This window comes from Puma concolor, chromosome C1 (genome assembly GCF_028749965.1).
Source record: "Puma concolor isolate L17-30 chromosome C1, mPumCon1.1.hap2, whole genome shotgun sequence".
Lineage (NCBI taxonomy): Eukaryota > Metazoa > Chordata > Mammalia > Carnivora > Felidae > Puma > Puma concolor.
In genome coordinates, this window is record NC_141674.1 from 204,686,143 (window position 1) to 204,805,763 (window position 119,621).

General features: G+C 50.7%; 9 protein-coding genes, 1 long non-coding RNA gene and 1 pseudogene across 25 annotated transcripts; 6 read left to right on the plus strand and 5 right to left on the minus strand.

Moving 5' to 3' along the window:
• The first annotated feature begins 14,278 nt into the window (after positions 1-14,278).
• ZFAND2B (zinc finger AN1-type containing 2B) lies at positions 14,279-17,232 on the plus strand. 2 transcript variants are annotated; one of them, XM_086719699.1, is made up of 9 exons: positions 14,279-14,535; positions 14,814-14,908; positions 15,145-15,276; positions 15,410-15,561; positions 15,833-15,922; positions 15,998-16,058; positions 16,144-16,211; positions 16,548-16,620; positions 16,931-17,232. In XM_086719699.1, the coding sequence occupies exons 1-9, from the start codon at positions 14,481-14,483 to the stop codon at positions 16,970-16,972; spliced, it is 768 nt and encodes a 255-aa protein (XP_086575825.1). In that variant the 5' UTR covers positions 14,279-14,480; the 3' UTR covers positions 16,973-17,232. The 2 variants fall into 2 exon arrangements, with proteins under 2 accessions (XP_086575825.1, XP_025788301.1); XM_025932516.2 differs by having other exon boundaries at positions 16,827-17,018.
• Positions 17,233-17,351: 119 nt separating this feature from the next.
• Positions 17,352-25,218, minus strand: ABCB6 (ATP binding cassette subfamily B member 6 (LAN blood group)). Its single transcript, XM_025935020.2, has 19 exons — positions 24,256-25,218; positions 23,808-23,945; positions 23,135-23,321; positions 22,831-22,932; positions 22,478-22,661; positions 21,511-21,632; positions 20,880-20,989; positions 20,619-20,684; positions 20,303-20,428; positions 20,100-20,176; positions 19,948-20,011; positions 19,724-19,809; positions 19,432-19,489; positions 19,111-19,215; positions 18,561-18,735; positions 18,301-18,413; positions 17,963-18,057; positions 17,819-17,887; positions 17,352-17,635 (listed from the first exon to the last, which is right to left on the minus strand). The coding sequence occupies exons 1-19, from the start codon at positions 24,802-24,804 to the stop codon at positions 17,524-17,526; spliced, it is 2,538 nt and encodes an 845-aa protein (XP_025790805.1). The 5' UTR covers positions 24,805-25,218; the 3' UTR covers positions 17,352-17,523.
• On the plus strand, positions 19,669-22,141 carry LOC147578685 (uncharacterized). Its single transcript, XR_015255572.1, has 2 exons — positions 19,669-20,077; positions 20,972-22,141. It is a non-coding gene; the product is annotated as an uncharacterized LOC147578685 (long non-coding RNA).
• Positions 25,219-25,478: 260 nt separating the features above from the next.
• On the minus strand, positions 25,479-34,725 carry ATG9A (autophagy related 9A). 7 transcript variants are annotated; one of them, XM_086719693.1, is made up of 17 exons: positions 34,562-34,725; positions 34,217-34,284; positions 33,518-33,575; positions 32,989-33,120; positions 32,824-32,867; positions 32,208-32,272; positions 31,242-31,403; positions 30,931-31,072; positions 29,951-30,699; positions 29,713-29,866; positions 29,428-29,607; positions 28,793-29,041; positions 28,403-28,581; positions 28,180-28,297; positions 27,173-27,395; positions 26,834-26,979; positions 25,479-26,572 (listed from the first exon to the last, which is right to left on the minus strand). In XM_086719693.1, exons 4-17 carry the CDS (start codon positions 33,089-33,091, stop codon positions 26,567-26,569), a joined length of 2,520 nt encoding a protein of 839 aa, XP_086575819.1. In that variant the 5' UTR covers positions 33,092-33,120; positions 33,518-33,575; positions 34,217-34,284; positions 34,562-34,725; the 3' UTR covers positions 25,479-26,566. The 7 variants fall into 7 exon arrangements, with proteins under 7 accessions (XP_086575819.1, XP_086575817.1, XP_086575815.1 ...); XM_086719691.1 differs by lacking the exon at positions 34,217-34,284 and having other exon boundaries at positions 33,518-33,572; XM_086719689.1 differs by lacking the exon at positions 34,217-34,284.
• A 190-nt stretch (positions 34,726-34,915) lies between these two features.
• On the plus strand, positions 34,916-41,398 carry ANKZF1 (ankyrin repeat and zinc finger peptidyl tRNA hydrolase 1). 3 transcript variants are annotated; one of them, XM_086719695.1, is made up of 14 exons: positions 34,916-35,057; positions 35,362-35,511; positions 36,472-36,581; positions 36,750-36,852; positions 36,969-37,162; positions 37,562-37,674; positions 37,769-37,916; positions 38,206-38,434; positions 38,596-38,742; positions 39,574-40,048; positions 40,217-40,328; positions 40,462-40,629; positions 40,767-40,852; positions 41,066-41,398. In XM_086719695.1, the coding sequence occupies exons 1-14, from the start codon at positions 34,931-34,933 to the stop codon at positions 41,187-41,189; spliced, it is 2,286 nt and encodes a 761-aa protein (XP_086575821.1). In that variant the 5' UTR covers positions 34,916-34,930; the 3' UTR covers positions 41,190-41,398. The 3 variants fall into 3 exon arrangements, with proteins under 3 accessions (XP_086575821.1, XP_086575822.1, XP_025791076.1); XM_025935291.2 differs by lacking the exon at positions 34,916-35,057 and adding an exon at positions 35,109-35,254; XM_086719696.1 differs by lacking the exon at positions 35,362-35,511.
• On the minus strand, positions 41,339-51,444 carry GLB1L (galactosidase beta 1 like). 3 transcript variants are annotated; one of them, XM_025928013.2, is made up of 17 exons: positions 51,231-51,442; positions 49,923-50,228; positions 49,530-49,696; positions 49,135-49,285; positions 48,930-48,990; positions 44,737-44,831; positions 44,459-44,633; positions 44,314-44,372; positions 44,088-44,209; positions 43,937-43,977; positions 43,640-43,758; positions 43,261-43,335; positions 43,049-43,138; positions 42,785-42,898; positions 42,374-42,505; positions 41,924-42,139; positions 41,339-41,776 (listed from the first exon to the last, which is right to left on the minus strand). In XM_025928013.2, exons 2-17 carry the CDS (start codon positions 49,989-49,991, stop codon positions 41,507-41,509), a joined length of 1,956 nt encoding a protein of 651 aa, XP_025783798.1. In that variant the 5' UTR covers positions 49,992-50,228; positions 51,231-51,442; the 3' UTR covers positions 41,339-41,506. The 3 variants fall into 3 exon arrangements, with proteins under 3 accessions (XP_025783798.1, XP_086575824.1, XP_086575823.1); XM_086719698.1 differs by lacking the exon at positions 43,261-43,335 and having other exon boundaries at positions 51,231-51,444; XM_086719697.1 differs by lacking the exon at positions 49,923-50,228 and having other exon boundaries at positions 51,231-51,443.
• Positions 51,445-51,476: 32 nt separating this feature from the next.
• STK16 (serine/threonine kinase 16) lies at positions 51,477-54,949 on the plus strand. 2 transcript variants are annotated; one of them, XM_025932364.2, is made up of 8 exons: positions 51,477-51,524; positions 51,881-52,070; positions 52,660-52,879; positions 53,144-53,277; positions 53,448-53,568; positions 53,695-53,790; positions 54,216-54,337; positions 54,453-54,949. In XM_025932364.2, exons 2-8 carry the CDS (start codon positions 51,985-51,987, stop codon positions 54,589-54,591), a joined length of 918 nt encoding a protein of 305 aa, XP_025788149.1. In that variant the 5' UTR covers positions 51,477-51,524; positions 51,881-51,984; the 3' UTR covers positions 54,592-54,949. The 2 variants fall into 2 exon arrangements, with proteins under 2 accessions (XP_025788149.1, XP_025788141.1); XM_025932356.2 differs by lacking the exon at positions 51,477-51,524 and adding an exon at positions 51,539-51,679.
• A 1,447-nt stretch (positions 54,950-56,396) lies between these two features.
• TUBA4A (tubulin alpha 4a) lies at positions 56,397-60,279 on the minus strand. The gene is made up of 4 exons (XM_025935396.2): positions 60,164-60,279; positions 58,140-58,362; positions 57,678-57,826; positions 56,397-57,441 (listed from the first exon to the last, which is right to left on the minus strand). Exons 1-4 carry the CDS (start codon positions 60,164-60,166, stop codon positions 56,470-56,472), a joined length of 1,347 nt encoding a protein of 448 aa, XP_025791181.1. The 5' UTR covers positions 60,167-60,279; the 3' UTR covers positions 56,397-56,469.
• An 11,246-nt stretch (positions 60,280-71,525) lies between these two features.
• LOC112867144 (tubulin alpha-1B chain-like) lies at positions 71,526-74,194 on the plus strand (annotated as a pseudogene). Its single transcript, XR_015255573.1, has 3 exons — positions 71,526-71,923; positions 72,262-72,411; positions 73,167-74,194. The product of XR_015255573.1 is annotated as a tubulin alpha-1B chain-like (transcript).
• Positions 74,195-81,082: 6,888 nt separating this feature from the next.
• Positions 81,083-89,113, plus strand: DNAJB2 (DnaJ heat shock protein family (Hsp40) member B2). Of its 2 annotated transcripts, none has more exons than XM_086719703.1 (10): positions 81,083-81,262; positions 81,547-81,652; positions 82,305-82,414; positions 83,508-83,561; positions 83,734-83,856; positions 84,596-84,688; positions 84,916-85,018; positions 85,210-85,280; positions 86,797-87,929; positions 88,138-89,113. In XM_086719703.1, exons 2-9 carry the CDS (start codon positions 81,588-81,590, stop codon positions 87,153-87,155), a joined length of 978 nt encoding a protein of 325 aa, XP_086575829.1. In that variant the 5' UTR covers positions 81,083-81,262; positions 81,547-81,587; the 3' UTR covers positions 87,156-87,929; positions 88,138-89,113. The 2 variants fall into 2 exon arrangements, with proteins under 2 accessions (XP_086575829.1, XP_086575830.1); XM_086719704.1 differs by having other exon boundaries at positions 81,091-81,262; positions 86,797-87,003.
• Positions 89,114-91,196: 2,083 nt separating this feature from the next.
• On the minus strand, positions 91,197-110,032 carry PTPRN (protein tyrosine phosphatase receptor type N). Of its 2 annotated transcripts, none has more exons than XM_086719701.1 (23): positions 109,796-110,032; positions 108,302-108,352; positions 107,954-108,067; positions 104,993-105,089; positions 103,854-104,115; positions 103,414-103,768; positions 102,857-102,991; positions 102,217-102,251; positions 100,813-101,087; positions 100,505-100,591; positions 100,096-100,175; positions 99,854-99,918; positions 98,712-98,930; positions 98,074-98,274; positions 97,826-97,973; positions 97,592-97,665; positions 97,276-97,353; positions 97,054-97,173; positions 95,921-96,087; positions 93,068-93,121; positions 91,857-91,921; positions 91,589-91,662; positions 91,197-91,428 (listed from the first exon to the last, which is right to left on the minus strand). In XM_086719701.1, exons 1-23 carry the CDS (start codon positions 109,908-109,910, stop codon positions 91,357-91,359), a joined length of 2,943 nt encoding a protein of 980 aa, XP_086575827.1. In that variant the 5' UTR covers positions 109,911-110,032; the 3' UTR covers positions 91,197-91,356. The 2 variants fall into 2 exon arrangements, with proteins under 2 accessions (XP_086575827.1, XP_086575828.1); XM_086719702.1 differs by having other exon boundaries at positions 102,857-102,988; positions 109,796-110,030.
• Positions 110,033-119,621: the final 9,589 nt, after the last annotated feature.

The following is a 119,621-nucleotide window of genomic DNA, read 5'->3' on the forward strand; positions in this document are numbered from 1 at the left end:
AGAATTTGGGGACATATTTTAAAACAACCACACCAAGCTTACCTGGAAATTTCATTAAAAGATTTGGCTTATCTACATATTAAAAATAAATAAATAAAGACCACGTATTAACACACGTGGGAAGTGGACAATACAGTAATAGCTAATTATATACGTTTGCTAAGTTATTTAGTACACATGATACTATGATACACATAGATCTAAGTGCTTTACATGTATCCTTTTATGTACTCCTCACCACTGCATTTTGACGTAGGACTCCCTCACCTCCTACCTTACAGATGATGAAATTGAGGCCGAATGAGGTAAATGGCTTGCCCAAAGTTACACAGCTAGTTGTGGTTATAGCACTGCTTTTCAGTATTCTGGTTGTCCCATACATCCTCATATTTTAAAGCACCAACATAGAATTGTAGGTGAGGTAAAATGATTCTTTCAACATTAGAAAAAGAAATCTGAATTCTGGGTCAGTTATAAGTGAGGTATAGCTGAATTAAAAATTTGAACACACAAAGTGTTACTTGTTTAAAAAGCACTATTGCACTCCACAGACTTCAGGAGGAGAAAAATATGTCAACAGACAAAATGAACTTCTATTACAAAAATACTTTTACTAGTTCAAGGACACTTTAAACAACTAGAATTAATAACAGGACAACATGAAAATTAATATAGATTCTCTGCGTCAGAATCTCAATCTCTAGTCAATGAAATTAAAGAAGATGGATACAAATCAGAAACTTTCCATTTGAAACAAAAACGTGAGTTTGCCAGAGATCAAAAGGATCACATCTACCTCGAGAAACAAAAACATTGGTTCAAAAAGATCTCCTTGTTACACTTACGGTGAGCATACATAACATATAGACTTGTCAAATCGCTATGTTGTACACCTCAAACTAATGTAACGTTGTGTGCCAACTATACTTTTTTTTTTTAACATTTTATTTATTTTTGAGACAGGGAGAGACAGAGCATGAACGGGGGTGGGTCAGAGAGAGAGGGAGACACAGACTGAAACAGGCTCCAGGCTCTGAGCTGTCAGCACAGAGCCCGACGCAGGGCTCGAACTCACAGACCGCGAGATCATGACCTGAGCCGAAGTCGGACGCTTAACCGACTGAGCCACCCAGGCGCCCCAACTATACTTTTATTTACTTATTTATTTAGTTATTTATTTTAATGTTTATTTATTTTTGAGAAAGAGAGAGACAATGCACGTGGGGGAGGAACAGAGAGAGAGGGAGACACAGAATACAAAGTGGGCTCCAGGCTCTGAGCTGTAGCACATAGCCCTATACGGGGCTCGAACTCACAAACTGTGAGATCATGACCTGAGCCGAAGTCCGATGCTTACTTAACCCATTGGGCCACCCAGGTGCCCTGAGAACTTTTTTTAAAAGTATAGTTGACACACACAGGGTGCCTGGGTGGCTTAGTCGGTTAAGCGTCCTGCTCAGGTCATGATCTCACCATTCATGAGTTCGAGCCCCACTTCAGGCTCTGTGCTGACGGCTCAGAGCCTGGAGCCTGCTTCTGATTCTGTATCTCCCTCTTTCTCTGCCCCTCCCCCACTCACGCTCTCTCTTTCAAAAATTAATTAATTAATTAATTAAAAAAATAAGTTCTCAAACAAGAGATGAGATTATTTTAATAAGGAGGAATCAGAGAACTATATTTGAAGTTAGATTTACAACTTCATCTCCTCACATTCTCTTGACTCAGTAAAACACCAGAAAGCCTTTCCAGCAGCTAGGAAAATTTGCACAAAAAATACACTTAAAACTTAATGGTGAAATCTTTACGTATTTTAAGAAATTATTACTTAAAAAAAAAGCAAATAATTTTATTTTCAATTATTTATGATTATATTTTAACTTTTACTGATGTTTAGTTCATGCTTTAAAATAATATTTGATTAATTTTATATTCTGGTAATCTATAGTAAAACAATATATATTTAACATTCATGCTTTTTAAAAATTTTTGTATTTAAATTCTAGTTAGTTACCATATTGGTTTCAGGAGTAGAATTTAGTGAGTCATCACTTACCCACAACACCCAGTGGTCATCACAAGTGCCCTCCTTTAATACCCATCTAGCCCATCCCCCTCCCTCCTCCTTCCATCAGGGGGAAGGAAGAAAGAGACAGCGAGACTCTTAAGCAGGCTCCACCCTCAGAGAGGAGCCCGATGCAGGGCTGGATTCTAAGACCCTAGGATCATGACCTGAGTGGAAATCAAGGGTCTGCCGCTCAACTGACTGAGCCACCCAGACACCCCCAGAAACTACTTTTTTAAATGTTGAACATTTTGCTGTAAAAATAAATGATTCCTTTATTTAAAATAAATACTCGAAACATCAGTGAAGTCATTTTGGTCTGATCTGTCAACCTCTAACGGCTAGTAATTATTGACACTGTGATTTGAACTGCTCAGAATAGCTCCAATTTTACATTTCATCTAAATCAGGGGTTTTCCGGGTGCCTGGGTGGCTCAGTTGGGTAAGCATCAGATTTCAGCTCAGGTAATGATTTCATGGTTCGTGAGTTCGAGCCCTGTGTTGGGCTCTGTGCTGACAGCCTCCTTGGGATTCTCTGTCTCCCTCTCTCTCTGCCCATCCCCTGCTGGCTCTCTATCTCTCTCTCTCAGAACAAATAAATAAACAGTAAAAAAAAAAAAAAAAAAAAAATCAGGGCTTCTCAGCTGTTGACTAAATGTACTATTGACCTTCTGAGCCAGATAATTCTTTGTTGATGGTGATAAGGATCATCCTGTTCATTGTAGAATGAAGAGCAGCATCCTTGGTCTCTGTCCATTGGATGCCAGTAGCACCCTCCCCAAATCCCCTCCACCCTCACAAATGTTACCTCAGGGCAAAATTGCCCTCTGTTGAGAACTACTGATCTAAATTATACTGCTCTGGCTATATGGAAAGAATACTAAACTTGGAATCAAGGTGTGAATTTGAATGCTAGTCTTCCCAGCTATACATGTTTAGAAGCACACCTTTCAAAATAATACAAAAGTTACCTGGCTTTTCAGCTTCATGTCTGGGGCGCCTGGGTGACTCAGTCGGTTGGGGGTCTGATTTCGGCTCAGGTCATGGTCTCTAGGTTCATGGGCTTAAGCCCCACATCGGGATCTGTGCTGACAGCTCAGAGCCTGGAGCCTGCTTCTGATTCTGTGTCTCCCTCTTTCTCTGCCCCTCCCCTGCTCGCTCTCTGTCTCTCAAAAATGAATAAACCTTTAAAAATTTTTTAGAAAAAAAGACTGAGATTTTCTTACTTTTGCTTTCCTATTTTTCCATTTTGTTTTCTTTTTTGTTCTTCTTTCTAAAATATCTTCTCAATTTTACATTGCAACCATTCTTCTGAATTGTTTATCCTGTGATTATATTTTTTATTTCGAAGAACTTTCTTTGTTTTCTGAATATCCCTTTTTAGAGTTTCTTGCTCTTGTGCGTTAGATTAAAAATCTGTTCTTTGAAGGTAATTGCATTAATCATTATTAATATGTCATATAACTATATATTATATAATCACACATAATAAAATATTATTATATATAATACCTAATAATAGTTCTATTAATTATATTTTTATGTTCCCTGCATTGTCACTGGTGCCCCCCACCCCCCACATTTTTTTCTTTATTTTGGCCTCTGTCTTTCATGATAGAGATTTCCCAAATCCTGGTTTGCTCCTTCATATTTGAGTAGAGGCTCCTAAAAGCCAAATGAATACTCTCCAGGCACAAGTAGGACCCAATGCTTGGCATCTTTCCTGTAGGGTGATTTGGCAGAGACAACCATTTTGTTGGGAACCCCCCAATGCCAGTATCTGTGGATCTTTTTGCTTAGGCCGGTCAGTTCCCCTAGAGAAGAAGGCTGCACTTTCCAGCATGAGGAGTATAAACTTGACTGCCAGTGCTCTAGAAGCCAGCTGAAATAAGGGTGTGGTTTCTCTTCTCCCCCACCAGCTGCATCTGATAGCCCTAAGCCCAGAGTCCCTCTGGTCTGTTCTTAGGAGAATATACCTCCTGCCTTCTGTTGAGGTAAGAGAGGCAATCATCTGGCCGCTCAGATCAGAGGAGGGAATCTGGGAATCTAACTGCTCCTTATGTGGATCTTCAACTCATCCCTCTGTTTTCAGCCCCAGTCTCCCATTTCACCTTCAGATATAACTGTTTCTTCCCATCCCAAAACTTTCCAAGGCCCTGCAGCCCAAATTGACTTATGCCCCCAATCATCCCTCCTCTATTAGCTTTCCATTTTCCAAGATTTTTAAAAAATCATATCTAAATAATATCTAGTCATTTTTAAATCATGTGTTCTTTCTTCTGCTCTCTTTATTCTCTTATTTTAGGGGAGTTTGAGAAGGGAACAAACATAAAATGTGTGTGTTCAATCTACTTTATTTAACAGAAAGTTCCTTTTCCACTCTCCTAGCCTCTTGTGCACTCAATCTCCTCCATGCCCTACTTGTTAGGGTAATCTATAACATTTGCAGTGTTCTTCCCATACCCTTCCTGGGGCTGGAATACCTCTGGCATCTTGTCTGCCTGGGGAATTCCCACTGTCCCTCCCCAATCCCACTCCTGGGCATTACTGGCCCCCTTTTCTGTGTTCTATAGCTTATGTACATTCATTAGAGCACAGTTTTCCAACTAGGAGTCATGGATTAGTGGGTCATGAAATCAACTTAGGGACCCTTAGATAGTATTTATGTTACATTTAAATATATTGGGATGAGACATAAAATATATTTCTTGGTGTGGGTCAAGGTTGAATAAGTTTGAAAGCCACTGTATTAGGGCATTTTTCACTTTGAATTGGTTGTTTATATGTCTTTACTACTAGACATTGAGCAACTAGGGGGTAGAGACCATGAGTTATTCACTTTCTCTATGCCCGGGGTATTATGAAATCCAACAAGGCTTGGTCAATATTTAGTGGGTTGAATCAAATATATATGAGATCACTGTGTAACCCATAAAGTCATATGAACTTGAACTATATACCTAAACTAGGAGTCTAATTAGCTCACAGGACAGCTAGGGCACTTGAGGACAAGTGACAATATTGTCACAAAGGTTGTGTATCACATACCTGAGGCAGCAAGGCAGACCTCAGTGAAGGTGGACCTATGCTGCTCTACTAATTCCTGGGATCTGAAGCCAGCTCCAAGAGCTTCCCCATCCTGGTTATCTCACTTAGATATTTAAACATCTTGCTCTGCTAGGGTATTTGATTATTGATAACCCTTGAATAGATCTGGGATTCCCTACAAACACTCTGAGAAACCCGCCACTTAAGATTCCTCTTTTCAGTTGTTAAAAAGGTTATAAAGTAGATTTGGGGGAGGCAATGTTGTATAATGATTTCATCATACAAGCGACTTATGGCCATACAAAAATCTGGCTCCAGTGCTATCTCCTTGAGAAAGTAACTTATCTCTCAAATTCAGTTTTCTTTCTTTTTTAAAAAAATTTTTAATGTTTATTTATTTTTGAGAGGGAAGGAGAGTGTGAGCGGGGGGAGGGGCAGAGAGAGAGGGAGCCGGAGAATCCCAAGCCGACTCTGCACTCAGCACAAAGCCCAGCTCGGGGCTCGAACTCATGAACCGCAAGATCGTGACCCATGACCGGAGCCAAAATTGGATGCTCAACCCACTGAGCCACCCAGGCGCCCCTCAAATTCACTTTTCTCATCTGCAAAATGGGAATACATAATATCCACTTCAAAAGGTAACACGTGAATAAGACCAGGACTGGACAGTGAACAAAACAGCTTTCCTTTCCTTTTCTGTATGTGTTCTCTAAGAGTTGTTTGAAGAAGAGGAAAACCACTAAACAGATACCATCAGGCTAACACTTGAGTCAAACTGGGCCCGAGATACCTTGACTGGCATCCTCACTTTGACCTTGTCTGCTTTAAACCTGCTGGCCCCGAAACAAGAGGTGCCTGGCCATCACCCCACGCGCTAAGTTGTAGAGCCGATTTCTGCTGTTTCAGGGAGGAGGCTGAGGCTCAGTTACCCACAGCTGAAGCACAAAGCTGCTTCTCAGGTCTGCGTATGCTTTGTGGGTCTACAAAGAGACTTGAGCAGTGTTCAACTGTTAACTGATAACTTCTGACACACCTTGTTCAAGGTAGAAATGTTACTGGATTTCTCTCCATTATTCCTTTATTCAGGGAGCAAGGAACCTACATTCAATCTATGCATTAGGGGGTGGTGACTTGGGTTGGTTCACCACCCTTTTTAACTCGTGGAAAGCTCCTGGGCTATTGATCTGCACAAATAGCTATAACCCATCAGGTTAGGAGGAGTTTTGCCTGAGAAAAGAGAGACTGTCAGAGCTTCGCTCTCTCTTGTGGTCTCTGCGGTGTCTGAAGTAAGTCTTGTGGTGGTTAAAACATTCTGGCTCATGCTCAAGAGAGAGCTCCAAAGATTTTATTTTTAGGGTCCTCTAAGCCTTCGGTTATCTGAGCATCCATGGAGTGGGAGCAGAGAGAAAGACAGTGTTTATCTTTGTTTAGTCTGCTCCAAACAAGGTTCCAAAAACTGAAAGCCTACAATTCTAAAGCCACTGATGAATGTAGACAGGAAAAAAAAAAATCTTGAGACCAAATGACTATAGTTTAATATGAAGAGGATGATTCAAAATCTGATAGTTGTATATTAAAACAAAATAAAAGCATTTATAAAGCCCTGGGAAATATTTATTATTTTTTTAAGTTTATTTATTTATTTTGAGAGAGAGCAAGCACGAGCAGGGGAGGGACAGAGAGAGGGAGGGAGAGAATCCCAAGCAGCCTCCACACTCAGCATGGAGCCTGATCTGGGGCTTGATCCTACAATGAGATCATGACCTGAGCCAACGTCAAGAGTCAGGTGCTTAACTGACCGAGCCACCCAGGCACCCCTAAGCCTTGGAAATTATTTAAGATTAACAATAAGTAATCAGAGGGGTGTCTGGGTGGCTTGGTCAGTTAAGCGTCCGACTTTGGCTCAGGTCATGATCTCGCAGTCCGTGAGTTTGAGCCCCACATAGGGCTCTGTGCTGACACCTTCCGATTCTGTATGTGTGTGTGTCTCTCTCTGCCCCTCTCCTGCTCATACTTTATCTCTCTCTGTCTCTCAAGGATAAATGTATGTTAAATAAAATGAAATGAAATGAAATAAAAAACTAGTAAACAGAATATTTAAAAAAAAATTTAATGTTTATTTTGAAGGATAGAGAGACAGCGTGTGAGCAGGGGAGGGGCAGAGAGAGAGGGAGACAGAGAATAAGTGGGCGCCAGGCTCTGAGCTGTCAGTACAGAGCCCAATGTGGGGCTTGAACTCACAAGCCATGAGATCATGACCTGAGCTGGTCAGATGCTTAACCGACTGAGCCACCCAGGTGCCCCTAAACATAATATTAATGCACAGATTATAATATTAGTATATCAGGAATCTTGCCAGAGCTGTGAAGGGAGGGTCTGTAAGGTTGGTCGGGAGCTCAGAAATCATTCTACTGCTACGACCACACCCAACACCATATGTAGACAATCCACCAGCAAAAAGTTCCAACTGAATGAATCACATGTTCATTTTTATTAATGTGAGTTGCCATAACAGGTATATCATAAAGGAAGTTTGGGTTACAAAACACAGAAAACTTCACTAACAAAGACACTTATTCTGTCATATAACAAAAGGCCAGATGTGGTGCTCAGGGTAGGTTAATTTATCAACAACCCTGGATCTTTCCCATCTCTCTTCTCTGCTACCTTCAACATGTTGACTTGTCCTCTCTGCTTGGCTCCATTCATGGTCACAAAATGGCTGCCTGAAAGCTACCTGTCACAGGTAATGTTTAGAGCAGAACTAAATTCTCATCTAAGTAGACAGTAAGTGCATATAAAGGTTTTATTTAAGTCATAAATGAAGGAACTGGTAAAGAATACAAAAAGTGGAGGTGCCTGGGTGGCTCAGTCGGTTGGGCGTCTGACTTCAGCTCGGGTCATGGTCTCACAGTTCATGGGTTTGAGCCCCGCTTCGGGCTCTGTGCTGACAGCTCAGAGCCTGGAGACTGCTTTGAATTCTGTGTCTCCCTCTCTCTCTGCCCCTCCGCCGTTCGCACTCTGTCTCTGTCTCTCAAAAATAAATAAACATTAAAAAAAAATTTTTTTAAAAAGAATACAAAAAGTTGGGGCGCCTGGGTGGCTCAGTTGGTTAAGTGTTCAACTTCAGCTCAGGCATGATCTTGTGGTTCGTGGGTTCAAGCCCCAAATCTGCTGTCAGCACAGAGCCCACTTCAGATCCTCTGTCCCCCCATCTCTGTCCCTCCCCCACTCTCACAACCGCAAGCTCGCTCACTCTCTCTCTCTCTCTCTCGCAAAAATGAGTAAACATTTAAAAAAATGTTTTAAATACAAAAAGTTGGTTCCCTGCTTTCAAGGAAGAAATATGTATATCAATAAATGAACAAAATCATTAGGTTAGGTACAAACCAATGGATGTTCCACAGGCAAAAAAATAACGCCTTTGTGGTTAGTGTTTCTTCAAGGCTATGTGAGAACAACACCATATCAATTTCCACAGGTTAATGGTACAAAACTGTAAACTGTACTTTTATCAGCAGTGGATTGTTAGCCAAATATACTATAACAACAGCTATATTTCCAAGAGTGCCAGATGAAGGTCAAGCAGGCTTATTAGAAAAACTCTATCATTATATATATTTTTAAAACAACAATCATCATTTTGTCTTTTTTAAGGTTTAGGACCAACTTTTCTTTCAGGTACAAACTGTATTGTATGCCTTAACCAAGGTGAATGAGGGCAGTTTAATCGGCTTAGAGCAGTAGGGCTTTCTTTTCTTTCCTTTTTTTTTTTTTTTTTTTTTTTTGCGGGGATTTTTTTTATTTGAACTAAAGTTTGCAACCCATTAATGGGATGGTGGGATGGAAATAATACAGTATGGCAACCAGCATTTTAAAAAAATGAAATAGAATATCAGAGTGCATCAAACATAAACATAATGACGTCAACGATTAGTTTTGGCCTCTGTTGTGTGTGTGTGTGTGTGTGTGTGTGTGTGTGTGTGTGTGTGTGTGTGTTGAGTATCAATGTAGTCATAAAATGGGTATAAAATGAGGGTGCCTGGGTGGCTCAATCGGTTAAGCATCTCACTCTTGATTTCGGCTCAGGTCATGATCTTGTAGTTCCTGAGTTTGAGCTCCGCTTCAGGCTCTGCGCTGGCAGTGCAGAACCTGCTTGGGATTCTCTCTCTGTCTCTGTCTCTGTCTCTCTGCCCCTCCCCTGATTGCTCTCTCTCCTTCTCAAAATAAGTGAACTTAAAAAAAAATTTTTAATGGGTATAACATATGAGTAGTGGTTAGAAAGTTTGAAAAACACTGACCTAGGCCTTTTAAGACTCATCCTGGTGGCTGCAAAGGGATCCATGTAAAACACGACTGCTTGGAAAAGGGTGATTAAAATCATGGTTTTGTCCTCAAGGAGGCAGCTGGGGAAAGGCTGTTGGGTAGACAATCAACAGAGTGGGCTACAGCAGCAGAGTGGCCAAGTACTGCTCAATCCCATTGTTCTCATCTTCAAACCCCATGAGCTAAGAAGCCTTCTACAATCTTGGCTGCGATGCTACATTAAGTGACCCAGCACCTTCTTTACTACTTCAAACTCAAGATGGTCCACATACCACAAAATTTATCCTTTATCTCTCCTTGTGACAGTAGCTTTCTCCCAAATATCTGCTTTCTTTCACTGATAAAATAATTGAAATTTTATCTGGGTACATGGCTATCCAGCTAAGGACTACATTTCCCAGCTAGGGAATGAGCATGACGGAGATCATGTGACTATCCGAAGTGCACAGAAGTGATGTATGCAAATTCAGGGTCATGCCCTTAAGTTGTAGGGAGCGCTCTCCTTTTCTTCCCTCTCACTCTGCTGCCTGGAGCAAGGACTCATTTGGGACCATATGGACAAAGGCAACAGCTTAGGATGGTGGAGCCACAAAATAGGAGGTGTCCAAGCCCTGGATTATTACACAAACAAGAAATTAAGCTTCTTTCTCATTTGTGCCACTGTTTTTGAGTCTCTGTTACGGCAGCTTTGCCTGAATCCTATCTAATACTTTCTTCTTATGTATTATTAGTAGCAAATGGCAGAAGCTTGAAGGGCAGAGAGAGGTACATAGACATTGGACACATCTGTGTTTAAGGTGTGTGGACTTTAAACCATACTCTCAGACAGTAACTGTTTGCTTTCATGTCTGGGGTCAAAATCCCAGCAGGCTGAGGATTAGATAGAAGGTCAGAGAAACACAATTCTTGCCCATGATATATGCTGCTTAGATTAGATTAAATCATATGGAAACATTTTAAGTTAAAAAAAATAGTCAAATATTAGCAATTTGTAAGTTTCAATCTAACAGAACTGATGGTGGATTTCAGATACGGAGTTCTGGAGTTCACAAATGGCAGGTTCTTCAACAACTGTTCTTTCTTAGGGACCTATGTCAAAAGCTGGACCTCCATGGCAGAGGGCTCTCACATGCACACCTGCATCAAGAGCCTTCACAATGTCATCAGCCTGTGATCAGAGATTCTGACAAAGCCTTGAGAAATACCCTGAATCTACTGGGATGACTCATAACTATCTTGAAACAGACAAAATGAAATCAATGAAATAATAGCAGTTAGCCATAGTTTTATCGGGGTGTAGACTTTGGGAGGAGGCAAAAGACTTAGGTCATGATATGACTTAAGCCCAAATGTGTGAGCCACAAGATTAACCTCTTTTTATGGAGCTCACTGTGTCCCACTGCAGATAACAGAGGATTGCAGATAGCAATCTCCTCTCCCGTCCCCCAGTCAGTATGACAGATGGCCATCCTATAGCTTATATATTATGAATACTGATTCGCTTGGCCTCAATTCCAAATTCTTGGGAAAGAATCTGATTGGCCGTATAGCCAAATACAGCAGTTGCTCCTGGTGCCCCGGCCACATTTGCTTGGTCCATCTATGACTTCAGCTACTGCTGGGGACAGTTCCTATAAGCCTGACTGGCTTCCCACCTCAAAACCCAGCCTCACCATTTCTGCCCCCGGGGCAAAGCCTCCATAGCTCAGTCAGCTCACACACAGGTGCAGATTGGCTGTGCCAAGTGGGTGTGGGAGAGTTATCACCCCCAGCAACAATCCCCAACTTACGGCAGACAGGAGTCCGCCCAGCCTTCTGTCCTTTAGAAAGACAATTCTGAGGGGCATTCTATATCCCAGTGGAACTGAGCTCCTATTACCACAGTGGTAATCAGCTCAATAACATTCTTTTTCTTTTTAATGTTTATTTATTTTTGAGAGAGAGACTGTGTGTGAGTAGGGGAGGGGCAGAGAGAGAGGAGAGAGAGAGAACCCAAAGCAGGCTCCGTACTGCCAGTGCAGAGTCTGACGTGGGTCTTGAACCCATGAACCGTGAGATCATGAGTCACTGAGCCACCCAGGCGCCCCTCAGTAACATTCCTTTTTTTTTTTTTTTAACATTTATTCATTTTTCAGAGACAGAGAGACAGAGAGCGGGGGAGGGGCAGAGAGAGAGAGGGAGACAGGACAGAATCTGAAGCAACCTCCAGGCTCTGAGCTGTCACGGGGCTCAGAACTCACAGACCGCCAGATCATGACCTGAGCCAAAGTTGGATGCTCAACCGACTGAATCACCCAGGTGCCCCTCAATAACATTCTCTATTGGTTTTCTTTCCTTCCTTGTCTCCGTCTCCTACTTTGGCTGGGATTACCTCCCACATGAACCACCTGCACCCAGATCCTTATCTCAGGCTATGCTTTTGGGGCAACACAAGCCTAGGTACCTAGTATGTGTCAGATGATTACCCCCAGACCAATCATCGTTGGGAGGGCAGAAACATGGTTGTCCTGAGCCACCCCAGGGTGTGAGGGTGGGTTGAGGGAAGCAACAGCCAGAATTTCCCTGAAGGAATGGCCAAAGTGTACCCCATACACTAACCCCATTTGGCTGAGCTTTTGCATAGAGGTAAGTCAAGGTGTTTCCTGCAGATAAGGTTGGGATTTTTCTTAAAATGTTTTTTTCTAAGTACTTCATAATTGCTCTGGGAAAACAGAATTCCCCCCTTTCATTTTATCCTTTCAGTGATATATTGGAAAGTTACTTTTCTTTTTTTGAGAGAAAGAGAAAGACTGTGCACATGTGCGAGTAGGGGAGGAGCAAAGAGAAGGAAAGGGAGAGTATTCCACGCAGGCTCCACACTACAAGCACTGAGCCCAACGCGGGGCTCAAACCTATGAACCTAAAGTCATGACCTGAGCCGAAGTTGGACACTTAACTAAGCCACCCATGCACCCCAGAAAATTTACTTATTTTAAAATATCTATCTCATACCTAAACTCCTTACTGAACTCTAATTCTAAACACTGCCCCCACTCCAGTTCAAGCCATCATCATCTCTTGCTTGGATTGTAGCAGCTGGTATCCTATCTGGTCTCCCTTCTTCCGATCTCCTAGTTCCTCTGATCTGTTCTCCACTCTGAAGCCAGGGTGATCTTCCCCAAATACAAGCCTGATCATGTTCCTCCCCTACTTAAAGCTATCTGTAGTCTCTTGTTATATTTATGTTGAAGTTCTCAATACTACTGTGGCCTCCACTATCTGAGCTAATGTGACCCCTGCTAGCTCTCCAGCTTCCCCTCCAGATTGCTTTTTATACCCTAAGATCCAGATGCCCCAAGCTTTCTTAAAGTTGATGTAAAGACCTCGTTCCCTCTCTTATCTCCGGGTCTTTGTCCCTGCTGATTCCTCTGCCTGGGATACCATCTCCTTCCACTCTACTCCTCTCTCCCTTAGCCTTAACTTAGCTATCATGCACTCATCCTTCAGGTTTTGACTTAAAAAGATACTTGTCCACCCCAGACTGGGGGTTCCTGAAATGTATATATTTGCCCTGTATGACATGTCTTTGCATATATCATCCAGTTGCTTCTTCATATGTTTTGATTAAGCTTTTTAAATTTTTTATTTCATTTAAAAAAATATTTTTTAATGTTTATTTATTTCTGAAAGAGAGACAGAATGCGAGCAGGGGAGGGGCAGGGAGAGAGAGGGAGACACAGAATCCGAAGCAGGCTCCAGGCTCGGAGCTGTCAGCACAGAGCCCAATGTGGGGCTCGAACTCACAAACTGCCAGATCATGACCTGAGCTAAGTTGGACGCTTAACTGCCTGAGCCACCCAGGCGCCCCTATTAAGCTTTTTTTTTTTAAGTTTATTTTATTTTTATTTTCAGAGAGAGTGAGCTGGGTAGGAGCAGAGGGGGATGGGGAGAGAGAGAGAGAAAGAGAGAAAGAGGATCCCAAGCAGATTCTGCACTGTCAGCACAGAGCTTGACTCGGGGCTTGATCTCACCAACCCGTGAGATCATGACCTGAGCCGAAATCAAGAGTCGGATGCTTAACCGACTGAGCCCCCCAGGCGCCCATATGTTTTTATTAATAAGCTCCCAGGGGCGCCTCAGCAGCTGAGGGGCTGAGTTCCTACCTGTGAGAACAGAGGAGACCATGACAGCCTGACACAACTTACTTCATTCTTACAGCAAAACAACTTTACTTCTAAAAACACTTTTTGAAATACTATCAAACCCACATAAACAAAACCACACAATTCTAGGCACTGCGCTGGGTGCTAGGGACCCAGAACTAGGGAGACGTGGTCCCTGATTTCCCAGTACATTTATGTGCGCCTGTGTGACCAGCTGATTACAATAAGGTGATGTGGGTGCTAGCACAGAACCAGGGAGATCACAGAGCAGGTACTGGGGAGGGTCAGGGAAGTCTTACGGAAAGGGCATCAGAGCTAAACCTGGAGGAAGGATCCGCAGATCCGGAGAAAATTCTGCACTTCGAGGAAATATGGGAATCTTCAGCTCGTGGACAGGAAGTGCAGCCGTGGCAGCGGACGAAAGGGCGAGGGGGAAAGTGTGAGAGCGAGAAGCGGGCAAGGGACCCAACTGTAAAAGACCCCAAGCTACCCCAGCCCGCCTTCCCCAAGATATCTACCCTCGTCCTCGCCGGTCATTTCGCTCTTCTGGGAGCAAAACCGGCGCGCAAGATGCCCGCGCCGCGCGCGGCCACGCCCTCGCCTCATCCAGCAGGGAAGGGCGGAGCTCTCCTCTGCAAGGGCGCTCCTCCCGCCGCCCCGAGACTGCGCCGGACGTGCCCGCCCTGCGCGATGACGTCAGTGCGCCCGCGCGCGCCGGGGGAGGAGTGGGACCCCGCTGGTCGGGAAGGGCTCAGGCTCCGGTAACTCGGGCTGGGCGGGGGAGAGGAAAGGGCGGGGCTGGGAGCCCCCCAGAGTGCGGGGTCGTGGCCTGGACCCGGCGCGGGAGCCCTAGACACGATCAGCGCCGCTTCTTCGGCCAGCCGGCCCCGCCCGGTCCAGCGATGGAGTTTCCGGACCTCGGGGCTCACTGTTCCGAGCCGAGCTGTCAGCGCTTGGGTGAGGAGCGGAGCGCGCGGGGGGCGGGGCCAGGCCCGCGGGGCTTGGAGCTGAAGGTGGGGCGAAGGGTGGGCTCCGAGGCTGGAAGTGTCAGAGGAGGGCGGGGATGGAAGTTGGGGGCGGTGGCTAAGGGGGCGTGGCTAAGGAGATGGCGCCTAGGAACGGGTATAGTTTGCTGCAAACCCGGTGGCCGTTTTTCCTTACCGAGTGGAAGGCTTGAGTGAGTGGGAACGACGTCGAGGTCCCGCTGGGCCTGCAATCCGACCCACTTCTTGCAGATTTTCTGCCGCTGAAGTGCGACGCCTGCTCGGGCATCTTCTGCGCAGACCACGTGGCCTACGCCCAGCATCACTGTGGGTCTGCTTACCAAAAGGTGAGGGGGCGGTCTGAGGGTGAGAGGGGGCGGGTGGAGAAAGCATGCAGCATCTCCGGAATCCCTCTGCCTCTCTTTTCCTCTGCTTTATTGCTTTGAGGCTCAGCGGTGCAAACATTGTTTCCTTGTGCGTTATAGGGGGCATATCCAGGTTCTTTCAGGGAGGCTGTTTCAGGACCAGATATTTGGTTGGACTGGGAGCGGGCCACAGACTGAACCCTGCTCCTTAACTCTAGGATATCCAGGTACCTGTATGCCCACTCTGTAATGTGCCTGTACCTGTGGCCAGAGGGGAGCCCCCTGACCGTGCTGTGGGGGAGCATATTGACCGAGACTGTCGCTCAGATCCAGCACAGCAAAAACGTAAGGTAAGCATTGGAGGGGTTAGCCATGACCTAGCTGGGACCATGGATGCTTGCAAACTGGAACAGCTGTTATGATGGGGTTCGAGAAGTGGGGGTCAGAGTCTCAGCAGAGGCAAACCTTCCCACTCCACCTCAGATCTTCACCAATAAGTGTGAACGCTCTGGCTGCCGGCAGCGAGAAATGATGAAACTGACCTGTGAACGCTGTGGCCGAAACTTCTGCATCAAGCACCGTCACCCACTGGACCATGATTGCTCTGGGGAGGGTCACCCAACCAGCCGGGCAGGGTAATTGCAACCAAGTCCAGTACTTGTGCCTTTAGGATCTCCCCATCCTTTTGGAACTTACTCAGCCTCTTTCATTACAAGTTGGGGAGCTTCAAACCTGTTGCCTTTGGCTAGGGGAGTCTTTTAGCTTCGTTTTCAAGTGCCTATTTTTCTAGACTGTTTGGAGGAACTCCCCTCCTGAAGGAACTCCCCTCCTGACTTCCTGGGTAAGGCCTGGGAGGAGCCTGCAAGCTATCCTTGGAAGCATGCCAAGAGTGTCTCTTCTCTACAGACTTGCTGCCATCTCCAGAGCACAAGCTTCTTCTACAAGCACCATCCCCAGCCCGAGTCGGACATTGCCTTCATCTACCTCTCCCAGCAGGTAGGCCTGCCTGTTTCTCCTCTCCCTTTTTCCCCTTTGCATCTCTGACCTCAGCCTCTTGAATGTCTGCCATAGAGCCACAACCCAGTCTCCATCCCGGACAGCCCCTCCAGTGATTGCTCTGCAGAATGGCTTGGTGAGTTGGGTAGAGGTTGGATGGACAGAAGGAAACCCACATGGAGAATAAAGTCCAAGGCAACTGGTCTCTCTCCTTTTTACAGAGTGAGGATGAGGCTCTGCAACGAGCCCTAGAACTGTCCCTGGCAGAGACCAAACCCCAGGTCCCAAGGTACCTACTCTGGTGAAAGATGATGGGATGCGGGCAAAAGCTCAGATTGGAGGGAGGTACGAGGGACTACTCCAACCCCATGTAGCAATGATGGTTAGGCACTTGGGCTCAAAATGAAGATTAACTATATGATCTCTGACAAGTTCTTTTAACCTATAAGGTTATAAGGTTCTTAGTTTCCTCTAAAATGGAACAGTACTAATACCTACCTACTTATAGGGTTGTGTGGAGATTGAGATAATACTCAGAAGTGCTTAGCATGGCGATGCCTAACAGATAAGACACTCATGTTTCAGATATTATTGTCATCTAGTTTAAGCTGTTCCTCCCTCTCAGTTCTCAGGAGGAAGAAGACTTAGCTTTAGCACAAGCACTATCAGCAAGTGAGGCAGAATACCAACGGCAGCAGGTATGAGGACTGGGTGGGGGGAGTTGAGGTCCTGCGTTGGGAGTTTGGGGGGCTTTCTTCAAGTGGTAGAGAGTGTGGAATGGTGGTTATCCTTTTGTTTTTGGTGTGACTCTAGCCCACGCTGGGCTCTGAAGTGAGGACTGTCCCTCATTTCCTTGACGTCGCACCCTGTCTTCCTTCCCTTCCTTCCCCCTTCCTTGCTCCAGGCGCAAAGTCGCACCTTGAAGCCGTCCAACTGCAGCCTGTGCTAGGGCCTTGGGCTTGGGGAGGGAGGCTCGGCTGAGGAGGACTGTGGCCCTCACACCTCTAGGGTACAGAGGGAGAGGAGGCTGGGAGCAGCCTGGAAGACTGAGGAGAAGAAGAAACGGAGGCCCCCTCCAGGGAGCGTCAGGAGGAACAGCTGTGGAGCCCAGCCCACAGAAGGCCCCACTGGCCTCTCCAGCTGCATAGGAGAGAGCGGCTAGAACCATCCGGCGGCTGGGCCTCGGGGGATGCCGGCCAGGCCCCGTTCAGCTCCCTACATCATGTAATCCCCCTTACACTGGGGCTGCCTCATGCCGAGGGGACAAGGAGGGGCCTGCAAAGAATAAAGGATCTTGGCAGTCAATAAGACCTCCAAGTGCTGTGTTTCTTTCTCCTCTACAACCGAAACCAGGGGGGTCCTATCAAGAATGCTCCCCTGACTTAAGTGTAGAGGCCCACGGCAGTACCCCACATCAAAGTCACAAGGATCCTGGCATAGTCCACACTTTTATTTCCCCAAAAAGTGCTTTTCTGAAAGGTTCTTTGCTCTCACTATAGCTAGCACCATACCCGAACCCCAGCATGAAATATACTGGGAAAAGGGATACATCTTATTCCCTTCTGAGTTTTCCTCTTGGAGGGAAGTGGCCACAACTCTTGTCACTGTGTCTCAGTCTGGGATTTGGTGTCTTCAGAGACTTCTTCCTGTCCCCGCTGCTGCAGCTGCCACATCTCTGCATACACCCCACCTCGGGACAACAGAGCCTCGTGCCTGGGGCAAAGTGGAAAGTGTAGGTCCCAGCTATCAGTTCAACCCCAAGAGTCCTCACCAGCAGCCCACAGAGATGAGTGCGATTGGCAAGGGAGATCCCTTTCAGAAACTCCTGGGATTTCACCTTTTCCTGGGGCCCCCAATTCAGAGGCCCTGCCTTATTCATCCTGCTGTGTTCCTTACCGTCCTCTCTCCACAATGCAGCCATCCTTGAAGACGAGGATCTGGTCGGCATCAACCACAGTTGAGAGCCTGAGAAATCAGAACTGGGTTATGCACCACACAACACGAGTGGGCCCCCTGCCGCCTGCTGCCCCGGTCCTGTACCTGTGTGCTACTACGATGGTGGTGCGGTTGGCACAGACTTTGGCCAGAGAAGCCTGGATGGCCCTCTCATTAGACGTATCCAGCGCCGATGTTGCCTACAGAGAGGATCTGTGTAAACCTGCCCCTGCCACCCCAAATCCCCATGGAAGGAGGATGCCAGCTGCTAGCTGAGGGAGGCCTCGGGAATCAAAAAGAATCTGTCTGCACTTGAGAACCGTAAGGTGTTTTTATGAAGCCGGGATTCATGATATCTATCCGTGAGGGAAAACTGCCCACCAGGAATGTCCTGGCCACAGGCAAAGGAGGAAGGAGGAGACTGGGCTGCCCAGGGTTCTCACCTCGTCCAGCAGAATGATGTCTGGAGCCTTGAGAATGGTGCGAGCAATGGCCACACGCTGCTTCTCCCCACCACTCAGCTTCAGTCCCCGCTCGCCCACCTGCGTCTCGTATCCTGTGAATATCGCCCACCTCCCTCAAGTCACACACAATAAACTTGGTTTCTGTGACCAGACGGGCAGGAAGGGATGGAACAGAGGTCGGGGGGGTGGTGACAGCAGGACTCAATCAGGCAGGGCACGGACTCTGCAGGGAAGCTCACCTTCAGGGAAAGCCAGAATGGTGTCATGGATGCCCGCGGCCTGAGCAGCAGCCACCACCTCCTCGTCCCCGGCTGTGATGCAGCCATAGCGGATATTGTTGGCGACGGTGTCATTGAAGAGGACGGTGTCCTGGGGCACGACTCCAATGTGAGACCGGAGGGAGATCTGGGTCACCTGGGGCCAAGAGACCATATGCCTCAGCCTGTGAGACTGCCCCAGGCCCGGGAGATAGGACGGACTGGAGGGAAGCACATGGGATGAGGCACAGGAACCCTGTCACCAGCCCCCCAAATAATTCTAGCTGTGGGGGCAAATCACTCGACCTTCCCGAGTCTGTTTCCCTGTCTACAAAGAGAAAATACGCTTTTTACGCTCATGACTACTTCACTTGGATAGGCCACGGAATGCCAAGAAGGCTGAGGTCTCTTGCTGCAGCTTTCTGCAGGGGTGGCATCTCCTTCTCTCCCTGGAGAGTGGCCAGCACTTCACAGAACGCTATTCTTTCACACACAGGCCCCTAAATCACAAACTCCTCCCGAGCAACCTTACCTGGGAAATGTCCTGCCCATCTATTCGGATGCAGCCAGAGCTGAGGTCATAGAAGCGGAACAGCAGGCGCAATACTGTGCTCTTCCCTGCTCCAGATGGGCCCACCTGTTGCATTGGAAACAGAAGGAAAATATTTTCAGGCCCACTGGCTTTTAAGGCTTGCTCTCCAAGAAGCCACCAATGTCCGTGGAGGCTGCTACATTCAATCCTGTGGCCCACTGTGACAGGATTCTGACTCCACAGCCTGGGTCACAAATTTCCATGAGCACCACAATAGGGAAACTCAAGGAGTCTGGGCCAAGGGGCTGGGTCTCCTCTCACCAGGGCCAGTGTCTGTCCAGGCATGACAGTGAAGGACACATCCTGTAGGGTTTCTCGCCTGCAAGGAAGGGTGGGCATGGTCAGCAGGCCTGCTGCACTCCCAGTGCCCCCCTCCATCAGCAGAGCTGCTACCGGGCCCTGCCCCTCCCCTGCTCAGGCTCTCTTTCTAGGCAGTGGTGGGCTGAGAAGCAGGGATGGCGTGGGGGTGGGGATGGGGAGGGTGGGGAATGGGGGCAAGATTGCATATGGACGGTGGGAAAGGGGGCTGTGAGATGGCAAAAGGGGGGCTCACCCACTGGTATAGCTGAAGTGCACATTCTCAAATTCTATCTGGCCCTTCTGGAAACGCAGGGGCCCTGCTCCAGGAAGGTCCTTCACCTGGGAGAGTGGGACCCAGGCATGTTGCCATTACAGGTCTGGTACTCTCCAGACACCAGGAACACCGTGTGGGCTCCCACTTCCCCACACACCCCTCCCAACCCCCCCCCCCCCCCCCCCCCCCCCCGCTTCACTCACTTCTGTCTTCTCTTTCAGCAGGTCGAACATGTTCTCCATGTCGATGAAGTTTGTCTGGATCATCCTGCAAAAACAGTGCTGGCTGGGGCTCCTCTGAGGAGTTGGGGAAAGAACTGTGCATCCTCAACAGGTGAGGGTGGGAGATCAGTTACCTGTAGTAGGTGCCAAACCAGTTGAGGGGCATGTACAGCTGGATGATGTAGGTGCCAAACAGCACAAAGTCCCCAACCTTGTGAAGATCCACAGAGAAGTGCTGAGTCACAGGCCTTCAGGCTGTTACCTTCCCGCTTCCCACCCAGGAACCTGGGGGCCCAGACATAGGCCCTCTGCCCTGTCCCCAGCACAATTCTCTGACCTGTAGCTTCTGCTCACTGACGAAGTACACGCAAAGCAGGGAGCCAGCAAGGAGCCCAAGTCCAATCACCAGATTCTGGGTCTGATTTAGTAAAACCAGTGAAGCATTTGACTTCCACTCCAAATCCTGGGGCAATAATACGGGGCAGGGGTTAGCGGGGTGGGGGAGGATGTCACATATACACTCTCACCAAATCCAAACCTGGGCCCAGGCATCTTCAACCTCAAATTTTCAGCCAGAACCGTACTCCTCTGGCCCTGGCAATTCCGCGAGGCTAGGCCATTGCTCTCGGCAGGCCTCAAACTAGCATCCTCACCTGATAGTTGACAATGGCCTCTCGATAGCGGTCCACTTCGTAACCTTCCGCGTTATAATACTTCACCTGATGAATTCAAACCACGGTTGTAAGACGTGGCTGCAGCATTTACACCTGGGTTATTTACTCCAGGTCCCCAATCCCCTCTTCCTCATTTTAAACAGCACCCCCCCCCCAGCTCCCTAGCAGCCCCGCCGGTCCCAGACACGCTGCTCCACCAGCCACTGTGCCTCACGCTACTGCCACCGAGGCCTTCATTACCGTCTCAAAGTTTAGTAAAGAGTCCACGGCTCGTGCCCGGGTGGCATTTTCCTGTAGGTTCATAGCACGTCGAAACTTTGTTCTCCACTCAGTGACTACAATGGTCAGGACTGCAAGGGACAGGAGGAGGAGAGAGAAGCGATCAAGACATCACCCCAAACCAGAGACCACAAGAGGATGTCCGCTATCTGCCACATACACGTGAACCCTGTACTACAGGCCAGGGACCCAGATTCCCAAAGGGAAAGAGCACTAAGCTCCCTGAGGGAAGGGGCTGTGACAGAGACACCTTTGCAGCCTGTGCAAAGCCTTGCGTGTGAAAATGCTTCATTGGTGGCCAAGTGAAGCCAAGCTGCATCTGGTTACACAAATGAGGTTTCTCCTTGCCCTGTACCCACAGCAGGCCCCTAATGTGACCAGGATGCCCTTCCCTGGCCCTCCATCCAGGCTGAGCTAAGGTTCCCCTGGCAGAGGAGGAGGCCAACCCATCATGTTGGGGAGCAGCAGGAGCTTATTCAAGTCCACTGATCTACAACCTCCCCGTGGTGGGCCACCTGAGTGGGGGCGGGACTCATGCCCAAGGGAGTCCCTGGCGTAATTCCGGGAGATGCCTTCACCAAACAGCACTCACTGAGGTAAAGACTCATGCACAGGAACACAATGAGGCCAAACCAGGCGTTGAAGAACATGCTGAAGTAGATGATGCCAATGGTGATGTCAGCCAGGGTGGGGAGGACGTTGAACACCAGGTAGCTAGGAGGCAAGTCAAGCGACAAAGAAAGGTTGAGGGGCTTAGAGCCAGCAACTCTGCCTCCAGGAATTTCAGCGTGGTGTTTTCTTTTTCTTTTTTCTTTTAAACGTTTATTTATCTTCGAGACAGAGAGAGAGAGAGAGTGCACGCGCGCACATTCGTGCATGAGTCGGGACGGGGCAGAGGGAGAGGGAGACAGAGAATTCAAAGCAGGCTTCGCACTATCAGTGCAAAGTCCGACGTGGGGCTCAAACTCACGAACCGAGTTATCATGACCCGAGCAAAGTCAGATGCTCATCCAACCGAGCCACCCAGGCACCCTAGTGTTTTGTTTTTCAATAGCAACAGACCAGAATCAAGCTAACTAACCCTCAAGAGGTGGGTGGCTAAGTAAACTGTACCTGCCCCAAGCACAGAATGCCGTGTCAATTAGAATGAATGAGAGGGAGCTTCATGCATAGTAAGAATGTATCTCCCTAATGTCTTATTAATAAAGCAACTCTAAGAATGATACCTATGTCATGATACTGCTTGTTTTATGAGAACCCTCCCCAATATCATATTAGTGCTGTGAGGCTCCACATATACGTGGAACATGTAAAAAGCAGAACTCAACATACTAGATGGAGTGGGAACCTTTGGAGAAGTAAAATTTATAAGATATTACATAAGATATTTGCTCCATTTTATTTGTCTTATTATGAGAGCAGGTGCATGCTAATCTTGAAGTTAAAAAAAAAAAAAAGGATGGAGAGGCAGCTGAAGCTGGGTGCTTTCTCTGGACAGCCCCTTCATTCCTGTGTCTCCAGCCCCACCCTCCCACACTCCATTTCCACTGGCCTGGCACCTGAGCAGCCCTGTGACGCTGGACGTGCCCCGGTCTACAATCCGTAGCACTTCCCCCGTTCGGCGCCCCAGGTGCCAGCGCAGCGAGAGCTCATGCAGGTGGGAGAAGAGGCGCAGCTGCACCTGCCGCGATGTGAACTGCTGCACCCGGATCCACAGGAACGTGCGCAAGTTGCTCACAAAGCCTGGGGAGAGCCAGGGGAGGCCTCAGTAGAGCTTAGGGGCCAAATGACATCGGCCCAGTACCCAGACATGAAAAGTCTGAGAACCCCAAGGGGCCAGGGGAGGGATGCTTGGGGGAGGAAGGCAGGGAGGGACCAATACCAGCCAGGGGGATAGCAGAATCCCTCATACCTGTGCTGCCAGTGCCACCGCCCTGGAGGAACTTGAGGAAGACATAGGTGATAACAGTCCAGGCCAGGGAACTCCAAGGTGCCTTCTCAGTCAACAAGTTCACTATGGTGGAGAAAATAAGTCAGAGACCACTTATGGCCCCTAGGACACTCTTCAGAAGAAACCGATCCGGGCACCAGCCACAGCCTCTTTCTGATGATCCAGCTCCTAACACTGTCCCACCTTCCTAGGTTTGGGCCCCCACCCCTCACCAGGCCGAATAAAGGACCAGAAAGAGCTGAGCTGGCACTCCTTCCCCCCTCACCTATGTTCCTGTAGAAGATGGGGACCAATACGTTCAGCCCCCGTTCCAATCCCATGAGTCCCAGGCAGATGAGCACAACAAACTGCAGAGCTGGACTCCCTCGAGGCCACAGGTAGCCACTCAGTAGGCGGAGCTTCCTGCCAAGGTCTCGCCAGGTAGAGCCTGGTGCTTCCTCTGTTGACTGAATCTAGGAATGTAAAACACGTAGGGGAGGAGAGCTCAGAAATCAGAGAGAAGTGTCCTAGAGGCACCTGAGTGGCTCAGTCGGCTAAGTGACTAGATTCTTGATTTCGGCTCAGGTCATGATCTCACAGTTCATAAGATTGGGCTCTGTACTCACAGCACAGAGCCTGGAGCCTGCTTAGGATTCTCTCTCCCTCTCTCTCTCTCTCTCTGCTCCTTCCCCATTCGCACACACACTCAAAATAAATAAGTCAACATTAATAAAAAAAAAAAAAAAGAAAAAAAAGGGAAGTGCCCTAGCCAAACCCCTCTAGGGAAAATGTATGGGACTACAGCTTCCAGTTATCTTAGACCCCAAATGATTCCTGATGAGGTCAGAAAGCCTCGTGTGGCATAAACTGAGATTTGAGAAAGAAGTATTATGGTGGCAAAAAAGGATGACAGGCAATGAAATTAAGACAGGCCCTAAGGTTCAGAAATTCAGGTGTACCTGGGACCTCTCTACATCTTGATCTTCTTCATTAACCTTCAAGGCGTAGGACTGGGGACGAAGTCCAGGGGCCCAGAGTCCCAGGATAAAAAGCCCTCCAGAGACCACATACCGCAGCACCCATAGGCTAAATTGGACCTAGAATGAAACGCGTAGGGAGAGCATCAAGGAAGGCCAAAATGCCATTGTTACCACTTAGAACAGGGCTAGGGAATGGGGCAGAGCACACACCCAGCTCAGGGGCCCAGCATCAAACAGGCTTTAAAAAAATGTAGAGTGACTCAGCACAGACACACCCCACCAGCTGGCTATCAGCAACCTGCCAAGCAGGCCTCCTCCTTTTTCCCTTAGAGGCATCCCAAAGTGTGGAGCCAGTGTGACTAGACATTCTGTCTTTCTCCCCAGCCCTTGCCACTCATGATTCTCCATTCCCCACAAAGTCCCTTACCTTCTGGCTCAAGTCTGCCCTTGCCCACCACCACTGTGGGCTGTTCCAAGACACAAGGGCCAAGTTCTCAGCTGCAAACGCCACAGTCCAGAGGAGCAGGAGACCCAAGCTGTGCCTGAACTCGATCCAGATGCCCATTGCTAGCCTTTGCCAGGCCTGATTGCGTTCCACCACCAGCAGCCCCAGGCCACAGGCGCTGGCCAGAGTCCCAAATATGGAAGCCAGCAGTAGGTAGCCTGGCAGCGGGGCTCCCCCAGTAGTGCCCACCCGGCCAACCAGGGTAGCTAGGGGCAGCGTCACCTGGAGTGTAGCCAGAAGTAGCTGCAGCCCATAAGGAAGGACAAGGGGGCCGGCGCTCCAAGACAGCTCACGGGAGCCAGCTGGCCACTCCCGACGCTTGCAGGTAAGGGCTAGCACCAAGGCCAGAGCCCCCAGGGCCATCAGTATCGAGGGCACAACCGTGAAGAAGAAGCAGGGACTAAGGCCACCCTTCTCCCAGACCGGACCCACGGGCCCTTCGGCCTCGCAGTAATTGCCCACAGTCACCATGGTAATGCGTGGCCGCCGGCCGAGGCTGCGGGGACTGCGGGAAGGGAGAACGGGACCGGCTGCTCAGGGCGGGACGCGAATGCCAGGGTGTCTCGGGTCATGGAGACAAGGGGCGCCAAGCCGCGGGCCTCTCGGGCAGGGACACACGTGGGTCCGGCCACACTACCCACTCTCTTCGCGCACGCGCCGCCGACACGCACTCACGCAGGGCACGTACGCCGTCTTCGGCAGTCCGTCCGCCCCTCGCTCGCAGCCCAGGCAGGACCCTCCTGCCAAGTCCGGGCCCAAAGGAATGTTGAGCATCTGACTGGAGCGGCTCTGGCGCAGCAGCCCTGCCCACCGGGGGGCGGCCTCAGCCCCTACCTAGGGTCCCCATTGGCCAAGCTCCCTGAAGGGGCCGGGAGTTAAGGTGCACGCGGGAAAGGCAAAATACAGGGGCGGAGTCGGGCTGGTCACGTGCGCAGGGCGCGAAATCTGACCGCACGTCCAGCGGGAGACCTTGACCTCCGCGGAACCATGACTAGGAAATGGCACTTTTGCTAGCACGCTGGCTCGGTTTAGCTGAGTGACGACATAGGCCCCCTTTCCTATAGGGCCCCAGCCACCTGGGGGATCAGACGCAACCCACTCGTTCTCAGAATCCTAGCCGCGCGAGAAAACAAGCCAAGACCTGGTCAAAGTCCCTTTTTTTTTTTTTTTTTATTAAGGGTTATCAAGCTGTACACAGTTCCTACTCCTTGCGCTGCGAGCTCAGGCAGCAAGGTTCACCACACCCGCAGCGGACCAGACCTGGGCGAGGCGCGGGGCGGAGAGTAGGAGCTGAATCCCAGCATGCAACGCGGCAGCTCAAAGCCTAGGGCGAAGGCCTCCTGTCGCGCCTCCATCCCCCTCTAGGGGTCAGCGGGAGACAGGCCAGAGCTCTCTTGCTGGGAGGCAGACAGCCAAGGGCTCACTCCAGCCCAGTCCGTCCCAAGTGCAGGCGGTAAAGGGGTACAATAAGCAGCAATGGGGGCCAGGATGGCCTCAGTCTCCCAGGGGCCCATCCTAAAAGTGGGAGAGGGCAGCAAATAATTTCTATCCTGCTCCTGCAATTTAGAAACCTTCCTTCTTAGTGTCAAAAGATAGCATGAGGGGAGCTGGGAGCTAGGGCCTCCACACCAGTGCAAAGCAAAAGCTGAACAGAACGGGAGCAAGCGAACAGAACGGGAGCAAGCGGCATACACGCCAGTAATGTGCGGGAAGCAGGAGAGAAGTGAGCAGGCTGCAGCACTGGGAGAGAAGTGGGGGTGAGGTAAGGGCCACAGCCTGAGCTGCTCATCTGTTCAGGGTGGAGGGAGGGAGGCTGCAGACGTTGAGGGTCCAGACCCAACCTCCCCACTCCACAGTTGGCACAGGTGCTCCCTGCTTGGCAGCTTCTGTGATGGGCAGTCCTCTGGAGACTTGCAGGGGCAGGTGCGAAGGTGGCAGTACTGGGGCTGGGCTGGGGACCAGTTTCTAGCACCACACTCTGAGCCAAGGGGGGGGGGGGGGGGTCCTGGGAATGAGGCTAGAGTCCTGTGTGCCTTGGTTCCTAGGCCCCCAATTTCTCTCCTGGGGCTGTGGCAAGCCCAGCGTTGGCACCTCCCTTGGCCGGGCACGGACACACAAACACCACACACGTGGAGCCGGGCGACACTCAGAGAAGCCCTCCGTGGCGGGAGGATGGGATGGCAGGGCAACAGTGGCCTCCATCCTGGGACATAGGGACCTTCCTCAGCCTTGCCTACACCTGTGGAGAGAAAAGGGTTAGTAGTGGATATAGTCTTTAGCTAGCTGCTGACCCAAATAAAGCCTAGGGACAAAGGAAAAGGAAAGCTTGATTCCTTCAGAAATTGATTTCAGAGCAGGTGAGGGAAGAAAACGGGAGTGTATGTTGGAGGGGAGAAGCAGCATCTCTGTACGAGAGGGCTGCCTTCTCTCACGTGGGACTTGGACCTCAGCCTGGAAGTTACTACTTCTGGTAGTTGTTCTCGGGTCCTGGAGCCCTTACCTTGTGCACCTGTGGGGGAAGCTCGTCCTCCGAGCCCTCCTCGGGCACAGGCTCTGGGTGCCTTGATGCTGACTGTCCATCTTCAGCCCACCCTCCAAGGGGCAGCCGAGAGAAGTGAGAGGGAGCCCGCGGTACTGTGCCAGGATCTAGAGACAAAAGTAAACATACCCTCAGAATGAACCCAAACAGAAATGTGGAGAAAGGTTCTATGCGGGGTGGAGGTGAGGGTTAGTCTCTTTGGGCCTGATTGCTCTGACCTCTTTCCTCCCCAAGAGGCTTCGGAAAGAGCCACCCTTCTTCCCCCAAGGCTCTGTGTCCTCCTGAACCGCCATTGGATACCTGTGATGCCCCCGTAACGCCTCTGGAAGCCCCCCTGCAGGGCGGTGGTCTCAGGTGCTCCAGGCCGGGGTGTAGCACAGGGATAGCTGGCAGAGCGGGGGATAGGCTGGGGGGCCCGGGAGCCCTCTCCCCCCTCTTCAGGGGCACTCTCCCCACTCTCATCGCTCTCCCGGCGGTGCCACACGTGCCGCTCGGGTTCGGCCTGGGCCTGCTGCTTGTGGAGCTGAAAAGTGGGGGGGCTCATTAGTTGGGGACAGGATGTCTGAAACAGCTGCCCCCCACCATGGTGTCCCCCAGTTCCCATTTTTACCGCCTCACCCAGAATCACTAACCCAGAGTAACCATCATGTTAACAGTGTGTTAGCACACATATGACATCTTACAGGTTAAATTCTCCGCAGGTCCCTGGAACAAATCTGTGTGTAATGTAAGAGCTGTAATGACCCTCACTTTGTGTAGTCATGTAAGTCAAGAACAGATGGGTTGCGCATCTAAGTGCCAGCCACTTTTTTAGGTGCTGGGCCTACAGCGGTGAACAAAATAGACAAAAATCCCAGCCCTGTATGGCTTATATACTGGGGGATGGGGTGGGGTTATAGACAATAAAATAAAGAGGGGGAAAAATACAATATGTCAGATAGACGCTATGGAGAAAAACAGAGCAGGAAGATTTAGGAGGGTGACCAAGGGAGGCTTTTAGTCAGGGTGGCCAGAGATGGTCTCACAGAGGAGGTAAGAACAGATACGTGAATAAAGAGAACGGGGGAGCCATACGCATATCTCAGGGAAGTGGATTCTCGGCAAGGGAAAAAGCGGGCAAAGGCGCTGGATGAAAGTAAGCTTGGCTAAAAAGGATAGTAAAAGGGTATATGCGGGAATGGAGATTACAGAGTGGGTAAAAGGCAGAGAAGGGTTCTGAGCCCAGGTCTTGCTTTTCCACACCCCAAACCCTCTCTTTTTCAGCGGCCACCTGGATCCCATGGCTCGGCCCCTTCCTGCCCACTCACCTGGTGCATATAGAGGGCATGCAGGCTCATCTCGGTGGACGCGTATTCCGACAGCACCAGGCTCTGCAGCTGTCCTTCCCACACGCTGCTCCCGGAGCTGGCTGTCCTGGCATCCACCCTGTCCCTCCCAGCACAGACAGACAGCAGCCGTCAACATTTCTGACCCACAGAAGTTGCTGGCGTCTATTCCCAAGTCCTCCCATCGCGGCCCACCTCTACTCACCCAGAGCCTGTCATGGTGCTGGGGGCTCGGCCCGTGGGGACCTGACCCGGGTGCAGAGGGGAGAAGGAGCGCAGGGCAGAGGCGACCTCAGCCCTGTGCCTGGAGCCTTGAAGGTCTCTGGGCAGTGGGGGGCCCCGGCAGGAGGAGCCGGCTACCACATTTGCAATAAGGCTCAGTGGCTGTGAAAGAAAACGGGTGGGTAGACTTCCCAGGGCAGGAGGGAGGCTGCGGGGTCCCCCAGTATCCTGGGTGTCAGGACTCAGTGGAATAGACTTAAGAGACAGAAGGAAACCGATAGGGTAGGTACGCCCTTCCACCCCACGTCCAGTCCTCAACTCCCAGCACCCGGAGCACACGCTGCCCGTCACCGCCCAGGCCCCAGGAACACACCTCAGACTCAGATTGTAAGGACTGGATGGACGTAAAGAGAGCATTTTCAGGGAGCAGACCCCCTTGGGCAAGGCCAGCCGCTGCTCCGTCCCGCTGAACCTGCTCTTTGAGGAAGCCGAGGAAGGCCGTGCTCTCACGTGGTGGCTGCCAGCCGGGGTTGGTGATGGCAAAGTGCATGAGGGACAACTCTGTCTTCCCATCCTCAGCTTGCTGGTACACTGAGGCCTCTGTCTGCCCACCGGACAGCCACTGCACAAGGGAGGCTACAGTGAGCAGGACTGTCCTCTGACGGGAACCCTTTTTGTACCTTTCCTGCTAGAGGGGAGGCTGTGCCCCTGGAGGACGGACCACAATGTGCTGCTGTATCTTGTCCAGGGGCCCCGGTGCCCCACCCCAGGAGTAGTCGCGTGCTGGACTAGTTGCTTGGTTTGTGCCTTTCTCAAGGGAACGTGGCCAAAGGTGCAAGTTGAAGGCTAAAATCCAGCCCTAGCTCCGGTTTACCAAGCAGTGTGCGCCCTGGCAGGGCAGTGGCTGCCCAGAGGCAGGGCTGCCTTTTTGTGGTGATTCGTTGGCTCAGTTTGCCCAAAGACAATGCCGGCATCGCCTCTGGCCACCTGCCCGTCCTCTCCCGGTACCTGGGGATGCCCATGCTGGCGAACATCCATCTGAGCAAAGGAGCAGGTATCTCCAACACCAATGACCTCTACGGTGAAGTTGCGGAAGAAGTCTATAATCTCCAGGGCCCGTGGACGCAGGCAGAAGATGAGGATCAGGGGTGTGACAATGGGGCTCAGTAATTCCTCCAAGATGAACACCTAAAAGGGAGGGGACCCAGATCATAGGAGAGGAGGAGGGATCCCAGCCCTTACCACCGAGCTATTAGCCAGTCTCTAGCAGGCCCTAACTCCAACTCCACTCACTGCCTTGTACTGGAAGAGCTGGGCAAACTCGTCCCGGGTCTGCGAGCGGTGGGCATTACCCTGCCAATGGTCAGGCATGTAGTGGATGTGAGCGAGGATCACGCGGAGCAGCTGCTCAGGGCAGAACACCATGTGCTGGTCCGGAATAAAGGACCTAGGGGGATCAGGGTCCCCGTGAGAGGCAAGCCTTTCCCAGGAACGCTAGCTTGCTTGCTCCCGCCTGCTGCCCCTGGCCCACCTGCACACGGTCACGGTGACCCCCAGGAGTGTGACGGTGGTGAGGACGTGTTCCACAGCCAGCACATCTTCGTCGTAGATGGTGAGGGCAATAAGCACGGCCAGGATGGAGCCAGCGAAGAAGGCACCGTTCTTGGCCAGCAGCGTCAGCAGAGGTGACAAGAAGCAATTCATGTACTTGGAGGCGGGCTTGTAGCCTCGGTTGAGGCGGGACTGCAGCTCGTGCTCCAACTCGTTGAAGTGGCGGAGGTAGCAGCGGCCGTAGAGTGACCAGCAACGTGCTCCCAGGGCCCCGGGCTCCCGCTTCAGCACCTCGGCGTAGCTGAAGAAGGCGTACAGGATCTGCCAGATGAGGATAAGGGGGCACAGCAGGAAGTTGGCGATGCCGATCCACAGGATGCGGTTGCTGAGGCGCTGGGCCAGCTCTAGCCGTTGCCCCCCACGTTTGTACTCAGCCTTGAGGCTCCATTCATTGAGAAACAGAGAGCCGGGTCCCCAGAAGAGGATCAGCTCGAAGTTGTACTTGAGGCCACGGGTGAAGAAGACGGCCTCCCCAAGGCCGGGCAGGCGGAAGCGCAGAGGCAGGAGGGATTTGTTAACCAGCGCGACCATGTAGTTCTGGAAACGGAGGATGCGATGGTAGATGTCCAGCTCTGTCAGCTCGCGTTTGTGGATGCAGATCTGGTGCTCTTTCTGGGTCTGCACGATTCGGGCCTGCACTTCCTGCCACGTGCAGTATGGAAGGGCAGACTGTAGGGTGGGAGAGAGAAAAGGCAGGGAAGGTGGGCTGTTGCCCCGACTCCTTCCCCGCATTAGCCGTGAGGTCCTATGCTTAGCCGCGCGCAGAGCCTTTAAGCAGACACTCCCTGACCTACCAGTGACGGATGAGGATGCCCGAGGCCCAGGAATATACCCCACCCTTCCGTAGCCACAGAAGCCATCTTGGGCTGTGGTGCTAACCACTCAACTTCCCAGTCTCACCATGGGGATACGCAGAGCATGCAGGTAGAAGGAGTGGATCTCCCAGTAGCAGCAAATGTTATAGATGAACTTGATAAGCCGATGGATCCAGAATACAGCAGCGATGACCAGGATGGTGATAAGGGAGCCATTTTCCTGAATCCTAGTGGGGAGGAAAAAGGAAGGAAGGAGGGGTGGCCCTTGGGGAGTCTTGGGAGACACGATGCTATCCTGAAGGATGTGGCGAGGCCGAGTCTGTGTTCTAGAGGATGTGTGACTACCTCACATTCCATTCCATTCCCCACCTGTTAGCAGAACTCTGCAGCCCTTACCTTGCACTACAGACCTGGGCAGGCAAAAAGGCATCTGGCAGAGTGACCTTGACAGGCTCGGTAGGGTGAAGACTATGGTTCACCATCTTGTTGGCAAATAGGATGTCATAATCCACACAGCTAACCAGGAAGGTGGTGAAGGCAACCACAAAGAGGAACTGCCTGGGGAGTTGGGAAGAGGGGCCACAGTCCAGGAGTCAGAGAAGCACCAGTGAAACAGTGTGGGGAAAGAGAAGAGTCTGGAAGCAGCAGAAGGAGATTACAGACAACAGCCTCTAGGGACACGCAGGCGCTGGAGAACTCCCAGGGGGCTCTCCTTACTGCTCAGCCCCAGGGACCTTCTAAGACCCAAACCAGCTACTACTTTTTCCTTTTAGCCTCAGGGCGCCACACAATCAGCCGGCTTTTCTCACCAGTAGTAATCTCTGCCACCACTTACTAGACTCTCACAGATCTTCTGATTGTGATTTCTTCTTCCCAATCCCAGATTTCCTTTTGAGATAGTATTTAGAAGCCCTTAGGGGGTTTACAGTCTTTTCTTATTGAAGGAAGGTTTCCCAATCCCATTCCCTTTGGCAAAACCATATGGCTCCTCCCTTTTAGAAAGCTCTTTGCCTTCTAAAGCTGTTAACCAAAGCAGAACAACAGACTTTTTTAAAGTAAGTGGCAGGCATCTCTAAGACCTCCAGACTGAACTATGCCCATTCCATTGGAGCTCTAATGAAATGATCAAGTCTGAGTTCTCTTCATGGAAGAGATAGGACTTGGAAAGCATTCCTTATAGGGGAGATTTTAAAAAAAAAATGAGATTGGAAATTTTGGTGCCACACCCAGTCCCTGAATTCTGAGAGTCTGCAGAATTTTGAGCCTAGGACTGAGCCGCCTTGGCAGGAATGGCCAGGGCTGAGCTCAAGGAAAGACTGACATGTAGTCCTTCACCACATCACCATCCCTTCTTAGACTTACATGAGCTCAAAGATCTCCCCGATGAGCATGCAAGTGAAGCCATTCTTCTGGTGTAGATTATAAACGTAGAATTGTCAAGAAAAATGTGGTTGATAGAGACAGCAGTTAAGAGCACAGACTTTGGTGTCACATACCTGAACTTAACTCCTGGCTCCATGACTTTCAAACTGTGTGACTTTGGCCAAAATTACTTACCCTCTCTAAACTTTTGTCTGCGGTGGTACCTGTCTCATAGATAATAGCACCTGTCTTATAGCACCTGTCTCATAGAACTATTAGATATGAAACAGTATGCGTGAAGTATTTAACACAGAGCTGACACAGAATAAGTCAAAAGATATTATTATAGTTATTAGCGTCCCATCAAAAAGAAAGATCACCTTTAAAGAGGTTCCTTATAAACTGACACCACAAAGTGAAAGGCACGTAGTTCTTGGTAAACCTGGGGTATCATTATCTATAACAATCGTTATTTCCTCAGCCTCTTTCAGTGTTAAGAAAACTTCCACCTCCCTTCCAGAGACTAGAATCAGACCCACCCCAACTTCCCATGAGGGGCCTGGCTTAGGGAGGGGATAAAGTTCCCAGAGCTCCAACACAGAGACACAAAGGATATTCGAGAGAAGAAGAGGTCAAGGTTTTCGATGTGGTGCCAAGGTGCTGTGGGCATAGGAGCAGAGATGTCAGAGTCCTGAAGGAACATGAGCCCCTTGTTCCCTCCGTGTTCCTTCACCAATTCTCTCCCCATGCCCTGGCGCCCTTGTTGTTTCCAAGCACTCACATTTACTCCCCTCAGGGACGTGCACCAATAGGTCCTCCTCCCCAGGGGGCGAATCACTGTAGGAGGCCTCAAGGCGCTGGTATTCAGTGTCAAACTGCGCCATCACCACCACCCCCTGTCCACTTTGTCCACCTGCCGGTAATGAAAAGAGATCCAGGTTCAGACTTTGGTGCTGCTTGTCTCCTGTCCTGCCTAGTAGACCAGAAAGAGTGAGAAAGAATCCTTGGGCTTGGTCTCCACTACCAGTCTTCTTGGCTCAAAGGCAGAGTTGTAGTTACCAAAGGAGAGCAGCAAGCTCAGGGCCTGGGAGGTCAGTCATTCCCAGACCCTCTACTGAGTGTCTACTGAGGTCTTGCCGGTCTGAAGCCAGGCTCTGCCCCTTTGCTGGAGGGCAGGGGCTGTTTCATCTTCTATTCAGTGGAGATAAGGGGACTTCCCTCTGCCCTCCAGGAGAAACCCGGGTCTCCCAAGAGACTAGAAGTTCGGAAGCATTTTGTAAACAAAGGTTGAGATAAGCACATGGCCCTACCAGCTCCATGGACAGCGTCTGCTCCAATCCAGCCCTTGATGCCCTGGCTCTGCAGCTGCTGGAGGAGAAGGTGTCAGGCCCCAGAGAGTGGGGATTGGGGACAGAAAGAAACCCAACCCCCCTGCCCACCCACCTTCAACTAAGAGGAGGCCAAGCATGAGGCAGGGAGGCTGCAGTGGGGAAGAGGCACTACGGCTATGTGCCCTTCCTCTGGTTGTACTATACAGGGCCACTCATCCAACTCATCCCAAGAAGTGGCTTGTTGAACCTGTAAAGACTGGATCAGTACAGACCTGAGGTCAGGCAGCCCCTCCAGACTGTTTTTCCATCGCTCCACCTCAGCCTCAGAATATTCTACAGGCCTCTCAGGGTCCTCAAAGCCCCAAATCCAAAACCCAAGAAGAGGGTCTTTCTGAACAGGACCTTTCTGATCACCCCCTTCCCCTGGTTCCCTAGCAGCACCCAGCAGACAGGCATAGTTCTTGGAGGGGAAATCCTGACTGGGTCACTGTAGACACAGATCCTGGGCAAAGTGTGGGTTCCCTAGGTCCCTGGAGCCAGGCATGTTTAGATAGCACTCACCCAGTCGGTGCAGACCCTGGGGCCCTGGAACACGGCCCAGCCTGGCCCAAGTGGGATTCCCTGGGTTAGTGAGAGCCCTGGGTCAGAAGGAGCTGACCAAGCCCTCAGGGAACTCACCACTGACCAGGTCAGTGTGGACCCAGGGTCATGGAGCCCCGGCTGGCCGGGCCTGGGCTCAGAGGTTCCTGCGGATGTTGGAAGAATCGAGCCAGTCCGACAGCAGATCGCCCCAGTGGGCTGGGTTGCCTCCCCACACCCAGCCGCCAAGACCCGAGCCCAGTGCGCCCCAGGGTCGCCCGGCGCCAGGCCAAGGGCTCGGCTCCCAACAGCGGACAACCTCGCGCGCGGCCCCGCCGCCCGCGCGCGCCCCCGTCCGCGCGCCCCCGCCATCAAAACATTCCGGCTGCGCGCCTCCGCCCCGCCCGCGGAGCCCCTTCCCCCCGTTACCCGCTATGAGCTCACTTAGGGCTCCGCAGGCACCCTCGGTCAGGCCCAACCCGGGCCCCGAGATTCCAGTAACCGATCTCGCGTTTCACTTCAGGAACCGTGACCCGAGTGATTCCAGGGGCTCGGTCGGCTCCGCTGGGCTCGTCCGGACCCAGAGCTCTAGGCCCGGCGCCTGTCACTCACTGTCACCCGCAGCCAATGTGACCAATGAGCGTGGGGGGCGGAGGCATGACGGCCAATTCTCGGCTTCGCAGGCGGGACTAAAGGATCGAGGTGGGTCTTGGACAGTACAAGGACCAATAGTGCGCCCTATGTGGGGCGGGGCTGAGTTGCGGGCGACGCCATTTGTCCCCTTCGCTGCTCCGTAGTGACGAGATTGTTGTGATGTTGCAGAAATCCGGGCTTGGAATTGAAGACGAACATGCGGCTCGGTTCCCAGGACCTTTGGTGCAGCTGCTGAGGGCGGGGGCGAGTACACGCGGTTTAGGCGTTGCTGGAGTTCATTGCACGGGTAACGAGGAGCGGTCGATTAGGGATTGTAGCTCTATTGGACTCGATTTGGGAGCTGCATGCTCCCCTTTCACTCTGTGTGGTCCAGGACTGGGGGTTTGAGAAAACGGGTTGGGGTCATGTATTAACCTGCAGAACGGACTGCTGGTATCAGAGTGAGGCCCGAAGTGCCTTGCGGCGTTGGGGAGACCAAGTCAGGTAGGCAGGAGACGGGGCGGTAGGATCTCTCTCTCTCTCTCTGGGGAGTTCTGTTTCTGTTCCCCGCTTTCTGCTCCAAGAGCCGCTCCTAAATAATTTCTGCTCAGCTATGTCGCCAGTTTCAGCTGCAGCCCAGGTTCCTACGTTGGTCTCCCTGTTTGACCTCAGCGCGGATGCTCCGGTCCTTCAGGGCCTGAACTTGGTGAGCCACCCTTCTGGGGAGGCTCTGGCCCAAGCTCTGCGGACTTCCTGTCCAGGTATCTGGGAAGGTTTGGGGAGGACCCATGAGGAACGTGACACGCTCTTTAGAGCTTATTACTCCTCCAGGGAACACGTTCTTATTGATATTCCCCAGTTTAAGAGCCCTTGTTGACGTCTTTCTATGGATAAAATTTATCTTAGATTCACTCAATCTCTGGGTTGTTTCCAACACAGACGCCTGGATTGTCTCCAAACCAACCTCTTGCCATTGTTTGTATCAGGTCACGTTTACAAGCACTGCCTGCAAAATCACTTCAGAATTCCTAGATGAGTTCAAATTTAACTGGATTCCAATTAAATTACTCGTTCTTGTTGAATATAGAGCAAAAAAATTTTAAATGTTTATTTTTGAGAGAGAGAGAGTGAATGGGGGAAGGGCAGAGAGATTGGGAGACAGAGACCCCCAAGCAGAGGTGGGGCTGGAAGCGCAGAGCCCAAGGCAGGGCTGGAACTCACCAACCATGAGATCATGACCTGAGCCAAAATCAGGAGTCGGATTTTAACTGACTGAGCCACCCAGGCGCCCCAATGTAAAACTTTTTTTTTTTTTTTTTTTTTTTTACAACATTAGTTTGTCTTTGGCTGTTTTTTCTTGAGCATGTTTTTTAAAAACCGGACTGTAATTGGAAATGTAAAGCTATTTAAAGGGCATTTGAGAAGTGGTTTTTGCAAACATGATTTCAATGTTGCCAAAAATTATTTTCTGCAGGATTCCTCTAGGTAATCCCTTTAGTTAATTTAGTGTTTGACATATATTCACCTTACATACATCTTTTCAGAAACATATTGTATCAGGTGATTACTGTGCCATTTATTTCATTATTACTAGATTATAAATTCTTTGGAGGAAAAGATGCTTTTCTTTTGTATCCCCCTTTGTATATTAGACAGTGAATGTGATTCCAGGTGCAGATTTGGGCTCCCTTTCCACCTCTAATTACCCTCCCCTCATTTAGGTTCAGGGGAGAGTGCAAGCCCAGAAAGAAAACTCCAGGGTCTGCTGGATATTTCAGAAAAGTTATTTTGTTCAACTTGTGACCAGACTTTCCACAACCACCAGGAACAGGTAAGGCCAGGTGCAGAGGTAAATGGTGGAAGCAAAAGTATAATGGTGGGTGGGTGTGTTGGTGTTATCCAACACACTTCCTGGAGTTCTGTTACTGGTGATGGGTACCATAAAGGGCCAGAGGGGTGCATATTTCCACATTCAGCCTCCCCCTTTGCTTCCTACCAGAGGGAACATTATAAGCTTGACTGGCATCGGTTTAACCTAAAGCAACGTCTCAAGGACAAGCCTCTCCTGTCTGCCCTGGACTTTGAAAAGCAGAGTTCCACAGGTGATGGCTGGTAGACCTGAGTTGAGTAGGACGTGGGGGCGGAGGAAGGCTCTAGTTTAGGAGCCTGTGGAAAGGTCAAAGATGGAACGCCAAACTTGTGCACCTCATGTTTTCAGGAGATCTTTCCAGCATCTCAGGATCGGAAGACTCAGACTCAGCCAGTGAAGAGGGCTTGCAGATTCTGGATGAGGAGAGGGCAGAGTATGAGAAGCCCAGCAGAGCCCAAGGCTTCCACCCCCATCGGGTTCTTTTCCAGAATGCCCGGGGCCAGTTCCTTGATGCCTACCGCTGTGTCCTGGGCCCTCGCCAGGCAAGTGGCAGCGCAGGTTGTGTGGTCAACTGCAGCCTTTTGGACACTCAGCCTAGATTTCCCCTGAACCCAGTCCATTTCTTACTTTTTTCTCTTTCTTCCTGTTGCATGTGGGGTCACAATTGACAGCACAGTCTTAGATTGAATTGGCCTGAATCTGGGGTCGGGTGTAATGGAGTTAAGTTTGGAAACAGACCAATCTAGGTTTGAATTGTCATTCTGCCACTTGATCTTGACTACCTCTACAAGCTTCAAATTTCCTGACTTGTAAAATGGAGACAAGCCTCAGGATGGTTATATGAAATGAGATAGTGCAGGTGAAACACTTAGCCCTGGCACTTAGTTTCTTACTCTCAGTGAATGCAACAGATAGGTTTGTGCTGTCCCTCTGTCATCCAGGTGTCCCCAGAAGAACCAGAACTGCTGCTACAGAATCTGCAAAACGGAGGTCCCAGATACTGTGTGGTGCTCATGGCTGCGGCTGGGCACTTTGCTGGTGCCATTTTTCAGGGGTGAGAGGGTGCTGCGTGGGTGTAAGGATGGAATGGACCCGGTTAGCCTGGGAGTACGGGCTAGTTTCCAGTACTGAGTCCGTGTTGTCTACAGAAGAGACGTGGTGACACACAAGACCTTTCACCGCTACACGGTGCGGGCCAAGCGGGGCACGGCCCAGGGAGTTCGGGATGCCCGGGGTGCGGCTTCTCGTTCTGCCGGAGCCAACCTGAGGCGCTATAATGAAGCCACGTTATATAAGGTGAGTTAGGCGTCCCAGATCTGGTGGTCCGCTGATCTACTGTTTACCCCTCTCAACTTGGCAGATACTCCAAGGGAGGGACTCCCGTATCCTCCCAGTCTTCGTTATTTCTGAGTAGATGAAGGTAGACTGGGGATGGATCCCCAAGAACCTTAGCCTTCTCATTCTTCCTTCCCCTATGTTACCTTCTACTTCCCATCCCTTACACGTCATCTGTGGGCCATTTTTTGGTTGGAGATTTGAAAACAGCAAGTGAAGATACACTGGCCTGACTTACTCTTTTTTCTAGGATGTTCGTGACCTGCTGGCAGGGCCGGGCTGGGCTAAAGCACTGGGGGAGGCTGGGACAATACTGCTACGTGCCCCCCGCTCTGGCCGGTCCTTGTTCTTCGGAGGCCCTGGCGCACCCCTGCAACGGGGGGATCCCCGGCTTTGGGATATCCCCCTCGCTACCCGCAGACCCACCTTCCGGGAGCTACAGCGTGTGCTCCATAAGCTGACCACCTTGCATGTCCACGGTGAGCCTTTTTTCTAGATCCCCAGACTCCCTAGATCTTCCTGTACTTTCCAGCCCAAGCTTTGGTTCTCATTTGTACATCCAGACAGCATCTTCATTGAGAGAAACCTGGAATGGCTTCTCTTCAACTAAACTTGAGTAACATCTTTTGTTTTATGGCAGAAGAAGACCCCCGGGAGACAGTCAGGTTGGACTCACCTCGGACACACTGGAAGACCATGAGAGAGAAGAAGGCTATCGAGGCAGAAAGAAAGGTCCTCAGTGATGAAAATGAGGCACTTGGGCAGAACGAGGAGTCTCCCAAACAGGGTTTGAGCACCATCTGGCAACTGTCCAATCTCTATCTGGGTGTCTATCCTGGAAATGTAGTCAGATCTCCTACTGTCACTTCCTTCTTTTTTTTTTTAAGTAGGCTGCGCCCAGTACAGAGCCCGATGCAGGGCTTGAACTCACCACCCTGAGATTAAGACCTGAGCTGATATCAAGAGTCGGATGCTTAACCGACTGAAGCACCCAGGCGCCCCACTTCCTTCTTTATAGATGAGCCCTTACACAACACACACACCGTTATACACACACACAAGTCTGTTATGATAAGGGGTATGTGGTAGCAGTTACAGAGACGTGTTTTGTGACCTTTCCAAATTTCCTGTTCTCTTTTGTTCATGGATGTATCCTCAGTACTTAGAAAACACGAAATAGTACATGAAATAGACGCTTGTGTTGCATAAACCTTACATAATTGACCTGTCTTACCGGATGGTGTGGTTTGGAGCTAAGGCCTGCTTTCCCGGCTGCAGACTCTTAGTCTGTGTGGCTGTCACTGCTCCCATGCTCTACTCTGTTATGTACCATCCTAAGGCTGCTCAAGGGGAGAGTCTAAGGACACTTGTTCCTGCATAGCTCTTGCTGGGTCTGTCCTTGTCTGAGCTGAGAGTTCCATTTCTGCATGTGATACTAACGGATTCAGCTTTTGATGTGCTACTTGGTCTTGGCTGACAAACTACAAATACTTAATTTAATTTCAAGATCATCTGAATTACCTTTTTATGTACACTTATAGCATCTGGGCCAGCCCACATACTTCCACCCTCTGTATTATCTCTTTGGACGGACCTAACATGTCATATTTTTCCCCAGGTTCAGGGTCGGAGGGAGAGGACAGCTTCCAGGTGGAGTTGGAGCTAGTAGAGTTGGCAGTGGGGACCCTGGATCTTCGGGAGTTTGAGGTACTGCCAAAGCGGAGGAGGAGGAAAAGGAATAATAAGAAGGAGAGAAGCCGAGACCTGGAGGCTCTTTCCCAGCAAACTCAAGGAGATGAGGCCTTCTCACAGTCCACCCAGGGACGGGCAGCCCCTGTGGGGCCTTCTCTGGATGAGGCCAAGACCCCCGATCAGTCAGAGCTCTGGGACATGCTTCTAGCTGCTTGCCGAGCCGGAGATGTTGGGATGTTGAAACTCCAGCTAGCTGCTGACCCCATAGACCCTGGAGTTCTGTCTCTGCTCAGTGCCCCCTTGGGCTCCAGCGGCTTCACGCTCCTGCATGCGGCAGCTGCAGCTGGGAGAGGCTCAGTGGTTCGCCTGCTGCTGGAGGCGGGTGCTGACCCTACTGTGCAGTAAGTAAGGGTCCCCAAGCCGAGCCCTTTAGGGTATAGAGAGGATCATCTGGAGGCTAATGGTGGTACTGGCTACTTCACAGTATCCCCTTCATCTGTCTGGGTGAGGTTGGGAGATGTAGGAAGCGAGCTGAACCCATTTTTTTTGTGGGGGCGGTTTGCACCTAGGGACTCGAGGGCCCGGCCGCCATATACAGTCGCAGCTGACAAGTCAACACGTAATGAGTTCCGAAGGTTCATGGAGAAGAATCCAGATGCTTATGATTACAGCAAGGCTCAGGTGAGCTGGAAAAGAAGCAGCAGCAGAGTAGGAAGGCATCACAGACCCTGGCTAGATCTTTTCCACATTCTTCTAGTTTCCCCAAAGATAGCGCGTATGGGTCTTACCTTACCCCTCCCTGGAAATTCTCCAGGTGCCAGGGCCCCTGACGCCAGAAATGGAGGCACAGCAGGCTCTGCGGAAAAGGGAGCAGAAGGCTGCCCGGCGGCAACGGGAAAAACAGCAGCTGCAGCAGCGGGAGCAGGAGGCGCGGGAGCAAGAAGAGCGGCGGCGCTTTGCCGCCCTCAGCGATCGGGAGAAGGTGAGGCCGGTGGTTCTCTCTTCCACAGCTGAGACCTCCTGAGAGGTCCGACCCCTTCCCAGTGTGCCGCTGTCACTTCTGGAGCATCCCATCCACCACTGGGGCCTTGTCCTTAACAAGACTTCTCTTCCCCGCAGAGAGCCCTGGCTGCAGAGCGCAGGCTGGCTGCCCAGCTGGGAGCCCCCACCCCTCAGGCCCCAGGCTCTGCAGTCATCAGTGCTCAGTAAGTGCTCAGCCTGCAGGGGCAGGCGTGATGGGTGGGCTGTGTTGGGGCACGCAGAATGCGTGCTTGCAGAGAACTCAGGCTGTTGAGGGGCCTTGAGATGTTCTGGGAACCCTCTGGAGCCAAACCAGAGATGGCAGGAGGGAATGGGGAGAGCTTGGATCGGAAAGTTTCCGGGGTACCTGGTCAGCCCTCTGTGTTCTTCTTGTCCAGACGCTGCTGGAGTTGTGGGACATCCCTCCAAGGCCTCATTCCCTTTCACTATCTCGACTTCTCTTTCTGCTCCACACGCTGCCTCCGGGATCATCGCTGCCAGGCTGGAAACCCCTCTTCCTGATCTCTTAGGGCTGCGCCTGGGGCTGACTCTGGGCCTTGAGAGGGTGCATTCATGCTAGCCTTAGGCTTCTTCTTTCCCATGAAACCAGAGTGTTTGGAAGATTAGGGAGGACACTCAGGAACCAGGGCAAAGACAGGGCCACAGAGGTATGTGGAGCTGGTACTGTCTCTGGAACTTTAATCATAATAAAGTCTGGCAAGGAAACTGCACTTGTACTCGCATTCAGGCCTTGTGACCTTTGGTTCCACGTGGTCACCGGGGCCAGCACCAAGGGATCCTACCCACTCCGTGTCCCAGGCCCAAGGGTTACCTTTCTTTCAGTGCCCACTTAACTCCATTGGTTCAGAGGGACTTTGTGTATCAGCTGAGAGGGAATAGATGTATGTCTTATGCAAGGTGCTATTGAGGATAGGCCTATCCAGAAACTGGATTTGGGGCTCAGAAGGCACATTTTCTAGCTCTAGCAATGTGATTTTGTTGAGGGCTCCCCTAGAAAACAGCAGAGGTCTTGGCACGTAGAGGGTCTGTTGTGGCCCCTGCCTTGTCCAGTACCGGCCCAAGTTAAACCCATTGATCCAGACTTGGCCCTGGCAAAGAGAGAAGAAAATAAAGGGTCAGCTATCAAGGGTGTAGAATCATGCCCTTTGGGGTTTCTAATCCGAGAAATTTCTGCTGCCCCTTCTTCCATGATTTTCCTCTCATCACCTTGACCCCAACCCCACTGTCAGCAATACCTTGGTCCATCCAGGTAGAAAGAGGAAAGTGTCCCCGCCTTCTCCTAAAATTGAAAATGTTGTGGAGTAGAAGGTGGGGCCAGAGGGAGCTTGAGCGTGTGAACTTCTCAGCAACGGGAGGGGAAACCACCACTTTACAAGCTTATCAACTTTCAGAGGGAACATCAGCCACTGGTTAAGGGCTGTTTGTCCCAGAACTGGTGGCTCTAATAGGCCCTGTGAAGAAGACAAATGAAAATTCATCATTCGTTAAGCTCTTAAGGTCAAACTGTCCCTAATCAAGCCCTGGGATATAACTGTTGGCCATGTCTAGAGCCCCACAAGTGACTACTTTGCTGCCTAACTCCTAAGCACATGGCTCTTGTCTATCTTTCATTAGGCCCCTATCTTTCCAAGGGACTTTGGTCAGTAAGAGTATGGAGGAGAAGGGGGTGGGCAAAGCTAGCTCACCTTGAAGTCACTGCTGTTGGACCCAAAACTGAGCCTCCCCATGTTCTCCAGCAGGATGTCCAGTTTGGCCCCCATTTTCCCCATCAAAAATAGTTGGTGTTTCATGTTTCGTTCCAAGACACCCTGAAACACCTGTGGATAAAAAGATCTGTGAGCGGAAGGGCTCCACATCTAGCTCGTGGCCATGACACAGGAAGCTATGTTAGCACCTGTATCTGGGGAGCAAAGAGAATGTGGCCTGTCAGTTACCCATCCATTCTGGAACCTTAGCCTCAGCCAAATTCTTCCTCATCCCAGCTTATCCCTGGGCCCCCTGCAAATGTGGGCAGACAATGGGAAAAGGTAGATAAGGGGACCTTAAGGCTAAAGGTGCTGGGAAGGAGAGAGGAGATGGGCTCACAAGTTTCTTACCCCATCTACCATCACATAGGCACGGTCATGGACTCCATTGTTAGGCACCCACAATTGTGTTGGCTCAGAAACAGTATGGGTCAGATAGGTCCGGTACAACATAAAGCCGTGGTCCTGGGTGTGGAAGAGTCAAGTACTTAAGTACTTAAGATGAACTGAGAGGTAAGAGAGGACACTGTGGGGAAGATGTGCAGCTCAGAGAACCTTTGGCTACAGCTGTTGAGGAAGGTTGCCATTCCTACTGGATGTGGGATTATGCCTTACCTGTTTGACAGCCTCAAAGGTCATTGGCAAGATGGAACGGATGGGCCCGTGGGGACACAGGATGTCCAGGAAAGACAGCAGATACCCATCCTATTAGAAAAAGGGAAAGGTATTAGAACAAAGGGGAAGTTTCAGAATAGAGGGCAGGATAGGCTAGGCCATTTATAGAGAATAAAGAGGTAGGATCAGAGAAAAGATGGGGAAGAGCTTACCAGGTGCAGGGTCAAAGGTCCAAGCATCATCTTAGGGCTGGGGGGAGGTAAAGGTCCCAAGGGAATTTCCTGGAACTGAGCCCAAATTCTCTCAGGAGCCATAGGAAAACCACACAACCCCTATTCCAAAACCCCGCACAGGGATCTTAACCTGGGGTCCAGGGAAGGGCTTCATGGGGTCATGAAGATCCTGTAATTTTGCACACACTTGTGTGTATCTTCCCAAATAGTCCCCATTTGGGTGGGTGGGAAATGCTTCTGTGAGGCTATGTGGCCCAGACAACAACAGTGATTTATGGGATCCCATTACAAACAATTTAAGTACTCCCTTTCCCCAAATTAATAAAAGCCTTTGGCACTTAATGAAGTGGTAGGGCACCTTGCTGATGACATTTCGAAGAGCAAAAAGCTTAGGTGTAGGGTCCCCGGCTTCAGATATTGGTGCATCATAGTCATAGCTGGTAGTAATTGGAAGAAAGCGTCCCTTCTCATCAGCACCTGGGGTCAAATCAATTTCATTAATTCAATATCTCAAATAATAGGCACTAAGCAACGAAATTCATGCCAAGAAGTTTGCCATCAGAGGGGACAGGGGTGGCCATATCCAGCTTCTAGACCTCATAATCTAATTCCTTGATACGTCCCTGCTTCTACCCCAGGGACCATCTGGACTCACCATTCCAGTATCCGAAGTTGGTACCTCCATGGAACATGTACCTGAAGAGGGGGGGAAGGTGGGGGAAAGGCAAAAGCTGACCCACCGAATCTTCATTTTCATCCCCAATACCCAGTTACAGCTTCATGTTGGCCCCCGTGTCTCCAGTTACATGTTCACGCTGGCTCCCAACTTCAGCATGTTCTCTAGACCTTTGGTTACAGCTGAAATGGATCGTGTGGAGTGATTCTGGCCCCAGTAATCCAGCCAGCCTGTGTAGTATTCAGAGTTCACCTAGAAGGTGAAGTGGAAGATACCATAAATGAAATGGGAAACTGAGCTTGACCCATTCCAAACCCTGACTCTTGTTTTGACTGTCATCCCCTCCAGCTCCTCACCAATGGCCCATGGGGTTCATATTTCCGAAGCAGGGCAAAGATTTCGGTCATGTTGTCAGCTGCAGAGAGGAGGCAAAAGGTGAACGATAAACATAGAAGAGGTGCCCCTTCCCCAGACTCCACTCCTAACCCTTGCTCAGGAGACCTGGGCCAAAATCTACAGTGGTATAGAGTCCCTGGAGGGAGCCACATTTGAGTCCTTCAGGCCCATCTGTGGTGAAGAGCAAGATCCTGTCTCCTAGTAACGCACGGAAGAGCCCAGCCAAGTGTCTCATGTAGGTGAAGTCACAGGCTTTGTAGCTACCATATTCATTCTCCACCTGCCAAGGAAAAGGAAAAGTGGAACTTGGCCATGCGGTGGGGGTTAGGACCCCTAGCTCCTCCTTCCCCTTACCGAGACAATTTGTACCCAGTCACTTGTACCTGAATGCTAATGATGTTGCCCCCATTGTGGTAGAGCCATGGATATAACTTGGGCAGCAAGACCTTGAACCAGGAGTCCACTGCGGCAAGAAAGTCTAAAGGAAGGAGCAGTGCTCTGCTCATTAGGACACCACCGCCTCCATAGCCCCCACCCTTAGTATCTATGCCAGCAACTTCAGTGATGCCTGAACCCTGGGCTGCAGTTGGCATCCCACTTGTCTGCAAATAAATCGGAGAAGCAGTGAGTCTGAAACCCTCTTATGTACTTGTATGGCAAGGACATCTGGGCATAGGAACCCCTGAAGCAGTGTTTCTTGTAAATTTAGTTTTTAAACGTAAGAAAAATGTTAAATGTGTCATATGGAGCTATTATGTAATCAGTGTATACTTGCGAGGGCTGTGAAGTAGCATGGGAATTCACAGAAATGCAGACTCTCTGACCTGCACCCTACTGTAACTGACAATCCAAGTGATTTGAGTCATTAATTGAAACATCGCTGTATTAGGTATCACGCCTTAGGTATCATCCTCAACTCCTGTTTGTGATTTTTGTTGATTCACCCTCAGGGTCTTCACTTCACTTCACTCTGCCTGACACTTTCTCCCCACCGTCCTTTATCCAGCCAACTCCAATGCAAGCTTAAGATCTTAACTTCCTCAGGAAAACCTCGGATATCCCAGAGGAGGGCAGATGTCTGTTACACACTCTCACATCACCTCATACTTCTTTTTCAAGCATGTAACAAATTATAATTAAGCATTTACTTCTATAATTGTTTCCCGACAAGTCTCTCTCCTCCACCGTGAGCAGGAACCTAGTCTGTCAGATTCATTTGCTGCATCCTATCGCTGGGGACAATGCCTAGCAGGTAGCAGACTCTCAAAGGTGGAGTCAACAAAAGATGTGTTGGAGGATATTTTTGCATTAAGACACTGAACCCCTTTACATTTTGTTTCCTGTATAAAGGGTGCCCAGGTTTGACTGCCTCCTTTAATCCAAGCGTATATTAAATCTCATCCAACAAGTATTTATGGGTGCTTACTATACGCCAAATAATGCTCTAGGTGTTAGGGATACAGAGTACAACAAAATAGACCAAAATCTCTGCTCTTGTCGAATTTCCTTTCCAGTGAGGAAGGCAGACAATAAATAAATAGCTAAAATGTATAGTGTGTTAATGCCAACAACAAAAAAATATATATGGAAGAAGGATATATATGGTGGGGGAGCTTAAATTTTAGAGCGTAGCCCAGGGAAGGCATCACGGAGAAGGTGATTCTGCAGGAAGACTGAGGGAGCACCGAGTGCAAAGGCCTCAAGGCAGGAATGTGCCTGGTGAGTCTGAAAAACAGCCAGTGAAGCCAGTGTGAACAATAAGGGAAAGAGTAGATGTCAGGTAGGTGACTGGGCCAATTAGGTAGGACCTAATAGGCCATTTTAAGGAGTCCATGGTTCATATTCTGAATGAGATGAGAACCTATTAGAGAGATTTAAGTAGAGAAACGACATGATCTGAGATATATGTTTAAACTTATATTTGCATTGAGAACAGACTATAAGGGGTGAGAGCAAAGAAGGGGAAGCAATAAGGAACCTATTCAAGTAGTCCAGGTGGGAGAGGCAGCTTGGACCAGTGGGGGTGATGAAAAGTAGTTGAAGTCAGTATATTCAATATATTTGCAGGACTTTCTGATAGGTTGAATATGAGAAAAAGGTGTAACAAATACCATAGTGTTTAGCCTGATCAGTTGGAAAATGGAGTTGCTATGAACTGAGGCGAGATGGTAGGAACAGCTCGTTGGAGAGGCCATACCAGAGGCTTAATTGTATCATTATGCCTTAGATCTCCAAACATGCAACCAGATATATGTTTTCAGAGGCCAAGGGAGAGTCCTGGAACTGGAGATACATATTTCAGAGTCATTAACTATTAGATGGGATCAAAAGCCATGAGAATGGATGAGATTGTCTAAGGAAACACATAGAAAAGAGAAGCATCCCAGGACTGAGCCCTGAAACACCCCAGCATTTAGAGGAAACAGAAAGGGAGAAGAACCAGCAAGAGACTAAGAAGGAAGGGTCAGCAAGGCTGGGATGTGGGGGGAAGGGGGGGGACCAGATAAAGGTGGTATTTTGGAAGCTGAGAGAAGAATGCATTTCAAAGAACGGAGGCCTAGAGAGGGACCGTGGATTCAGCAGTGAAGAGGTTGCTAGCTTTCTTGAGAAAAATGGACATTGCATGTTGGTGTCCCATCACTACTTTGCCATTTCAAATGCATTTCATAGTCAGCTGAAGTCACAGGAATTGCTAGAAGGGGCGTAAAGCTCTTCAGAACCCTATGAAGTGAAGTGCCTGGAAGGTCCCCAGCAGATACGAAGCAATTTTACCAGAGTGATCCTTTTTTTTTTTTTTTTTTTTAATGTTTATTTTTGAGAGAGGGAGAGAGGAAGAGCATGAGCAGGGAAGGGGCAGAGAGAGAGGGAGACACAGAACCTGAAGAAGGCTCCAGGCTCTGAGCTGTTAGCACAGAGCCCGATACGGGGCTCAAACTCATGAACTCTGAGCCGAAGTCAGAAGCTTAACCAATTGAACCACCCGTGCTCCCAGAGTGATCTTTTTAAAAGATATAAATCAGATAAAATCACTCCCTTGCTCTGATGATGGAATTCCTATTTACATCTGAAGTAAAATCCAAACGCCTTGAAATAGTGGGCATTTCAGAGTTGATCATGAGTTCTTATCTTGTCTCTCCCTATGCTCTTTCCCCAGGCAATGGCCCAGTATCTGTGGATCTAAGTGCCATCTTTAGACTGGTGAATCCCAAATTTACCTCTAGCTCAGACCTCCTCGTGAGCTCCACACTCACGCAGCCCGTGGCTTAACATCCTCACTTGAGTGTGATATGATAAAAATTTAACATGATCAGAAGAACTGCTTTTCCTCCAAAAAGGTGGTCCTTTGCCACCCCTAGTCTCTTCCATCTTTCCTATGTCAGTAATGGCACCGCCATCTTGACTAGTCAGAAAGCTGGATTCCTTTCTTTCCGGACCCTACCCCCTGCCCCTACTCTTCCCCTTCCCAACAAAATCTATCAATCAGTCCTGGTGATTTTGATCCCCAACTTGTATCTCAATTCTGCCCTCTTCCCATCTCCGCCACCGTCACCTGAGTCCAGGAGTCAACGCCTGCCTCCTCAACTACAGCCAGAGTCTCCCAATTAGTTTTTCCACCTCTATCCTTGCTCCCCTCCCTCCATTCTCCACACTCAGGCTCAACTAATCTGAAAACAAATCAATATGTCTCTTTAAGAAGCTCTTTCAATGGTTTATGTCTCGTTAAGCTCTTTCAGTGGCTTTCTACTCTGCTTAGGATAAAATGCAAACCGCTTACAATGGCCTACAAGGTCCTGTATTAACATTCCCTATCTATCTCCAATTTCACAGCACATTCCTCTCTCCCTATGCCCCAGCCAAGCTGGCCTCAACCATGCCACATACTTTCCCATCTCTGTGCATTTGAATATACTGTTTCTTCTACCTGGTCATTCTCACCTCACTCTTTATATGACCAGAGCTTTCCCTTCCCTGGAGTCAAGTGAAATGTCATCATTTCAGAAGAGCCTTCAGAACTTCAGACTTCCCTACCAAAAACAGGTGTTCTCGGTTTTTAATTTTTTTTAATGTTTACTTTTGAGAGAGAGACAAAGAGCATGAGCAGGGGAGGGGCAGAGAGAGAGAGGGAGACACAGAATCTGAAGCAGGTTCCAGGCTCTGAACTGTCAGCACAGAGCCTGACACGGGGCTTGAACTCACAAACTGTGAGATCATGACCTGAGCCGAAGTCGAAGTTTAACCGACTGAGCCCCCCAGGTGCCCCAACAGGCCTTCTCTGTTATTCACGATCGCAATTCCTTGTCTGTTTTCTTGTGTAGTATTTCTACAGCTTGCAATAATCTTACAGGTTTTGGTTTTTTAACAATCTGTTTCTTTCACCATAAGCTCCATTGCACAGGGACTGGGTCTGTCTGGTTCCCCAGTTTCTAGCATCTTGTTGGGCATGAAGGGAACACTCAAATATCTGCATGAATGATCTCCAGTTTGGGGATGGTCTCTTCTGTTTTGGGCACCCAACGACCCGTTTTGTTGCTGTTGTTTGCTTTTTTTCTGCGCTAAAAATCTTGTCTCAACTCACCTGGATCTGAGGTTCTCAGCTGGATTTCAGGCTTTTGAAGCAACCAGGCTGGGAGACCCCCCTGAGACAAACATAAAGACAACAGGTTTTGTTGTTTGGGAGTGAAGTAGCGGAGGTAAGAAGGGAGGATGTTGTGTATAGCACTGCAGAGTGGGCAGATGGGAGGAGTCCGGGAAGGGCACGAGTGGCCCTTCTCCTAACTCACCATCTCCCACTCTGCACAGATGTAAGGTCCTGGTCTGAGTATGACCAACAGGTCTGCTATAGATGCCTCATTCAGAAATGCAGTCAGGTCCCGGCTGCCATTAAAGTTATAGACCCCAGGCTCTGGCTCATGGTAGTTCCAGGGCACATAACTGAGAAAGAAAGAGGTTAACAGGGCCCGAGGCAGGGCGGTGCTGGAGAGGCCTAAGGGATCAGGCCTTGCAGGGAATCTCCAGGAAGCGGTTGGTAGGAGGTCCTGGCCCACCCTTTCCCACCCTAGGCCTGGAAGCCCTGGAGCTCTCATACCCGGCCAGTCTATCTGTCCCAACACCCTTCTTAAGTGGGTGGTAGGATGAATAAATCCCATCCTCCATGGCTCTCCTGAGCACTTCTTACAACTGTACAGCGTTGAGGCCACTCATTCGCATCTTCAAGAGCCGGTCTGCCCAAAGCACCCGTGGTACCCGAAAGTAGTGCAGGCTGCCGGACACGTAGCGGAAAGGGGCCCCATCCAGGAGGAATCTGTCATTTTCTCGATCCACTATGAACGACCGAGTGTCTGCCTGCAAAGGGAGAGATTATGCTCAGCAGAGGTCTGGAGTTGGCAGGGGGGTCAGTGTCTGCGTTGGAGATGGAACTAGCCCTGCCCATTGTTGCGTTACTTTTCACTTTCTTTCTCTCCTGGACTAGATCTGATCCCGTTTCACCGCACCCAGCCTGCTGATTCAATCCTGTCATTCTACCTGGGGCAGCAGCACCCAGCCTGCTGATTCAATCCTGTCATTTTACCTGGGGCAGCAGCAGCGTCAGAAGTGGCAACAGCAGGGAAGGAAGGCAGGGCGGCTTCTTGGGAGCCATGGCGCTAACACGGCTCCTCTAGTCAGAGAGGGCGGTCCGACTGTCACGTGGCGGATTCCTGGGAGGGAACCTCAGCGAGCAAGGGGGCGGAGACCACCTCTAGTTGCCAGGCGATCAGCCTGGCCTTGTCCACCCGCTACTCTACTAGTTTGTAAAATCCTCTACATCTTGAATCAGCTTCATCAGCGTCACCTGGGAGCTTGTTAGAAATGCAGAGTCTCAGGTCCTACCTCAGACCTACAGAATCAGAATTTGTACTTTAACAAGATTCCCAGGCGATTCTAAAGACATCCAAGATTGAGAAGCACTGTTCTACTAAACTGAGCTCCCTGAGGGTGAAGAGTACCTTGTCCACCTTGAATCCTCAGCTTCTAGGACAAGGCCCGGCACATAGCAGGTTAAATCTAGATGAATGAATGTCAGAACCAGGGGGCAAAAACAGGTTCAGAACCAAGAGAAACCAGATCTTCCCAGTGGTGTGAAAGTGGGGAACAGGTTATAAGAGGGATCTTTTTTCCTGGTGGCCCCGTTTCAGTAAGAGACCATCTCGGCCATCCCGTCTTCTTTGGATGTGCACTGCTCTCCAATTTATCCCTGCCTGCCTGTGCGAGAGATGCCAAGGACAACTTGGGGCCAAGACTTGGGGATTTGTGAATTTCCATGACTCCTGCCTTCACAGTCCCAAGCCTGGGATGTAAGGACCAGGATAAAATAAATAAAACGATAATAAAAATAATAGTAATTTCTGTTTACTGACACTAAGGGCTGTGTGTCAGATATTGTGCTCAGCACTTTACATCTCATTTAATCTTCAAAAAACTCTGCGCAGTAGATAATGCTCATTTCCATTTTACAGATGAAGAAATTGAGAGAAAATTTAAATAGCCTGTTTAAGGTCACATAACTAGTTTAGCAGAGATGGGATTTGAACTAGGCATTCTGGCCCCACAGTACGTGCACTTAACTTTGGGTACTATTATACCTTGTTACCATTTAGGGAAACCGAGGCTCTGAGAGGTTAAGTAAGTCGTCCGAGGTCACACAGCTAGTAACTAAGCTGTTAAGACAAGATTTAGAATCTAGTCTGGTTCAAAAGCCCAAGCTCTTAACCACTGAAATTAGAGTGGTGGGATACAGGCCAGAGCCCCAAGGTTGTACTGATCAGAAACGTAGAGGTCCAGGCCGCCAGCACCCACCCCAGAACCGCCCCTCGCGGCTGGACTATAGTCAGCCTCCTACCTCCGGCATTGGGAGATGGAAGTCCTGGGGGCCTCGGGCCGAGCCCGGCTTTGCTCCCGTTTGGCGTAAGTGCCTGCGTCTTGACCACTACTGAAGGCCAGGTGTGGAACCTTCACCCGGGTCCTGGGACCCGTCCTACCCCAGGCTTAGCCCGCCCCCGGCCTCTCTGCTTCTGGCCCCCACATCATCCGTACGCCCAGCGGTTGCTAGGCTACCGCGGGCCGTTACGCCGGCGCGGAATGATGACGTACTCACTTCTTCCGGTCTTCCGCTTCTCTCTCCAGCCCGAGCCAGGTCAGTGGGGATCCGGGGCTGACTCTCCCCGGGCTCTGTGCGCCGAGGCCGGGGGTGGGCCATTCTGGAGATGGGCTGGGGCCTCGCACCCCCCGGAACTACCCTCTGCCCTGCCGTGGCGGCCCAATGGCCGTGGGAGCGGGGGCCTCTTCAAGGTGGGCTGGGGTTGGAAGAAGCGGCCTGGTAGTCGCTGTGTGGCCGGAGGCTTTAAAGCACCTGACTCCAACCTTCTTGGAGTTGGCGTCGCCAGGGCCCGTTTTCTCTACGTTCCGGGACCTGGGCCCCAGCTCTCCTGGTACTTCAGGGGTCGTCTGGATTGTCCCTGACCCACGACTCTGCCGTTTTTTTCCTTCCAGCATGATCCGCTGGGCCCCCAGAGCATCCCCTGGAAGAGCCCACTCAACCTGGACGAAGCCTTCGGCAGCCTCAGACCGCCCTTGAGGAGGATGACTGAGACACTATGGGCCACGCGCTGTGTGTCTGCTCTCGGGGAACTGTCATCATTGACAACAAGCGCTACCTCTTCATCCAGAAACTGGGGGAGGGGTGAGTGTTTGGAAATCACTTAGCTAGTAGTCCCCAGCGTTATGGCGACTGAAGGACAGCAGTCTGCACAAGATAGGGGCATAGAAGTATCCTCTTAACATATCCTTTAGCTCACCTGTCACAGCCTAGCGATACGGTAGTCAAAACAGTGGATTCTGGAGCCAGGCCTCCTGGATCCGCCTTGTGTGACCTTGAAAACCCATGGTTTCTTCATCTCCTTAATGGAGATAATTTTTTTTTTTTTTTTGTCACTGATGGAGTTGTAAGAATTAAATGAGATAATGCATATAAAACATCTCACCCAGTGACTGGTTCACAGCACTTGATAAATGTTGCGTGTTACTCATTTAATATTTATGGAGCGTTTGTCATGTGCAGAGCACTGCCTTATGATCAAAGCACCGCAGAGATTACTGTGTTCCTGCTCTTGAGCCCAAAGTGTAAAATCGTCACACTCCTCTTGAAGCCACATCTTGGGAGGGTTTTTGCCAACCGGGAAAGATACCCCCCCCCCCACCTCTTCCCTCCAGGGAATCCCTAGCAGTATGGGAGATGACCGTGGTCCTTCACTGACCCCTTTGGCCCACAGTGGGTTCAGCTATGTGGACCTAGTGGAGGGGTTACATGATGGACACTTCTACGCCCTGAAGCGGATCCTGTGTCACGAGCAGCAGGATCGGGAGGAGGCCCAACGAGAAGCAGACATGCATCGCCTCTTCCATCACCCCAACATCCTTCGCCTTGTGGCTTATTGTCTGAGAGAGCGGGGCACCAAACATGAAGCCTGGCTGCTGCTACCCTTCTTCAAGGTCAGAAAGTCTCCTGGCAGTGGAGGGGCTTGCAACAAAGCCATCTACCAAGGGCTGTGTGAGTAGTCAAGCATGTTAGGAAGCAGACGTCATGTCCTGGGTTTGACCACTTCAGATTTGGGGTTTAGAGGAACCCAGGTGGGAATGTGAGGTGTATAGTGCGTGCAGTGAAAGAGTTGATAGGCTGTGACACAGGGAAGGGATCAGGGTCCGGGATCAGAGGCTCAGAAAACATCTCCAACTGTGGGAAAACTTGTGTTGCAGAGGGGTACGCTGTGGAATGAGATAGAAAGGCTGAAGGACAAAGGCAACTTCTTGACTGAAGATCAAATCCTTCAGCTGCTGCTCGGTATCTGCAGAGGCCTTGAGGCCATTCATGCCAGAGGTTATGCCCACAGGTCAGTGGGAGGGCCGTGCGTATTTACGGGGCAGAAAGGAAGAGCCTCACCAAGAGGATCAAGAGGTCTCTGCTCTCCTCCCAAGGAACAATCCCCATGATTCTTTTGCCCTCAGGGATTCCAGCCTCCCTGTCCAGGGATGCTCATGGGCCATTTCTACTTCCCTACAGGGACCTGAAGCCTACCAATATCTTGCTTGGAGATGAGGGGCAACCGGTTTTAATGGACTTGGGCTCCATGAATCAAGCTTGCATCCATGTGGAGGGCTCCCGCCAGGCTCTGGCCCTGCAGGTAACAGAGCGTCTGGCTCCTTTGCCCTCCTGTTCCCCATCCGCAACTTCTTTCGGTGTGTGCCCCAATTTGGTCACATGACTATGACCTGTGCCCCACTTTTGAGTTGTGGGGCCACTGTTCCAGGACTGGGCAGCCCAGAGATGCACCATCTCCTACCGGGCCCCGGAGCTCTTCTCTGTGCAGAGCCACTGTGTCATCGATGAGCGGACCGATGTCTGGGTGAGGAACACGTGGGCGGGAGTATGGCGGGGAGAGGAATGCTACTCTGTACCTGCTGTGAAGTAGAGAGGCAGGTCTTTGTTTTCGAGTGCATGGGGCCCTAGGAACTGCATGTGTCCCCATCCCCCTCGACTTCCTTCCTGGGAGCTGTCACTGACACTGTACTCAGTTGCTCAGGAAGTGGTATAATCCCGCTCTTTGAACAGAGTGAGTACAGCTAAATGTCAGGCCTGAAGGCAGTGGCTAAACGAGGGGTACAGAAGCCTCCAGCTACCTGGTGATTTCTCTGGACCCTGGTTTGGTGTCATGTGGCTGAGGTCAGCATAATCTTTTTAGCTTATGCAGTCACATTTCACTACAGAATTAAGAGGAGAGGTATCCCCCCCCATTGGTCCCCTGTCAAAGAATAACCAAGTTGTGCTCAGTCCCTAGGCTGTGTGCTATATGCCATGATGTTTGGGGAGGGCCCATATGACATGGTGTTCCAGAAGGGTGACAGTGTGGCCCTTGCCGTGCAGAACCAACTAAGCATCCCGCACAGTCCCAGGTAAGCAATAAAAGGGCCACCAAACATTTCAGACTGCTCCCAGACATTAGTGGAGTTGGAACCTTCGCACAGGGAACGAGGACTGTCTGGTCACCCTGTCCGCCTCCTTCCACAGGCATTCTTCAGCACTGCGGCAGCTCTTGGCCTCCATGATGACTGTAGACCCCCAGCAGCGTCCTCCCATTCATCTCCTTCTCAGTCAGCTGGAGGCACTGCAACCCCCGGCTTTGGGCCAGCACACCACCCAAATCTGAACAAACCAGTGGCCATGTTGAGGTGGCCCCCGGGCCTTGGAAGGAGGATCCCATCCCCTTATTAGAATCTCCATGTGTTCTCTCCAGGACTGCTGTCTTGCAGTTGGGGGCAGGTGGGTGGGGACAGTCAACTCAGTCTTCTGTCTCTGCTTCTGCTCGCTTATCTCAAAGAGCAACAACTGAACAGGGGGACAGATTGAGTTGCGGTGGACAGGGTTGGGGAATGGGGAAAGGGAAACTGATAGAATCGAGACAGGTTCTGAGCAGGACTGCTGAGCTTACATCATGGTCTGCCTCCACATCTGGGAGCAAGAGAATGTATAAAAAGAAGAATAAAGTGAAAGCAGCTTGGTGTGGATCTTAGTCTCATTGTTCCTGGAGTGAGAAGAGGTGCCAGGGGCCCAAGGTCTGGCTGCCGTTTCCAAGGGAACAGACTGGGAAGAGACACTGGTGTAGTGAAGGGTGGTGGGACTTCGTCATTCCACGTGAGGAGGCAGGTATCCTTACCTTACATCTGGCTAGCCAGGAGCGGGCAGTTCTCCGAGCTTGCCTTGGTCAAACACTTAAAGCTGTTCTGGATTGAGCTGGCCTCTGTGCTAAGAACTGGGACCAGGGCTCCCTAGAAGCACACTCAATTCTTTCCTTCATTCCCAGGAGTGGGTAGCTGACTCAAAGCAGCCCAGCCGGTTTGCCAGGCAAGGGCTCCTGGGTGGAGACACCTGAGGAAGCTTTGGGACAACAACATAACAGGTCTCCCAGCCTCAGCCTGGGGGCAAGGGGAGTGGAGGTGGCAGCCTTGTGGCCCACAGTTTCTCCCAGATGGTTCTAGCTCACACATGGTTAATGATTAATGAGGCCACTTGGTGTGGCAGTATCCAGCTGCCACTTCCTGTCTACTCTGCTGAGTAAACAGGGGCCCTGCCTTTGCTAGGCTGAACTGTTCCCTAGGGAAGGGCACTGCGTCCCTGAATCACCAGGGAGGGGAAGGCAAGGGCAGGGCTGGCATCTCCTGCTCCTGAGATCGAAGCTTCTTTTCTCCCTCCCCCCCATGCTCACCCCCATGTGCTGACGTCGATGTGGGTCCTGGGGTGCCTATTAGCAATGCTGGAATTTTCTCCAGGGCCCTGGCAGGAAGCTCCCCCCAGCTAGCATAGAGGCTGAGGCCAGAAAGAGAGCACAAACAGAGAAGAGATGACCTGACTTTTAATGGCACAGCCCTAGGCCCCAGCAATGCAGCAAGAGAGACACTCAGCTGTGCAAAGCTGCTCGGAGGTGCAGTGACACAACTCAAGGAGATCGCCCTTGTCCCCTCCCATCCCCCAAGCTTATGACTAGGCTCCGTGCCCAGGAATTGTGGGCCAGCCCAGCCCCGCTCCCAAGCCCTCATCACGCACAGAGGTGCCCGGGCCAAGCTTCCAGAGTCAGTGAATGCAGAAGCAGCAGGAAGAATAGGGTAGCAGTCTAACTCAAATACAGAAACTGCTGGACTTAAACTTCTACTTGGAAAGGAAGTGAGAACTCGTATCTTTTCAACAGCTTGTGGCTGGACAGACAGGTCCGGGATTCAGTCCTCCTTTCCTCTCTACTCTCCTGGGCGCCCCTGGGATCTTACATCAAGGTCCCTGAGGTCACGTTTCCTGGGCCTGGCAAGGACCCCTTGGCAGATCTCACCTTCAGCCATGGAAGGGAAAGGGGTCATGGGCAGCAAAGAATGAGGGCGGCAGCAGAAGCAGTGAAGCAGTGGCAGCGGCAGCAGCACAGAGAGGAAGGCAGCAGAAGCTCAAGCACTCACAGAGGGGACAAGAAACCGTGCAAGGAGACTGTTTATTTCGAAAGGATTTTGCAATAAACATAGTGAATGGGCTCCAGGCAGCTGTTCTATTCTTCTCCCTCATCCTCGTCCTCATAGGAGTCGATGCCCACCTCCTCGTAATCCTTCTCCAGGGCAGCCATATCCTCCCGGGCCTCAGAGAACTCCCCCTCCTCCATGCCCTCGCCCACGTACCAGTGCACAAAGGCCCTCTTGGCATACATCAGGTCGAACTTGTGGTCCAGGCGGGCCCAGGCCTCGGCGATGGCGGTCGTGTTGCTCAGCATGCACACGGCGCGCTGCACCTTGGCCAGGTCACCCCCGGGCACCACGGTGGGTGGCTGGTAGTTGATACCAACCTTGAAGCCCGTGGGGCACCAGTCCACGAACTGAATGCTGCGCTTGGTCTTGATGGCGGCGATGGCGGCGTTGACGTCCTTGGGCACCACGTCTCCGCGGTACAGCAGGCAGCAGGCCATGTACTTGCCGTGACGGGGATCGCACTTCACCATCTGGTTGGCAGGCTCGAAGCAGGCATTGGTGATCTCTGCCACGGACAGCTGCTCGTGGTAGGCCTTCTCTGCAGAGATGACCGGCGCATAGGTGGCCAGGGGGAAGTGGATGCGAGGGTAGGGCACCAGGTTGGTCTGGAACTCCGTCAGGTCCACGTTGAGGGCCCCGTCGAAGCGCAGGGAAGCCGTGATGGACGAGACGATCTGGCTGATGAGCCGGTTGAGGTTGGTGTAGGTGGGGCGCTCGATGTCCAGGTTGCGGCGGCAGATGTCATAGATGGCCTCGTTGTCCACCATGAAGGCACAGTCCGAGTGCTCCAGGGTGGTGTGGGTGGTCAGGATGGAGTTGTAGGGCTCCACCACGGCCGTGGACACCTGGGGGGCGGGGTAGATGGAGAACTCCAGCTTGGATTTCTTGCCGTAGTCAACCGAGAGCCGCTCCATCAGGAGTGAGGTGAAGCCCGAGCCGGTGCCCCCTCCGAAGCTGTGGAACACCAGGAAGCCCTGAAGTCCTGTGCACTGGTCAGACTGAAAGGCAGGAAAGAGAAACAGCAATGTAGGTGGGCGAGGGGCCTGAGAAACTCTACCTTCTGGCTCCACAAAAGCCTAAAATCTCTCAGGAGTCAGGGCAGAGACCCAGAGTCTGGAACATGCTCAGGAACACATACAATTAGAGACGACCCCCTGAAATGGATCCTGAAAAAAGACGTTCCTGACCATTAGCATCGTCTGAAAGCTCCCTCCCTTCCATCCCAAATTCTCACCAGCTTGCGGATCCGGTCCAGTACGGGGTCAATGATCTCCTTGCCAATGGTATAGTGACCACGGGCATAGTTGTTGGCGGCATCCTCCTTCCCAGTGATGAGCTGCTCTGGGTGGAAGAGCTGCCGGTATGGGCCATTTCGGATCTCATCTGGAAGGGCACAAACACATCGTTAGGGCACAAACCACAAGGCTGTGCTCAGCAGGGACCTCCCTCCCCCAGCGTGGTAGCTGCGGTCAGATGTATGGAAAAGCTCATCCTTCTGTAAGCCTGTGATACCAGCCTGTGAGAGAAACCCACACCCACCACCCAGCCTGGCCTGCAATCAGCCCGCCTTCTTCAGCTTCAAAGATGGCACAAAGAGTTTGCAGCGCCAGGAAAGCCAGGTCTAGACACCATCTCGCCAGAGAGAAGCTTAGAGTCCCTCTCTGCTCCCCTCAATTCCACCCCATCTTCCTCTCACCAATCACAGTGGGCTCCAGATCCACAAACACTGCCCGTGGCACATGCTTTCCAGCACCGGTTTCACAGAAGAAGGTGGTAAAGGAGTCGTCCCCTCCACCGATGGTCTTATCACTGGGCATCTGCCCATCAGGCTGAATCCCATGTTCCAGGCAGTAGAGCTCCCAACAGGCATTGCCCATCTGGACACCTGCTTGCCCCACATGAACTGAGATGCATTCACGCTGAGGTATAAAGAGAGGGAACACAGCATAAGCCCCACATCTACAGCCCTCACCTCATGAGCCTCTCTCCCACCCTATCACCTACCAGCCAGGATGCTTCGGTTGGCCAAAGTGGACGCCTGGGGCTGGGCAGAGGTGGGAAGAGGCTGGCAGCCTGCCCAGGCTGCCCCACATAGGACTTAACAACTGGAGGCACCCAGTAGGGCAAACCAATCCCTTCAGTCTACTTCCCTGTGAGGACCTTGTCAAGTAAGAGCTGTGGCTCCACATGACCCTGCCACACTCAGAAGACACTCAGGGAGGACAGAGAGGGTAAGTGCACATGAAAAGCAGGCAGATACTGCAATGACTCTGAGACAAGGACAAGCGACTTTTCAGCCATTTTCAGATTTATACTCCCAAAGCTACCTTTCTCAAGAGCCTGAGAAAGGACAGGTTTTCCAGGGCCATGAGTTTATAGCTAGAAGCCCCCCAACTTGACTAATTCTTTGAGGATGAGCAGCTGGAATTTCATATAACCCTCTCCCCCTTTCTTTCCTGTGGGCTGCAGAGGTGTCTCAGCCCTGGAGTCTGGCATCAACTGACCACACTGACCATCAGGGTGTCCTCTCCAACACCTTTAAATCCCATCTGGCTCTGGAGATCAATCCCAGCTGGCTCCTCTCCCCACCTCCACCCCCACACTCTGGGTGTCTTCACCACCTTCACCCACCGCGCAGCCCTCACGGAAATAGCAGAGGGTGCAGATGGCAGGCGCGGGCAAAAAGGGTTGTGGGCACTGGGGCACCGGCTGCCTTAGGCTCATCCCTGCCAGTCTGAAATTAACCCCTAAAGAGCCAAAGTGGTGCGGCGCAGAGCCCGCGCAGCCTCCCTTCCCAACACCGAAATGGCGGGGTGACGGTTTCCAAACACCCAGAAAAGGAAGCGGAACCTGCGGTGAGGCCCCAGAGGTAACCCGCCTTGCCCTGCGCAGGGTGAGCGCCATCCTGCACCCCCGGTCCCGCAATCGCCCCTCCTTCTAGATTCTTTCCAGTTACATCCCAGCCGAAAGCGAAGATTGGATTTCGGCCCCCGTTCCCGGGCTATAAATACCACCCCCCTACACACACCTCTTTCCCCTCCCCCCAACCTGGCCTGGGCCCGCGCTCTCGCTCAGCGCCAGCTGTCTCTGCCCGTCCGTTCACTGGGCTCGGGCAGGAGAGGGGCCGACTCGCCTCATGAGGCTGAACCCCATTCCTGCCACCCCTCCTGGCTCAGAAGCGGGGTGCTGAGTCACGGGGGGGGGGAGGGCTGTGGGTAGGAGGGATGCACACACAGTCGGAGGAAAAGGGGATGCTGAACCAAGTAATCTGACCCCCTACCACCTTCTTGTGCTAAGCACGTGTTCGCTCAGTTCCGGGGAGCGGGGGTCGCGGTGGGGGGAGGCCAGGGGCGGAGGGCAGCCCTGGGGGTCTCTCTCATCCGCGGAAAGGACGGGGAGCGGGACTGCGACTCCCCCCAGGAGGGTTAGGGCACAAATGCTTGGTGGAGCAGGAGGCGATTTCCAGAAGGGCTCCTCTCAGCCTCTCGGCTAGCGAAGAATCCCACTCCACTCCACCCCTCTTCCCCAGCCTCCAAAAGTGGACAGAACGACTCGGTCAAAGTCACCAAGACAGTGGGGGTGGGGGAATGCACAAACCCTCGCACCTCCTCGAGCCCCGGAACGCCGGATGGAGGGTCCGGAGCATTCCGGGAGGGAGGGCCCCCAAGGAGGAGAAGGGCAATAAGGGGACTGGCGCGATCCCGGCGGGGCCGCACTCACCATGGTGAGTCCGGGCGGTGGGTCTCACGTAGAGTCCGGGTGACGGGTCTCGGTGAGAACTGCGCTAGCTGCAGTGCCGCACCGCTCTTATAGGCGGGGGGCGGGGCCCGCGCACTGCGCTCACCCACTAGGGCTGTGCGGCCCGGAGGCCACGCCCCCGAAGGGTAGGCGGCCTCGAGGGGTGGGGCCAGGGAGGGTCCCCTCCCCCTTCCCGGTCTTGGTCTCACCTGTCTCGCATGGGCTAGGAGTGGCGACCCGGGCTTTAACCCTTCGCTCCAGGTCTTGAGCCGACACTCTGGGCTCCGGATCTCCGCTGCAGGGACGCAGGGCATGGTGCCAGGGCGCATCTCGCCAGCACCTGAGTCATGCGGGCGCCCATCGCCCAGGTGTCCTGACTTAGGCCGGGTGCTGTACAGGCTGCCCTTGCGAGGTGGCTGCAGCCAGACTTCGCCCGTGCCCTCCCGGCCCCGCCTCCCCGGAGGCTCCGGCCAGTCCCGGGGGAACCCTTTGCAGCTGCACACGGCCTGCTGGTCCTCGGCCTGGACGGCTGGCCTTCGCCAACGCCCGTGGGCGGCCGAGGACCAAGAGCTGCACAGCCTGAGCCCCAGGGTGCGGATCCCTTAGAGTACCCCACGGAGCCAACCCCCGCAGCCTGCCTGCGAGGGCCGACCCCAGGAATCTGCCGCGGCTCGCCGGCTGGCCGCCGGTCTGTGGCCCCGTCATCAGCGCCGTCACTATTAGTGAGCCCTCGCCACCGCCACCTGCCCGCTTCCCTGCGGCCAGAACCGCCGGAGCTCTGGACTCTGGACGGAAGCCTCCAGGACGTGGATTCCTGTCCTGACTGCCCTGTGTGACCTTGGGCACGTGACCTCACCTCACCGAGTCCTTGGGTATTCATCGGCGAAAAGGGGACGCTGATTCCGCACTGACGGCGTTATTGTGAGGAATCAAAATGTTTGTTGACTCTGAAGAGGAAAAAAGGATTTTGATATCGCGCCTGATTTCGACTTTCCCATCTTCTCCTGTTCCTAGGCCATGGCCAGGATCTGTGACCTGCGTCGTAATGCCTTTAACGCTCAGGCAGAGGCCTCCACGGAAGCTATTCCTTCTTCCCCCATTCCATCCCCATTTCTTGCGGGAATGGGCTTTGCGATCTACTTCTGCTTTCCCTTACACGCCATACATTCTCTAGCTGTCTCCCTTCACTGGGGAAATCATCAGGAAATGTCCCTTGTGCCCATTGGAATGTCCAGAAGGAACCTGCCTCTCAGGCTAGTCGTTTGGAAGAGGTTGACCTGCCTCACCTACCACAGTGTTTCCTTAGGGCCAGAGCTGTCTGACGGGACAGCACAGCAGGATGAAAAACTAGCAATGGCAACTTCCTACCTACAAAATAGCTAATTGGCACCTTACTTAGGAAAAGCATGGAAGGGAACACAGTGAAGTATGACCAGGTCTCTTTTCCCAATAGACTTGCCACCAAGACTCATTCATAAAAGTGAAAAGTGGCAAGGGCATATAGTGAGGCTGCTTTGAGAAACCGGCTCATTGTCTCTACGGAGACCCTTGGTGATAACAGAACGTATGGTCTCCTTCAGACCTTCCCTGACCCTCCTTTTCTCTTGTGCACCCCCACCCCAGCAGAGTGAGTATTGTAAAAGACCTGAGCTCTCTTAAGCAACACCCTAAACTTCTTTGACCTTCACGTTCAGGTTCTTCCTTTGTGAAACAGGGATAACAACTTCAGATCGTGAGGACCGACCAGATGAATTTAGGGATGTGTACATACACAGCAAAGTGCAGTGGAAACAGCTGTCTGGATTCTTAGAGCATCTTATTCATTTACTTTAGTGCGCATAGCATATCATGCTGCAGTTATTTGTGTACATGTCTGTCTTCCAGGTTGTAAACTCATTCCAGGTAAGGATTGTATCTTCTTTATTCATCTTTGTGTCCCTGGTTCCTAGGATGTCATGGGGGTAAGCATTTGTTAAATGTGTGTCAGAGGAGTTGCTTCACTTCAGAGATGGGAGTGAAACTAGGGTAGAATTCTTAAGAAGCCAGAAGTTTCAAACTGGCAGTCTGGAGGCCAAGTTCCCTCTCAGAATTGTTTTGTCTGGTCCTCATGGTGTTAATCCACGTAGCATTTAGAATATGAGAAAAATCAGGAATTGTCTTTGTGTTGGAGCATCCCCAAGACCATCCCCATGTCAGGAGATTTACTAGAAGGACTCACAGGACTCAGGACATCAAGTTGTACTCCCAGCTAAGGTCAACGGCAGTGACGTAGGAAGGCTACACAGCTGGATTAGGAGGGGAAAAGACACAAGTGGAATCTGAAGGAACCTATACCCTCTCCCTCCCAGGAGGGCTCACGCAGCATGCTCTTTCTCCAAGATGAAAACGGAGCAACATTTTCCTGCAGTGTTTCTGCCCAAGGAAGCCTGTTAGAGACTCAGCAATCAAGGTTTATGGTGAGGGCTGGTCACAGAGACGCCTCTGCTTTGCACATACCAAAATTCCAGACTCCTAGAAGGAAAGCAGTTGTTCAGTATCAGCCATGTTCTTTACACACTGTCTAGGCTCAGCGAACCATCCTGATCAGTTCATCATCGACTGGGAGCACTATAAAGAGCCAAGTTCCCAGACACCAGCCAAAGCCAAGTTTACAAGTTACTTATTTGTTTATTACTTACTTACTTACTGGGGCAGGGAGTGTGCAGAGAGAGAGAGGGAAAGCAAGAATCCCAAGCAGGCTCCTTGCTGATGCAGGGCTCGAACTCATGAACCGTGAAATCATGACCTGATGACCTGAGCCAAAATTGAGAGTAGGAGGCTTAACCCACTGAGCCACTCAGATGCTCCACAAGCAGACCTTGCTAAGGAGCAGTCTCAACCTGCTGTGTTAACTCTTTCTGCACAGTCATATAAAAATCCAGATGTCTAGCTTATCTTGAAAAGAATTGGAAGATCTGGCTGTATCAGGCCTGCATTCCTATATAGCAACTGAGATAGGCAGAATAATAGTCCCCCAAAGATGTCCACATTGTAATACCTGGAACCTGTGACTATATTACCTTATGTAGCAAAGGACTGCAAATGTGATTAAGGTAAAGATCTTGAGATTATTCTAGATTTTCTGGGTGGGCCCAATATAATCACAAAGATCTTAAAATTTTTTTTTTAATGTTTATTCATTTTTGAGAGACAGAGAGAGGCAGAGAATGAGTGGGGGAGGGGCAGAGAGAGAGAGGGAGAGATAGAATCAGAGGCAGGCTCCAGAACTGAGCTGTCAGCACAGAGCCCCGTGCAGGGCTTGAACTCACAGACTGTGACATCATGACCTGAGCTGAAGTCAGACACTTAACCAACTGAGCCACCCAGACTCCCTGTCACAAAGCTCTTTATAAGTTGAAGATGGGGGGGGGGGGGGGCGGGGGCTCAGAGTCAGGGAAGGAGAGGTCAGGATCAGAGGTCAAAGTGATGTGATTATTGGCTTTCAAGATGGAAAGAAGCCATGAGTCAAGGAATATGGGCAGCCTCTAGAACAAGGAAAAAGCAAGGAACAGATTCTCCTCTAGAATCTTTAGAAGGAGGGCAACTCTGCCAACACATTTTTATACCTAAATAGGTTCTGGTATTAATTCCAGTGGGGGTGGGGATGGGGAGGGCTTTCCCATACAGCACCAAACAATTCTCAGACACCAGCAGGGTGCCTTAAGAATTCAACTCATTCTGGCACCATCTACCCAGAGATAGCATCAGATTCTACATGTAGAGGGTTTGGTCCTACACGACTGCACCTCCAGCACCCTTGTTGTTAGCTGGGCTTCTGACCCACTGGCTATAAATTAGAGGTTTCCATGAGCTCCTCTTGGGTTCAATTAATTTTCTAGAATGGCTAACAGAGCTTAGAGAGACATTTCACTTACTGTATCATTCGTCTGTTATAAAAGGATATAAATCAGGAATGGCCAAATGAAGGAGATGCATAAGGCAAGGTATGGGGAAAAGACCAGGAGTTTCCATGCCCTTTCCAGGCATGCCACTCTCCCAGGACTTCCATGTGTTCACCAACCTGGAAGCTCTCCAAACCCCATCCCTTTGGATTTGTATGGAGGCTTCATTACATAAGCATGGTTGATGGAATCATTGACCATTGGTGTTTGCACTCAATCTCCAGCCCCTCTCCCCTCTGGGGAGGTGGAAAGGGGACTGAAAGTTCCAACTCTTTAACAAGTGGTTGGATCCCTGGCAACCAGCCCCAAACCTTAGGTGCTTTCCCCAAAGTAGTCTCATTAGCATAGCAAAAGACACCTTTATCCCTCTGAACACTTAAGAAATTCCAAGGGTTTTAGGAGCTTTGAGTCAGGAATCCTAGACAAAGACCAAACATATATGAGGAATATATTTTGGTCATCTGAATAACCAAATATATATTTTTATAAATCACAATATTGCAATCCCCATAAGACCTATTTTGGACTTCTGATCTCCAGAACTGTAAGATAATACATTTGTATTATGTTAAGCTACTAAGTTTGTAGAAATTTGTTACAACAGCAGCAGGAAACAAGTAGGGCAACAAATGGAGCTGGGCGGGGCCACCTTCTTAGGATGGACAGCAAGCTGCTTCAAATCACCCAGTCCACCGTTTACCATCATATGCTCAACTGTAACATATTTATGTTACCCTGGCTCTTGTAGCAAGGAGTTTACAACCCCTGAGTAGGCCTTCTGGCTGGGAAAATGGAGAAGACAAGGCTGCCGGGAGAAATGTCCAAGGCATGTTAGTGGAATATAGATTCTGCTTCTGACTCTGTGTGTGTGTGTGTGTGTGTGTGTGTGTGTGCACGTTCATGCACGTGTGCACATGACTGTGAGTGTGTACGTATCTCCTGAATTAGGGCCATAATGTCTGGGTGGGTGTACAGGTAATAATCCGTATTACTAGATTGAAAACGTAGACATTCACATACATGTACAGAATCCAACAGATGATACCAGGCACTTCATTTTTCCAGTTGAATCACCGCTTTGTCCATCTACCCTACAAAGGTGTCCAGCAGGCCACTCTCTCTTTGGATCTCTCTTCCTCTTCCCCTGCCCATTGTTAGGCCCATCTTTTCTAACCCCTTCCCAGAGTCTCACCTCCATCTTGGAGCAGTGCAGCAAGGTCCTCAAAGTTTAAAATATCTCTGCCAATTCCATCTGGAAAAGATGGAACTGAGCCTTAGTGCACATCCTTCCATTTTCTTCACACTGGAGCATCTATTGGCTGCCCACAGCACAATCTTTCCAAAGGGGATATCTCCATGTCTTCTCTCCTTTTCACTGTCCACTGGTTCACGTGCTTTACTGAGATGTTCTTGCCAAAATCCCTAGTAACTTCCAACCGACCAAAGCCAAAGGTCATGTTTCTACATCTTTCTCAGCCTCTCACCAGCGTTCAAGACCGTGGATCCTTCCTTTCTCCTTGAAGCACTTTCTTCTTGGCTTCAGTGACGTGCCCCTCTCCTGGTTTTTCCCTGGCCTGTCCTTGATGGCCTCTGATGGCTTACCCCTAATGGGGGTTTCCCACAGCTCAGTCCCAGGCTGTCTCTTTTCTTCATTTGTTTTTCTTCCTGAAGGAGCAATTATTGAAGGTAGATGATGAGTATATGGGCTTTTATTATATTATCTCAACTTTCAGGTGTATTTGGGTGTCCTTAATAAAAAGTTACTGTAACATTTTAAGGCTATTGAAAAAGGAATAGAACTAGAGTATATACATTCCCAAACCATAGAGAAAGAATAGAATAGAAAGAAATACCACCCATGAGCTGATAATTCTCAAATTTATACATTCATTTCAGACTCTGAATTTCAGACTCAGGTGCTTATTTTATTTATTTATTTATTTATTTATTTGTTTGTTTGTTTATTTATTTATTTATTTTTTACATTACCACTTGAAAGCCTGTTAGACATCTCCAATGTAACTTACGTTGAATTTCAGACTCAGGTACTTATTTGTTTTATTTTATTATTATTTTTTTTTTACATTATCACTTGAAAGCCTGTTAGACATCTCCAACGGAACACATTCAAAGTAGAACTCTTGATGTCCTACCCTCACCCTGCTCCCTGCCAAACCTGCTTCTGTCCTAGGTTTTCAAGTCTTCTACCCACATGCTTAAGTTAAAAACCTAAATACTTGTTGAAGAAATTAAGATAGGGATTGCTTCTCATTTTATAACTCAGATACCTTAGTATAATTACAAATCTCAGTCTCTTCAGTCTGTTGTACCTAAGACCCTTTTCCCTGGCCTACCTTTAGGACAGTTTTCTTTCCAGAGTTGGTGACACTTATGTTGACTCTTGAGATGCCCAACTTTGAAAGCCAGTTGGGAAGTTGAAGTGCTCGACAAGAGAATTTGGGGCCCAGTGGGCGCTCTGGGCCCCAAATCCCTCCTTCTGGATAATAATTCCTGAGGTCTATGGCTTCACGGATCAACCCAGAGTAGGCAGAGCTTGCTTACATTTGCAGTGTTGGCTGGCTGCGTCTTCTCTCTGGGGATCTTGGCCTCTTAATTCCAGGTGGCAGAGAGAAGACTGCAGTCTACAGCCAAAACCAGAGTTAGCTATCTTGATATTGTGTCACTCCCTGGCATACGGTGGTGAGAAAGACTGAAAAAGCCCCCACCTCAAAATAACTCCCCCACCGTTTGCCACAGTGACTGAAATTTCACACTGGCAACTGCTTCGTGGATAAAGTTGCAAGACAAAATTCTTTAATTCGCGAAATCTGGCATTCCTATTCTTGGCCATGGTTGCTAATTGAAAGAATGACTGCAGAAACACAATGTGGTTTCCAGGCAGCATTAGAGTCCATTTGAGGTTAGTGGTCATACATTTGAAGTCTGGTTCTGGGTTTTTCTGCAGCCGCTGTTTAGCTGGGTCAGTACAGGCACAGAGTTGGTGAAGAACCAGGGTTGTGGTTTAGTCCAACGAGGATGCTGAAGCTGGGGGAGGTAAGGGAGCGCTCCTGACTAACTGTGGAATTTAAGATGGAAAGGAAGGCAATAAAGACACAGGAGGGGGATGAGGGACAGTGAAAACTCTGCCTTGTGGAAAGGGAAGAAGCACTGAGCCTGAGTCACAGATGAATTTTAATTCCACCACTAATTAACCCCCATGTGACCTTGGGCAAGAGGGAAGAGGCTTCGATTTCCTTTTCTTCATCAGGGGAATGGGCCCCCCCCCCCTTACCTCATAGAGCTGTGGAAGGACTCAAAGGAGATAAGGGGTGAAGCTACCTTAAGAGCCACAAAGCAGCATACAAAGGTGAGAGATTAGCATGTGTATTTCGTAAGTTCTGCCTGAGGCCATAGGGAGACTCCAGCGGGGGGGAAATGAGGCCAGGCAAGGCCTGCAGCAACTTGTCTGGAATAGGAAGAGAGCCTGACAAGCAGCCCTGAGCCCCCCGCTCCTCCTTTTGCTTTCCCTGGGGAGAACAACAGCATTTCTAGACTAAGCACTTAAAAAAGTTTGTCTTGTTTCATCCTTACAACACTACCTCTCCCCATTCTACAGATGGGAAAACTGAGGTGGAAGAAGATGTTAAATGCTAGAGATGGCCCTAAGACTGAGCTCTCCTTCTCTATGTCCTAAAACATTCCAAGTTTCCACCAGAAGGCCCTGCGGCTTGATCGCTGGCCCTAGGACTCATTATTTCTGGTTCAGTGCACTCTTTTTAGCCCCACCCACATTCCACTTCCTGCCTTCACCCACCCCAGGGGTGGCAGTGCTGCTAGAGCTCAGGGGGGTTGATTTCCTTATCCTGTGCCAGCCAGCTGAGCCACCAGGAAATGGGATTGTGTGACTGAGCAGCAGACACTGTGTACCCAGGGGCCTGGGTACCTGTGTGGGGTGACCAGCTGAACCCCTCCTCTGCTCACCCCCTCACCTTGCTGCCCTGTTTGAGCCCATGCCCAGCGCTTGGTAACCAAGTCAACGGACCTGCCCTCCTGGGGCCATTTGTAACATACCCCCTGAGAGCCGACCAGAGACCATAAAGAAGCCGATGGGTCTGGCGGTGGATCTCTCACAGACCCACATCTGCTTCCCATCAAGCAGCAGACAGACAGACAACCCTAGCCAGCCCCCAGCCAGGCAGCATGGTGAGCAGAGGTAGGGGGCTGGGCATGCAAGTGAGGGTCCTAGTGGACCCAGGTGGGTGATGTGAGGTTCCCTTGGGAGTCTAAGTGTTTGCCTGGCCGCAGTGTGGGGGCAGGTGAGGTGGAGAGAGGGAAAGAGACTTCCAGGTGTGAGTGTGGTCCCCCAGGTGTGTCGGTATGTGAGAGCACATGAAGGGTGGAGGACATGTCTCTAAGCCTCTCTTCAGGAGCTGGGCTGCTGCGGGGCTCCAAATTTAGGGGTAGGGAGTGTGGGGTAAGCAAGACTGGAGCAGAAAGTGTAGGCACTTTTCCAGAAACCTGAAGCATCACAGCAGATTCACTGTTGGCCTCTAATCCCACCTCGCAGCTCTTGGGACACATCCTCATGGCCCTGTTCATCTGATGCATCTGACCTGACCCCTCATTTCAGTAGAGAGAGTGAGGAGGAGGGGGGAAAGGGAGGGTGCTCCCACTTACGGAGAGCTGGCTGTACATGGGGCTTATTTGATATCTTTTGCCAGGGTCCCCAGCAGGAAGGGTAGAAGAAGAGTTAAGAGCATGGTTGGAGCCAAACTGTCCCCACTCTGAATGTTAGGGGTTTTGCTCATGACCTAGAGCTAGTCGCTTAACCTCCCCGAGAGTCAGTTTCCTTATGCGCAAAATGGCATAAAGATAGTACCTACCTACAGCGGTTGTTGTGCAAATTAAATGAGATAGTGTATGTTGAGCGCTTAGCACAGTGCCTGGCACATAATTAATGCTTAGCGTAGGGGGACTAAATGACATAATGAAAAGGCTGCCGAGTAAGAGGTCGTACTATTTTTACTTTCAAGGAAAGGGCTTAGAGCAGCTGAAGAGAAGTAACTTGTCTGAGCTCATAGAGGGAAGGGGGTTTGATGCAAAGTCTATGGGATTCCAGGGATTGAGTTCTTTGTCCCAAACCTGTTGCCCCACAGTAAGGGGCGTCGTTCCCCGCATCTCAAGTAAAGGTCAGAGTTGCCTTGCGTGGGCCAGCAGTCAAGGGAGCCAAGACGGTGTCTGACTTTGTAGACAGAGCCTGGGCAGGCTCAAAGTTGCAGCAGCCGGTGCTGGCCTTGCCAGGAGATTGGTAAACCCTGTCAGCACCTCCTCCTGGATGTGCGGATTTCTGTGAGTCCTGTGTCCCTAAATCCCTACATCCCAGCTTAATTCATTACCTTCTCTTACTAGACAGCAGGGATTGGAGGATGGGAGTTGGTAGGGGACCCAACATGTATGGCGCCCCCCCCTTATGTGTCATGCAATGAGCCAGCGACTTGTACGCGCATTCTTTCATTTAATCCCCATAGTAATTCTAGGAGGGGGCTCTTATTACTGTCCCAATTCATGAGATAGGGGGACACCCACAGAGAGGTGAAGCTTCTTGCTCAAGGCAAGTAGAGAAGTAGTGATGATGTTTGGATTAATCCCAGTCATCTTAAAAATCATCAAAAGTTAAATCATATTTAAAAAGTCAGAGAACGGGCACCTGGGTGGCTCAGTCGGTTAAATGTCCGACTTCGGCTCAGGTCATGATCTCATAGTTTGTGAATTTGAGCCCCGCGTCAGGCTCTGTGCTGACGGCTCAGCACCTGGAGTCTGCTTCAGATTCCGTGTCTCCCTCTCTCTCTGCCCCTCCCCTGCTCACGCTGTCTCTCTCTCTCTCAAAAATGAATTTTTTAAAAAGTCAGAGAAGTATTAAATTTATGGATAAAGCATCCTCCTTAAAAATTATGAAATATTCCAGATACTCAGGAAGGCAGAAAAAATAATAAATACCTGTAACCCGGCCTAAGAAATAGAATTTCTCTCCAAACTGCATTCACCTCCCTCTTCTACCAGAGAGAACCATTATTCCAAATTTAGTGTTAATATTTCCTCTTGCTTTCTTTATTTTTGTGTGTATTACAAAATATTACGAGAATATACAGCAAAGTGTACATTTATCTGTAAATGATGCACGGTATTGTTTTATGCATTAAAGGTTTTTATCAATAGTATCCGCTTGTATGATTCTTCCTTACTTTGCTTTTCTTTTCCGGTAAGAAATTTTTTGATAAGATTCTTTCTCCAAATTTTTCTCCAAAAGAGATGTGGCACATTAGGCTTCTACCAACAGTTTAAGGGTTCCCATTTCTCCACATCCTCCACATGGTTCGGCCTTAAAGCTTGGGTGAATCTGATGGATGTGCTCATTTTGGTTTTTTTGTTTTTGTTTTTGTTTTGTTTTGTTTTGTTTTTTTTTACAGAGAGAGACAGAGCATGAACGGGAGAGGGTCAGAGAGAGGGAGAGGGAGACACAGAATCCGAAACAGGCTCCAGGCTCCGAGCCGTCAGCACAGAGCCCGACGCGGGGCTCGAACTCATGGACCGCAAGATCATGACCTGAGCTGAAGTCGGCCGCCCAACCGACTGAGCCACCCAGGCGCCCCCTCATTTTGTTTTTAAGGCCTGTGGTAATTACTCCTCAAGCAGAGCATGAAGGTATACTCTGGTATCCCACCTGCCACACTGTTATGTATCTGTTAGTGTATGAAACTCTCCCTTCCCTGGACAGTGGGCTACTGAGGGCCAGTGTATTAGATGCCATGCGTCTCCAGTGTCAGCCCAGCGTCAGGAACATACTAGAGGCTCAAATGTTTGATGGAGTGAGAGGGTCAAACCTTCTTGATTCTCATGAGGCTCCCCAGGAAGGGCAGTGACCTTTTGGATTTCTGGGACCAAGCACCTTTTCCCAGTCCTGCTTTGGGGGCCAAGAGTTCTTTGACCACCAGCCTAGAATCATGTGGGAAAGATCTTTTCCCCAGCCCCACTCCACTCCAGAACTGCGCACACCCAAGAGAGGAAAGGACAGCACACCCCCTTCCGTTTCAGGACCACTTTTCCCTTCCTTGCTGGCCTTTCTAGCTGTAACACGATTCTAGAGTTCTTCCTGCTTTCAACACCTCCCCCTGGCCTCTGATCCCTGAAACCTCTGATCTTGTTTCTCTCACCAAGGGTCCTTAATTTCTTTCTGAACATGGGTGGATTGACTATCATGCTCTGCCAGACTCATCTGACCCCCCTCAACACTCCTCACGATGCTTAGTCACTGAGCAAGAAAGACTATATAATCTTGGAACTGCCCACATCTGCTTCCTTTGTGGGTTTTGGCCCCCGGCCCCCTGAGCCACTGCCTGTTGGTCCTCAAAGCCATCAGTAAAGGCTTAGACACGGGAGGTGGGGCAAGGAGAGCAGAGTCCAGGAACCTTTGTTCTCAGCCAGAGAACCACTCAAGAAAGGATTGCAGGTGGGAACTGTATCCAGGCATGGCAGGTTTCTCTCTGCTAGGAGTGTTCTCTGCCCTTTGCCCGTTCAGCGTGAGTGCATTTCAGTCCATGTGGGGGCAGGCTGGCGTGCAGATTGGCAATGCCTGCTGGGAGCTCTACTGCCTGGAGCATGGGATCCAACCAGATGGGCAGACGCCCAGTGACAAGACCATCGGTGGAGGGGCTGACTCCTTCGACGCCTTCTTTAGTGAAACTGGGGCTGGAAAGCACGTGCCCCAGGGAAGTGTTCGTGGATCTGGAGCCCACTGTGATTGGTGAGTGATGATCAGTCCCTGCCACATATGTCACCTTGTCCTGGGTACCACAGCGAGTCCTCCGAAACTGGAGCACTAGAATTTGTAGTTCCCAGCTGCAGCAGCCAATTAAACTACAGATCTGCTGCCACTCAGCTCCAGAGTCTCAAGGTTGCTCCACATCCCTCACATCCCTTTCCTTTTTATTGAAGAATACTAAAAGTCAAGGGCAATAGCAGCAGCCTGAATGGGGCTCCTCTAGGGTAGGCCTTGGGGCCTAGTGACCCGGCCCCTTCTGGGAACTTTGGGGAGCCAGGCTGCAAGGGAAGGAGGGGTGTCTAAAACTCTGCCCATTACAGACGAGGTTCAGATGGGCACATACCGCCAGCTCTTCCATCCAGAGCAGCTCATCACCGGCAAGGAAGACGCTGCCAATAGCTATGCCCGAGGTCACTAACATCACTGGAAAAGAGCTCATTGACCTGGTACCCGACCGAATTCGGAAGCCAGTGAGTGAAGGGCTTAGGGCTGGATTTCTGTAGTGAAGGGATCTGAACACCAGACAGGAAGAGGAGCTTCAGCCCTTGAGAGAGCTTCCTCCATGAGTTTTAAAGATGCAGGATCAGGACCAGTGAGGAGGGGCATTCCACTCTGATCAGGGGAAACAGGGTATAGGCTCCAGACTAAAGCCAGATGTCCTCTTTACCTCCTATGGCAACTGGTCCAGGCTGGGCAGAGTGGCCACCAAAGGCAAACATGTCCACGGGCTGCCTGGCCAAGCTATGGAGGTCCACGGGCGTTCCCAGAATATCACCTTGTATGGCAGGGATGTGGGCAGAAGGCCCTGTGAAAAACAGGGATCCAAATATTCCTGGCCCAAGGCTCTGAGAATGACTTTGGCCTCCACTGAGGATGGGGATCAGGTTCCTAGATTATTGATCTCAGTAAGGAAGCCCTCCAGAAACATGTGAAATTAAATCAGGGGTAAACAGGTATGAAGCTGGGCGGGGTTGGCAAGTTATGATCACAAAAGTGACTATGTCATGAGATTCAAGAGAGCTGTGTTCAGGCACCTCGGGAGGTTGTAGAAAGGAAGAAGAACAAGAGAGAGAGGGGGCCCTCCCTATGAGGATCTATTTTGTGCATTTGGAAAAGTCTTCCAAGGATTTAATGCATTTTGGGGGGGAATTTGAAACAACATGACTTGGCTCTTTCCTTTCCATCAGCTTCCTGGCCCACATTTCTCTTCCCCTTCCCCTTTCAGTCTGACCAGTGCACAGGACTTCAGGGCTTCCTGGTGTTCCACAGCTTCGGAGGGGGCACCGGCTCGGGCTTCACCTCACTCCTGATGGAGCGGCTCTCGGTTGACTACGGCAAGAAATCCAAGCTGGAGTTCTCCATCTACCCCGCCCCCCAGGTGTCCACGGCCGTGGTGGAGCCCTACAACTCCATCCTGACCACCCACACCACCCTGGAGCACTCGGACTGTGCCTTCATGGTGGACAACGAGGCCATCTATGACATCTGCCGCCGCAACCTGGACATCGAGCGCCCCACCTACACCAACCTCAACCGGCTCATCAGCCAGATCGTCTCGTCCATCACGGCTTCCCTGCGCTTCGACGGGGCCCTCAACGTGGACCTGACGGAGTTCCAGACCAACCTGGTGCCCTACCCTCGCATCCACTTCCCCCTGGCCACCTATGCGCCGGTCATCTCTGCAGAGAAGGCCTACCACGAGCAGCTGTCCGTGGCAGAGATCACCAATGCCTGCTTCGAGCCTGCCAACCAGATGGTGAAGTGCGATCCCCGTCACGGCAAGTACATGGCCTGCTGCCTGCTGTACCGCGGAGACGTGGTGCCCAAGGACGTCAACGCCGCCATCGCCGCCATCAAGACCAAACGCAGCATTCAGTTCGTGGACTGGTGCCCCACGGGCTTCAAGGTTGGTATCAACTACCAGCCACCCACCGTGGTGCCCGGGGGTGACCTGGCCAAGGTGCAGCGCGCCGTGTGCATGCTGAGCAACACGACCGCCATCGCCGAGGCCTGGGCCCGCCTGGACCACAAGTTCGACCTGATGTATGCCAAGAGGGCCTTTGTGCACTGGTACGTGGGCGAGGGCATGGAGGAGGGGGAGTTCTCTGAGGCCCGGGAGGATATGGCTGCCCTGGAGAAGGATTACGAGGAGGTGGGCATGATAGTGTTGAAGGGGAGGGAGGGGAAGAGGGGCACGAATACTAGGGGATTCCTGTGTGTCTGCCGTAATTAAAGGACCGTGGGCTTACTGTCGCACAAGGGTCTTTTTTCTCTCGGGGAAAAAAGAGAGAGGTAAGAAGGCTGGGATCTCTGCCTGCGTTCCCCAGAAAGCAGACCTGGTTCCAGATTTTAATAAAGAGGCAATTCCAGGAAGCAGATTGGGGGCCAAGGAGAGTAAAGCAGAGAAGGAGGCACAATTCATCCTAGAGAAGATGCAGCCGAATAAATGGCATCTCAGAATCATTCCTTGGGTGGGTGGGGCGGGGGGGCAGGAGAGGGGGTGTGGGTGGGGAAATTCATGCACCAGCTCCCTTCCTCCATTGGTCAAGCCTTCACCCCATCAAGCATGAACTCCCCTGCACTTGTGAGGTTGCACACACTTGGTCTGTAGCGTCACCAGGGAAACCCTGGTCAGGAGGTAATTGAAGTTGGTCCCAGGCACACAGGGCTGCAACCAGAGCCTGGTGAGACCAGGAGGGTCCGAAGTGGTGACTTAGAGGAGTCTGACACAGCTGGGGCTCACTAGGCCTCCCTGCATATCGAAGGTTTGTCTCTTTCAGGCAGGAGGTTTGGGTCCAGAAGATCCAGAAGGTGGCATTAAGGCCGAACAGTGGCATGGTGGCAGCAACAGTGGGGAAATGATTGTGTGTGTGTGTGTGTGTGTGTGTGTGTGTGTGTGTGTTGGCGGGGGGCAGAGGGGCTGACCTCCCTGTAATCTCCGTCAATACTCACCACTTTTTGATAACGACAAGTGACCTTTATTTCAATCCCATGCCTCGTGCTAGGCAAGCCCGCACTTCCAACCAGATGGCTGGCTGTAAAATCTTTATATATGGATTTTCTGTAGCCTCTGCTGGGCTAGAGGAATGATTGAACCATTGGAGGGATTGAAACTAGGGCAATCCCCACCCCCCATCCCCACCCCCACCCCCAAGAGATTCACTGCTTAGCATTGCCCTCAGCTCTGTCCTTCCTGCAGCCTCCCTTTCCCAGGATTGGATGCTGGGAAGGCAACTGAAAGATCAGTAGCCCCAGGAAACTGCTAGCAATCCTAGGGCTGGAGGAGCCAAGGGATGAGATGATGGTGTCAGAGCCTTGGAGCTGGGATGCCAGGTGGGAGCTAGAGCCACGGCAGGGCTGCCCAGAGGTGGCAGGAGGGACCAAGGAGGGAGGGACATTTGGACCAGAGCCATGGAGGAGACACAACCACTGCCTGGGGTGCCCCCTGATTTAGAGAGAGGGGGAGAAATACCCTGGCTTCTCCTTCCTCCCGCCCTCAATTTCTGGCTAGAAATCTCCCCCTGTCTGAAACTAGACAGGAGCTAGTTGGCAAGGGGGCCTGGGTCCAAGGGGGTGCAGCCTGTGAGGTACAGAGGAGGGCTGGGAAGGTCCTGGGAAGAAAGAGGCCTAAAGGGGTGTGTGTGTGTGTGTGTGTGTGTGTGTGTGTGTTTGTTAGTCGTGGTGGGAGTAATTTAATTCAGTGGGAGCACTTAGAAGCCCATTTTGGCTGAGGAGCTCAGCTATACCCTCAAATCCACTTTCTTTTTCTTTTTCTTTAAGTCCACTTTTTTCCCTAAAAGGGCTGACTTCAAATCTCTACCTGACTCCCGTGTCTTTCCTTCTCTCAGCTGGTTTCAAACCTGGGAAGAGAAGAGGGGTTATTTCGGGAGCCCTTCAAATCCCAAGAAACATTTGTCATTTATCGAGCACCTACCACGTACCAGACCCCGTACCCATATTACCTTGTTTAATACTGAGGTAAATACAGTTATATACACTGGACTGGATGCTTCATGAGAACAAGGCTTGTTCTATTCTCAGCACCCAGAATATTTCTGGGTGAACATATTAGGTGACATATGTGTTGAATTGATTTGCTAAGTGAATGTCTGTTTTACAGATGTGGAGACTAAGGCTCAGAGAGGTTATGGGACCTGCCCGAGGGTACTCAGCTGTAAATGGAGGAGTTGGGATTCGAATCCAGGTCAGCCTGGACAGAAGCTTATGCTGCTGTCCTCTCCTTCCTCGGGTGCCCTCCCCACTCCTCTCCACAGGAGTTCCAGGCACCTCCCCAGAAGCCACCTCTTCTGGGCCTGCCAGGCCTCTAATGCCCAGACAGTGACTCAGGCACCTCAAAGGCAAGGAGGGGGTGACGCTTGACACTCCCTTGCCCAGGCGCTGTGGTGGAGGGCATGGAGGGGGGAGCGGCAGAGACACAGCTTCTGGGACTGAACAAGGGCAGAAGCAACTTCGGAGCCAGGTTTGGGGGCTGTCGGTGCCATCTGGAAAGGGCCCCTGCTTCCAACATTTCGTAGGGTGTGAGGTGAGGGCTTGGGAGAAGCCAGAAGGATGTGAGGTGTTCACCAGCCAGGATTGCTGGGCATCCAGAGAAGCGGCCAGGCGCCCTTCTTGTCTGCTGTAGCAGCCCGCCCGCCCTGGGCAGCTGTGTGGCCGTCTCCTCTCAAACCCTGCAAGGCCTCCCAGCTAGTAACTCTGCTGGCAGGCACCGGCAGGCCTAGGTTGGACTGGGCGTGGGTGCGGGGAGGTGGCAACCCAGACCTCCATGGGGCAGCTGGGAGCGCCACCCAGGCTCCTGGGGACTCCCTCAGTACAGGGAATGCTTTCATCCCTGATGCTTCTAAAGGCAGGGTGCAATTACCTCCTGCAGGCAGACACAAAGACAGATTCCCAACTTGGATTCCACCCAACGCATTTATTCCTTCATCTCTGGTGTGTCAGGAATATGCCTGCCTCCAAAGCTGCTTTCTCACCATCCCCTCCTTTTGGAACGCCACCTCCCCCTGCTTGTCTCTGTGTTGCCATTCCTTCCAGCTTAGGTCACGGTCACCCAGAACCAGCCAGCCCTGGGAAGCTCCCCCTTCTCTAGATTCTCCCAGCACCTACTGTCTGTCTCTATCACTCATCTGGCACTTGGCATGGACTGCCTTGTATGGTGGCACCCAGCTTCTTGCCAATATCCTACTTCTCCTAGATTAAAAAAAAAATATGTGTATATTTGAACGGTTATTATGTGACCATGCTTCTAAATTGAAAAGGTTCAAAAAAGATTTACAAACAGCAACAATAGGGGCACCTGGGTGGCCCCTCCCCTGCTCGTGCTCTCTCTCTCTCTCCCTCAAGAATAAACATTAAAAAATAATAATCAACCAAACAAACAGCAAGAATAAGTCTCTAAGTGGAAATAAGTCCTCTTCTTTTGTCCCTCTTGACAGCCTCCGCTATTAACTTTTTTGTTAGTGTTTCCTTCCAGAGACATCTACATATATATATATATATATATATATATATATATATATATATATATTGTTTTTCATGTTTATTTATTTCTGAGAGAGAGAGTCAGAGTGAGTGGGGGAGGGCAGAAAGAGAGGGAGACACAGAATCTGAAGCAGGCTCCAGGCTCTGAGCTGTCAGCACAGAACCCTATGCAAGGCTTGAACCCACGAACCATGAGGTCATGACTTAGCCAAAGTCGGACACTCAACGGATTGAGCCACCCAGTCACCCCTATTAATGTGTATATAGTAGCCCCCCTTTATCCATGGGGGACATGCTTAAGACCCCAACGGATGCCTGAAACCATGGACAGTACCAGACCCCATATATATTATGTCTTTTGCTCTACATGCATCCCTATGATAAAGTTTAATTTAGAAATTAGGCACAGGAAGAGATTAAAAATAATAATAAAATAAAACACGTATAACAATATACTCTAATGAAAGTTATGTGAATATGGTCTCTTTCAAAATATCTTGTACTTAGCCTCCTTGTGATGATGTGAGATGATAAAATGCCTACAGGATGAGATAAAGTGAGGTGAATAGCGTAGGTATTATAACGTAGTGTTAGGCTAATTTTGACTTCTGATGATGTATCAGGAGGATCATCTGCTTCCAGACTGCAGTTGACCATGGGTAACTGAAACCACAGAAAGTGAAACCGTGGATAAGGGGGACTAACGTACGCACACTTAGACACGCTTTGTTTTACCCTTGTTTTTTCATTTAACAAAAAACCTGGAAGATGGCCCATTTCAGTACATACAGATATGCCTCATTCTTTTTGGTGACAACATAGTATTCACTGTATAGTGTACCATTGCTTATTTTTATTATTATTATTTTTAATGTTTATTTATTTTTGAGACAGAGGGAGAGACAGAGTGCAAGCAGGGGGAGGGGCAGAGAGAGAGGGAGACACAGAATCTGAAGCAGGCTCCAGGCTCTGAGCTGTCAGCACAGAGCCCGACGCGGGGCTTGAACCCATGAACCACGAGATCATAACCTGGGCCGAAGTCGGACACCTAACCGGCTGAGCCACCCAGGTGCCCCACCGTTGTTTATTTAACCAGTCTGCTATGAATGAGTATTTAGGTTGTTTCCAGTCCTTTGATTTGGAAACAAATGCTGGAACTCTTGAACATACTTCTTTGCACATATGTACAACCATAAATTCTTAGAATCAGAATTGCTGGGTCAAAAGCTATTCACCTTTAACTTTGATATGTGCCATATTGCTCTCCCACTACCATTGTACTAGCATGCCTATGTCCACAGCCTTGCCCATACAATGCACAACTTTTTGACCTTTGTCAATCATCTGATAAGTGAAACAAAGTATTTTATTGCAGCTTTCCTTTATAATTCTCTTGTTATGAATGAGATTGAGCACCTTTTCATATGTTTAAAAGCCAATGTTTTCTCTTCTGTGATCTGTCTTATCTGTGCCTTTTGCCCATTTAAAAAACTGCATTGTCTTTTCTCTGTGAACAAAGGAAATTAACCCTTTGTTTGCTAGATGTGTTCAACATAATTTCCCTCAGCTACCATTTGTCAATGTCCCAACTAGATTTTTATCTCGAGTACAAGGACTGCAACTCAAACCCCTTTGTATTCCTAATTCTTAATATAATATCACATACGCAGTAGGTGCTAGACAAATGTCTGCTGAGATAAGAGAAGTACGAAGAAAGATATGGTTGGAAGATTTTGGAGTGATTCCTTCCACCTATACTAACTAAGGTCAGTCAGGGCTCTCCTTGTAAACAGCAGAAATCAGCTCTGGCAAATTAAAAACAAGAAAAATGACTCCTCCCTGCTTCCCTCCCACAAACATAAAATGGAGAGATGCTGGGTAGCACACAAAATTAATACTAGGGCTTCCAGATGAGACTCCACAAACACGTAGGCACCAAAGGAAAGCTGAGCAGCCAGCACCATAGTCAAGGTCATGGCACAGGACAGCCTGCCTACAAGACCCCTGTTCCCTACAGAACAGGGGCTGCAGCGAGGCTCCCTCTCACCCAGGCACTGAGACTGACATTTCCTCCTCCAGACACTAGAGGCCGCTGCTGGCTCCTCTGTCACAATCACTATGGAAATGAATTCTCAACTGCCCCTGCTTCTCTGTGACTTGCTCCACATTCAAAGTCCCAGTTGGAGCTTTCAATTGGCAGGGCTGATGTCTTTTGCTTGTACCCTTGGAGCCGAGAAGTCTGGGAGAGCAAGTGTCAGGGCTTTGTGACAGGTGGTGGCCTGCCTCCCATCCAGGCCTACAACAATGGGACTTTCCCAAATGCAGGCAGAAGGGTCAGACTGTGGGCAGCCAGGGAAAGTAGACAAATGCACACCACCTTCTTCTCTCATGTCTGGCTCAAGCCTTTCTCTTCAGTGAAGCATTTCTAGGTCATCCAGACGAAAACACTCTTCTGAACTCACATAAGCCTTACTGCTTGGGCCAATCATGATGCCAGAGAGGATATGTACTAAGACCTAGGGATACTATGTACCACACCTCATCTGACTAACAAACAGCCCTAGGCGTTACCTGTACTCAGGTAGGAAAATCTGAGTCCTCAGAGGTTTTGCCAAGCCACACAAAAGCGCCAGGTTGCAAACCCAGGTCTGTCTGTTTTTCAGACCTTGAGGTTTCCTGGTGGGCTATATTGCTGGGCTGGTTATCTCATCATGTTGGAGCTCTGTGAAGCCAGGTATTGGGCCATATTCTTCTTTTTACAGCCTGGCCGCATCTACTATGTAGAAGATGTTCAGTTAACACTTGTGCATTGGCCTGGATATCAAGTAGCAGCCAATTCTGGAAAGTTCTCTAACTCTCCAGTGAGTCCTCAACCCAGGAATCATTGACAAGGTCTACATGAGATCACTCTAGGAGAAAAAAACAAAACAAAACCAAAACCAAAACCAAAAAAACAAAAAACAAAAAACAAAACCCAAAAACAAAAAAACAAATTTTGAGCCTGCAGAATTTCCTTTTCCTTTTTTTAAAAATTTGTTTTCCTTTTACCTTTTAACCCCAACTCCCCCAAATGTGTCAAAACTGTCAACAAGAGATTCCAATCTGTTCATTATTTAACCAAAGAATATTTTTGAACCCCACTACTGCTCCCATACTCTGGTGCAAAAAAAGACACAATTTCTGTCCCGTGGAATTTACATGCTAGTGGGGGAGGTGAAATGTCAATCAAAAAATCAAACAAGTAAGTGCTGACTTGTATCTCTGACGAGTGTGATGAAGGATGTCACGAGATGCTGACAGGCAGGTCTGACCTACTCAGAGAAGTAGGTGGGGCAGCCAGTTTTCAGGACCTGGGGCGGGAGGAGGGGGAGGATTCAGGCCCAGAGGGGGAGTCTGTGAGTCCTTGAGGTGGTGAGTAGCCTTCGATCATCGAGCCTGTTTATAGGAAAGCGACACAGGGACCACGGGCCGGGTAGCTTGTTTGCCGGCGAGTGCGTCACGCCTGGATGCATCCGGCCTCCAGTCTCCCGGGTCCGGTCCGGGGATGACGTAGCCCGGGTGCAAGCCCAAAATAGCCGGCTCCGCCCCCATCTCCCGGCAGCCCCTGCAGCAGCCCCCCGCCTCCCCGCCCCCTGGGTGACAGGCCGAGCCGGCCTCCTCTGGGTCTCTAGTAGTTTCCGAGCCGCTGACGCATGCTTGCGCGCACAGCTGGGCCGGGCGCGTCCTACGCAGCAGCCGCGAGCCCGGCGGCCGGTGCCAGACGGTTCCGGCGGGGGGCAGGGGCGGGGCGCTGCAGGAGGCCAGGGACTCCCGGCGGAGGAGGTGCGGGCGGGGGGCCCCGGGTCAGGCTGGGAGGCCCCGGTCCGGGCTGCTGGAGTCAGGGGGCTGCGATAGGGCTCCCGGGGCCTGGGCGCCGAGATAGCCCGTGGCACCGGCCTGCGGGGGGCCGATAAGGCAGCCCGAGGGAGCCTCGTCACCGGCCCCGAGCAGAAGAACCCAGTGGGCTCCGCTTCCCGGCTGGGAGCTCTTCCCGCTCCCTCGGGGGTCTCCAGCCCCGGGGAGGGGCCCTCGGTTCTTTCTGCCTGACTCCTCCTCCTCTCCTGCAGCCCCGAGGAGGAGAGGCCCATCTGACTACTGACGAGTTGCCATGGCATCCTACTACGATATCCTAGACGTGCCGCGAAGTGCGTCCGCTGATGACATCAAGAAGGCGTAAGTGCCTCCGCTGCGCATCAGAAAGTCTCTCACCGCCGCCCCCCCAAACCCCAACACCGCCATGGGGTCCTTCAGGAGCCTTGCCGCGAGGGAGCTAGGGCCTTAGAAAGGATTGGGGGAGGGTTCCCTCTATAGTGAGGAAGAAGACCCCTGGAAGAGTAGGGGAAAGCCCTTAGCAAGAAGTTCTGCTGGGAGCTGCATTGTGGGGCCCTCTCCAGTGGATCCCGCCTCCCCCCTCCCTCCTACCCCAATCCCAGCCCCTGGGGGTCGGCTTTGTCAGGATACCTGCAGGATACACAGGTCCAAGCCCTGTGACCAGGAGGGGCCCTGTACCCTCCATGGCAACACATATTTCTAACTTCTGCAGCCCTAGTGCGCTCCAGGGAGGGGTTAGGACTGGGGCTTTCTCAGGCTTACATGATCATCTGCTGCTACTACAGCCCCTAGCACTGGCTGCAGAGGGGAGGAAGAGAGAGAGGGACTCCATTAAAACGTGGCAGCAGAGGTGGCCCCGGCTGCCGGGGTGGACACTATCTGAGTGGGGAAAGGACCGTGGCGGACTAATGGGCGAAATGGGCCGTTCTGTTCCATGGTGGGAAGTGCTTGCTTTTGTCCTCTGACCCACCCCCTCTGAAACCACTTCCTGCAGGTATCGGAAGAAGGCTCTACAGTGGCACCCAGACAAGAACCCAGATAATAAAGAATTTGCTGAGAGGAAGTTCAAGGAGGTGGCCGAGGCATATGAAGTGCTGTCAGACAGTAAGGGCCAGGGGCAGGGCACCCCCATTTCACGCCCCATCCTGCTGCTTCCCAAAGCCATGCTGCCACCTCCTGTCTCCTCTGTGCCTTTTCCACCCTGGCATCTAAGTGCCCCCCCCCCCCCGCCACCTCCCTGTGGGGACACTGGGACTTTTTTCTGTTTTGCTTCAATTCAAGTGAGCACCTGCTACGTTCAAAGCACCCTTTTATTCTTTCCCTGATCCCCTGTGCTCAGTGTGTGCTCCCCAGGGTCTGATAGCTGCAGGATGGGTCTTGACAAAAGGAGGGGAGCAGGGCAGGTAACCTACGTGTGCCGAACCTCCTTTGTGCCAAGCACTGGTGGGTGTGATCTCCAGGAGTCCTCACAGCCATCCTGTGAGGCAGGATCTATCACCCCCACTCTACAGGCAAGGAAACTGAGGCTGAGAGAGGTGAAGTAATTTACGCCAGGTCACACAGAGCTGGAATATGAATCCAGGTCTGTCTTTTATTTATTTCTTCATTCAAAAAATACTCATTGAGCGTTTATGGTGCTGGGTCCTTGCTGGGTACTGGGGAACCATGGAGGACGAGCAGACACTGTTCTCGTCCTGATGGGTTTATTCCATTTTGGTCCAGAAGACCGACATTAACCAAGGCAGTACACAGACAAGAGTATTCTGAAGGAAAGTAGTAGGGTGATGTTGATAGGGATTAATGGGCACCATTTTTTGTTACAGTGGTCACAGAAGGTCTCTCTGAGGAGGTGACATTTAGGCTAAGCCCTGATTAATACCAACAGTAGTAATTATTAGCTAGCATTTATTGAACACTTACTGAGTTATCAGGCACTGTGCTAAGCAGTTTATGTGGATTATCTTATTTAATCCTTGCAATGACCCTGTGAGGTGGGTGCTATTATTGTGTCCATTTTACAGATGAGAAGGTGCCACTGTGTGAAGAGCAGGCACTGCTAAAACCTATAGCCCGCGTCCCCTGTGCGCCCTGCTGCCTCCTTAGCGTCAGTCACTGGGCAGACCTCACAGGGTCCCAGTCTGGAAGGGGAGGCCATCCTCCCAGAGGGAGGGAGAAATGATCTGGTCTCTTTTTCCAGAGCATAAGCGGGAGATCTACGACCGTTATGGCCGGGAAGGGCTGACTGGGGCAGGTAGGTGGAGTGGGGGTGGGGAGGGATGAACGCGGCTCATGGAAGAGAGAGGGAGGGCAGGTTATTGCAGTGGATGGTCTCTTGAGGCCCCTGGTCATGCCTTCAGTGGGGTCCCTTGGCTCAGGGTGAGATGCTTGCCCTGAGCCCCCTCCCCATCTTGCCTCTCCTCCAGGAACTGGCCCATCTCGAGCGGAACCTGGTGGTGGTGGGCCCGGCTTCACCTTCACCTTCCGCAGCCCCGAGGAGGTCTTCCGGGAGTTCTTCGGGAGCGGAGACCCTTTTGCGGAGCTCTTTGGTGAGTGGGCTTGGGAGGCCTCTTACTGGCCCGGCTCCTGCTCTAGGCCTGTCGTCCATCAGCCGGGAGGCCCTGAGGCAGGAGGCTGAAGGGGAAGCAGAATTCCGCAGACAGAAGATTTTGTGGGGGTGGATCCAGTGACAGCTGGGGCAGAACCTTACACAGGCCTGGACCCACAGAGACTCGCCTTATTAAATGATAGTAACAATAATACATTGTTAGGCTTGCACAATAGCAACCGTGAAAGCAAGACTCAAAGCACCATGTGACAATAATAATGACATCACAAACAACAGATACCATTTTTTGAATGATTAACATGAACCCTGTGAGTTGGATCATTTTCTCTCCACTTACAGCTAAGAAAACAAAGGTACTTTCAGATAACTTGCTTGGAGTCACACAGCAAAGGGGAGAGCCAGGACTCATAGCCAGGTCTGCCTGACTTCACACCATGCTTACCTGTCTCCTGTCTCTTCTGCCTATACAGAAGGAACTGGCTGTCCCCCCTTCCATTTTCCCGTCCCTCCTTCCTTCCTTTATTTTTTATTGTGGACAGAATTTGCCAGGGGTCTTTTCCATATATGATATTAAAAAGAAATTTAATTTGTAAACAAGTCCAATCAAAAAAGAAAAACGATCAGAAAGGCTTATCAGGTTACATTTCTAGACTGACAGGGTTCACACAATTTGGGGGACAAGTCTCTTTGCCGATTAGTAATCTGCTTGCTCGTTGCAGATGACCTGGGCCCCTTCTCAGAGCTTCAGAGCCGGGGTTCCCGACACTCGGGCCCCTTCTTCACCTTCTCTTCCTCCTTCCCTGGGCACTCTGGTAAGTGCTTTCCCTTCCCTGTTTTGCAAGCTCTGGGCCCTGGAACCCTTCATCCCAGCTCCCAGCTCATGCGTGAGAGAGAGGCTCAAGCCTCTCTCCGTGTCTGGAGCCCTGCCTTCTGTCAGTTCTGCGGGGAGACCCCACAAAGGCTCCTGGCCCATGGTGACTGCAGCATGCCTGTCCTCCCTCTGACAACCTCTCCGCCTCCTCCTTTGTCTCCATACCAGATTTCTCCTCCTCATCTTTCTCCTTCAGTCCTGGGGCTGGTGCTTTTCGCTCTGTTTCTACGTCTACCACCTTTGTCCAAGGACACCGCATCACGACACGCAGGTGAGGGCTCCTTTGGGACCATACTGGGCGAAGGGGTGAGGGGGTGAGGGGTGGAGGGGGGGGCGGCATACAACTAGAATGTCAGCTTCTTGTGGGCAGAGTCTGTCCTGTCCACTGTGGCATCCCAGGGTGTGGAAGGCACCTGCGGGATTCGTGCACGCTTGCTGACCGAACTGGGCCGTCTCCCACAGAATCATGGAGAACGGGCAGGAACGGGTGGAAGTGGAAGAAGATGGGCAGCTGAAGTCAGTCACAATCAATGGTGAGGAGCGGCTCCGCCACCCAGTCCCTGGCTGGAAGCCCCAGCCCCAGGCCCCAGATCTCCCTTCCCAAACTGCTCCTCTCCAAACTCCTTTGGGGCAGGGAAGGAATGGCGGCCACATTCCAGACTGGCAGAATCAGAGAGGGGGGTCCTGGGAAAGGGGCTGGGGCAGGGAACCGAGGAGTCTCAGAGGGCCAGCTAATGACCATCGTCGTTAGTGGGTGCCTGGTGTTTGTAGAACATTTGACTATTTTTTTTTTTTTTAATTTTTTTTCAATGTTTATTTATTTTTGGGACAGAGAGAGACAGAGCATGAACGGGGGAGGGGCAGAGAGAGAGGGAGACACAGAATCGGAAACAGGCTCCAGGCTCTGAGCCATCAGCCCAGAGCCTGACACGGGGCTCGAACTCACGGACCGCGAGATCGTGACCTGGCTGAAGTCAGACGCTTAACCGACTGCGCCACCCAGGCGCCCCTTGACTATTTTTTAAAAATGTTTATTTATTTTTGAGAGAGAGAGAGAGACAGAGAGAGAGAGGCAAGCGGATAGAGGATCTGAAGCGGGCTCTGCACTGACAGCAGAGAGCCTGATGCGGGGCTCAAGCTCACGAACTGTGAGACCACGACCTGAGTGGAAGTTGGACGCTTAACCGACCGAGCCACCCAGGCATCCCAGCATGTTTTTAAAGTTATTTATGTATTTGTTTATTTACTTATTTATTTAGAGAGAGCAAGTGGGGCAGGGACAGAAAGAGAGGGAGAGAGAGAATCCCAAACAGGCTCCACACTGTCCGTGCAGAGCCCAGTGTGGAGCCTGAACCCATGAACCGTTTGATCATGACCTGAGCTGAAGTTGGACACTTAACCGACTGAGCCACCCAGGCGCCCCAACATTTGACAATTTTGAAAGGACTTGTGTACATAACATGACCTCTGTTGAAACAGCCAGGGGGAAAGCAGGGCTATTGGTACTCGCCCTACTTTTCTTTGTTTTCACCCTATTTTTCATGGAAGGAGACTGAACCTCAGCATGGTTCAATGATCCTAACTCCCAAATAGCCCCAAGCCCCAGGCTTTGTCCTACCTAGTAAGGGGTAAAGCCAGGCGTGACACTCAGAACGCAGGATTCCTGGGGTGGAACTCTTCCCACAGGAATGGGTTGGTCACCACAGCTCCGCTTCCATAGCTCTGCGAGCCCCGTGTGCTAAGTATGCTTCAAGGGCTGTCTTATTTAGTCATCTGAACGATTTGACAATGCAGACAGTGTCATCATTTCCATTTTATAGATGAGGAAAGGGAGGTTTAGGGAGGTTGAGTAACTGGCCCCGGGCAAGGAGACTGTTCGGACCTGTTGGAGCTGAGTACCTGCCGGTGCGCATGATCACCGTGCTAAGTGCCAAAACGCATGCGGGCCAATTCCAAAGGAGGGGCTGGAAGTGGTCAGAGTTGCTGCTGCCTGAGGCAGCCTGGCAGGGTTCCCCTGGCCTGGGTCGCAAGCGGCTGTGATTCCTGCAGGTGTCCCAGACGACCTGGCACTGGGCTTGGAGCTGAGCCGGCGTGAGCAGCAACAGTCTGTCACCTCCAGGTCCGGGGGCACACAGGTCCGGCAGACCCCTGTCTCCCGCCCCTCTGACAGTGACCTCTCTGAGGATGATGAAGATCTGCAGCTCGCCATGGCCTACAGCCTGTCAGAGATGGAGGCAGCTGGGAAGAAACCGGCAGGTGGGCGGGGGGCGCAGCGTCGACGGCAGGGGCGGCCCAAGGCTCAGGACCAAGATCCCGGCATGGGGGGGGCTCCTGAGGCTGCCAGGGGGGACGCGACCAAACCCAGCCCGTCCCCGGAGGAGAAGTCCTCTCGCTGCCTCATCCTCTGATCACCAGGCCCAGACCGTCCTGATTCGGGGCCACCAGGGGTCCTGCTCACTGTTGGGAGCAGAGGGGCACGGCCTGGGTTGCTGGAGCCCTTCTCCAACTGCGTGCTCCCCCCGTAGGTCTCCCTCCCATGTCCACCCGCACTGCAGGGTGGACTCGGGATTTGTTCTGCTCAGCCTACAGCTGATAGGTCCCTGGCACAGCCCAGGGTGGGGGGGCCTCCGGGCAGTGGGAGGGCCTCCCAGGAGCCAGGATGCACTTATTCCTACTAGATGGGGAGTTTCTAAAGGGCATTAGTGGTGTGGGTCGGGCCTCTTGTGCCCAGGTCTTCTGCCACCTGTGTTGCTGATGACTTCAAGGAAGGAGGACTTGGCCTGGGGTTCTCTGAGCCGGAGTCGGCAGCTACACCGGGGAGTCTCCTGTGCTCCCTGTCCAGCTGCAGACACCCCACCCTGGTTTCTGTGCAGCGTTGAGCTCTGACGTCTCTGTTGCTTCCCTTCTGGTGCTGCTGCTCCTCCCTCGCTCTCTTCTCTCTGCACTTCCCCGCGGGCCGCATCGCTTGCTTTCATGCCATCTGGTTAGGACTCCCTTCTTCCTTCCCCGAGAAAGCCTCAGTGTGACCAGGAAGATGCTGTGGCCGGTAGGGCCATAAGGTCTTCTGGGGAGGCTAGCTGGGTGGGGCGGGAGCCTCTCGTCCAGATTCGGAACTGGAGCCCACTCCTCTTCCCTTCCTCTTGCTGCCTCAGCCTGCCCCAGGGCCTCGGGACTAGGCAGAGGTGAGGCCGCTATCCCTGGAGAGGTGGGATAAGGCCAGGGTGCCCCAGGAGGGAGGCCTAGGAGGGGACTGTGCCCCGTCCTGCTTCACCATGCATCAGGGCTCAGGGAGGAGCCACAGGGCTAGCCCAGGTTTGCATGCTTGGCCCCATCCTCCACGGCTTGCTGCTCACCATCTCTCCTGTCACCCCGCCCCCGCTCTCTCTTCAGATGTGTTCTGAGCTGGATGTCCCGGATCCAGAGCTGCTGCACAGTTCCAACAGGACAGCGCCCTCCCCTGTGCACTAGGAGGGGACCCTCCATTCCTCTCTCTCGCCCATGCTGAGCGTAGAGCTGGGCCTGGGTGGTGGGTGGGGGGCCGGGTGGGGAGGCATCCATAGTCTTAGCCTGTGAACTCTTCCCTGGGTGTTTGGTGCTGTCTTTGGGGGACTACAAGTCCCAGAATGCAATGCACCCTGCCTCATTTCTGATAGATCATCTTGGGGGAAGCGGTGCGTGGTTGTGGAGCTGTGCATCTTGGGACATGTAGTTCTAGCCCAGGTCGGCTTGTCACTTGCTGTGAGATGGGGAGATCTTGTCATCTGATTTGACTCTGGCTGGGGTGGCAAGAATGTGGATGAAGGGGTAATGGACCAAGCTTCGGTTCCCCTGACACCTCTTGCTGGCACCGGGCTTACAGCGTACAAATCAAAGCGCTGCGGCATCTGGAAGAGGCTCTTTCCCTGTGGGCAGTCCTGGGTTCCAAGGAATAAGCCCCAAGCCCGGGTAGGATCAACAAGCGGGCCATGACCCCAGAAGGCTGATAGATGGGTGTGGGCAGGCAGAGAGCTTGGAAGGGAAGGAGTGTGAGTGAGTGTGTGTGTGTATGTGTATGTGTGTGTGTGTGTGTGTGTGTGTGTGCACGCACACGCATGGCCAGGATTGGTGTGTAATGGGCGCTCTGGGCATGTTGCTGCTTGTATGGCTTCTTTGGCCTCTGACCCTGCTGCCCATCCTTTTTCTCCCAACACAAACGAGCTGCCTCTCCTCCTCCCTGCCTGGGGAGCCCAGGGGCCAGGGAGGGGAGCGGTGGAGCCAGAGTGCTAACCCTGTGACATTGTATCTCAGAGACCTATCAAAGCCAGCTGGGCTGAGCTCAGACAGAGGGAGAAACACTGGAAGTCAATAAAGCTGTTTTGAGAGCTCAGTGCTGTGCTGTGTTCCTGTGTTCTTCCTTTCCAGGGTGGCCCCAAAGGGACCCTAGGGACCAGAGGGTAACATGCTGCCCCCCCCTCCCCCCACCAACCCGCCCCATTGCCCAAACACCTAGAGGTCACAAGCCTTCCTAGCTGACAGCAGAAGTCCCTCTTTGACCAGGCTGCCCTTCCCCCCGTACACTGTCGAATCTTCAGAAATGCTCATATTCTTCTGCCCTCGCACTTGTGGCCCTGTAAGTGGCTTTCCCCAGGCAGCTGTTGCTTCCCCTTAGCAGGGACCTGCCGCCCGATGTGCTGCAGCACAGCCAGGACCAGACTAAGCTATAGCTGCAAGTATGCGGATGGCAGAAAGTAGCGAAACACGTCCTGATAACTTGCAAAAACACACTCCTGAGGCCCATAGACTGAGCCCTGCCGGGTTCCCTTACCTCAAGGCCAGTGGCCAGTCTCAAAGGCCTGCCTTTCCCGCATGGAGTGGCCCAAGTCCACCTCACCCAGAGTCTAGGCCCCCCCAAACTCATCAGGGCCTAGGGAGGACAAAGCCAGGGATCTCCCCCTCCCTCCTCTCCAGGCAACTTCATAGATGCCCTTCCAGCCATGGCACAAGCAGCTTTCCCTTGTCAAGCAGAGCAGTGTGGCTCCCCAGCGACCCTCTCTCATCCCAGGAAAAGTGCATTGCTTCATGTTCAGTTGCCAAAGGGCTTATGCTGTATTTTCCTCAAAGCAAGGAAGCCACCTGCCCTGAAGGAGGAATTTAAAACCCCTGTCTCGAAAGAGCGAATCTGCTGGAAGTTTGACCAATAGCTGTTTTGCCCATTTCTATCTAGTCTTTGAGACTGGAGTTGAGCCTCAGCAGAGCACAGGTGAGGTGTAGGGGGCGCTGCGGTCTGCCTGCTGGTCCCTTTGCTCACTGTGCAGGGCAGATGTACGCCCCTGTTTTTCCTGTGAGGGGAGACAGCCTTGGCAAGGTTAAGAGGCCTTAATTCCCAAGTAGCTCCAGGCCCAAGGCTCTTTTTGCCTCATTTCTATGTCCACCACCTTTGTCCAAGGATGCCTCCTGACATGCAGGTGAGGGGTCCTCTGGAACGTACAGAGAGAAGGGTTGGGGGCGGGTGGAGAAAGGGAGAAAGTGCTCCCTGCCCCCAGGTGAATGCCTGTAGTGATGTCTCATAAGCCTGATCTACAAGCTGCTATCCAGAGTTCTACTTTTGCTTAAGTTGTGCTGGCACTTTGCCCGTACCACCTCGCCCAGTCCTAACCTCAGTCCTGCACGATGTACATCTTCCTGAGGCTGAGGGGAACAAAGCAGCTGTTCTAGAATTAAGAGAGGCAGTAAAGAGGTTAAGCATGCCCGGGTTCGACTCCAAACTCCACTATATACAATTTGCATTACCTTGGGAGAGTTTCCTTCAGGCTAGTGATTGAAGATTCAACAAGCTGGCGTATGTGAGCGCCTTGGAGAGAGGCTGCCAGCCACATGGGAAGCACTGCACAGAGAACTGCTTCCTTCCTGGCCACCATTCAGGGCTTGAGAACCAGACTCTGCAGCCTGGCTCACCCATCACTATCTGCATCTCCTGCGAAATGCAGCAGGGCCCAGCTCCCCACTGAGGCCGGAGCCGGAGTGTGGAAGCAGAGCCTCCGGAAAAGCGTAGGAGTCCAGGTTGCAGCTGCACACACGACACACTAACTTTATTTCACGTTGATACAAAAGTAGATTTTTCTAGAAATGTTCTCTTGTGCCAGAGGGAGAGAGTTGAGTGGCACGTGGCAGGAGGGCGGGGGAGGAGGCCTGAGGGAAGCAGGGAGGGCGGGGGCCAGAGCAGGGGCGTCACAGAGGTAGGGGAGCAGGCAGCAGGGGCTGGGAAAGCAGGAAGGGCTGGGGGTGGCGGCCCTTCGCCCGGTTCTGTCCACACAGACATAGTGGGAGCTTCCAGAACAGGAGACGGGGCCAGGGAACTCAGGCAGGAGAAGACTCTGGGTGGAATTGCTGCCCATGACTCTCCTCGGCTCCTGGCTGTCTGCCAGCTCCCCCCATGGGACATCTGGGCTCTGACGTGTGAGAGGCGCCCCCTCCCACTCCCCCTTCCTGACACTCCTCTTGGATGGCTGGCCATGCCCAAGAGGGACCAAGGTTGTGGGGCTGGGGAGTGAGGAGTGGGTACACAGATGAATGCTCACACAGGCAAAGAGGGAGCAGAGGCTTGTTGCCCCCTGAGGGGCCCCAGGGGTCTCACTGGGGCAGCGCCTTGAGGATGGCGTTCACCTCCTCCGCCACAGCAGTCAGAGCAAATTCAAACTGGTCCTGGGGGAGGGCAGTGGGAGGATGGTGACGGGGAGCACCGACCTCTGCTTGTGCACCAGGGGCGCTTTTGGGAGGGGGTGCTGGGGAGGTCACTTGGGAGAAGGGGAATTCCTCCTGGGGAAGGCTGGCAGCTACGGTCAAGGCAAAGAGGAACAGTCACCTTAGAGCGGACGAGGCCGGGCCGTTGGTCACGGACATGCTCCAGGGTGGCAGCGATGTCAATCTCCTTTACTCCTGGAGGTCGGAGAGGAGGTTGTCCAGAGGAGGATAGGACCCAGAACGCCTGGAGCATCCTGGGTCGGGAGGCTTGGAGGATTGGGCAAAGCCTGGGGGTGTAACAACCTGTCCCTCCTAGAGCTCCTGTGAGCCTGGGTTCTGGAAAGTCTGATCAGGGGCTGGACTGCAGGTACTGTGGGGAAGGTCCTCACCTTTTGCCATGCGGTTCAGTACCATGTCAATGAGGATGTAAGTGCCAGTCCTCCCTGCACCGTCGCTGAAACAGGAGAGGATGACAGGCTCAGCTCAGGACCCGGCAGAAAAGGGGAAGGGGCAGAGGAGACGGGAGGCTTAAGGTGGCGAAGACACTGGTGGAGCCATTAGGGTTGGCTCGAGGAGGGTGTAAGTGAGCTAAGGAGGCAGCAGTCATAGCCCCTTGGCCCTGGGAACTGGGACTTGAGTGGGAGCCTGTGACCCATGGGGTGTCACTTGGGTAGTGGGCCAACCTAAGAGGAGATCCCCAGCTCAGTCTTAAGGTGAAGGCAGCAGGAGGGGATGGGACCGCCCCTTCCAGCCTCTGACCAGGCTTTTGTTCAGCAAACTTTTTGTGTCAATGGCCAGAGGGTACACATTCTCCTTTGTGGGCCAAGTACAGTCTCTGTCATACATTCCTTTTTTTTTTTTTTTTTCCTTCAACCACTTAAAAATGTGAACACCAGGGGCGCCTGGGTGGCTCAGTCGGTTAAGCGGCCGACTTCGGCTCAGGTCATGATCTCGCGGTCCGTGAGTTCGAGCCCCGCGTTGGGCTCTGTGCTGACAGCTCAGAGCCTGGAGCCTGTTTCAGATTCTGTGTCTCCCTCTCTCTGACCCTCCCCCGTTCATGCTCTGTCTCTCTCACTGTCTCAAAAATAAATAAACGTTAAAAAAAAAAATGTGAACACAATAGTTAGCTCATGGGCCATTAAAACACACACACACACACACACACACACACACACACACACACACACACACATAGTGGGACATCTGGGTGGCTCAGTCAGTTAAGTGTCCAACTCTTGGTTTTGGCTCAGGTCATGATCTCATGGTTCATGAGATCAAGCCCCGCATCGGGATCTGTACTGACAGCACAGAGCCTGCTTGGGATTCTCACTTTCTCTCTCTCTCTCTGCCCCTCCCCCTTCAAATACATACATACACACATACATAAAACTAAAAAAAACCCAAAAAACAAACAGATGGTATGCTGAACTTGGCCCATGGGCTTTACTTTGCCAGCATCAAGGCAGGCAGCATGCACAGGAGATGTACCCGGGGACAGAGAGAGGGCAGGAATCATGAGTGCCCCCCCTCAGAGCCCTCTGGCCTGGGCTGTCCTGTCCCCTTTCATCCCCACCTCTGCCCACAGCCCCTCTTCACGCACCTGCAGTGCACAATGATGGGGCAGGAGCGGCCCCGGTAGCACTTGTTCACTTTCCTGCAACAAGAAATGGGCGTGAGGGTGAGGGGTACCAGCACCCACCTGTGGGCCTCTCTTTCTTCCTTTTCTCCCCACATGCCCAGGGCAGAGGAGGGAAGAGGGCTGGAGAAATGAGTCAGGGCTGGAGGCAAAGAACCAGAGATGGTGTGGGTGGCACTGGGCTTGCCCTGTCACTTCATGAGCTAGGTGCCCACGCTGTGCACCTGGAACAACAACTAATTTAACCTCTTTGAGCCTCAGGTTTCTTACCTGCGAAACGAGGGCGATAATAATAGTAACCTTCTTAGATTTCTCACCGTGATTACATGAGATAATTCGTGTACAGAATTAAGTGTAAGGTTTGACATACAGTAGGTGCTCGATAAATGCAGTACCGTTAATGATAATACATATTAATAGTGACCTCTGCCAGAAGTCCAGGGAGAACAGGCTTTCTGGTGACTTCAAGGGTGGCAATCTTGTCACATTCCTGCTCTGCCCCTCCTTTACCACTGTCCAGGTTGTTCCCCTCTCCACTCAGGCGCCTTAGAGTCCTTACTAGCAGTGAGGTCAGGCAGACCTAGGCACAAAGCTCTTTTGGCCAGGGGAGGACCACTTCTCAGCTCTGAACACTGTGTTGCTGTCTGTCTCCCTGAATCAGCCTCATCTCAGCACAGGTGTTCTGTGGTTGGGTCGTATTTAGACTTGGGGTCCACTTGGACCCCAGACTCTTTTCTGCTACCCTGATTGCTGCTCTCTCAGGAGGGAACAGGGGGTTTGTCCCTTCCTCAGTGGTCCAGTCTAACCTGCCCTTGTCCCTTATGACTTTTCTGCTTTGAGAGTCACCTGCAGAATCCTGATACCCCCAACGGGCCAGGGCTAGGGAGGACCTCCTTAGGGGTTATTAGATTGTTTCAGGGGAAACTTGGAACTTAATGGCCTTCCCGTCTGATTCCCCCAGGCTTGTAAGGGCCAGGGGACTTCGAATGGTTTTACAGGAGTCCATATGGTTTTCTAGCAAATTGGCTCATGTGTTAGAGAGCTGGGGTTGAACAGAAGTTGCCGAAGTAGTTCCCAATCATTTAATAAGAATGACCATGAATTGCATCTAGAATTAATCGAGCCCTCGCTGTATGCCAGGCACCTAGATTTTTTTACAGACTTTATCCCATTGACTCTTGTAACAACTCCCTAAGTATGGGTCATCATCCTCATTTCACAGGTAAGGAAACAGGGAGATCAAGGAACTTGCTCAGGGTCACTTTTAGCACTTCAAAAAAATATATTTTGCCTTTCCTCTGGTGGACCTTCACTGAACCATACTGATTAAGCAGCAATTTGTTCTGGCTGTCTAATGCCAACTGAGTTTACATAATTCTGGCCTGAAGCAAAGAAATGTAACCTTGTAACTTACCTGTGCAGTCTTAAAAAAACGGTCCATGCACATAAGGAGTTTTTAAATGAGGAAAACAGGAAATAGCTCTATTACCCCTGGCACTGCTTTTGAGACACCTGTGCCTCAGGCATCAGGGAGCCCAGGTAGAAACCATTATCCTGAGGCTCAGAAACTATCCTCAGCTTCCCACCCCTGCTCAGCACCTGCAGACCCCGGGGTGGGCGGGGGCAGCAGTGTGGGCGAGGCCCCACTAGGGGCAACAGACTCCTCAGCCACCTGTCTGGGGAGTGGAAGACTGACTGGATGCTGGAGGACTGGCCTAGTGGTGGTTTTGTTGTCAGAACTGGGTAAGTCCCCTAGTTAGCTTCCTGTCCCAGCCCCCACCGGCTCCACCAAGTCCCCAGGAAGCCGGAGATCCTCTGCAAGGCCTTTGATGGTGTTTGTCTCCTCTGAGTCAACCCCCCCCCCCCCCCCCCCGCCAGCCCCCAGCTCTCCCAGCAGCCTTCAGGGGGCCCCTGGGCCCACAAGTCCTGATCGGATTGTCCTGTCCATGCAGCGGCCACACCTGCCAATGATCACTTTTGTGACTATGCAACTGGAGAGCGAATACTAGCTGCAGATCACAAAAATGACACTGGCAGCCGTGAGAGGGAGAGAGACAGAGGAGGAGGGGGGAAGAAGGACAGAGTGGGGAGACAGACCGAGGGAGGGTGAGACAGAGATGGCGAGAGGCAGAGATGGCAGGGAGGTGGAGAAAGGGAACGGAGGACAGAACAGGGGAGAGGTGCAGGGAGAGAGATGTGGAGATAAAAAAGTGGGACAGACTCAGCCAGTGAGAGAGACCAAGAGATGAGGGGAGAGGCAGAGTGAGGAGACAGAGAAAGGAAAAGAAGGAAAGAAAGATGGGGAGAAAGAAAAACAGAAGCAAAGAAACAGCAAGTGATAAAGAAGGGGAGATGGGCAGGAGGGAGTGAGAGAGGAGAGGAGAGCGGACACACGGAATGTGCTGGAGCTCTGAAAGAGCAGCACAGGAGAGGCAAGGAGGCGGGCACCAAGTAGAGGGAGAGAGGGAGGGAGCTTGAACTAAGGTGAATCTGGGGGGAGGGGCGGGGGGGTAATGGAGAAGGGGCCAGACCTGGGGAGGTAGGGAGAGAAAGGGGCGAGGGGGACACAGCCAGCAGAACGAGAGCGAGCAGAAACGGAGCAGGACCACAGGGGTGGAGGGATGTGCACAGACAGACAGAGCATCAGTCCGGGTTGGGGGGTCTGGAAGGCGGCGGCTGGAGGTCAGAGGCGCAGTCTCCAGGTCAGGCTAGAGCGCCCCTCCCCCCCCCAACCCCCTGCTCCCGTGCGGACGGCTCTCTCGCCGGCTCCTTGGAGCCTTTTGGGGCCGCGCCTCCGCGCAGGCTCAGGACGCTCACCTGCGGAAGTCCAGCAGCGGCCGGGTGGACGCCGGAGTGCCCTCTGCCGGCCAGCTGAGGAAGTGGAACTGCGTGAGCGTGCGCGTCTCCTGGGTCTGCACGTTCTTCAGGTAGAAACTGCGCACCAGGAAGTCCTCGCACCAGATGTGCTCCGACACCAGGTTCACCTGCCCGCGAGGGAACCCAGGCCTGAGAACGGCAGGGCCCCTCCAAGTCCTCCCGGCTTCCCAGGCCGGTTCAAATTCTAAATCCTCCAAGAAGCTTACCCGACTGCCTGCTCCAACTGTCCCAGCTGTCCCCAAGCCCCCTAGTCATCTGCGTCTCTTATCTGCCGCTCAGGACAACTGGTGGTTTTTCCACCTAGACACAACTATTGCGGGCTTCTTGAGGTCAGAGCTTCTCCTTCCTCTTCCTCACAGAGTCTAGCAAAGTGTCTGTGCCACACACACCACAAAGCTTGATGGACTTCTATAGTTTTATTTTTTCCCTTTAACCATGAGCAACACCAATTTTTAAAAAGTTTAAAAAAGACTGCCGAGTGCTCATCTGATGATGGAATACCTACTCTCCGGGTTCAGGGCTCACCTGGTGATGAGAAGCTTCTAGTGTGCTCTTAGTGACTCTTGTTTTACAGGAGGGGCACCTTCCATGTGTCAGGAACCTGTTCCTGTTTCCTCGTCTGGCTTTGCCTCTACCCAGTTCCCCCCCCTACCTCGCCTCTCTCCTAAGGAAAAAGTTTGCGTCTGCCTTCTATGGGCAACCTATGTGACTGATGGTATTTCTTTCTTGGCTTTGGCTTCCAGGAAACTCAGAGCTAAGTGAGGCTCAATTAAAGTAGGTCTTAGTGTTGGTCTTTGGTTTTGCTTATCTTCCCTGTCTCATATACTCTTGACTCTTAGTTGCTTACCTCAGTTTTGGTGGTTTTATGGGTTCATTTCTGTACCTTTCACCTTCGGTCCCTATAAATGCTTTCTGGCCCTAGACTGGACACATATGTGTAGATGTAAGTGTATGTGTGAATGTGTGTGTGTGCATATGGATGTTTATATGCATATACATTCATACATGTATGACTGGTTCTCCACCCACTCTCTCCATTCCCACTGTCCCCTGGCTATAGGGGCCTTGCTGACCTCATATACGTGGTAGAGGGAGGACCCCTCATCTGGCCAGTAGCGGTCACACTGCTTGACACCATCCTCCACCAGTGGGGTCAGCATGACGATAACAGTGCAGCCACTCTCCCACACCATCTAGGGACAGAGACTCCACTCTAACGTCTCTGGGACTCAGCTGGCCCCAGCTGCCCTCAAAGGCCACTGGTCCCTGGAGAAGCCCTCCTTCCAAGAACTTACCTGCCAGAAGTCTGCGATGGTATGGGACAGCGGGCCCTGTGTGGCTATGTAGGCTGGCATTCGAGGGTCGTGCTCAATCTGGGGCAGGGAAGATACATCATGAGCCAGAATGGGACATGCTCCTGGGGAGAGGCTTGGTCAAAGGGAGCAGGCCAGGATGTGGGTGAGCTTGAGAAACCCCCATTTCCATGCCAGGATACCTGGCCTCACAATTCCAGGGCCTCAGGTGGGGTGGATGGTGACCAGAAGGTAATGGAGTTCATGCAGGCAGGATATAAATGGGGCAGAGGAGGGGGCTGGAGCTGGGGCCACTTACAATGGGGCTGGCGTTGATGTAATCACTCCGAGAAGGGCTGCTCTCCACCTTCAGCTTGATGCGAGCGTGATCATCTGCACAGACCCCACGTCTCACCTCAGGTGCCCCTCGGTCATTGGGGTGCCGGTCCCTCTGCCACTTGGCCTGAGCCAGGCGGCTAGCCCCTCCCCCAAGCCCTCCAGAGTTCCCAGCAGAGAGAGGGCTGGGCCAGGCTGGCCAGCAGGACTGACTCACAAGGCAGAAAGTCAGGGTGGCGGTTCTTTTTGATGTTTCCCTCCCCCTGGGCGGTGGCACAGGTGTTGGGCTCTGCCTGGTAGGCACACAGGGCCTGCCACTCCTTGGCCAAGCGGTCCCGGTTCCGCAGATGGTCCTCCATGTACGCCTACGGGGATAGCACAGCCTGGCTCCGGCCCACACCCTCAGCCCTGCCTCTCCCACCATCCTGTCCCTTCACCGGCTCTGGGCCCGGGCCCAGTCCTGACCAGAATCATGTGCCCTGTGGAGATGTCCATGTTGGCCTGGGCGGGTTCCTCGCACCAGGATGGCGTGCTGCTGTGGGAGCTGGGGCTGGCCTGGGCCGCATCACTAAACTGGGAGGACACGCTGCTCACGCGAGAAGGTTCCGGCGGGCCCTCCGCCCGGTTGAACAGGGACTTTGTGGCCATGTGCTGGCGGCACAGGTCCTGCAGAAGGAAAATCAGGCAGGGTCCCAGGCCCCTTGAAGCCTTTTCAGCAGAGTCCTGGGTTCAATTCTAGGCTTATCCTTGATTGATTTTACAGGAAATCCTTCTCCTGTGGGGTAGGCTTTTCTACCCTGGACCTCATCCTTTCCAAGGGTGTTCTGTTTGGGGGGTGCCTATGAGAACTTCAGATATTAGAGGGGAATCCCAGAAACCCAGAATTGTTGCATTGGGAAGAACTTTAGGAACCATCTCCCAATTCCCATCCATTCGAAATGCCCCCCCAATACCCCAGCTTGGGCTTCTGTAGCCCCTGCCTGGATATTCCCAAGGATGTGTGCTCACTCCCCATCCAACACCCCACCCTCACCCCATGTGCGACCCAGACTCCCAAGCCCCTTCCATTTCCCTCTCATCAACCAGCTTTTGGGGCTGCACACCTGGTACTCAAAGGTAGTGTCACCGTGGGCTCCCTCGGGCCCCAGGGCTGCCAGGCGCTCCTTGTCCCGCTGCCGTGCATGCTGCCGCACACACAAAGCCACTGCCAGAGCCACCAGCAGCCCGGCCACACCCGCCAGGGCCACCAGAGTGAGTAGCACGGAGCGCATGGGAGAGGTGCCGTGGGCCGGCCGGGGAAGGACTGCGGCCGCCTCCTCCCTCTGTGGGAACAAGGCTAGAATCAGGGGAGGTGGCGGCAGGGGAGAGGTAGGAGCCATTCCTCAGCCCTGTCCTCCCCTGCCATATGCCATACTCCCTGCTAGGGTGTCTCCTGGGGCAAAGCTGAGAGGGCAGGGCATGGTGGCACAGGCAGAAGGTTTCAGATAGACCCAAGGTCCTCCTTCTCAGTCCCCATCAGACGAGCTCAACCACACTGCACTGCCTGAAACTTACTGGATGACCCCACCCCAGGAGTTTTTGCATTTAAACAATGGATGTAGAGAAGTTTGGAGACACAGCAAGGAATCAAATAGTAGAATGGGAGGCATCAGTGTTGGATGCAGAATAGAAATCTATTTTGAGTTTAGGGGTGCCTGGGTGGCTCAGTTGGTTAAGCGTCTGACTCTTGATTTCAACTCAGGTCGTGATCTCATGGATTGTGAGATCGAGCCCAGTGTTGGGCTCAGTGCTGACAGCGTGGAGCCTGCTTGGGATTCTCTCTCCCTCTCTCTCTGCCCCTCCTCTGCTCACACTCTCTCTCAAAATATTAACTATAATTAAAATCTATAAATTATATGTTTTATAATTATATTTGAATTTAGTGTCCTTTCTGCATAGGATCTTCCCTTAAAATTTAGAGATTTTGTTCCAGAAGGCTATGGACATCTCAGGTCGTTACTCCAAGCAGGAGGCCTTCCTATGGAAGGCTGGTCCAGCAATAGGGGCTGGGGGTCGCGGGAAGAGCCGCCACTGGGGCCATCTGCTGGCCAGAAAGGAAACTGCAAGGGGGAGGGCTGCTTTGGCAAAGCCAGCGGGCCAGCCAGGTCCAGGAGTTTCAGCTCTGGTTCTCCTGCCAAGTTTGCCCCCATCTCTTGCGGGCAACGTCAGCCCTCTGGGGTTTCAGCTGATTCTTCAGTTCTCATACCTGTCCCACTCCTGTCTGCAAGATCTGGAGCCCTGTCTGTGCTTCCAGTTCTGATTTCACCAGCCCTGCAGGGAAGATGTAGGTCAGACTCTCTCCAGCCACATGTGGTCCCCACCCCCTGTCATGCTATGCTAGGTGGCAGGCAGGGCCTGTGTGCGCTGGAAATATTTCAAGGTGGGGGCATCAGCCACAGGCCTAGGAATGTCCTACTAGGGCTGGGGCTGGGACCAGGCAGTATTTACCAGCTTGCTGGGTAACATCAGCCAAAGACAGGTTCTGTTCATTATGTCGGATGCGGAAGGTGAGGGCCGGTCCCACCACACTGCCAAACAGGAGCTATATTACTGCCTCACCCACCACAGACCCCAGACTAACAGAGAGGCCAACTCTGGCCCTCTCCCCATGAGAAAAGGAAGCTGAGGCTGAACAGAGATGCCCTATAGGGATGTTTGAGGCCCAAGAAATGCTGGAGGAGGCCAGCATCCAGTGTGTGTATGCGTGTGTGTGTGTGTGTGTGTGTGTGTGTGTGTGTGTGTGGCGGGGGTGCCTGCCTTGGCCACTCACCAAGACTTTGTCTTCCCTTCCTTCCCTGAGTCCCACCAGCCACCTCTCCCCTCAAGCTACCTTCTAGATACCAGATACCAGCCCCACCTGATGTTGATGAAGCTGCCCGAGGACACGTGAACATGCTCAGCTAGGATCTCCAGCAGCTTCACTCCTGCAGCCAGACTCAGGGGCCTGGAGGCAGGGAGCGAGCAGAGAAAGGAAAGCGGGGATCCTTTTAGCCACTTCCTTGAAACAAGCCACCTCCAAGGATGCAGAGCAGCTCACTCCCCACTCCAACCCCCATCCAATTCACATCTGGATTTCTGCTCTCTGTTTCTTGCCCAGGCAGGCCAACCCACCCCCCACCCTCCGGGAGGGTAGACTAGAAATCTTCCCCAGGCTGAAGCCCTTACTTCTGGTCAGTGACAATGTAGCCGTACTCCTCTGCTGATGGCTGAGCTGAGGGTGGCCTCACCACTGTGGGCTGGCTCTGGCCCAGGGAACTTTTCTTCTCCAGCAGGACCGGTGTGGCAGGGTGGCCAATAGCTTTGGGGGGCTCAGAGGATCCAGAGATCAGCACCCGCTGGGCTTTACTAGAAGTGGGGCTGGCAGTGGGGTATCCAGGAAGGGAGGGTGTGGGGGGCGGAGGCTCCACTGTGTGTCCACCCTGCACCTGCTCTTCCACTGTCTGTTTAGAAGAGAGGATAGAGGGGCACCTGGGTGGCTCAGTCGGTCAAGCGTCTGACTTTGGCTCAGGTCATGATCTCACAGTTTGTGAGTTCAAGCCCTGCATCAGGCTCTCTGCTGTCAGCACAGAGCCCGTTTAAGATCCTCTGTCCCCCCTCTCTCTCTGCCCACCCCTCTCTTTCTCTCTCAAAAACAAATAAGCATAGGGGCGCCTGGGTGGCGCAGTCGGTTAAGCGTCCGACTTCAGCCAGGTCACAATCTCGCGGTCTGTGAGTTCGAGCCCCGCGTCGGGCTCTGGGCTGATGGCTCAGAGCCTGGAGCCTGTTTCCGATTCTGTGTCTCCCTCTCTCCCTGCCCCTCCCCTGTTCATGCTCTGTCTCTCTCTGTCCCAAAAATAAATAAACGTTGAAAAAAAAAACAAAAACAAATAAGCATTAAAAAAGAAAGGATAGAGGTATGATCTCTGGACAGTAGAGGGGATAGGGGAATGGGGGTCCACATCCCAACTCTGAGGTCCCTAAAGAGGACCTCTGGACTTGTTTCTTTCTACCCCCCAGGGCCCAGGGCAACACTGGGCACAGAGAGGTTACCCAGAAAAGTGAGTCAGGTGGATGAATGGATGAATAAAGGATTGAATGAGTGCAGCATGGTCACTAATGGTCTGCAAGATGGGGCTGGAGTGGGGAGAGCCTCTTGAGTGAGCGAAGGTGGCGTTAGGAGAGAGGTGAACAGGCTGGTGATAGGTTTTAGACTTCTGTGTAGCCACAAAATCGCAGAAGTCCAACATGTGAAAAAGAGAGAGCTCTTCAGGCTACAGGGGGGCCAGGAGCATGCATGCTTGCAACTCCCCCTTCGCCTAGGGATCCTCAGAGCAGGGCCTGAAATGACTATAGTGAAAAAAAGCAGCGAGTCGAGAATTCCAGCTTCTAGACCCAGCTCCGCCATCAACCTGAAGTGAGATCTTAGGCAATGACTTGCAGTCCCTGGGCCTGGGTCCCCCCCTGCTCCCCGCCGCCCCAAATGAAGAGGTGTGGAGGACACAGATTTGGGTCCCGATGCTGAGGTTTAGATTTGGACAAGGGGGTTTGCTGGCAGGGGCTCTGAGGGCCAGGGAGGTGCTACAAACTCACTTTCTTGTTGTCAGCTCCGACGTTTACAGCCCCTCCTGTAGAGACAGGAAAAACAAGACTTTGGGCAAAGGGTCAAGGCCAAGGCCAAGGTCCACACAACATGGGCAGGAGAGAGGGCCAGGGGCCCCGAGCCTGCTGTGGCCTCTTTTCCCTCAGTCAGTGACCCAGCCCTGTCTTTTGTCTGATCCTAAGCATGGCCTCAAGCCTGTTTGCTTCTACCTTATAATTGTTTTCTCAGCTTCTCCCTGTGTTATTGGCTGCACCTCTCAAAACTATTCTTTATTCAGTCCTCCCCCTACCCGTCAATTATTGGCTTCACCTTTGCATTGGCCTCTCCCTTCCTTAGAGGCTGTTATCATCCACCCACCTTCCTTGGTGCCTAGTGATCCCTGCTCATACCCCCTGTTGGCTTCTTCCATTACTCCCACCCTGCAGTTCTTTCCTGCTCTAACTCAGCTTACCACCCCACTCCCTTGCTTCCTGCTCTTGGCAGGCAATGACCCTGTGCTTGTGTCTCAAAAGAACTCCCTTCCCTGACCCTGACCCTTCCCCTCTAGGCTGCTCCATGTGGTCTTGAGAGATGGGGGCAAGACACCATCACGGAGCTGGTAGTTGCTAGTTTCTCTGCCTGGACACTCACCCAGATTTCGTCCTGAGCCCTTGGGCAGCAGCTGCAGCAGGGTTGAGAGGCTGGAGAGCTGCTCAGGGGTCAGCTGACGCAGCTCCACCCCATAGCCCGCCAGCACAGATGCCAGTCTCTGCAGAGTCACATCTGCTGGGAGCAAGACACAGAGCTCATGGTGAGAGGGTGGTGGTGAGATGAACTTGTGGGATGTGCTGGGGGTGGGGGAGGGTACTAGCACATTTAAGAGCTTCTTTTCAAACACCAGGAAACTGATGCCCTCCACCTTCCAGCTCTTGTCCACACTTTGGGGGGAAAGGCCTTCCTAGGGCCAAGACCAGACTTCAGGCCCACCATGGACATCGTGACTCTCCAGCTGAAGGAGTTATGTCAGCTCCACCCCCTACAGTATCCCCACTGCCCGCCTAGTGCCTGGCAGAGATTAGGTTGTCAGTGGACATTAATTAAATGTATGAATGACTTTAAGGGCAGATTAATGAATGCATGGATAGTTAGGAAGGAGACCCCGAATGCAGCGCCCACAGGAGGGGAATGGATGCTGAGAACTCCATTACCTGGCTGCTCTGCTGGAGAAGGAAGCTTCTCCCTGTGACCTTCTAGCCCTTCTTCCTCGTAGCCCTCTGAAGAATCCTTTGGCCGGCTGCTGCCCCCTTGCTCTGGCAGCCTCGGTGCCCTGGCCCTGCTGGGCACTGGCAGCTCCTGGGCCAGGTAGAAAAGCCCTGATTCCTGGAAAAGCTGACCAGGTGAAGGCCCTGGAGGGTCCCCGTAGGAGTGGTCAGAGTGAGCCCCAAACATGCCCTTGGAGGCAGTTCTGCTGAAGAGGGCAGAAGGTTCGGCCTTGGGTATGGGGCCGACACTGACCATCCCAGGTGAGCTCTCTGAGCCCCGAGAGCCATCACGGGAGCCAAACTGTGGGGAAATCAGAGATCCAGGTGAGAGCAGATGTCAGGGCTCGGGGATAGGTGTTGGGGTGGGGCCGGTGTTTAAAGCTCACCTGATGAAACAGGTAGGGCTGCAGCAGGGCAGGTTCATAGCTCAGGGCAGGGTGGGGGGCCTGCGGGGGTAGCAGCAGATGCTCCAAGAGGGGGGGCAGCAGTTCAGCCTGCAGAGAGGACAGTGGAGAGCCCACCCCACCACCACTCCCACCCACTGGAGGTTGAGGAAGCCGGTGCTGGGCAGCAGGGGTGGAGCCAGTAGGGATGCCCTGTAAAAGCAGCTCCCCAGCAGAACCAGGTCTCCTGGGCACCAAGCCAGATCTGGGGAAGAAAGCAAAGTGTATGTGTGTGTGTTGGTTGCACGGGGCAAGGGTGTACAGAGCCTACAGGACACAGAGATGGTGGGACCAGACAGGCTCAGCCGTTTACAGTAAGCCTGACCTCTTAAAAAAAAATGAGGTAGTCTCAGGGAAAGAGACAATAGCATGGGGAAGGACCAGAGGGCCAAGCCTGGGCATAGATCATTGCCTCCCGGGTAAGCATGCCTGGGTCTCTGAAACACAGCGGCAGAGGTTAGGGAAGAGTGAGGCAGGGGATGGAAAAGGAGAGAACGGCTACAGGGGAAGGCAGCCAGGTACCTCTCTAGATAAACTGGGGCTACAGTTTGCCTCGTTTCCCCTATATTCATCTGCCCACACCTGGCCTTCAAACACTCAGTACTGTGCCCCTTGACTCTACCCTCCCACCCCACTCTGCCTTTTTTCTCCTGGTATCATCACTTGAGCCCCACGACCCTCATTTACTTTCCTCTGCTTTGCAGGGTCTGAACAATGCTTTCATAGGCCCTAACCACAAAAAGATGATGATCTTTCCACATATCATTCCACATATCAATGAAATGGAACATTAAACAACTTCAGTACGACAAAACTCGTATTTGTCCCATGCTGACCCTTTGATGCTTCTTTTAAATTATGAAATGTCCAAGTTTTCAAAAATATTTTTTTGCTGTTTTACTGGATCCCCGGGGATGAGCTCAGCTCCTACTAAGCATGTGAACATGCCAGATGACCACTCCTGAACCTCTGTTACTTGTGCCTTAGGCTGCTGACCTTGGTGGTCACTTCCCTCTGTCCATTAGGAAGACCACAGGCCCACCAGCCTTTCTGTGCTCGAGCTGTTGAGAAAAGATGCCTACCTGTCCCTTGGACGGGGCTCTGGGGGGCGAAGCCTGGGGATGCGCTCCATCTCCTGGGAGATCACATACTGGGTGAGGTCATCGTGCCAGGACAATCCTGCCAGGGGACAGGATAGGGTGAGGTTGGCTCGGGACAGTCTGAGGGCCCAGTAACGGTGAAAATCAAAACCGCACTCCCTATCCGGCAGTGTACTGAGTTTGGTAGAGCAGAGGGGCAGTGGAGGCGCTCCAGAGACTTGGTGGCTGAGCTGAGCTGCCCTCTTCCCAGTCTCAGGTACAGATTTGGGAGTCAGACTGCCTCCAGTGAAACTAAGTTTGCCACTTACTCATTGTGTGACTTGGGGCAAATTGCTGAACCTGTCTGAGCCTCAATTCTCTCTTCTGTAAAATGGGGGTTTATACCTCCTAAGACTGTGATAATTAAAATAACCTAATGTAAAATGGTATGAACTGTACCTGTCACGTTGTGAACTTTAAACAGCTGCTCTTATTATTGCCATCATTATCCCTCCTATTCTTATTTTTGTTGACCCTGAACCTTGCTTTTCTTTATTGGTAAGGTGGGAAAAAGGCATACTTCATGGGGCTGTTGTGAAGATCAAGTGCAATCAGGGAAATGAAAGTGCTTAGAAAACTCCAAAGCACTGCACACGTTTTAAACCTTCACCACCACCCCCGCCTCCACCACCACCATCAATTATCTTGTGCTGACGCAGATCTCCTGTCTGACTCTTGCCTTTCATGAAACTGCTCTCAGGAAAGGTCAGTCACCTATTCTAAAGGAATAATCTCCCACTCTCTACTCCCATTCCTTCTTCCTTGCTTCTGAATTAATAGTCTGCTCTTAACTCATATTCTAGGATCTACTAGCATCCATACTTGCCTTCTTGCCTATGAACGTTAGATAGCTCATCCTATTTAGGCCCAATCCCTCCAGTTAAGCACTAGATTTCATCCCCTACTATCTACTCAAGAACATCTTCTCTGCAATTTCCCCCTATTTCCTATATGATCATTTTTCTCTGCTCTCTACCGAATTATTCTCTTTAGCATACAAACATGATGGAGCTCCTTTCAACTTAAAAAGTTACTGCATGACTCCACATTCCTCTCCATCTCTCACTCCATTTCTTTCCTTTTCTTTGCAGCAAGACTCCTTGAAAATGTTATCTGTGCTGGCTGTATCCAATTCTTTTCCTCTCATGCCCTTTGAATCCACTCTATTCAGGATTTTATTCCCACCTATTCTACCAAAACTATTTTCATCAAAATCGCCAGTGACTTCTGCATATCTAAAGCCAGTGGCCAGTTCTCAGATCTCATCCCATTTCATTTATCATCATTATTTGATACCATTGATCGCTCCTTCCTCTGCAATACACTTCCACTTGGCTTCTAGAACACTAGACATTCTTGTTTTTCCTCCTACCTCATTGGTTCCCCTTTCTCCGTCTCCTTTGTTGGTTCCTCTCCTTGTCCTGGTCCTCTTAATATTATAATTCTCTAGGCCTCTTCTTCATATACACTAAAGCCTTTGCTTATCTCATCTACATCATGGGTTTAATTGCAATTTATATCTCCACTCCGGAATACTTCATATTTCAAAACCCAACCTCATACTCTCAGCTTCCCACTGTACTTGAATGAACGTCTTTTTTTTTCATTTTTTATTTATTTTAGAGAGACAGAGAGAGAGGGAGAGTGAGAGAGAGAATCCTTAGCAGGCCCCACACTTAGCACAGAGCCTGACATGGGGCTTGAGCCCGCAACCCTGGGATCATGACCTGAGCCGAAATTAAGAGTCAGATGATCAACTGACTGAGCCACCCAGGTGCCCCTTGAAAGAACATCTTAAATTCCTCCCTGCAACCACCTGGTCCATGCCACATTCATCTCTTACATGAGTCACTGCGGTAGCTTTTAATGATCTCCCTGCTTCTACCCTAGACTCCCTTCAGTCTATTCTCAACAACAGCAAGCATGACCCTTTTAAGGTAGACGTGAGATTATGCGCCCCTAGGCTCAAAACCTTGTGATGGGTTCCTCTTTTACTCAGAGTAAAGACAACAATTTTCTTATAAGGCCCTACAATGATCTGCGTCTCTTCCCCCCATACCTATCTGACTGCATCTTCCACTTTCCCTATCACTCCTCTATAGCCACACCATAGAGGTGTTCTCCATGATGTTCTTCAAACTCATGCTTCTGCTTTAGTAAAGGCTTTTGTTCTAGCTGTTTGATCAGCTTGAAACACTGCCCCCAGATAACCTTCTGGAAAACACCTCCACTGCCTTGATGTCTTTGTTCAAATTTCATAGTCTCACAAAAGTCTACCTTGACTACCCAGGTTGATACTGAAGCTTCCTACCCGACAATTTCTGACCTCTTTATCATGCTGTAATATTTGTAATTTTTTCCATGTCACTTATCATCTTAAAACATACTATATGTTTTCTAATTTATATATTGCATTCCCTTCCTAAATTCCAAAATGTAAGCCCCAATACACAGAGATCTTTGTCTGTTTTATTCCCTGATACATCACAAACACCTAAAACTAAGCTTATATAGTAAATCCTCAATAAATAGTTGTTAAATGAGTGAATTTTATGAGTGGAGTGATCTGGCAGAGCACTCCAGGATTCATGGTTCTGGAGCACTCAGTTCCAGGGAGTGCACTGGCCCTAGGGAGACGGATGCTGGTCTCTTCCAGTGGCTCCTTCTAGAAGCCTCCTCTAGACTCTTCCAAAGAGTCTGAGTGTGGACAGCCCATCTCTATGGCTCCACCTCCCACTCCTGTCTTGCCCCCTTCTCTAGCAAGGTCTGTGAAGGTGAGGCTCCAGAAGTAGGTGTGAAAAGAATGTTTCATAAAGAGAAACCCTTGAGTCAGGTGCACGCTCACTTCCCCACCCTATACAACCAAGTTTCCAAGGCCTCTCTTTCAGTGCAGCTAGACCTCACCTTGGGACATGAGCTGTCGGAGCACACTTTGTAAGCGCTGAAGAACTGGGGAGGTGACTTGCAAAAGGGGCCGGGCTTGCCCCACTCCCACCTGGCATTGTCCAAACAAGCCATCTAAGAGCACAAAAGTGGTGTCAGTAGGGGGCTTGGACAAGAGGCTTTCTAAAGTCCAGGTTGCAAATGGGCACTATCCTCTCCATCTCCTCTCTTGGCTTCAGAACCCTGCTCCTTCAGGCCCTTCCCACTTCTCCCCAGGACTAGTACCACTTCCCCCCCCCCCGACCTCCCCCACACTTCTTTCTTGTTGTGTTCCCCATCTTGTAAATCCTATGCCTGAGCCTCACTCACCCTGAATACAGACTTCAAGGTGAGAGCAGAGTCTGCGGTCAAACAGACAGCCTGTAGGGGGAAAGGTGAGCTGCTCAGACATCCACACACATAGAATGGTCAGAGGATGAACAGGCTGGGAAAGGGGGAAGGAGATGGGGTCCATTCTTTCATTCTAAGAAAGGATTGAAGCTGGGAGGAGAGTAGGGAAGAGGCCTAGAATTCTTAACAGAAGGAAGCACAGGATCTGACTTTGGATTTTAAGGATCTGAGAGCCTGGATAGTTTTCCTAAAAACCTCAGTTTGCTTAACTGGGTGATGGGGAGAAGCCTTCCAGGTGCATGGGGGTAGTAGAGGATCATATACTTCTACTCTCATAGAATTACTACGGGGACATTTTTGGCCAAATTCTGAGAAGGGACTTTCCTCCCCAAATCTCCCAAAGCATCCTAACTATGATAAGTTGGGACTCAGAAGTGATGGAAACCCTAGCACACCTTCCCTCCGTGTGGGAAAGGGGTAAGGGTGGGGTGTCTCTAGGGCAATGCTCTCCACACTGTTCCTGAGGTCAGCGGCCCCAGAGCCGCTGGCGCTGTCCACGGTGCTGAAGCTCTGAGCCTGAGGCCGCCGAGGGCTAGCCTGGAAGCAGTTATGGGGGAGGGAGGGGAGCTAGGGTCAAGAATCTCCACAGCCCTGACCCCTCCACCGTTCTAGACTTCATTTGCCACCCTACCAACCCACAGTGCCACAGGAAGTACCCTGTATTGGCCTCCAAACCAGGTGGGGAAGGAGGGCGTCAGTGAGGCTGCGCCCCTTCCCCCACGCACCCCACCACCCCACCCTCCCCCGGCCCATGAGTCAGCGCTGACTGTCTCTGTCCGCTCAGATGTGAGTCAGCATCGGCCTGGCAGTGGGGAGGGGGACAGGAAAGGACCCCTCTCCCTTTACCCTCTTTTGCCGCCTCCCCTAGCTGTCTTCCTCTTATTGGAGATCCGACCGCAGCAATCTGCCTCTCTGGGCTTAAAGAGAAACCCTGGTCCCTCCTTGGGTCTGATCCTCTTCTGGGAGCTGGGATCCCGATGCTCTTGACCCTGATTCCTACCGCCTGGACATCAGCGCTGCCTCTTCCTACCCCTATCCCCTACCCCCAATCCCTGAGCGCCAGTCACCACTTCTTTGGCGCCTCGGCGCGACTTGCTTCTCTCGTGGTCTTGTAGCCCGTCTCTAAATCCTTCTGTCCATATGCACCCCCATTCCTCCTCCAAAACCCGCAATCTTTCCCGGAGTCTGTTTCTCTTAGGTCCCGCCCCCGTATTCCCAGCCCCACCTCCAGGCCTACGCCCCTTTCCTCTCAGCCGCCCTCTCATCTTCCCCATCTCACAGTGCTTCCCCCTACCCTACTCCAGACATCATACATTCTACCTGAGCTTCCTACCTTCTCCCCACCCCCCACCGAGTTTTGCTCCCGGCACCATACTTCCCCCGCCCCCCCCCCCCCCCCCATTTCCTCCTGACCGTGGGCACTAATGGCGCTGCAGCCTCCCGGGCGGCTGCTCAGCAGCAGGAGGCAGACGAGCACCCGGAGACCCCCGGATCCCCCGGGACCCCCAGGCCGCCGCGGGCGCCGCATCCTTCGGGGCTCGGCGCGCTCGCTCCCCTGCCACAACCGCAGCAACGCTGGCCGGAGCCAGCCAGAGGGGCCGAGGCGGGGCCTGCCACTCCCCACCCACCTACGAGGCGGGGTCTAGACGCCCCTCTCGCGGCAACTCCGCCAACCCTGGGCGGGTGGTGACGACATCTCCACCCCCGGCTCTTACGCTTATTTGCGTCAGGCGTGGCGTAAGAGCTCTGCCTTAGAGGGGTGCCGACCCGCCCCACGTCTCCTCCGCCAAATAGTAGGTGCTTCACTAGAATTCTCACTTGGCCCCACCCCCTTTTGACCTTTGCTTTTCCCCAAGGACTACCACCTCTGTCACCCAGTCCCAGGGTTGGAGAAAAAGGTTAAGTTAGGTGGGGACCAGGAAATACATGTGAGTCGGTTAGTATAAATCCTAAAATGAGCATAAAAGTGAGTAGAATAGGTACTGTTACGCGTCTCAATTAATGGCACTGGTATCATCCTTAACAGCAGGAATGGTTATATGTGTGTGCCTGGATTCCAGTTCTAGCAATGCCACCTACTGCGAGTATAACTTTGGGCAAGTTGCTTAACCTCTCTGCGCCCAAGTTTCCTGACGTGTAAAAGAAGAGGTGCCAATAATTCCTACCTCGCAAGGTGGTTGTGAGGATTACACGAGTTAACGCATGTGGGTCACTTAGAACAAGGACTGCACTGGCATATACTAAACACATGATGCATATTCTCTTTTGTTGTTAGCCTTGACTCCCCTTTCTTTCTCCTTTCTTCCTTTCTTTCTTTCTCTACCTGCAAAATATATCTCCCATCTACTCCTTTCCTCCATACTCACTACTTTATCTAAGTCACGGTGCTTTTTCATCACCAATATTATTGTAATTATCTAACTAGTCTCTTGTTTTCACTCTTCTCGCCCAATAAGGTAGGGAGTGAGCTTTCTAAAGTTCAGATTTGATCACTTTATTCTCTTACTTTTCAGGGAAAATTTTCCAAAATACAAGAAAAGATAGTGGTGCATAGTAAATACTCAATATACACATCATCTAGACTTAACAGTGACTGCTGTTTTGCCAGATGTGTTTCTTTTTAGTATTTAAGAGTCAATGGTAGACATCATATTTCCCTTATAAATATCTCATTATGTATCTCCAGGAAATAAGGGTATTTCCCACATAAACCAAATGCCTTTATGACATCTAACAGAATTTACAGTAATTCTCTAATATCATTTAATGCTCAATTTATATTCAAAAATTCAAATTGTTTCCAAAAAATGCCTTTTTCCATCTGTTTTGTTCAAAATAGGAGTCAAAGACCACCATTGCATTTGGTTTGTCTCTTAATTCTCTTTAAATTAACACAGACACGCCCCTCCCCCATTTTTGACTTTGTCTTGTTGGATAGACCTGGTTAGTTTTTATTTATAACTCCCTGCCTTCTGTATTTGTCTGATTGTTTCCTCATGATAGATCTCCCTGTATTTGCCCTGTATCTATCCTGTGTATCCCCTGCATTTACTGTAAACTAGAAGTTATATCTAATGTCTTGATTGGATCAGGTTAATTTTTTAAACATTTTTAACTTATTTTGAGAGAGAGGGTGGGAGCAAGAAAGGGGCAGAGAGAGAGGGAGAGAGAGAATCCCAAGTAGGCTCTGTGCTGTCAGCATGGAGCCCAATGCAGGGGCTGGAGATCAGGAACCATGAGATCATGATCTGAGCCAAAACCAAGACTCTATCACTTAACCAACTGGGCCACCTGGGCGCCCCTACCCTGAAATACAATTCCAACTGGAAATACAATTCCAGCTGGAAATGTAGCATACATTCTTGTTTTTTTTGGTTTACCAATTTGGAGCATAATGAATTTTGGGTGTAGTAGCTACCTTTGACAGTGACAAATAAATTTTTAAGAAACATCCTAATGACTTTTCTTGTTTGGGCATTACTATGGGAAGTATGGGTTTTCATACAGTCAATGAGCATCAATCAATTGCAGTAATCATTCTTTTTTTTTATATTCAAATTGACCCAGAATAAGTAAATGAAAGCTCCTTTAAACTGGTTTGGTGTCTTTTTGAAACATCCCACTAATAACTGAAAGTTCTCTTACTTTCTATCATTCCAAGATGTACCAAGTTCATGTTTTTTATTCCCTGCCCTAGACGTGAAAGCAGCCATTTTTCCAAATACTTGGTAGCTTTTAATAAGGACCGATTTTAGAGACCACAATCTGGCTGGGTATTTTTTAATGTTTTTATTTATTTATTTATTTATTTAGAGAGCAGGAGAGGGGCAAAGAGAGAGAAGGAGAGAGAGAATCTCAACCAAGCTCCATGCTGGGCATGGATTCCGGGCTCAATATCATGACCGAGAGATCATGATCTGGAGCCGAAATCAAGAGTTAGACGCATAACCGACTGAGCCACACAGGGTGGCTGGAGCCTGGGAGCCACTCAGGCTCCCCCACGATCTGGGTTTCCAGGGTGATAATGGAGGAGTGCCTGGGTGGCTCAGTCCGTTAAGAGTCCAACTTCAGCTCAGGTCATGATCTCATGGTTTGTGCTGATAGCTCAGAGCTTGGAGCCTGCTTGGATTTTGTGTCTCTATCTCTCTCTCTCTGCCCCTCCCCTGCTTGCACTCTGTCTGTCTCTCTCTCTCTCAAAAATAAACATTGAAAAAAAGGGTGATAATGGAAACTGAAGTGATATTGCTTTTAGGCCCTTTCAGTGCACAGAGCTAGAATATTAAGATACATGCACACACAAACCCACACTCACACATACTGATATTTCCAATTTAAAAAGTTTTTTATTTGAGAGAGAAAGAGAGAGAGAGAGAGAGAGAGAGAGAGAGAGAGAGAGAGAGAGAGAAGAGAGAGAGAATCTCAAGGAGGCTCCACACTAATCAAGGAGCCTGATGTAGGGCTTCATCTAACGACCCTGGGATCATGACCTAAGCCAAAATCCAGAGTCAGGTGCACAACTGACTGAGCCACCCAGGCACCCCAACCAATTAAAATTTAACTGTGATTTTTATTGCACTCTTGATTTTGTACTGGTATCTCTTTATTCTCACACTGAAAACTTTGGTTTCTTATGGCATTAATATAATCACTTATATGTGTAATCCTACAATATACGTACAATAATTTACAAATAATAATATAAACATTACTCAACTAATAAAACTATAAGGGCATCTAAGGTGTGTGGTAGTTTATTTTGTCCTTGGATTATAATCCCTCAGGGTATACCATCAAAATGCTGCTTCCTAAAGTCACTTGAAATAGTTCTTTGTGTAGTCATTTTTACCAATTTGATATACAATTTGGTTTGTTTCAGTTTGTTTTCAATTTTAGGGTTTTTTTTTTTACTTTATATATAATTTTATTTTTTGAATATGTAAAATATTTACATTTTTCAACAATCAAAACTATATAATAAAATGTACTCAGGGAATTCTCCTCACCTTCCACAATTCCTTCTGCCATCTTTATCACTTCACTCATTTATTTCCTTTTAAAAAACTTTGTAAATTGTGAAATAAAACAAACAGAAAAATACATAAAGCCAAAATGAGCAACTTAACAAATTATCACAAAATGAACACCCATGTAACCCAAGTCAAGAAAGAGAACATTTCTAGCACCCTAAAAACCTTGTGTTTCCCAGTCATTACTCTTCCAAAGGTAGCCATTATTCATCCTCTTTTTGACCATGTTTCTTTGCTTTTATTTACAATTTTAACCTAAGAATGCATGGTTGGGTCATGAAAGTATAAAGAAAAGTAAATATACATAGATTTTGGATTATCCCCAGTCTTGGGTTATCATGAATAGTGTGACTGTGTATATACCATTGTACATGTTTCCTGTTGCACGTATGTGCCAGGGGGAATGGACAGCCTGTAACAACCTCACAGGGAGGAAGCTGGGGAAAAAGAACTTTTATTCTCATTCTCCTCATTCCCTCCCTCTGATCTCTCCTAGTATTCCCATTGTCCTAACCTAACCAGAATCCAGGGGAAAAGGGAGCTCATTGAAATAGTACATACAGGTTAGCCTCCTGAGACAGAAAATAAGGTGAAGGTAGAGAGTATATCCTAGCAGCAAACTTTAGGTATCAGCTCACTTGATCCCCTTTTCTCTCTCTCCCTCCCCCTCTCTCTTCTTGAGAAATCATCTGAAGTATAATTGTTACTCTTTTAGAGGTAACCCATCTTTGATTGTCAACAGTTTTAATACGTTGTGATTTGAGAGACATTTCTTTCCATTTATTCACCCTGAGATTCAGTTTCTTGACTACATGGCTTGATATCTTTCATCAATTTTGAGGCATTCTCAGACATTATCATCTTAAAAAATTTTTTTAATGTTTTTATTTATTTTTGAGACAGAGACAGACATAGCATGAGCAGGGGAGGGGCAGAGAGAGGGGGAGACACAGAATCCGAAGCAGGCTCCAGGCTCCGAGCTGTCAGCACAGAGCCTGATGCGGGGCTCGAACTCATGGACTGTGAGATCATGACCTGAGCTGAAGTCGGACACTCAACCAACTGAGCCACCCAGGCACCCTGACATTGTCATCTTAAATATTGATTCTACCCCATTTCCTTGTTCCCTTCCTTCTGGAACTCCAAGTCAATGTATGTTAGACTGTCATGTAGTATCTTTTATGGTTCTACCATATCTTTTGTATCTTCCATTCTTTTGTCTATACTTCATTCTGGATATTTTCTTTTGAACTACAGTCCAGTTTATTAATTTTCTCTTCACGTGTGTACAGTCTAATGCTTTGATCTTGTCCAGAAACTATGGTACACTCAGTCAAAGTAAATCTGAAGAGTTTAATGAAAGAACTGCCTATAAAGGTATGGACAGGTAAAGAAATGTAGACCTTTGTCAACTCACAGCCAGACAGTGATTGGAGTCAATCACTGTGGCTAATATAGTGATACCCATATCTGTCTATTGGTTCAGTGGCATGAGGAACCCAAAGTGACTGGGTGGTAGTCTCAGCTTCCAATTCAACTATGACTATGACTATGACTATGACTATGACTATGACTATGGGAAAACATTCCTCTCTTGGGCACTAGGACCTAAAAACTCATTATTCAGGAGATGGGAAGCACAGGTTCCTTCAGATATTTTGAGGTATAATAGTGAGGGGGCCACTCTGACCTTTACTCCTTAGTCCCAAAACTCTTGGGGATGGATAAAACAATCATTCCATAAGTTCACTAATGGTGAGTGAACATTATCAGAAGTATTGAGGACTGAAAGGGCAAATCCATATCCAGAATATAATTCACTGCCATTTTTCCTTTTTCTTTTTAAAAACTGTTTATTTGTTTATTTTTAAGAGAGAGAGAGAGAGAGAGAGAGAGAGAGAGAGAGAGAGAGAGAGAGAAAACAGGGGAGGGGAAAGGGAAGGAGCAGAGAGAGAGAGGGAGAGAGAGCATTCTAAGCAGGCTCCTCTCTGTCAGCTCAGAGCCTGATGTGGGGCTTGAATCTATGAACCACGAGATCATGACCTGAGCTGAAATCAAGAGTTGGACACTTAACCAACTGAGCCACCCAGGCACCCCTCTTTTTCCTTCCTTCCTTCCTTCCTTCCTTCCTTCCTCCTTCTGTTTTTTCTTCTTTCTTTTTTCTCTTTCTTTCTTTCTTTCTTTCTTTCTTTCTTTCTTTCTTCTTTCTTTCTTTCTTTCTTTCTTTCTTTCTTTCTTTCTTTCTTTCTTTCTTTCTTTCTTTCTTCTTGACAGAAAGAGAGTATGAGTGGGGGAGAGGGAGACAGAGGAGAGAGAGAGAGAGAGAGAGAGAGAGAGAGAGAATCTTAAGCATACTTCATGATCCTGGGATCATGACCTGAGCTGAAATCAAGAGTTGAATGCTCAACCGACTAAGCCACCCAGGTATTCCTCACTGCCTTTTTTCATGGTGAAAGAGGTTCAAAATAAAATTCTGTCACCAGGTGTGCCATTTTGGGAGCTCAACATTATCCCCTGCTGTAAGCAAATTGGTATTCAGGTGGGCTGTAACCGCACCATTCAGGAGGAGGGAAATTCATGTTGGTAAACCCATGCATTTCCTGCTCCACATCCATTGATATGTGGACCCATTAAGAAAGCACCAGGGGGCCTGGGGAAAGAGGATGAATGTTATCCACAGAATTGGTCATTTCATAACCTCATTACTGACAAGCTTTCCTACAGTCTACTTCTCATGATTATTTACACAGGAAACCATGACTGTCTTCACACTGTTCCTCCCAAGTGAACCCTCTCAGACTTTCTGGTCACAGATTTTCATATCTTGTTCTATTCAAATCCCAGATCAGCCAACCAACCTGCTATTCATGAATACTGTTATCAGTATAGACGAATACTTCAATTTTTTTCTTCTTCAATTCTGAGTGGACCACCAGATCTATCAACAAAACTTCCCACAGAAAGGATTGCTCTTCACCAATGTAATTCACAGACACTTCTGAATTGTGCTGTAATGTAGCACCCTTCCATTTCTAACTGTTGCTTGCATTTTGTGCAAACATCTATAAATTGTCTCTGTGCTTTCCCCCCACTCTATTAGGCAGTCATAGAGGATTCCCCAGAAAGCTGTAAAAAGGTTGTGGGAAAGGCAGTGAAGCAAGGAATCTGGGCTATCTTTTCACGTAACTTGTTTAATCCATATCTTCTTGGGCCCAGTCGTGTATACACCATTTCTATTTAACAGTAGAACGCTGTGATGAACCTCCAATTTTATGGTTTACTGGATCAGATAATACCCAATGCATAATTACTGGTTGTCCCATGGCCAGGTGTTCAGTATTCCAGGGCCTGGTAAGAAACTAAGCTGATTTTCAAATGGAGAAGAGCTGATGGCCTAAAAGGGCACAGCTTTCCTTTAAAATCCTAGGGATCTACCTTATAATAATCTTACTGGGGCTTACCAGAAGATTCATGTGATGTCTCCGTCTACTACAGACACTTCGTTGCTCCTGAGGCCACTGGTCATAATTATCAAGTGAAAGGACTACTTGCATTGCTACTCGGAATTCCTGCAGAATGTTCCCTTGTTTCAGGCCATACGAAAGCCTGATGGGTTAGAGTTGAAATGTGTTTTCTGTTGCCTCAAATGCCAAAGAGGCCCATTCTTCCACAAAGAGTATTGTCTCTTTTTCATTGCAAGTGTCTCACTTTAGAGAGGGCATCTCGACATGCCACAGACAATTGGACCCTAGAAACTTCATTAATGTGGCAGGACTCAGCTTTCCTGAGGTCCTTCTTCCATGCATGTGTCTTATGACATCTAGGGTTCATGCTACCTTCTGCTCATCATATTCAGTTGCCACAATATCATCAAAATAATGGACCAGTGTGATTTCCTGTTTCCTCTGACATGTTGGATTGTCCAGAGGGCTCCTCATGCTTTTTGTGTTGATTTGTGGTTTTGAGGGTGTGTTTGTAACCTGTAATGAGCACTGGCTTCAGGTCAGAATTAAACAAAATTCTTATTTGCATTACCAGAAACCTTAGCATTATGAAATATATCTGGGAACTGGCTGTCCTACAACTGGAGGGCTGTTGGACTTTTTTCAGTTTCTTTACCTAGTCTCTTCTTGTGGAATCAAAACTGAAGAGTGCCCATGGAGTATTCTCACTGAAAGTTCAATCACTTACAAGTCAGCATATTTAAATATCACTGGTTACCTCCCAATATCATGCTATAATCAAAGAAGATTTTAATTCACTTTGGTGCAGAATGAGATAAAGAATAATAGTACTACATATGGGGAAACATCCCAAGGGCCAGTGGGACAGGAAAAGTCAATATCACCTTGAATGGAAAATGTGGAGACTCATCCACGACTGTCTTTTGGGTATAGTTTTCCCCTTTTGGACCACATAAGTTTTATCCTTCCCTGTTAAGGGTAGGAATTAAACTTTGAATTCTAGATGATGAGGTAACCTTATTGGCCTTGGCATGGTGACTGTCTGTGGATTGCACTGCCTATTAGAAGCTGCACTAGTGCCCAAGGATATCATCTTTTACCAATTCATAAATGATATCTTTAAATGAAGAACTTGCTCCAATGTCTGTATTTGTGAACTCATTGGGTAGGGGAAAAAAAGAGCTTCTCTAGATTTTAAATTTATAATAAAGGCCTATTTAAAAGGCAAAACAACAGCAACAAATTATAGACCAGTGTGATTTTTTGTGGGCTATCAAAGTAAAAAATATCTCTCCAAGCCACACTTTTAAAGAGAACAGACTTGCCTTGTTTCTTCTTTACTTTTTAAAATGTGTGACTACTAGAAAATTATATTTTTAGTTTTATTTTTTTGAAAAATTTAAATTGCGTATATAATTATAAATTATATTTCTACCAGACAACACTGACTTAGGAAATTCATCCTTTTCCATTCTTATCAGAGAAGACAGCTGGAAGAAGTTGGCATTCACATGACAGAGATAATAGTATATCCTAAAACGGTCTTACTTGAGCTCAAAGAGTTTATAGATATTCTTTTTGTTTTTGAGAGAGAGTGAATGGGGGAGGGCCAGAGAGAGAGGGAGACACAGAATCCAAAGCTGGCTCCAGGCTCTGAGCTGTCAGCACAGAGCCCAATGCAGGCTCGAACTCACAGACCATGAGATCATGACCTGAGCCGAAGTCGGATGCTTAACTGAGCCGCCCAGGTGCCCCGAGTTTGTAGATATTCTTAATTTAATATATCAAATGTACCATCTTTTCCTTTATTTATTTCACTTTTGTTTCCTCCTTAAGAAGTCATTTCCAACTATTAGGACATGAAGTTATTCTTGTGCTATCCTCTAAATGCTTTATCTACAAAGTTTTGCAGAATAGAAGTTCAGAGAAGTGAAATAAAACCACCAAATGGCTTTAAGCTGTAGAATAAGTTTCATCATTTAATTGTTCACATTGACCTATAATCCACCTGGATTCTATTTGTGTGTACATTTTAAGTTAAAGTGACAAAGGTGAATTTTTCTTGTAAGGGTACTCCATTGTTTCTGAACTATTTATTGAAAATATTACCTTCTGTCTGCAGGGCCACCTTTATTATAAATAAAATATCCACATTGTTGTGGACCTATTTCTGGGCACTTTGTTTCATAGATCTACCTGTATATCCTCACATCAACACCACACTTCCTTAATTACTATAGCTTCTTCATACTAAGTATTGATAGCAGGGAGAGCAAATCATCCATTTCAGAAACATCTTTTCTCCTATTCACTTTTTACATTTTTTACTTTGAGAGGCTCCTAGTTATTGTTTTTTATTATTGACGTATAACATATCCAATAAAGTATATAAACTTATGTTTATTGCCATATGATTATTAGTATATGCACACATATACTTAGAGAAATCAAATCCTGATACCTGCCCACTTGCCTACACCTGTGAGTATCCAGTGAGTGTGAGAATATTTGAGAAGCATAAAGCTCTGCAAATAGGATATTCTGGTGTTCAGTTGGGCTGAACCTAGTTGGTCAGATTACCCACTCCCTTTTAAGATTTTCAGGTGTCAGGAGGAAACTGGCAGGAGCCATCAAAATGTTTAACGTGTGCACACTTTGGTTATAGCACTTCTCTGTTGATTCTTGGGAGCAGGGTGAGTGGGAGATGGCTGGCAGGGGTGGTAATGCTGGAGATGGAGACCCTCATAA

Bases quoted from the DNA above. Each gene is read 5' to 3' on its own strand.
- ZFAND2B (XM_025932516.2), top strand. From the start codon at position 14,481: ATGGAGTTTCCGGACCTCGGGGCTCACTGTTCCGAGCCGAGCTGTCAG. The intron at 15,562-15,832 runs GTAATTGCAACC...TCTTCTCTACAG, and splicing joins CACCCAACCAGCCGGGCAGG to ACTTGCTGCCATCTCCAGAG. The intron at 16,059-16,143 runs GTGAGTTGGGTA...TCCTTTTTACAG, and splicing joins TTGCTCTGCAGAATGGCTTG to AGTGAGGATGAGGCTCTGCA.
- ABCB6 (XM_025935020.2), bottom strand. From the start codon at position 24,804: ATGGTGACTGTGGGCAATTACTGCGAGGCCGAAGGGCCCGTGGGTCCG. The intron at 22,933-23,134 runs GTGAGGGGGGAA...TCTCCACCATAG, and splicing joins CATCTTCTACAGGAACATAG to TGAACTTGTTGACTGAGAAG. The intron at 20,177-20,302 runs GTCAGAGAATTG...GATCTTCACAAG, and splicing joins TCAGTGAGCAGAAGCTACAG to GTTGGGGACTTTGTGCTGTT.
- ATG9A (XM_025934988.2), bottom strand. From the start codon at position 33,091: ATGGCGCAGTTTGACACTGAATACCAGCGCCTTGAGGCCTCCTACAGT. The intron at 31,404-32,207 runs GTAAGTCTAAGA...CCAACTCCCCAG, and splicing joins GGGGAGATCTTTGAGCTCAT to GCAGTTCCTCTTTGTGGTTG. The intron at 29,867-29,950 runs GTGGGCCAGGGG...TGATCCCCCTAG, and splicing joins GTCACCGTGACCGTGTGCAG to GTCCTTTATTCCGGACCAGC.
- ANKZF1 (XM_086719695.1), top strand. From the start codon at position 34,931: ATGTTGCAGAAATCCGGGCTTGGAATTGAAGACGAACATGCGGCTCGG. The intron at 38,743-39,573 runs GTTTGAGCACCA...ATTTTTCCCCAG, and splicing joins CGAGGAGTCTCCCAAACAGG to GTTCAGGGTCGGAGGGAGAG. The intron at 40,329-40,461 runs GTGAGCTGGAAA...GAAATTCTCCAG, and splicing joins ATGATTACAGCAAGGCTCAG to GTGCCAGGGCCCCTGACGCC.
- GLB1L (XM_025928013.2), bottom strand. From the start codon at position 49,991: ATGGCTCCCAAGAAGCCGCCCTGCCTTCCTTCCCTGCTGTTGCCACTT. The intron at 48,991-49,134 runs GTGAGTTAGGAG...TGTTTGTCTCAG, and splicing joins TCTGTGCAGAGTGGGAGATG to GGGGGTCTCCCAGCCTGGTT. The intron at 43,978-44,087 runs GTAACTGGAGAC...CCCCCTCTTCAG, and splicing joins TTGGGAGCCAGCGTGAACAT to GTACATGTTCCATGGAGGTA.
- STK16 (XM_025932364.2), top strand. From the start codon at position 51,985: ATGGGCCACGCGCTGTGTGTCTGCTCTCGGGGAACTGTCATCATTGAC. The intron at 53,791-54,215 runs GTGAGGAACACG...AGTTGTGCTCAG, and splicing joins ATGAGCGGACCGATGTCTGG to TCCCTAGGCTGTGTGCTATA. The intron at 54,338-54,452 runs GTAAGCAATAAA...CTCCTTCCACAG, and splicing joins AGCATCCCGCACAGTCCCAG to GCATTCTTCAGCACTGCGGC.
- TUBA4A (XM_025935396.2), bottom strand. The intron at 57,827-58,139 runs GTGAGAGGAAGA...GTGCCCTTCCAG, and splicing joins TCTGGAGCCCACTGTGATTG to ATGAGATCCGAAATGGCCCA. The intron at 57,442-57,677 runs GTGAGAATTTGG...CCTGCCTTTCAG, and splicing joins TGGACCGGATCCGCAAGCTG to TCTGACCAGTGCACAGGACT.
- DNAJB2 (XM_086719703.1), top strand. From the start codon at position 81,588: ATGGCATCCTACTACGATATCCTAGACGTGCCGCGAAGTGCGTCCGCT. The intron at 83,562-83,733 runs GTAGGTGGAGTG...CCTCTCCTCCAG, and splicing joins GGAAGGGCTGACTGGGGCAG to GAACTGGCCCATCTCGAGCG. The intron at 85,281-86,796 runs GTGAGGAGCGGC...TGATTCCTGCAG, and splicing joins GAAGTCAGTCACAATCAATG to GTGTCCCAGACGACCTGGCA.
- PTPRN (XM_086719701.1), bottom strand. From the start codon at position 109,910: ATGCGGCGCCCGCGGCGGCCTGGGGGTCCCGGGGGATCCGGGGGTCTC. The intron at 103,769-103,853 runs GTGAGCTTTAAA...ATTTCCCCACAG, and splicing joins AGCCCTACCTGTTTCATCAG to TTTGGCTCCCGTGATGGCTC. The intron at 99,919-100,095 runs GTAAATACTGCC...TCTTCCCTGCAG, and splicing joins TGATGTTACCCAGCAAGCTG to GGCTGGTGAAATCAGAACTG.